Raw genomic sequence first — 129261 nt, forward strand, 5'->3', positions numbered from 1 at the left:
TGTACACATCTTTCTTTTTTCAATTCAAGCGCAAAAATTTACTAACATATTTTAAAAATGAAGGGTCAAACAAACAAGCGGACGTGTCTACTCAACTTTGGAATATATTATTCAACTATATAGTATATACAGAGAGGGAGATGCTATCACATTTGCCAGAACTTCAGTTAATTCCCTCTACAATTCATAGAACTTGTTAAGTCCCTTTTGCGAATTTAATTTATGTGAACATATTTAATAAGGTGTGCAACCTACAAATTCTTATTTGCATATTAAATATAGTTGTAATTACGCCGGCTTAATAATGCAATTTTACAATTTTTATAGACCATGTTTGTATTAAATTAAAATAATTTATAATTGACTCTAAGGGTGAGGAAGGGCGGCTGGGGTAATAGTAGTAGTTTCCTTAGTTCTTGCAGAATTCTGACATTTGGGTTTAAAATGCAGCACGATACATGGCCATAAAGTGTAGAGCTGCATTTAGCTTAAACAAGTCGACAATTTAAAAAGCCAATTTGCGCATAATACGCTGAACGTGAGCAAAAATTTAAACCGAAACAGACAGGTAAACGAGGGTGTGTGTGTGTGTATGTGTGTGTGTGCGTGCAAATACAAATGACCAATAATGCGAAAGTTCATTAAGAAACCATTACCCGCCCACACATTTGACCCAAATTGCAAATTTCAAAACTTTTATGCGCAAAATACACAACACTGGAAAAACCCAGAGCAACACTGCAAGCGACTCGATCACAAAATAAATCTAAAAATTTGCAATAATATCATTTCATAATGTTTTTTTGTTGATTGTTAACTTTGTTTAGTACCTACATTTGATGTTATTTTTATATATTTTGAAAAGTATAAATCAGTAATTTACTTACCCTACCTTGTCATTTTACATAATATTATTTCTCTTTTTTTACTTTTCAGTCTTCCAGGAGTAACATAAATTAAATTAAACACACAGCATACAAGGCGGTCTTTTTACTCACAATCAGTCCTTATAATTTCTTACACTTCACTTCACAAAAAAAACCCACATGGCTGACGTCACAAGCGCACACAAAAGGAAATCTTTCTATCCTCTTCGTTCTTCTTTGGCAAAGAAATGGCCAGCGGAGCCCCATTTATATTTTCCTACTTCTTCTCCTTTGCGAAAAATGAACTTTCCATATTTCATAAAAATGAAGACTATGAGCACAATTTAATTGCAATTGCTTTAATTTTATGTCGATCTAATTTATTTACACTTTATTAAATTCCAAACACACTGCAAAGAAAATTAAAAACAATTTGCAGCAAAAGCGCGTGCCAAAACAAAAAAACAAAGACAGCGTTGCCAGATTATAAAACCAGAACTGATCAGGCGAGGTGAATATCGCCGAAACTTGCCAAAGCCCTCTAAAACTCGCTAAATAAAACGCTAGAACTGACAGAGCTGATAAAACAAAACGGAGATAAAATTTAAAATTAATCTTTGCTATTTTGAGGAACTAAAAGGATTGAAAATATTTACTTAAACACATTGCCTTATTTTATTTACATAATTCATTGATTGCACCTCCTACTTTCCAAAAATATTTTCTAGTTAAGTCCATGTACCTTCTAAATCATCAACCACGCCCAAATTTAGTACTAGAACCTGCTCTTATCACTGTTCCCACAGTATTTATTTGTGTTGTCACTTTATCTCTATCACCCAAAGCGACAACAATTAGTTATGAGCCAATGAGAGGACACAACCTTTCGGATAAGAAGCAATTCATTTCAATGCCTTATCGGTAGGAACAAGGATATATGGGCCCTCGTTCAGGGGCTGTCTAACGAGCCTTTAATTTATAGAAACGAGCTCATCATGACAAATGCCCCTCCGTGGCATTGTGGTCGTGGCAATTTGATACCCGAAACAGAAACTGATTTCGATTTCGACTTGGACTTGGCGTGTCATTATACAAATTGAAATGTTTGAGAGATGATAGAGTGAGGGCGAAGCGTACAACTCTCGGCTCTCGTCTCTCGTCTCTGGTCCATTGTTAGCCAAGATCGCCGCAGGGTGCACAGAAGAACAAGTGTTGACCAAAACTCGCTGTTTGGTTTTGGCCTCGTCTCATTTGTGGGGCTTTTGTGTGAGCTAGATAAGCAATATTTTATAATCATGTCCAATAATGGTAAGCATATTAATTTCATGCGCGTATAAAGCAATTTTATGGCTTTTTAAAAACACCCATTAACAAAAGACAGCCATGCACAAACACAAAAAAAAAAAAATAAAAAGAAAACACAGAAAAGAAGGCAACTAACAAAAACGGCGGAGATGTCTACTACAAGATTCGTGGCGGAGGCGGGGGCGGGGGAAAATCTTCAGTTCGATGGTAAATAGAGTTATAAACGCATAAAAGGTGATCATTGTGGTACCTATTGGCGTTGGCTTTCACAAATTTATACGGGGCTATCAATTAATTAGACAGAGACATTTTCACATTTTACATTAATGGACCGACCCTCTCTCTCTCTCTCTCTCTCCGCCCATTTGGCGCTTTTGGTCCACTTTCTAAGTTTGACTTTATTTTAATGGCAGAATTTTAACGATTTTCCATTTATGGCAACGGATTTTGATTGTTGGTAAAGATCTTAAAGCTTTCCATTGTGCCCAGAGATCCCTTAAAATTAATGGCCAACTCAAAATTCTGGCCATGTGGCTCATTAGCGCTGGGCACTACACCAAAAACACCGGTGACTATCTCTTGACTTGCCACATGCAGTGGCTTATCCAGATGCAATAGGGTCTGTTCCCAATGGGTCCACGGAGCCTTTGGCGATGTAGAGAAACCCGCAGTGGACTCGGTCATCTCACTAACCAGAAAAGATACATCAAAGTAGACAACGATGGCATCAATAACACCAGTTTTCAGCACTTTCAAACGCAAGTTGGAGTGAAAGTTAAGCGTTTCATTCTTGGCCGTATTCATGTCCTGCGTGTGGACATGACACTCCTCGGTCATCAGTTGCTGTATGGTCACACAGTCCACCACAGCTTCATGGGCCACTGTTCGTCTAATGCTGGTCATGTCAAAGCCCTCCACGTTGTTCCAGAAGTTTAGATTAGTAGCATAATGACGATCGGTTATTCCAGCCACATAGAGCTTGGCCAAATTGGGTAAAATATGGCCACCAGGTTTGAGCCACTTGTCACGAGCCTGCAACACGGAATGAAACATGGACTCCATATAGAGTCCATGACTAATACCCAAATGAAATAGGTCAAACTAATCCCATAAAACGTGCCACTTACCCCATCCACTCGGCCATTATGAGGTCCACTTGTTTGATCTCCTTGGGCAGTTCCATTTCCTCAATTGTTCCCTTGACGACCATCACTATATTCTCTTTATTATTTGCCTTTACCACTTCCTTGGCCGTTTCCGCCAAACCTGAACATTCCACGGCTATAACCTTACTGGCTCCTGCCTCGGCTGCAAAGAGCGCTAATATTCCCGTGCCACAACCCACATCCATTACAATCTTGTCTTTGAAGAGCTTTTTGTTGCTCCAGATGGCTTTGCGATAAGCCAGCATTCGCACCGAATCCTTGAGAAGTAATTCCTGCATCTCTAGACGGGCAAACGCATCGAAATAATCACAATTTTTGCCCTCTTCTCCCTCACCGGATTTATCCAAGGACATGGCGCTACTTACAATAGAAATGAAACTCTCAAATTTATATTCCCCTTGAATTGAAGGAAAGATTTTGTTTTTGTTTTTGGTGATAGAACAAGCAGAGCTAGGGTATTTCCAGATATCGGATACTCGGTTCTATTTTAATCTCAGGCAGTCGCCAATATGAGACTCCTCATTGTATCTAACTTTATACCATTGGTATTAAGTTAAAGTAATGCAACTCTCTATTAAAATATAAACGATCTAACTTAATTAAAAATCAAACTTAAGCGTCCGAATTGAAGATAAATTCCATATATTTAATTTCCTGGCCATTATATTCTTTTGATTCGCCATCAAACAAGCTTAATTTTAATCACAAGCCGCATTCCTTAATGGAAATCCATAAAAATGAAACGAAATATGTGCTCATAGAACTATGCCGCCAAACACCTGAATGGTAAAAACCCATAATTTAATATTTAATCTGCCCAGCCCCAAAAAATCAAAAAACAAAAAGGACTGAGACTGAAGACGCACAGTTATAAATTTTATGGCCAAAACATTTTTATGCCACTTTCACTGCCCGCCCGTGTCTAACCAAAAATGTAAGCAAATTGTGCAACATGTGGCAAAAGAAGCAACAAAACTGATTATTTTTAACAAATTTATATGCTCATAATTTTTTTAAAGTGTCATCAAACGAAACATTCTCCATAAGCAGGCCGAAAACTATTAAATTGCCTCATTAATCAATTTAGTCACAAAGTAATAAAGTATAAATTTTAATGTTGCAAAAATGTTATGCTAATTTCCTATATTTGTCGAACCACATAATTAGCCCATGAATGTGCGGGTTGGTCTCCTCAAACCCCCACCCCCACCCCCCACGCACAATCGTCGCTCCCCTTCTTTCTTTCTTTCCTGCTGGCTCAATCTGTCTCTCTTACGCTCGTTTAGTTGAACAATGAAATCCATTTATTCAGCTTTTTGTGGCTTTAAAAAACCATAAAACTTTTGGCACAAATCAATTTAAATTTAAACAGTCAACTGTAAACATTAGATGGCACCGACTTAAGTTATACCCTTTGGCAGGTATCTGAACTTTGCTGGCTTTATATTCAAATTTAAAACATGATTTGTGATCGTATTGTTAGTTATATAACGAACTAGTGCAAATTACTAATACTGTTACATCTAATATGTCGACTTCTATATACCCTTCTCTTCTAATTAGTGTAGAGCATTAAATTAAATGGCCACCCACTATGCTCTTGGTACGCACGAGTGCAAATAAAAATAAAAAAAAACTAAAAAAATACGTTAACGCTTTGCATATGGAATTTGTTTTTTTTTACGATTATTGACTCTGACATAGATACACACATACACCCTCTCTATATGTACATATACATATACATGTATTTGTGTCATCTGATCAAGAAAAAGTTTGAACGTGCCTTTAGCACGTTGCCCAACACTGGAAAGCTTCCAAGGCAACTCTACAATTGTCATGATCATGTGGAAATTTCAGGAACGAAAGCAAATTACAAAAAAAGACGATTTATCTATTTGATTGTTGTTCGGTAATAGTTTTTGCACAAATAACAAAACAAAAGGTATTAAATATACTAATTATTGCAGCTCATAACAAGAAGAAGAAGAAGATGCCACGCAAGAAGAACCATAAGACTCCAATTGAAGTCGGCGACTTTGTCTTTGCCAAAGTAAATGGATACCGAGCCTGGCCAGCTCGTGTGCTCGAAGTTAATCCCCGTTATCAAGTTTATTTCTACGGCACTTGCAATACAACTAAAGTTAATCGAAATCAAATTTTCCCATATATAAAGCACAAAAATAGTCTAGGCAACTTGATCAAACCCCGTGTCGGTCGTAAATCCACATTTAGAGTGGCCATGAGGAATATGGAGTTGGCCTATAATGATCCCGATAATGATATTGAGTATTTTAATTTGCTAGAGATAAAACAAGGCCGGGGTTTCTCCGACACTCTAGTCTACGGTATGCTAAATGATTCCACGTTGTCGGACTCCACGGAAGAAGAAGAAGAGGCAGAAGATGATGACTCACAAACGGAAGAAGAAGAAGAGGCAGAAGATGATGACTCACAAACGGAAGAAGATCAATCTCAAACCGAATCGGATGGCAGTAGTATGATTGTGGAGATTAGCGATTGATTCTTATGCCATATATCTAGAAATTTATATATTTTATAAGAAACAATCAAAATTAAGTAGAGCTTCTCGACGAGAGAAACAAACAAACCATTTAAAACTTTAGATCTAAGATAATTTAAAATGAAATTTCTTTAAATTTATGTTCTTAAGCTTAAAGTATATGTTCTATTGGAACTTATTTATGAATTTAGATGAAAATGTATTAAAAGTATTTCAGTTATAACATCATTTGAATCCTGGTTGAGACCCCTTTTCCTATTTGAGGGAGGTTTATGATATGAATTGTCTGGCGATTTTGCTTGGCACTTCGATATAGTAAAATGATGACTTTATTACACCATTGTTCAGCTCAGAAAGGTAATGAATTTGATGGCATATAACTGAGCGATCTCAATTATGAGTGTCTGCCTTAAGGGTGAGTGTGAAATGCAAGCACTTCATCAAAACGTAGTTTGATACGTTTGACAATGGGCATTACAATTGTAGTTTCTGAATCAAAGAGGGGTTGATTGGCACTCATATTGTTATGATTATAAGTTACACTGGACTACAAAGCAAAAGGAAACTTTCGTTGGCCCGCCATGTGAACTATACTCTTCAAGGGTTCATTTCCTTTGTTGATCAGTGTGATTTCTTTGCTTTCATTTAGACAATCAGTCACCGATTACCAGTCGATTTCAAAAACCAAATCCAATTCCAATCCAATCGTCTGTTTTTTTTTTGTGGGGTGTTAACGATGCGGCAATTTGATTTTAACTGAGCACTCCGACCCAACCCTCCTCCTACCCTCCGATTGCTGCCAAAAATTAATTGCTGGTTGTGCAAAAATTTGATTGATGCAGTTACTTTTTTTTTGACTGAGGAGAAATAAATATACATTTTGACACTTGGGAATTTTAATTAGAATGCCTTTGTTTCCAGCTACGCGAACGCAACCGCCGCAGCGGACTGATGAAGTCGTTTCGATAAAATGCAAAAAACAAAAAAAAAAAAACCCTGGCTCAGTCCCGCAAATGTGGGTTTCTCCCTTTGTCGTGTCTGCCAATTTGCGCGATGGACTCACTCACTCACTCACGATCTTGGCTGGGGCTGATAGATTAGCCAACAAATTGTTAATTTGATTTCCTTTGGCAAATTTCCGGTGAACCTGTGAGTTTGTGTTTGGTAGATTTATGGCTCTAGGGCAGACATTTTTTGTATGTGGTTATAGAAAAAGGAAAAAACACACACACACACACACGTACGACTTGCCCCCACATTGACACCTCGTGCTCGGGCAGTCCTCAGACTTCTGTCCTCTCCAACCACTCAACCACCACAATTGCTGGTCCCTTGACGCGCTTTGTTTATGCTGGGCAGGCACAAAAGACAGGGAGACAGGGAGAGAGAGAGGGAGCTGATGGTGCTGGACATGGATGTCCACGTACGTGCGGCCAAACAAATTACAGGGAAATGGGCATCACCTGCAGGAATTTCCACTCAACATTGTCAAATGTCATCAAAAGTTGTTTTGCTGGACATGTTTGTAACATTAATTTGACATTTTACTGCAAGGCTAAAGGTGACGAAGTCTCCCAGAAGAGGGGAGAGGGGAGCGATACATAAGTTAAGACTAAAAACTCCTTAACAATCTGTTCCAAATGCAAAAACCACAAAAGCCACGGACTGTACATGGATAGAGAGAGACAGCTGTCGAGAAGGATGCTGAAGGATCTGAAATGAATCGAAAGCTGGTTGCACTTGATATTGGAACTCTCTCTGTGTGTGTGTGAATGTGTGTTGTGTGTAATGCAGCTGCTGCAAGATGTTGGAGTACAAATTGATGCGGTTTCCAGGCAAATCTCATTGCCGAGTTAGCGAATCTGATTTGCGGCATCCTTCTTGTTAACCCAAATATTTTATGAGCTTGCTGCAGATGCCAGCAATGCAGTTAACTGCACACAAAAAAACATATCTCCAGCAAAACGATTAATTTGCTGCGGTGGCGATAATTTGTTAATCGAAGTACATCCACATCCATCCACACATCCTTCAGCTCATCGGTCTCCCATCTCGGCAGCTTTATGCTCTTCTCGCTGCTGTTGTCCAATTAAATCTGCTTGGTCATCATGGAAAGTAGGGTGGGAATTGGTTATGGGCTTCTTGTTGGTTTTATGGCAAGCGCTTTTTGGCTTCTTCATTTCTCTCGTCATTTTCTTTCTTTTTTGCCACTTTTTACGACAGCATTTAACTAAACTATCTAGGCATTTTATTTTTTGCTTTTTATTTTAGGGCGGTGGATGTGATTTTGCCAACGTTTTTTTTCTGCTGATTTCACAGCATTTAATGTGAATACGTGCCGCAGAAGTTCAATTAGCTGACCAGCAGACCAATGGGCATCAGATCACGGATACTCCATTACGCCCAAAGGCACGGACCCGCCTCGCCAGCGAGTCTCTAAAAATGTGTTGAGTGTTAAATATCCTAATCCATTAGACTTGGAGATAGAAAAAAGAAAAACGACTCTGCGCAAGAAATGGAGCCCTAAGGCTGATTACTTTTTGATGCCTAATGTTTCCTCTTCAGGATAAGAAAAAACAAATTTTTAGCTTAAATATATTAGCATCTTGGAAAATCCAGAGATATTTAAATATTTTTGTGTGTCAAAATTGGTTTCCAAACTTGCAAATAGTTAAATATCCTCACCAACTCATTAAAATATTATTTGTATTATCATTCAGAAACTAAATCTTTATATCTTTATACCAAAATCTCTCAAATATCTGAAGTACTGAATCAAGTGAATACATTTTAAAACAATTATACTTTTGAGATCAGTAATACAAGGGCGTGGACAGGATTATTCAATTACTGAATATTGTTTAAACATTTTCACACATTCCCAAAATTTACTAAAAAACCAACTTATTTTTAAATTGTTAACAATAAAAATTGCAAAAAACCTGATCTTAAATTGAATGGATTGTTGCATTTTTATCAAGATTTGATGGCTTGTTTTTCATCTATAATTGGTAAACAATTTTGGGTTTTAACTAATTTTAAACATAAAATAACAATAATGTTCTCCTTAGATATTTTCATATTTTATAATTTAAAAAAAGCTTAATCACAACATGGAACTATTAACATTAATAAACATTCTAAGTTTCACTAGGGAGAAGGTTTAAAGTTTGCTTTATTTTGATTCAAATAGTTCACTTCAAATTCCTTTAAAGGAATTTATCCTTCTTTTACAGCCTCATTTGGCGTATTTCTTTGGTATTAGTTAAGTTTGAATAGATAATTATATATTGGCTGGACCCACATAAACTATATATATCTTTACTTTTTTCAATTTTTGATTTGATTACAATATATATAAATGGAGTATTGACTAAATCAATTGAAACATATCACATATAGCTTTAATAACATTGTATTGAATAAAATTTTATTAGTTTAGTTCAACTTCTTTTGTATTATTTTTGGTAATTTGTCCTTTGTATTTAGTATTTCGCTATGTTCACAATTTATTTTACTCTGATATATCTATTGGCTTATTGGTTGGATCAACTAAAACTACAAAATTTCTTTGTGTTAGTTTCTTTAGTTAGTTAACTCTTCCAATTATCTTAGTAACGTTTTGCCATGATTACAATTACGATCACCCTAAGATGACATCAGAGTCCTTCCAGTGAAAAGATCTACTCTATCATTTCTACATCTTAGTCATTGTAAAATAAGTTTCTTTATGTTTGAATTGGCCTGTAGGATGGACAATATGCCTATTAAGTTGGTTTAATGTTTATTTTACTTCCGATTTGGTTGCCAGGATTTTATTGTCAATCACAAAACAAAAGACTTAAGACACGAACTTGGCCAGCAAATCACATTTCCCGCCATCACTTCTCCTCCCACAGCAGTCATTCTACACACACACACACACACACACACAAAACACTCTTAATACAATTTGCATAATTTACAATAACTTTAAGGCAATTAAATTGCAAAAAGGTCTCTAATTAAGTGATTTAAAACGCACATACCCGAGAGAAAGAGAGAGAGGGAGAGAATTGTGAAACTATGCAAGTAAATGAATGAGCGGCATATGTACACCAACTGGCAAAGAAGGCCCACACCCACAAAGGGGGGTGACAGAGAGAGGCCAAGAGGAGGAGGCAATATCAAATGGTTCTGCAGTTTTTCCAGGAACAATCACGCTTTTGCATTTTAATGCCTCTCAAATGGGGCCAAGCTGAAATGCCTTTGTGTGTAAGTGTGTGTGTGTGTGTTGGCACGAACTCACACACACATATACAGGCACACGCACACTCCAAGTTTCTTGCTAATAAATGTATTTTTAATGAATAAATCACTTGACGATAAACATCTCTTTAATAACGCTCATTTAAAGAAGCGAAAACAAAACAGAAAACCAGCCCCAAAAAACAAAATTCCCCACTCAAAACTTGGTTGTAGAGAAAGCCAACAATTGAGAGATGATAGCTAGCTAAATGCAATACAGATTGAGATTTTAGTCTCAGTTTCTTTCCCCCCACTCCAAGCCCAAACCCCAACCACTTGGTCATGCCCATATGGGCTGTCTATGCGCTGTCTGCAAATGCCAGAAAATTTATTTTATATGTCTTCTTCATGTCGGACGAGAGCTTGATGGGCGAACAGAACTGACATATGCGAATAAGCCACAATCTTGCTCCTGCCCTCGTGGTCTACCAGCAAACTCGATCCCGATATGAAAATTAATAACTTCTTGGCATTCGAGGCACATGTTTGTTGTTTGCATTGTGGCCAGATACTCAGATACACACGTTTATTCCCAGACAATCATCAATGTCAATTAAATGTTAACGTGTGGGAGTTCGTAGCAGGATATGATGTCCAAATGGGAATGGAATGTTTTGCAGATGAAGCTATCTTATGGAGGGTCAACTACGAAAATGGGAACCCCAATTCATTACTCCACTCCAGTTGGTCAGACATAAATCTACGCCTCCAACAAATCTACATATTAACGCCATGCCAAAGGCCATTCAATGTCCATTGGTCGACAGAGATAGAGAGATAGAGAGATAGAGAGAGAGAGAGAGAGAGTCAAGGGAACGATGATCATTTACTTTATGATCACTTGAAAACCAATCAAGCATAATAAATAATCTTTCCAATGGGCCAAGGGTGGGGACAATGCGATATATTGAAAATTGCCAACTCACAGAAACAGGCACACGCATTAAATTATATTCACACTTTGGCCCCCAGAAAATGAAATCGTTTTAGCCAGCAAGAGAGTGAGAGAGAGAAAGGGAGAGAGGGAGAGTGGGGGGGAGGGCAAGAGAGGCTAAACATGGAGCAAAATCTGCATTGAGGATCAGCAAACAACACCCAAGACAAGGCAAGAAGGAGCCATGACCGTTCCATAGCAAGGTGAGGCAACATAAGCTCAGCATGCAACAATCGTTTCGCCTCCTCCCCCTTCCCCACTTCCCTTGGCTCGCTTATCATCATAACAATAATGTTAAAGTGGCAAAATGGCAAACTATGCATGAAATTTATAACCAAACTCATTGCCAGTTTTTGTATTTGTATTTTGCATTATGTTGTGCATTTCACGCTTCCGCTCTGCATCACCTCAGCAGAGCACCTCACAGTGGGGGGGAGAGGGGTTGGGGCCCATCATAAGAATGAGAACGACAGAGCAGGACAGCCGCGTCCTACATGCCAGCCAGTCTGCGATACTCTGCAAATGAGGATATGGCTTCTGTAAGAGATACCTAATCCAAAAAAAAACCATTGAACTGAACTATGTAAATAAATACATACATTTTTGTATGTTGAATAAGTAAATTACTAAAGAATTTGTCAAAGTTATGTTAAATATCTAGGACAAGGATCAAGTATGTATCTATATCTGTGTTTATCAATCTAAATAAATCGCTCTTGAGAATTTCATTTCTGACTTTCCTTGACTGAGGAACTGAATTCTCTGCACAAATTCCATTAAGTACATTGGAATGATCTTAGTCTTTGTTGGTCAAGTTTATTTTATATTAGAAATTTTTTTATGGTACAATTTCGAGTGGTGTCTTAAATCTCTTCGAAATTAGTCGAATTTCACATGCTTAAAGTCAAAAATTAAACCAAAAAAAACCTACAAAACCATTTCAGGGATTTGGTTTCACATTCAAGGTAATCTAAGTACGTAATATTTTATCTAAATCTTATTTAGATTACCTTTGATGTGAAACCGAGTCCATTAAATGGGATTGTACCTTTTTTCATCTAAATCTTACTAAAATTAACTATGGCATTTCCAAATGAGCTTCCAATCTCTAAACATGTTTGAGTTATCATTATGTTGGTAATTATGAACCTAAAGTATTGTTGTTTTTCGAATTTATTAAGTGAAAAAACATACAAATTTATCCATGCAAATTTTCGACTTCTGTTTGTTAAAAAAATGTGGTTAATAATTATTAAATCTATCATAGCTTTTGGTTTTTTAAGTATTTGGAATCCCAATAATCTTCTCTGATCTTCTGCAGAGGATTAGTTCTATACGTTAACGTCTGTTTTCTCCCAAAAACGACGCTATATAATCAACTATAAAATATATCGTTTTCAAAAACTTCAAGCTCTAAAATTTGTATGACCTTCCTCATCTATTCCTCAAAAGAAGCCCTTAAGATAAAAATTCAAAAAAATAGGGGCCAATATTTAACACAAATTGTGGATCTAAATGTGTAACGTATATATGTGACTACAGTCTTAGTCGGAGGGTATATAGTAAAGAAAAGCTTAATTATCAGTTGGAATAACGAAAGCGATTATTAATTGATGCCAAATTTAAAAAAGTTTACCTTGGTAAATTTAAAAGAATATTTCAAAATTAAAAATATTGAATTTCTAATGTACATTGACTACTAGATGGGATCTAATTAAGTGTTTATTTTAAGAGGGTAGTGCAAAAGGGGGAGTAGTAAAATGTTGCAAATTTAAGTGGTTCAACCATTGATTGCCAAACTATTCCATTAACTTTAGTTCACTAACTAAGAAGTTATCTAACTAACTTTAGGACAGACTTACTCAAACTAATCTGGCACATAAAATAAACTAAAGTTCAACGACTTTTCATACATCTTAAACAATTAGAAACGATTTATTGACTTTTTCGTTTAATTTAGATTAAATTATGAATTCAAGACTAAACAAATCTAATTTAAGCAAATGTTTTGTTCTATTTGAATCTTTTAAACTAAATACAATAGATATGGATATTCTTTTTGAACAGAAATGCTGTAAACTGGTTTTCACTTTCTCTACGAAACTTTCAAAAAAAAAACAACCTCATCATACCGAAAACAAATTGAAAACAATTAACAAGGCAAATTTCACAAATTTATTTGTGTTCTATTTTCTATGCAAATACTGAGAACAAATTGAACATTTTATGGCAATTTCGCCTGTTAAAAATGCGGAAGCGTTAAAAAGCAAACACCTTAAAGCAAATGAATAAAAGCCAAAGCCAAAGCGAAAGAGATTCCTGTTTTACTTTACTTTTGCCATAGGCAAAACGATGGAAAAGATGGACAAATGAGTGTGGGCCGTTGCTAGTAAGCCAATGGAATGGATTAAACCAAGAGCATACCTTAAAAAATGGAATGGCAATGGAAAATGTGATTCATTTGGAATATTTGTGTTAAACTTTGCCCACAGGCAACGCCCCTTGCGAACAGAAATGTTTTCTATTCAAAAAGTAACGGCCAAACGATCTAATGAAGCGCGCGCATGCGCATTAATTAAAAGAGACACAAAGTTATCAACATTTCCCCCAACCCCACCCTCCCACCTTTTGTATGCGTGTTGTTGTGACATTTTGTATTAATGTATACAACAAAATAATCAAGTTAACAAATATTTTGGTAGAAGCGTTGAAACTCGTTTAAAAAAACACCTTAGGGGAGGAGCCACTAAAAGAAAAAAACAAAATCTAAACAAAAGACTCATCCGAGTTCGAGTCAGTCAGTTGGACAGACAGAGAGAACAGTCTCGCATAAATAATAATACATTTAAATATTCATATTATGTGGCTCACATTTCGCTTTATTGTGTGTTTGTTGTTTTGTTTTATTTTCTTGTATATTTTTGGCGATTAATTAAAGACTCATTAGGAATTTGTTCAACTCAGGCGATTAATTAACTGCCTGTTAGATGTGAAAAGGGCACAACAAAAAAACAAAACCAAAAACGAAAACAGCAACGAAGCAGGCAAAAATAGCGTATACCAAAAAAGAAACGAAACTGACAACAATTTAAACATGTGTTTACATACCCTGCCTCAAGGAGCATATCTACTTTTCTGAAAGGTTTGACAAAGTTGGATTTTATGGTAATAATTTAACATCTAGTCTAACCCCCAAAAGAATTCTAATGAAAATTGAGAGATTAAAGATTTAAATTGGCTTAGATTTTTGCTAGTTCTAAAATTAGATAATCTAATTTAGACTTAAAAAGTAAAAGAACTGAATTCTGGAACATAAGATGAGCGCAATCCGACCCAAAAGTATGCAATATTTTGCAGCCAAAGTGGTAAGCGTAAGGTGGTTAAGGAACTTTGTAAAAGTCCTGTCAACTGCATACTTTAGGGCGCATATTTTCCCATTTTACATCACTTTACATTAGATACAAAAAAACAAGTGTATAAATAATTCGTTATAATCAAAATTAATTTAAATTAAATTTATATTTTATAAAGTTTTCGCTTATTTGATTTTTATTTATATTTTTGTTTAAATACTATAGAAACAAAAGACTTGGGCGACAAACTTTTTGTTTCGTATAAATTTACATTCTAACGACGGAATCGTCTGAATGCAAGGCACGGGACAGGGGGTCGGGGGGTTTTGACAAATGCTTTCGGCCAAGTTGATGAAAAATATACCAAAACGTTATTGAAAGCATTTTGAAAAATTGTTTAGCCAAAAGATCACGCAACGCATGAAATTGAAACGTCAAAAGTCAAAAAGACTGGACTATGCAAGAAGAAGGCGAAGAAGAAGAAGAAGACCTCGTCGGCGACCCATGAAAATTAACACATTACAACCGAAAACGAGGAACGACGAAACGTGGTTGAGTGAAAAATTAACCCACAGCAGCCCCACAAAAAAAAGGGGTGGGGGCGAGTGGCGGGGGGGAGAAAAAATTATGCAAAGTCATCAAGTGCAATGCTAACCAAACATCAATGGACGATGCCTGGGAAAAAATTAGCATAAGCCATGCCAAGGGGCTGGGCTCGGGAATGGTTAGGGAATGCTATAACCGCAGACAAACATCTCCACATCCAGGCCATCCGACAGCCTCCTGTTACTTCCCTTCGCCCCCCGCCGCAATCCTCATGCCGTTGATGCAGTCACTTTGATAGCGCGACATTAACAGCAATTTATATGCAAATGCAGCCCAGAAGCGACTGATTGATCGTCTCATTTCATAAGATGGCCCCAAAGTGCGTAAAATGATGGGGCAGCGTGGGGATTGGGGGTTTGGGGGTGTGGTGCATCATTAATGGGAATCATTAGCAGTGCTCGTTGATAAGATCGGGTGCAAATTATGCCTTTGCACTCGCTTGCTGTGCCCGGCATGATTCATTCCTTTTTTTGTTGTGTCTTTTTTTGTACCGAATCAGACACACGCCGGCCCAGAATGGGCGTAATTATAAATTGCCAATTAAAATTCGCCGCAATGAAGATGTGAAAGTAGTCTACAGTTTTACAAGGTCAGTTAAGCTCAGTGCAATTAATCATAATCGACATATATTAAAGGTTTTTCATTATAATTATATAGAAATCGACTATATAACATAATTATTCAGAAATTGAAACTGTGCGCGCATTTAGAAATTTGATAACACTAACAATCGATATTTTTGAAAACGATTGTGGTCTCATTTTTAAGAGCACTTACTCATTGAAGAAGCGCGTGAATTCCTTCGAACATGTTGGAGTTCGTGAGTAAAGCGAGCAAGCATGTTCGTGTATACCACTATCGATATACTGATTTTCAAAAATATCGATTGGAAGATAGGGTATTCATCGGCAAGCTTGAACTTTTGGTAGCATTTTCAAAACATTTAATAGATTATTGTTATTAATTTGAACCCCGGTTCTAATTAATTTTAGGCCACTAATCTCTCTTATATGCACATTTGAAGATTATTTTACATCATTTGTTATTGCATATAATAAGTTAGTTATTAGTAAAGAAATATTTCAAATTGAAGTCCTAACTCATACACCATAAAGCTGAGGCATGACCGGCATAAAAGCCATGGCGCTCCGTCCGGTCGCTGTTCAGCTTTGCCAAAATGAATTCATCCTTATCGATGACGTTGAAGGAGTTCCAGGAGTCACGTTTATGGCGTTCATGAAGGCGCAGAAGAAAACCATGCCGCGTTTGTCGTCAACAACGAAGAGTATCCAGCAGTCGCTAATGAGCGCAACAAGTCCGCCCGCTATACTCATCCGTGGTTGTTTACGTCGTGTAGATATCCTCCCACTATGTAAAGAAAGTGGGTGTTTTTTGTGTTGGTTTTCCAGCCCTACCAATCGCCAAAAACGAAGCCTTAGAAATACTTACATATTTGTTTTTACTTACTAATTACTTTATTATTTAAATAATAAACATTTATTACAATGACGGAGGAAGCGGAAGCAACTCCCAATTTGCTGCGTGTCCTAGTTAACTGTGCCGAAAAAGCGGCAAATATTGCTCGTGTTTGTCGATCCAACGAACAGCTGTTGTCCTTATTAGTGCAGGTCTGTGCATGTCTGAAAATTTAATTTAATTAAATTATTATGAATTTTTATTGCAGGAAAAAACTGGAGGCGAAGCCAACTCTCGTTTTGAGCATGATTTCAAAACTCTGGCCGATGTCCTTATCCAGGAGACTATCAAGGAGGAGGTGGGAAAACTGTTCCCAGCCATGAAAGACTTGATACGGGGCGAGGAGTCGCCGAATTTTACAAACAAAGAGGGCAACAGCATTACCATAGCTGTGGGCGAAACGGAAAGCGAAACAACCAGTTGCCTGGCAGCAGTCCTGGAAGGACATGAAGAAGCGGCCGCTGCACTGGCCACAGAAGTGCATCGGGTGGTCAGCTATGAGAGCAGCAAACTGGGCGAAATACCACAACTACCTCAAGACTTGGACTATGGGAATCTAGGCATTTGGATTGATCCCATTGGTAAGTGGGAGGGAGATTACGCCAAGAGAAAGAGTTACTTATTATGCCTTTGTTACAGATGCCACGGCGGAATACATTTCCGGTGATACAATGTTCACCAACTTCCCAGGCATCACTTCCACGGGTCTGGACTGCGTCACAGTGCTCATAGGCGTCTATGAACACGATACCGGAGTGCCCGTAATGGGCGTTGTTGCCCAACCATTTGGCATTAAGCTGGAGGAGAATGTCTACAATTCTTCCATATTTTGGGGCATATGTTTGCCCACATTGCAGGCTCATAACTGCAGCTTCGGAGCCCGCGACGAGCAACGTCATCTTGTCATTTTCTCCAGTTCCGAGCAGGCGGAGATATTGCAGCAATTTCTCGATTTAGGCTATGAATTTGCCTTTTCAGCCGGTGCTGGTCATAAATCCTTGAAAGTCATCACCCACGAAGTGGATGTTTATCTACTGAGCAAAGGTTCAACATTCAAATGGGACACCTGTGCGCCTCAGGCCATTTTACGTTCCCTAGGAGGCGACATCTTTGACTTTAAAGCCAGTGTAAGGGAACAGAAGGCGATGCCAATTAAATATCTAGGCGAAGATGACGATTCCAAACGAAACGCCGATGGTTTAATCGCTGTGCGAGATGTTCAAGTACTCGAAAACATTCTTGTTAAATTAGGCCAGCAATGAATGTTGCAATTGTTGTAATCTCATAATTAAGTAACATTATTGTTGTTGTTTTTGTGTTGTAAGCTAAATTATATATTTATACCGACCGAGAATTTATATGAGCCATCCCTCCAATTGAACTCCAAACAGACAAATAACATATATATATATATTAAATTCTGAATGATCTACAAAGCAATTAAATAAGTTAAATAGGTAAGCAAACTGGACAAAATAAACAATATGAATTCATTGGACATTTCAAAGAGTCCCAATGGTCGTACATGCAATTCATATAATTTCAGGCGACTTAGAAACATTTCCATCTGAAAGATAAAGCATTTAAATTGTAATTTGTATTCCCAAAATTTTTTTATTTATTTACCTTCTTATCCCAAGTTCGGCACTCTATAACATTATAGTTCTCCAAACTCATTTGTTGCACCCTTTGTGATCCATTTACAGCTGCCTGAATGGCCAAACAAATGAGTATTACATCTAACAGGCTTTTTGTGACAATGGTAGATTTTAGAAATTGCTCAAATCTTAATCTTGTGATCTCATAGGAGCGTGTCACAATTAAAAGACCGAAATACACTAATGCCAGAAAGGTTGAAAGATCGAAAAGTCGTTGAAATTGATTGGCCGCAAGCTGGATCTCTTCATAGATGTCCACACTCTCGTTTAGGCAACGATTCACATTCCTTAAAACGCGTCGATAGGCTTGGGGTTGCTTCCTGGCCAAGTGGAGACGCGAACGCAAGTCAAATTGCACATACTTATTAATCTCATTGTAGAGAACTCCCACGCTAAGGTAACCAATGAATGAGATATGCAACAGCATGCAAGCTGATGTCACCAAGAAGGCATTACTCCACAAACACATGGGAGTCATATGCTTCTCCTTTTGCACTAGATAAAACACACCAAACACTTCATAGGCCAAGAAGGCAATCTTCATTAGCATTGAGACCAACTCCAAGACGTGGCCATAGCAAATCCTTTGACTTTTATTCGTAAGCAGTCGTATACGTTCGAATATCTTTAGAAATCTATTGGTTAATTCACAAATTTGCTGGCCATGGACAATTTGCATTAACAAAATGCATAAATTACAAAGTATTAAACCCGAAAATCTTATAATATAAAACACTCGACTATAAAAGTCCTCAAAACTCAATATATAACGCGTATAAGCATAGCAAAAGCATAAAATTGCAATTAAACGACAGATAAGACAATAAGATTTTAGCCAATAACTATTAAAGGCAGTCAAATGACCTTGTCGATTTCTTCTAACATTAAAATTGACTACACCCAACAAATTAGCATAGTAAAAGCCGCAACGTAGTAAACTCAATGAAACTTTTGTTATACTCAAAGTCCGAAACATGACTGCACTTTGTAATGGCAACTGCAAGGACCTTAAGGACCACAAACTGTGTTCCACCTACTGATTTCTATCATGAAAGTTAATTTCATTAATTCAAAAGGACTTATTATACAATGTGTTGGATTAGACAATTTAGTTTGCTTCACAAATTTCATTTACCATTAACATATTTCTAAATTAAACGATTTTATTCAATATTTTACGAATAACGTCAGAAAAAAGAAAACGAAAATACATATTTTACACAGATATTGTGTATACCAAACTTTCAATCTACTAACTAAAGATTAAGATAAGAAAAACAAAAGAAATAGCGTTTCAAAATTGCTAAAGCTCTTTTTGCTTTTTGTTTTCTAAACCATTTCCTGAGACAAGATTTTCTCTAAATTGAGAATGGTGAGAGAACGTGTATTCGGCTTGGGTCCTTCTTCGACATCGCAAGTCAATTTTGCTTGCTTTACCAGATATTCCTCCACCACAGAGAAATCCTTGTCCTTGCCAAATCCTACAAAGGAAAATAATAAAGTAAGCAATATTTTGAACATAATAATGATGATGCATTTTACCATTTATGTAACATTTGGTGGAATAACCAAATTTAACCAAATTGCCTGGTATTGGCTTTATGTAATCCAAGGGCACTTCATCGACATTGCCAAAGTCGCAATATAGAATCTTTACCTTGTCGCCACAAACTTCCAGGCAAACGCCGCGATACCAACGCATATCGTCCTTAAAGAGGCTGGTGCACAATTCTCCAACTCTGGAAATTGAAAAAATTTAATGAGATTTAGTTTCTTAGGACGATTTGGGACTTACTCTGGCACATAGCCGGGCACTTTAGTCTTCTTATCTTGACCATATAGTTCGACCGTATCGAGTATCTTTTGAAAAACTTCAATTTCCTGATCGTCAGAAAAATGACATGCTGTTACAAAGCCAGTCTTATGGACTCCCACCGAATTAAGTAGCATGATTTCGACAGATTTACCAAATGCAATCATTTTGATTTTCATATCTTTGAAATAAAAACGTTCTACCGAAGATGTCTTCGTTTCGGGGATGGGACGTTTGTCTAGTTTCAGCGACTTCAGCGAACTGATCGGTGATGGTGGCAAAGAGGGGTACTTAGTGTCCTCTTTTACTTCAGATGCAGAGGGAATGTCAATAACCTCCGTCTTTTTGTGAGGTGTAAAGATCAATGGCAATAAACGATTCACCAGCGATATTTGATCGTCGGCTGCTAATAAGCTAGCAATTTCATTAGTGGAATCGGAGAATTGTATTGTCCACTCCTTTGCCTCAGCGCACAGCGCTTTCAACATGTGGCAAGCATCATTATTTGCAGGCACAGCAACAATAGGAATTTCGCTAATGGTCTTTAGCTTAATGCGTGTTAGAGTCACTGGCAAAGTGTCAATGAAACGGCAAGATGTGCGCAATATGTCCCCAGACACAGCGTGTTCATGGCCAGAGTCAATGTTGCGTACAATATAGTTGCCATTACCCTTTGATTCAGTGACCTCACCACGGAAATGCCCCTGAGTGGGGCAGAGGACTAGGGCAATGCAACCAATAGCTATGTTTTTGGGGTCAGCAAACGGTTTACATTTGCCCTCCAATTCACGCAAGATCTTTGCATAGTTTTTGGTCTCCACCGACGAAACGTATAGCTCACCGTGACTTATAACGCGTGTAATAAACACCGATTGACCCGTGGTCAGTGGCTCCTCCCAGAATTTCGAACCAATATCGCTTAGCTTGCCATTGAAAGTGCGAGCACGTCCTTCACAAATCTCCTGGCCATTTGATAGTAGAGTAATGCTAGCGCTGCGTGTTGCTCCAGACTCGGGTTGAATTTGTACACTCAAATTATCAGACTGACTGAGCAAGTCTTTTAGTGAGTCTGTGGTCAAGGTTACGGCAAAAACACGCATGGGATGAGCAACAAGGTCGCTGGGAATGCGACGCAATTTATCGGTAATGGTAACACGACCCTCGTCCATCTCATAGACTAGATAACGCGGCTTTGGCTTTTCATAAAAGTCCAAGAGGAAAGCTCGACGATAGCCTTCATCGTTCTGGGCAGCCACAAAGAAAGTGCTTGGGGACTTGGGAAAGGGTTCAGTGAATTGTATGGCAGTATTATCTTTTAGTGCTTCATTTAAATCGTCATTCAAGCTATTAAGCGCTTTCATTTGCAACAAAATCGTGTTTGGTTGCAAAATATGTACAATCTCGACATTTGGATTCGCCTGCAGCAGCTTCACGGGCAAATTTAGTGGAATAGCCAACTTGGGCTTGAGTTGCACATGATAGATCCCATCGTACGTCTTGGTGCCTAGCAAGCGTATTGTGAGATTCTTGTTAGCCTGCACCACTTCGCCCTCTGCGTTCGGTAGCTTAACCCGAAATGCAAAAGCGTTGGCATCCGCCATGGGTGATAGGGGTAAGTAAATGTTATCCAACCCAGTGGTAAGTACAGCTCCATAGTCTATTAGGCATATATCAGCTTCCTTACGCTTTGGATGCAATTCCATCACCTTGCCTCGAAAAACCTTTTTGTTAACAGTCACGCCGACCAGGCCGTCGATTGACAATTCCTCAATCCTCACACAGGGCTTGCGCTTACTCATAGCCTCGATCATCTTTTCAGTGAAGTGTTCCACAGTCTCCAAATTGGCCACATCAATTACCCAAATAATTCCACTCTCATCCACATGTGTAACACGACATTCAAAGAATTCGTTGCCTTCACGTAATTTTATGTGATCACGCCATTTCTTGGATAGAACCGTTGGCGCTAAAGGCGATTCCTTGGCTTTCACAATAGATTTCTCTTGTTTGGTTTCCGCAATCAGTTTCGATTTCGTTTTTAAGAAATCCAAATTAACATTTACCAAAGGTCTGAAACAAAGAAATGTATTGCCTACCGACGACCTCTTTTAGCTGTCTTTTTTTTGTAACTTACGGCATCACAATGCAAAAGTACTTATGGCGCTGCCAGTCCGAACGTTGACATCCATCATTGCAATAAGGCTCAGCACAACGCTGGCACATCAATGCCGCGTCCTTACCACATACAGAACAGGTTGCAATTTTCATTTCTACTGGCATTATTTATAATCGAATTTACCAGAAATTCGTGTCACAAAGAAATTTGAAAGAAAAGCACGCTTCCTTCTAGAATGAAAAATTCAAAATGGCCGACATAACGGTTAACGTTGTGAATTTTTATAATTGATTACTTACCAATAACAATTTAATTCACTGTTACTATTAACTACGAAAAGTTATAACTATATCAATGTAAACAAATTATCCTCAGTTTTTATCTAATAAATAGCGAAAATATTAATCAAAAGCTTAGCCGAAGTGCACTTTAAAAAATCACACAAGTGGAGGGAAAAGAGCTGTGAAATCTATTGATGGCACTGTCGAGGTATCGAATATTTACTTTTTTGCGCTACAATCGATTGTTGAAAAGCACTATCGAAAGTAAAACTATCGATTGTATCGAATTTTTGTTCTCAAAATATCGAAAATATCGAATGGCGCCACTAGCGATAGTTTCCCTACAAAAGAAGAGAAAAGTGTGACCATCCACAATACTAGTTTGCACCAATCGATCGTGCAGCTATCGATGAGTTATCGATAATTGAGAACATCATTTAAGAGTTTTATTACGACCCTGGTAGATCGCAGCTGTCTGTATGCAGCCCTATCCCGCTCTCTTTCGGCTTCAGATAAAAATCGCAAAAATTATCACTTTTGTTTGTTTACTTGATAAATTATTAAAATAAAAGTGAATCAAGTTAATAATGAGCTCCACTCCATCCAAGTTGAGTGCGCAGTTGGCTAATAATAAAGGCGGCGACTACAAGACACCAAAGAAGCAGAAAACCTCGTCTCGCACGTCCAACAATTTAAAGTCCATTGAAAATTTAACCAATTCAGAGGAATCAAGTGCTGCTGATTTGGACACTGCCGTTATATGCGACTCAGATGATTCGCTGGAGCATCCGCAGGCCCAGCCTGAGCCGGTAAAGCGTCGATCTACACGTATTCCAAGTCCAACAAAGAAATATCAAGCCTACAAGGAGGTGAGACATACCAGGAGGTCAGAGCCACAACAGGAGCACATTGTGGTCAACTACAGAGAGTGCACGGATGAGGAAGAGGAGAAGGGGGACGACGATCATGGCGGAGGTGGCAAACCAAACTCTCGCGACTTGCAGCTCATCCAGGCCGACTACGATGTGGCTGGCACCAGCATGTTTGGTTTTAATACACCAAAGAAGCGAGATGCCATGGCCCTGGCTGCCTTAAATGCCACTCCACGTACCCCGAAAACCCCAAAGACTCCACGTTTGGGTGTTAAGACACCAGATCCCAAGCGTAATAGGTCAGCGGATCAACCAAAGACGCCTTCACATGTCCGTTCGCGAGTCAAGAACCGTGAGTAATCCTCCTCCAATAACAAGCCATTCAACTCATTGTCTCATTGTAATTTACAGAAATAGCCAAAATTGTAGATGACTCTGACAACTCGGACTTCTCCGGCGATGAAAGTGATTTTCGTCCTAGCGGTGATGATTCCTCCAGCAGTAATAGCAGCACTGACAATGACTCTGATGATGCTGCCGATGATGATGAGCCCAAAACGCCATGCAAAACCCGTCGTCCGATTATTGTGCCTGTGCTTCCCAAGACCCCGTCAGCAGCTCGTTTGCGTCAGTCGTCCAGGGTGAAAAAATCAAATGAATATGTGCCAGAAAGTGATGGATACTTTCATTCACATGCCAGCACCAAGATAATAACCTCAGATCACACATTGGATCGCCTAAAGAATCCTCGACTGGCCGCCGATCGTTTGTTCAGTCTTCTGTCCGAAATGCGAGTCTCCCACGAGCACGAGTCGGCCATCAATGCCATGATGGAGGAGTATCGCTCATACTTTCCCAAATGGATGTGCATACTAAATGAGGGTTTCAATATACTAGTATATGGTTTGGGCTCAAAGAGGCAGCTCCTACAATCCTTTCACCGCGAAGTGTTGGCCAATCAAACGGTCTTGGTTATCAACGGTTTCTTTCCCAGTCTCACGTTGAAGGATATTTTGGATAGCATCACAAGTGAAATACTAGATGCCGGATCAAGTCCGGCCAATCCCCATGAGGCTGTGGATATGATTGAAGAGGAATTGGCATTGATACCAGAGACACATTTGCATTTAATTGTCCACAATTTGGATGGAGCCATGCTAAGGAATGCCAAAGCTCAGGCAATTATGGCCCGATTGGCACGCATTAACAATATACATCTTTTGGCCTCCATTGATCACATTAATACACCATTGCGTAAGTCCCAAAGCCTAGATCTGGTCAATGACTCGAGAATTTATTTATTTTTTCTATACTTTGCAGTCTGGGATCAGAACAAGCTGAGTAGCTTCAACTTCTCGTGGTGGGATTGCTCAACCATGCTACCCTATACGGATGAAACGGCCTTCGAGAACTCCTTGCTGGTCCAGAACTCTGGCGAATTGGCCCTATCCTCTATGCGCAGTGTCTTCTCCTCACTGACAACAAACTCACGCGGCATTTACATGCTAATTGTGAAATTCCAATTGAAAAACAAGAGTCAAGCCAACTATCAGGGCATGCCCTTCAAGGAGCTATACTCCAGTTGTCGTGAGGCATTCCTGGTCAGTTCGGATTTGGCTTTGCGTGCCCAACTTACAGAGTTTCTCGATCACAAGCTGGTCAAGTCGAAACGTAGTGTCGATGGCTCGGAACAATTAACCATTCCCATTGATGGTGGCCTCCTGCAACAGTTTCTCGATGAACAGGATAAGAAATAACTAAAACAGGATAATAATTGCTTTCGATTTTGCTGTGGCATTGTGTTTTTCTTATTGTTTTGTTTTGGTTTTTTTTTTTTTTTAGAACATATTAATTTATTATCTCTATATATATATTGTTAAATACAATTACAATCAACATTTCTTTTCGCTTTTCTTTGGAAAAAATGTTCTCGCATTTGCCCATAAAATTGTTGTGTTTCCTTTTTTTTATTCTGTTTTATTGATCATTCCGTTTTGCGCTTATTTATTGTATGTTAGCTCTCGTTTTTCCCATTTTAGATTGGCATGCATAAAAATGGGTTTTAGTTCTTGTTTTAAGTACAATTTTTGGTTTGTTTTTTTGTTTTGTTTAGTGGCGCTTAAACGGTTTTTGACTTTTACTTAATCATTTACCGTTATGTTTTTTTTATTTTGCTATATTTTTGAAAATTCTCACATACAGAAATCTAATCAAAAAGCATTTCTATACACACACACATACATAGATTTGTTTGTTTGTTGTTGTTGTTAAGCAAAGTAACTATATAAATTGTTTTTGTGTGCATTCTCATATAATCGTGGGAAACTTATGGTCTATATGCTAGATTATTTACATTCTAGAGATGTTTTATCTCTGATTCCATTCATTGCCTCAAAAATACGATATTGTTTTGAATACAAATCGTTTTTACTTTTACTTTATATTATAATTATTTATTACTCTTTGCATATTGTAATTACCTGAATTGTACACACACCAAAAGTAGGTTTAAACTCTTATGACATTATCTTATTTCTTTTTTTATAAAAATTTCCATATTTCTGATAAGTTGCATTATATAATGTTATCACCGTTTTCTTTCCTTCGTTCTCATCTGTTGATTTGTATATATTTTTAATGTATGTGGTTTTTAAATGAAAGTGAGAAATATATTTTTATTTTTCGTGTAATTCAAGAGCCACTCAAAAATTATACATTTTTAAATTAATGTCTTACAAATTTCGTTATTTTTCAAGTGTCCATTGTGAAAAGTTTCAGATTTCAGACAATTTTTCCCAAACTTTGCCTTTCTTTTCAAATTTAAACTATAATTTAGTCATCTGATTGAATATTTTTAAGTATTTCATTACTTGGATTCTGTTTACATTGAAATTATCTAATCATAATCAGTAATTAGGCCTTAAAAGAAATAAAGAAAGAAGGAAGAAGTGAGAGCTGTTTTGTATCTTGAATCTGTGTTAGACTTATAAGTTGGAATTGAGATGCCAAATAGAAGAACTTTCGAAGAAATCAATTGATGGTGATTACTATTACTATATTTCATTCATAATTCATTCTATTCAAAATAATTTGATTTAATGTAAATAAACTGTTTTATCCAAAGATTATTTAACAAACATTTCAATTAATCTGAAAGTAAAAGTTTGCCGTTTGCATATCAAAAGGAAAAATATCACAAAGAAACAACTAAAAATACATAAGTAATAACCTTTCTGATATCATGAACAAATTTTCACTCTAGCTAATTGAATTCCAAGCAAATGTATTCGAAATTAGTGAAGTATTCAAACTATTTAGTACAAAGTCATCATTTAAACAAGTTAAATAGCAAAATTTTGATCTCTGCCAAAGATAACTAAACAAATAAGGTTTCTCCTATTAACTCAAGCTAATCCAATAGTTGAATAATGCTGATATAGATAGATAGATATATATAGATTATATCATATATAGTTGCATCTCTCAGGTGGTTAGTTCTATATATTCAAACAATGTTAAAGTCAAAGTTAAAGCAGCTAAGAAGTACTTTCTCTCACTTTATATGACAAAAACAAAAAGTTTCCTATTTGCAAAAAGAATCCTTTTGAAAGGATATTTGATTTTAGAGAAAATCCAATTAATTTGTAAATATCTAAAATTGGCATAATTACTGCTGTTAGATTTCCATTCAAAAAGCCAGAATATGCAACTCAAACAGATTAAATATAAGAATAAAATGCAATTATTTGTTTTTTTTCTTGCTTACTATACACAAATTGCTACATTTTGCTTTTATTTCGACAATGTGTGTTGTGTTTGTCTGTGTCTGTGTGTGTGTTTTTATGTTTTGTATTTAGATTTTTGTACAACAATTCAATTACATTTGCGCTTAAACAAAAAGAAGTGAGTGTTTTCCATTTTAAATACTTAGAAACAAAGACAGAATTGCGAATGACGAGTGGGGGGCGGTTTGAGAGAAAGAAAGAAAGCTAAACAACAATTTCTTGATTTCTTCTTGCTCTTGGTTCTAGTGGAAAAGAAAGTGAAGTGAAGTGAAGAAGGAGCTGAGGAGTGTGTTCCATCCTTGGATCTTGGGGGTCTGTGTGTGTGTGTGTGCGGTGGTAGTAAGTGAGAGCTTTGATTTGATTTGAGCTCTTTTTTTTCTTGTTTTTGGGTATATGCACACTCCTCTCTATATGTATGTATGTATATATAGTCCAATCGGGCTGAAAATTTGCTCTCCAAACAATTTTTTAGGCAAAGTTTAACATTTACACCAAAAAAAAAAAAAAGAAAAATGAAATACACACATATACATAAGTTGTATGTGTGTATTATAAATCAACTTCATTATCATATCCGTATCATTATGCCATTACACATTTAGTCATACTCATCGAATATTCATCACAATCAAAGTGTACGCTTTGTATTCTCATACTACTACTAATAATAATAATAATAATTAATTAATTAATAATAATAATAGTTATGATTTCATTCAATTTGTTTTTTACTTTCTCTTTTTTGTATTTACGCCTTTTGCTTCAATATTATTATTTTTTTTTTGTTTATCAATTAATTAATTGTTACTTGTGGTTTTGTTTTTAGAATTGTTGGTTGTTTGTTTCTTGGTTGGTTTTTGTTTCTTCAACAGCATTCAAGTGTGTGTGTGTGTGTGTGTGTGGACTTATTTATTATTATATTTATATATATATATATTTAATTAATTAATCATTACTTGTAAACATATTAATCGTAATCATAAATCAACAAAATAAAAATACAATTTAAAATAAAGTTTTTTTTTCTTTTTGCATGTTGTTTGTTTTTTGTTTTGTTGTTGGTTTTTGTTGGTTAATACATCCTCCAAAGAAAAAAATAAAATATGTTTATTGTTGAGTTGGTTAAATCATTTGAAATCGAAATAATAAACGATAATGCTGCTGTTTGTTGCTGTTGTTGTTGCTGCTGCTTTTGGGGCTATTATTTATCATTTTTGTTGCATTGTTATTATTATTGATGATTAGATCCTTTGGATCCTTGGCTCCGATTCGGTTCATTAAATATTTCACATGTTTTTTATATTTATTAACAGTTCTATTGCAATTATGGTTATTGGCTTGTTCTTTAATTGGTGTTGTTGTTGTTGTAGTTGTAGTTTCTTGGATGATGCATTTTCTTTCTAAATTGGTGTTTCAGCTCATTTTCACCCGCTTCCTTGGTGGTCCAATTGGTGGGATTTGTTGTGTTGCGAGCGCACGAAATGCCTCCGCTATCAAATGTGAATGTGTTGTGATCATATTTTGCCAGCCGGAAGTTTCCATCACATCGGTGGCATGACTGTACAAAAAGAGAGAGATAAACATTTAAAGATTAGTTAACATGTTATCAAAAGGCAATATTACAAGTCAATGACTAAAGTTTCACTAAGCTAAGGCAGAAATTTTCTTTCCTATGTGAAATTTCGTAGCAAAATAGTTTAGAGTGACCTCCGACGGCTTTTACTACAAGCAAATGTTTGTTTTTATCATAGACTACCTTTTGATTGATAGTAATAGAGGTCAGAGGTCACTAACAAATAAAGGAAAACTACTTTTTAAAGTCTAGAAAGCAAAACCTAAACAAAGTGTGTCTAAAAATGTTGGTTTGCCTTTACACTTACGTATTAATGAAATCTATCGTTTGTGCTTTCAATTGATCCGCACTATGGAGATCAGCTAATATTAAGGTTTCGGCTGCTGTTTCTACAGAAAGATTGACGCACAGCGCCTCCTCGCACATCACTTTCAGCTTTTCGAGTGCATACTGCAAGTAAATAATGTGAAATTGTTTAATTAGTCGGCTTGATATATGAATTTTAGATTCGTTGCTTACCTTATCAGCAGCCGCTAGGAGATCATCAGCCATTTTTTCTAAATTTGGCGCCTTGCCCGTGTATATGAATCGTAGCATTTCTTTAAGAACCTCATGATCCACATCGGTTATGGCTACACGATTCAGCTTACGTTCCTCCATCTCATGCTCAAACATGGCCGCAAAGACATCGCTGCGCGCTATTAAATTGTTTTGGAGATATAAATTAGTAATTCTATTTAGATGAATTTGGTTTGCTTTCAACTAACCTGCCAATATGGCCTTGTGCGCCTGAAACTCACGGCCTCCAACCGAGAGCGTTACATCACTAAACTTTTCATTGTCAAATAGATTGCCAAGATCCTCGGATAGTTTACATTCGGGCACTTTGAACTGCACAATATTGGATTGTCCGGAGATGTTCACACTGTCCGCCACAACGCTAACCTCACAGAATATGGTCAACTTGTCCTCGGGCAGCAGGCCATTAGCCTCATCCAAGAGAAAATCGCGTCGTATGAATTTCTTAAAGCCCCAATCTTTGCCCTGAACGAAACGATAAGCTCTGTAACGAAAAGAAATCCAATTTAGTATTAAATCGCGTGTTTTTTGGTGGACTTTATATAATCTTAAACTTACCGTTGGGATTCCATAGCTTTGGTTTCCTCACGCTTAGCATTTAAAATGGAAAATTTGAACTTGGCTCTGACTTCTGATTTATTGCAGGAAACTAATAGTAAATATAGTGATAAGTAATCCTTGCTCTCCTCATCCAGACCTTTGGGATTAACGCGTAAACACCTACAAATTGTTTGAGAAAAGTATTAATATATTTGATTTTTTAATTTCATAATGAATTGAAAACTTACCATTTTAGTTTGTCATTAGCACCGGCAGAGAATGTGGACGATTTGAGTACTTCACCCATTTCTTCCCGACAAAAACTAAAGTTATTTATGGTCCACATATAACTAAATTTAACCACTTTGACCTGCAAAGAAGAATAGAATATGAGTTAATCATTTAAGGAGAGATAATTTCAAGAGTTTTTACACGAGACATTAACAAGTGCAGAGGAAAAAATGTATATTTCATCGAAAAAGCTAATCAATTAGGCGACTTTCACTTAATATTAATCGATAGCTTTTCACAGTGTTGTAAAGTTCTGTGTTAAAAATGTCCCTATTTCATATAGAGTTGTTACCTGATTGATCTAAAAACTAATGTCCTTGAGCAGTAATAGAACTATAATGAAGATATTGTCATGTATCCTTTGAATCTACTTTCGATTCCCTACTTAAATTGATGACAGAGTCCTATTTTCTATAAGGACCCTAAATTCTCATACTCTCTTCTTATATTTGCCTTGCCTTGGACCACCTTAGATGGGAAAGAAGAGTTCTCAAATTCCATCATTGGGATTCTCATCATCTGATGATCGGTCATCCATCTTTTTTTTCGTTGTTGTGTGTTCTTTCAACACCTGTACCTCCACCTCTTCTGTCTCCTTTTGCTGCACCTTTTGGTAACCTCAAACAAAACTTGCAACGGAAATGCATTTTTCTTGTGGCCACCACAAAACAAGAAGTGGAACAAAGTAAAATGGATTCAGTTTACAGAAATGTGAAATATGAGCCTTTATCCGATGCAAATCCATAGGAATGCCAACATTGTTAACAACAACAAAGTGTCTTTCCACACTACTCTATACTCTCTTTTGGAAATTTAATCCTTTTTGCCAAGTGTGGGATTATTTGGGATGTGTGTGTGTGTGTGTAGTTTACCTGTGTGTAACACCAATTCTCTGCAACTGGAGTATTAACTTCCGGCAAGGGTGGCGATGGTACACGACTGACCGCCATCGTGCTACTGGATGCGTGCAGGTTCGACGTGACTCTAGCTGTTTGGCTTGCCTGACATTCGTTTACCGGCAATCTGTAATAACATATAAATAAACATAGAAATTAATTTATAATCAAGGATTAAGGATTACTTTGTTAATCTATTAAATTTTTAGTCTTAAGCACCTTGGCTCTTGTATTAGATCCATAATGCTGCGTTCGAATTCAACTTTCACGAAATTGCTATCGGAATTCGAATGCCTGGCCAATAGATTCAATAGCTTTAATAGCAAAGAGTTCTCCAGCTTGCCGAATTTTCCCAACAACAATAAACAAGGAAGGAAGCCGAGCAGCACGATAACAACAAAAAGTAACGCACAAAAAAATGTTCTTAAATATTTATATAAAACAAAAAATGTTTAATTTTACAAAAAAACCACGAGACACAAACGCGCGGACAACAGAAAATGAAATGCGCCAAAATTTGCTGAGTTCATAATTGCGGAACAAGGAAAGGCAATGTAAAAGCAATATATTGAACCGTTATTCCGCAACAAACGAAATCGCGAAAATAAGAGCGAGAGCAACAAACGGAAAGCGACCGCGAGAGAGTGAGCGAGTAAATGAGAGCTGAATAAATGGAGTAAATTGGAGTAACTGATCTTCAATTTGAGTGCAATGTAAAAAGCTCCAGAACTGTGAGCAGAGGCAGAGAGAGAATCTTAACAAAGTGATGAACCGTCGCGCAAGAGCACCAAATGAAAACTGACAGACAGGATGGAGGATGAGAAGATATCTTCTAAGGATATAGAGGCTAAAGCAGCAAGAGTCTGCGCAGAGCAGATGACAACAAAAACAACAACAAAACAATGGTCGAGAAAATGTTGCCAAGAGTTGGAAAATTGACGAAACACACACACACATACACACACAATGGTCGATACAAGGTAGAGGCAGATGAGAAGAAACAAGGATAGCAGGATAAGGAGGGGGTGAGAGCAGGAGAAAGGACAATCATCTTTGGCTTTGTTCGCCGCTCGTTCGGCAGATGCATGTAGCGAAAAAAATAAAGGAAGCAACAAACATTTTTATACAATTAACCAAAAGAAAAACTCGGGAAAATCTTTACAATTATATACACAAGGCTGCTTTTAGCTGCTTGCTTGCCGCTTGCAGCGAGGTTGAAGAGATTTTCCAAGGTGTTTTTGGCTGCTGCTGCTGCCGCTGCTGGCGATTTTGATGGCCATCAGCCAAAATCCAGCTGAAGGACCTTCAATGAGCCCTTCGTATGAGCCTCACCCTCTCTCTCTCGCTCGCTCCTTCCACTTCTCCCTTCCTCTGTTTATTCATGTGTGTGTGTGTGTGTTTAAAAAGGTTGACGCGCATTTTGTCAAGGTGAACAAACCGTAAGCAATGTTGACGTTGACGTTGACATCGACGCTGCGCTGCCGCTGCCGAAGTCGCAGTCGACGTCTGCCAGCAAGCAAGCCAATGCCTTAGTACTTTGTCAAGCCTGCTTTATTCAATCTTTTTAGTGAGTTTGTTTTAATGTTAATGACATTGATTTGGCATTGAGGCACGCACACACCTGACTTGCTACTTCTTCTCTCTCGCTCAGTCACTCTTCTGGCTCTCTTTCCATCTCATTCAGACGCTGCCAAGGGCCTAAAAACCAAAACCAACAAAAAAAAAAATTGCTTGTTATGACATTGAACAAGCATTTTTTTCTTCTTCTGCTTCTGTTGTTGTGGCGCCACAAGCACAAAACGATAATCGACAAGGAGTAGGAGTAGGAGGAGGAAGAGGGAGGGAGGGGAGCTAACTCAAGGTAGGTTAAACTGAAGCAATAAGAGCAATTGAGCTGAGAGATTAAAGCTACTGAAGGGGCAGCAGCAGCAGAACTCCCAAAAGCGTGCTTAATGACTCAGCGCAATAAATGTGTGTGTGTGGGGGGGGCGGGGGCGACTTATTTTGGGATGGACCTCAGCTATTTAATAAATTTTAATAAAGTAAGCGGCTAAATATTAGGCATGAAAAACCTTTTCACACTTAAATAATTCAAAGAAACGAATTTAACTTAAACTGTTTAGTCCAGGCTAAGACCAAGACAAAAGGATTCCCCTTTTTCCCCCCAGCTGCTGGCTGCGGCATCGACTTAGCAAACAACAACAACAATAACAACAAACAACAACCAACAGCAGCGCCAGCTGATGAGACGAATGCATTTCGATACACTCAGATACACACACACACACAAGAGTCACAGACACCCCCGCAGAGAACGACAGACATACACACACACAGTTAAAGAATGAAATTGATTTGGTATGCCAACAGTGGCGGATTAGAACTAATGCGGGTAGCTCTAACTGACTTACAAGGTCAATTTATTAACCATTAAAACATATATTTCAATGATGTATTTATAGTTGAAGAAAAGTTGTATATTAAACTCCTAAAAAGTCTGTTAAGTTATTTAAAAATCTTAATTCTTATATCCTTTGATTAATATTTAATACATTTTTGTTATTTCAAAACAAATATAGTTCGAAAAATGTGTAGTACAAAGCTTATTGCATTTTTTTAATAAGCAGAGAAATTTATGTCTTGGAAATGTATTATTTTGAAAGAAAATCGATCCTGTAAATTTCAAATCGACAAGATTTTGGCGTAAAAATATTAAATAAACATAAAAATTTAAATTTTGATTCGACAAATTTTCTAATTTCACACTTTAATGAAATTTTTAATAGACACAGAGAGATTTAGTTATAACTAAGTAATGAAATTATGAATAGAAGTTTTCCTCATTATGATTCTCAACCTTTTTCAAACTAACTGCTCAAGCATATCCTTCAATCCAGCCCTGACTGACTGACTGACTGGTAGAGGATACGTGATCTACCCAATGGACACGCTTGTTTATGTGCCCTTGCACCATGGGTGATCTCGCAAAGTAACCATTATGTGGTGGGAGAAGAAGATTCAAAAAGGAAGAAAACGAAACGAAGAATAATACATAAATTCAAGGAGAATGAATTTACAATAAATGGTAGAGCAGCACGCGCGTTAAAGAAATTAAGAGAAAAAGGAAAAGAAAATCTCTTCTTCCTTGTAAAGCGGCTTAAGCAAAAGTGAAGGGGGCAAGCAATAAATGATGCAGCTGCCACAAGACGTTAAATAAGGAGGAGGGACTAATGAAAACTTTTCACCAAAAAAAAAAAGAAAAAAAACAAAAGAGAAGTAACTATGTATACGTGGGGTATGTGTTATATAATTTGCGGTGGCGACTCGCTTTGGCGATTTCCACCAACAACAACAACAACAACAATAATACTTCCGGCAACTTTTCATTAGCATTTAAATGAAATTTGATAAAACGCAAAACGAATGTGGACAGCAACAAAAAAAATGAAATGAAATGAAAAGAAAAGAAGAGGGGAAAAAACTGGTGAAAATTTTCATAGTTTTTTTGTTGTTGTCTTTCTTTTCTTTTACAACAAATTATCGCATGAGTTTTCACTGGCATGGCGTTTTCACCGAGCACCGCCAATACCAAAAACCCACAAAAACAACAACAAAAATGCTCCTTTCACTCGACGCCAGCAACTCCAACAACAACAACAACAAATGAGTTGGGGAGTGAAAAACGTTGGCAAAAAGGAAACGCTTTTCTTTTTTGTTGTTGTTGTTGTTGTCGCTGCTTTTACATAAATGTGGCGCTCGTCGCCCAGATGCAAAGATAATTTTTGAAGAAGCGGGAAATTTAATTTAAATAATGTGAACTTTCATGCCAATGAAAATGATTGCAACAGACACACACACACACTCTCACACACACACACTCTCACACACACACACTAAAAAAGAGAAACTCTTTAACGAAAAGTCTTCATTTCCTCTCTAACTCAAATAAAATGCAAGCGCAACTCTTCAATCATGTTGACACATCCACCTACCAAAAATTTCACATGGGCGTAGATCATTTAAGGAGAAGGGGGACAAAAGGAGGCAATTTCTTGCCAATTAGAACCCAGAGAGGCAGAACCGTATTTAGGAAAGGGGGTCAATTTGCCAGCACAAGAGTGTTGCCCATTTGGGAAATGGGAAATTACAGTTTAAAATTTAAACTTTAAGTGTTATAATTATAAATATATTAGAAAAGTTTTTGGAAAATATTTCCAAAAATTTTACAAAAAATATAGTACACAAATGCTAAAAACTTTCTTGGGTTTAGGATAGTTCTTTCTTTGTCCAGAAGAACCAAAAAGAATCAATCAAGGATCGTCAAAAAATTGTGTTTTTCTTAGGATATCCGTTCAGGGAGTTTCTACTGTAGCAAACATTTCTATACACATATCTAATAATCCTCTATCCCTCCCTCCCTCCCTGTCACACACATTTTGTTGCTATACGAAAATGTCAACACTTTTGACGCATATTAATTTTCAAAAACTCCCACGCTCAAGTTTTTTCACCTCTCTTCTCCTTTCGTTTTTGGGTCTTTCACCGTTTGGAGTTCAGTTCGGTCGCTGCTGCGTCCATTTGCCTTTTGTTGTTGTTGTTGCTGCCAAAGGAGAAAGCTTCCCAAACGCCTCGCTCTCCCCTCTAACTGCTGCTGCTGATATCACTCACTTTTTCTCTCTCTCTCTTTTGCGCTTTGCAGTTTTGCTTGCAGTTTTTCGTGAAAGTCGGATGGCAAAAGAAAAAACGTTTTTGTTGTTGTTATATAAAAATCATTTAAGTAGAGTGAAATTTGCCAAGTTTCGCCTATTTGATTGTGTTTTGCCTTTTGTTTTAACTTAATATTAAAAGTTGATTAATTAAAATGTACGCTTTTTGTTTTTTTTTTTTTTTTAATAATATGTTATGCATTTATTTGTGAATGCAAAGAAACAATTTCACAATGCAAAGAGTACGATCAATTATGAAAATTAAAAGGGTTATAAACAAAGACCGTCAAGTGATCTAGAAATGGGTTTAATTTAGTTTGTATTATTTCAATTTAATATAGTCTGTCTAAAATATCCATATAACTTCTTTGTGTGCCCTATTTCCCATTTAACTGATGTTATTTTTTACAAAAGCCTTAATGGTTTCTATTTTTATGCTAATAAACTAGATGTCGTTTGCTTTAGGCGCGGGCGTGTATGTTGATATATTGTTTATTGCAATGGTTTCTTTTTTGTTTTTTGACACTTTTTTTTTTTGGGGTCACACAATTGCAACACAACAACAAATGAAAGTCTAAAAAAAAGAGTTAATAAAGAAACAAGTAATGAAGGGAAAACCAACAAAAATGAGAGAGAAAAAAAATTGTTCGATTACGTAAAAGAAAACAACAAAAATTACAAGCATAAGCAAGCATGGGCAGCGGCTAGCGCTGAAAATTGCGCTTATTTATATGACGCGCACTGTAAAATAGCGTAGGCGTCGCTGGCAGAGGCAGAGGCAGCGACAGCAACTGCGACGCAAGCAACAGCAGCGAATTTCACCCGATCGTAAACGAGAGCACGAACAAGATTTTTATGTAATAGTCACTACAACAACAACAACAACAGCAACGGCCAAACAAAGCGAAACGAAACGTGAGCTTGCGGCAACGCTAAACTTGTTTGATGACGTCGTCGTCGTTGTTGTTGCTGTTTTTTGTGATTGCAAAGCTTGGCTTAAGCAAGCCCGTTTGTTGGCTCTCTCTCTCTCTCTTGTGGCTTCGCTCTCTCGATTTCTCTCTCTTTGCGGCAAGCACATGGTCGTTTAGCGCGTGGCTTAGAGCCCGAATGTTTGTTGTATAATAAATTTTCACAACATTTCAAACATTATCATTAATATTGTACCCTGTAAGGCCTGGAGCGAGACGGGTATATTAACATCTGCCAATTGTATGCTTACTTCCCCCTTCCCCCTTAACTTGTTTAGTTTGGTGCGGGGTTTGGGGGGGTGTGTGTTTTGTGGCGCCCAATTAGAAATTAATATCAAATCAAACATCAATTTGGCTCTCAAACATCGTTTTGGGGCTTAAAGTAAAACACAAGTGGCAGCGCAGCAGCAGCAGCAGGAATGAGGGGCAGAGCGGGGAGGAGGGGGAAGAAACTTTTGCTTGTTTGCATTTTGCCGCTTTTACCATTTCTCTGCACTTTCTAAACAAATTGTGCGAGGCAAGAAATTGGCTTTCATGCGTTTTCACATTTTGTTTTTGTCGTGCTTTCTTTTTGTTATTTTCTCCATTTCTCCCCGGTCCTACCCGCCAAACCCCCTCCCCACCCTTCCCCGCGGTGCGGTGTATTGCTTCCTTCCCTCGTTTTGGATTTCTTAAACTTTTTCTTTTTTCTTTCATCGGTTTGGTCGTCTTGTTCGTCGCTGTCGTCGTCGCCGTGATCTTGTGCCTGTATTTGGCTTAAAAGATCGCTTTTTATTGGCTTAGAAACTTTTTAGTCTGTTTGTGTGCGTGTGTGTGTGAGAGTGTGTGCTTGATTTCGAAGAGATTTGTTCTAAATAAAATGTGGGTTGAGTGAAAGAGGAGTTTGTTAGTAGTTTAGATATTTTTTCTCTGTTTTTTCTTCATTTTTTTTTTTTTACGATTATTGGGTGAAATGTGTTAAACAAAGTGAAAACTAAAGCGAAAATAATTTCATAGTTTTCAAAACTGTATTGTTAGCCAGATGACAAGTTGTGTGTTGGCTTGGGTTCTTGGCAACATGTTGCTAGCAACAAATGTTGATAAAGTAGCTTAAATTGAAGAGGTGTCAAATATTTAAAAGATAGATCTATTAGATATATCATTGCAACAAGTTTGCTTAAGTTTTTTTGTATTGACATTTGTTAGATCTGGGAAAGGATAGGATAAGGTGTATTTATATACACTTTTTTTAAAGAATAAAAAAGACAAATACTCTCTCAACTTATCGCATCACATTCGTGATGCATATATAATTGCTATTTCGTATTGGAAAGTGACTTTGCTTAAGTGGAGTCATGCATATTGCAACAACATTTTGTTGCCTGGGTCTTGCGTAGGGCCTCTCTTTGTTTTTGGAGATGCAGTGAAGCAAACTTCCCGTCCCGTTTGGGCAGATGGCGTAAAAGAAACAAAAAAAACAGAAAAGAAAAACCGCAAAAACTGAAACAAAAAAATCATTTAAAATGTAATTTTTGCTTGGAGTTCTGCTTTAATTTAAGTAGAGTACATACATAGAGGAGAGAGACAGATTTACATTTTGTATGAACGTCAGTGAAGCATTGATAATAATAATCCATGACTCATCTTTGGGTGGGAAGAGTCGACGACGACGACAAAGAAGGCAGAGATTGAGACAAAGAAGGTCTCTATCAGACAACAACAGCAACAAACAAGGCCAGAGAAAAGTAAGTAAGCAACAAGTGCAACCAGCCAGCCAGCCAGCCAGCCAGCCATCCAAATGGCAATTTACTGGCACATGGTCAAAGTAAAACGCAAAACCGAACCATGGGCTCAATTTCCAGCTCTCTTCTTCAATGACAACAAAAACGATGGCAATGCGGCGCACGCAGCTTTCAATTTGTTTGCTGACCTCAAAAAACATGTTGGCTCTCACCCACTCATATAATAAATACACACGCTATCACTTTGTATACCACACCATCCGACCATCCGACCATCCGTCCATCCGCCCTCCCTAACCCACGCCCCTATTAATTAACTTAACAATAAACGCATCAGCATAAAATTTGTGTGTGTTTACCCAAAAAACAAAAAGAAAAAAAAAAAATGTTATATTTAGGTTTTAGGTTAGAGCCACAAGAAGTAAGTTGGCCTTTTATTTTCCACTTTTTTTGGGTCATTGTGTATGTGAAAGGAACCTACCTAAAAGATGGAAAGAGAGAAGTAGTAGTGGGAGTGGAAGAGGGTGCTCTATATATATTAATTACTTAAGTTTTCCATACCCTCTAATCTAGAGTATACATGAAAAATATCAAGTAAACGGAAAATTCTATAAATGAAAGGGATTGAATTCTTTACCTTAAGCCAAATTCTTAGAATATAAAGTTTATATTCATTTTTTGCCGAAATTATGGCTTAATGGGAAATTTGAAAGCGAATCTAGAGTTTCTATTTACACTAGAGTTCAAGTTACTAAAGGGGTATTTGAAAGTCATTGTAAGAAAAAAAAGTGTTCCAAGTGTTTTCTTCTTTGTGTGTTGGGGAGTTTATTCGTGTTTATTTGTGTTGGTAAAAGTTACAACATGGCCATGGTTCAGTGGATCACACACCGTGTGTCTCAGTGTGTGTGTGTGTTAGATAGAAAAGTAGAGAATGATTAGTAAATAAATCATCAAATTTCAATAGGGCTAAAAGTAGCGGCAAGCAATTACTTAAGCAAGTAAGGTCATAATATACAGTCTTTTTTTTCTGTATATATGTATATATAGAAAACTAGCCATCTAGGTTACGTCGAGGTTGAAAACTCAAGCCTAAGTAGCGCAAACACACACACAAACACACACATACACACAATAGGCAATGCATATTAAAATACAAACAACAAATTAATAATAATACATACAATAATAATAAAAAATAAAACTACAAGTCATCAAAATTAACACAAACAGAAACAAAACCAAACAAAATAAATGCCAAGAGAAACTTTGGCGGCAAACTATTTATTTGTTTGTTTCACTCACATTTGTTGTTGTTGTGGCAAAAATAATTCAAGGATTTGTCATGGAATTGGAAATGTAAAGTAGTTCAGGGCAGTCGAAAGGTCCTAAACACACACACACACACACGTATACATTGAGATACATGGCCAACAGCCAACAAAGTGGGTCAGAGCTTGGCATCTCTCAAGTGCATTGCGTTTGGGTTTTTAAGTTGAGAATGAATGGGGATTTTCACCTTCTAAATGAAAACTTGTAGGGAAACTGGAGCAGAACCCCGTCTAAACCCGATGTCATCGAGATTCTCAAGTGTCTTATCACTAAAACATCATTTTTAGGTCATTCGAATCTCGAATTTATTTAAGATTAGTTGCTATTCATTAAAAGGCTATCCCTCCCTTTCAGATGGTTCAAGTTTTAGATTTTCATCATGAATCACTCTAGTTTATATCTTAATTTATTATCACAAAGTTGTGAATTGTTTTTCTTTAGTTATTGTTTCGATTTTGTATCTCGTAATTTACCTTTTATCACAGAAATTTGCGGCGGCGTTACAAAATTCCTTAGAATTGGGGCATTTAACTAATAATACTAGGCACAGAGGAGATTGTTGTGGTTGTTGTTGATTGTTGTTGTTGCTGTTGTTGTTGTTGTTGTGATGATGATGATGGTGTTGGTGGTTATTGTTGTTGCTGCTGCTGTGGTGGTGATGATGATGCTGTTGTTGTTGTTGTTGTTGTGCAGGATGCGAGCAATTAAAATGTTGTTGTTGCTGCTGTTGGTGGTGGTGCTGATAGGGCGGCAAAGAAGACACAGTTGACGAGGAGGAGGAGGAGGAGGATGCTGATAATATTGCAGAATTCGTTGAGGAGGCCGTACTGATGGGTTGATGATGTTGCTGCTGGTTGAGATGCCGCCTTATAGACTGATTGATGCGATTTGTAATGGAATTGGTCAGGGCGGAATGATGGCTATGTAGATGCGGTGTCGAAGAAGCCGCCGACGACGAGGAGGAGTTGGACGACGACGACAAGTTGCTGGTGGATGAGGAGGCTGCTGTTGAAGAAGAAGAGGCGGCACCAAATAAACGGCTAGCTATAATGCTGTTGCTGTGGTGAATGCTGTTGCTGTTGTTGTTGTTGTTGCCACCGTTGTAGTGTGTATTGCCTATGCAGGCACTGCTGCAATTGTTCGACGACGAGGATGAGGAGGAGGTGGATGATGAGGAGGAGGAGGAGGACGAGGTGGAGGATGTCGATAAGTATGAAGAGGAGGCAATGTTTGAGGAACTTTGTGAACGGGTCAAAATGTTTTGCAAGTTGTTGCTGCTGGTGCTGCTGCTGCTGCCGTATATGTTGCTAGGTGTTGCCAAATGTTGCGCCAGTGTTGCTGAGCTACTTCTACTAGTTGCTGGTGCTGCTACTGTTGCAGTTGCTCCACTTTCGTAATTCAGGTGACCCAAATGTTGTTGCAAAACTGAAGGCACTGCTGCAGCAGCAATTGGTTGCTGCGGCGGTGTTGGCGGTGGTGTCGATAAAATATGTGGGTGCTGTTGCTGCTGCTGCTGCTGCTGCTGCGTCGACAGCGATGATCTGCGCAGTAATACTGGAGGCGTTGATATCAATTGCTGCAGTCGACTGCAGTTGCCACTGCTACTGCTACTAGCCGCTGCTGTTGCTGTTGCTGCTGCTGTTGCTATTGCCGTTTCGGGCGGCGTGGCCAAAACGCTGCTTAACACGCTGTTGCTGTTGCTATTGTTGCTATTGTTATTGGCCGCATTATGTTGCACTTCTTCTTGACAGCAACAATTATCAGTTGGTAGCTGCTGCGATTGTTGCTGCTGCTGCTGCTGTTGCTGCTGTTGCTGTTGCTCTAAATTCACATCGACAACAACATTCTCATTTTGATAGATTTCATTTAGATGACGCTTTTTCTTGATTTTCACATAAGGCTCAAACATTTTATATTGAAACCAACAAAAATTCAAAAATTCTTGTAAAGATTAATTATTTATGTTACAATTTTTGTTTTCCTTGTATATAGAATTCACAAACCACTTGAGGCACACACAACCACAGAAACAGACACAGACACACACATACACACTTGTACACTTTTCTTTATTCTTTCTTGGTTATTATAAATATTATTTTTTCTCTTCTATCGCACTTTTAGCTTTTTTTTCTTTCTGTTGTTTTTGGATTGTATCAAAAAGATTGCTCAATATTTATTATAATTTTTTTTTGGCGCTTTTCTTTGTTTTGTGGTTATAAATTTTTCATTTGAACTACTTAAAAAATCAACAAATCTTTGTTGGTATTGTTGTTGCTGCTTTTGTTGTAGTTGTAGTTGCTGTTGGTCTTGTTGTAGTTGCTGCTGTTGCCACACATGCTTGCTGCTGCTGCTCAGCTTTTATTTTCTTGTGTTGTTTTGTATTCAGTTGTTTTATTTTAATTTAATATATACATACACATATACATATGTATTTTATTATATATATATTTTTTTTATTTTTGTGGGCGACGACGGGCACACGTAAACGAGGCGAGAGAATGAAATGAAACCAACCGCTTCGTTTGAAAGTTTGCGCAGAACTGATGTTGCTGAGCGCTCAAAACTCATACTCATGTTGCTGCTGTCGACGATGACGGCGACGGCGATGTTGCTGCGCTGCGACTGTTGCTGCCAGCATTGAGTGAGCGCGCAAGTGCAAAGAGCGAGTGAGAGCAAACAAGTTAATGAGATATTAAAAGAGACAGAGACACACAGAGAGAGAGAGAGGCAGGCAGAGAGAATGTTTTAATTTCAGTTGAGGGCCAGCTGATAAATTTTTTCGGTTTCTCTAGTGTGTGTGTGTGTGTGTGCATGAACGCATGTGTGTGGTCATCAGGATTGAACCGGCGGCAGTCCTTGGAACCAGCAGATAAAACTACTGTAATCACTTAGTCACAGCTCCTCTGCTTCTTCTTGCTTTGAGTAGAGCCGCCGCCTGAATCTTCGGCCTTGGCTCTTATCGTTTAGCGCAAAAAGTACAGCAACAGACAAAATCATATCACATTTTCTACATACATATACTTCCTTTTCCTTTTCTTTTTTTTCGGCTTTTCTTTGCCGTTTCTTTTCAGGGTTTTCTGTTTTGGGGCGGCTCATCTTTGCTCTATGTATGTTGTATGTATCCAAAGTACTGAGGGGCGTTGCCAGCAACAGCAACAACAACAACACCAACAACAACAACTACAAAACATATGTTGTTGGTCTTCTTTGGTAAACCAAAAACGAACAAGCCCACCCAGTACTTTATTTCACTCGACACTCCGCTTCACTCAGTGGCGGCACCATTACCACCATCTGCCTGTCCATTTACTCTCTCATCACATTCGTCCCATTTATGGCGTGCAAATTAGCATCGCCCTGCGCCCTGTGCCCTACGCCCTTTGCCGACATCGTGTGTGTCCTTTGGGCAACCAAATACTGTAGTATATGTGTATCCGTTAGTTAGATTATTCCCTCTCTGTCTCTCTCTCTCTCTCTCTCTCTCTGTCGTCTGAAGTGTGAATTCCTTTGCAAAGGATCTCCATTTCAAGTGTTTGCCTTGAGAAATTCGATTTCCGTGAGTGTGCACGAGAAAAAATTCACATATTTTTCGAAATTATAGTTATTAGTTTTTCCTTCAATTCATTTACTATGTATATTAGCACCCACGCAATGTCAAATACTGTCGAAAGCATTGAAACACACACACACACACACACATGCACGCACACCACTCTCCTCCTACTCATTGAAATATAGTCCCACCATAAAAGGTAATGGAATTAAATTAATGTGAATAGTTGGCTCATCATTTTTTGATACCCTTCAAAAAGCTATTTATGTTTAAACTGCACGACAAAATTGTTTGATTTTAACTTATTTGAGTTAATATTTTAAGAGCTTTCACTTCAAAATTTCAAATTTTATAGATTTGAGTATGACGATCACAAGTTTTCAAAAGTTGTGTTTATATAATTAGATTTAATATTCGAATTTACATATTTTTCTACTAGATGAATTTAAGTTTAGGGTATACAAACATCGGTGAACTTGTAGCTAGCTTCCGGTATGTGTTAATATCAAAAGGCCATTTGAACGATCGCTGACCTTTAAACCTATGAGTGTTTGCGTGTGTGTGTGTGTGAGTGTTTGTATATGCCAATTGGTTGCCATTGCTTCCCTATTGGCATTTGAGGAAACTAATCTAACCCATCTAGCACACATGCTGCTTCACCTCTCGCCCTCTCTCTCTATCCCTCTCTATCTGATAAAGGTCTCTGAATCTTCAATGAGGTAGAACAACAATCAATATACATGTATATATACAAATGTAGTTGTCTGTTTTTCTCTCTCGCACTTTCACAACAAAAATCGATTTTCAATGCAAAAATTTCATTTACTTCACATGACTTACTTGACACTAATTTCCATAAATAAAACAAAAACAAAAAAGCAGAAAGAAACAAAACTTAATAAAAATGCCCGACACTCTCACGCTGACAATAACCCAATTTTCACAAGCAAAATAGACTCGAAACACACAATGTCGTCGTCGTTGTCGTCGTCGATGATGACCAATAACGACGTCATAATTATCTCACAGAGATGACAAAGAAATATAAATAAAGACTAAAATACAGAAGAGGCTTGGCTAATTTTAACAAAAAAACGTAAATCACGAAGGCTCAATACCCTGCTATAGATATACAAGGCCTAAACAGACCATTTCAATTTCTAAGTCTCCCAAATGCAGTTGAACCTAAAGTTCTGATGATTGATCATTTTACGTATGATTAACATTTTGTCACCTAATGCATAGAAGACCTCATCGCTTGTTAAAACATTTTGTAGTAATTTAAGTTGAGGGGCAAAGGCTTATGCTTCAGAAGTTTATAAAAGACTTTTAAAAGTAATATATTTCAATCTAGGACTGATGCTAGTCGGAGCTATCTGACGCTTATTCATACTACTTTGAATTTTAAGTTAATTCATCTATCTAAAGCTTATCCATACTACCTTAAAGTGTAATTTAATTCAAGTCCCTTAAGAAAGTTGAGATCAAAATTTTAGTCATAAGATCAAATCAAGATAAGAGATCAAATCTTCCCTGATCTCAACTTCTCTGAAGACAAGTAAGGATAGATATTAGATCTTGAATTAGAATTTTAACATATTTTGAATTAAAAGTTATCAAACTGCTAGTAGTTAAAGTCATGTTTCTATTTTAGGCAGTTTTTTAATATTCTATTATTCAAATGGTTAAGACTTTAGTGCAAATAAAGAAGTATTTTAGACAGGTTTATGAAGATAGAACAAAGATTTTATTAAATAGTTTTCTATATGTATAGAATTTAGTCTGCATCTAAAAAACCGTTGACTATATTTACACTTTCTGGTCAAGGAGGGGTATCAAAATCGAAATTAAATCAGCTGAGTGAACTGCTGAGCTGCCGCTGCTGGCATTGGCGTGGGCTGAGACTGCAGCAGCAGCAGCCGCAGCAGCAACCGGGACAGAGGCGCATCGTTTCGTTGTTGAAAGTGTTAATTGATTTGATTGCCTTTGGGGGCGAATGGATAACGAACAACGCACAAACCAACAAACGAATGAACGAAAGAGGGGGAAAAAGTTAAAGCAAAGCTTAAGATTTATAGCCAGTTACGAGATCGAAGCATATCCGTTAGATAGCATTGATGATATTTGTGGCCATAAAGTTGTAAGATATGAAATAGAGTTGTCCCAATATATGTACATATACATCTATATATGTATATATGCCGTGGGATAACACACACTACACTTCCGTACTCGTGCCTAGAGTGAAACTTTTCAAAACATAGAGATAGAGAGCAAAATAGAGACTTTTCGTAATCACTTTGCAGCAATTGGCGTTTTTTTTTCTTTTAGTTTGGTTTTGCTTTGTTTTTTTTGTTTTTTTTTTTGGTTTCGAGAAATTTACATTTCACATTTTCACAATTTGTTCGCTTTTGTTGCTCATGTAACAAAATGAGTGATTGGAGCAGCAGGCAGTCATTCAGTCAGTCAGTCGGCAGTTTGCTTTCCGCGTTTCACACTCTATAACAATTAGAGAGAGTGAGAAGTAGAGGCCCCCCACCAGAGCTAATGTGTGTGTGTGTGTGTGTGTGTGTGTGTGTGTGTGTGGAGGAGAGAAACCCATTGCCAGTATAGAAATCTACGCTTTTGTCGTCATCATTTCAAGTTATCTTGACTTGGTTTGGTTTGCTTTGGTTTGGGTTTTTTTTGCTTTTGCTTTTGTGTCATTTTTGTCATTCCTATATACCTTAAAAAGATAATAATTGTTAAACTTATGTAGATCAGCCAAAATGTTACATTTTACGGGGTGTCACATATGTTTACACACTTCTCTGAATCGTATTTATTATGTTTCTTAGCTTTGTTTAGAAAAAGATTTACTTTCATAAACTAAACTAAAAGGGATTTGCTACTCATTGTATACTTGGAAATTGGAATGTAATTATAATACGTAAAGTGAAATTCTGTTATACAAACTTTTGGAAAAGTTTCTAAAGTCTACAATGTAATGCGAATACTTCATATTGAAAATAATCGTGAAATACATTTGTTTATTTACTTTTCAACAATTATTGGTTACTAAATAGAACATGAATAAATTGCTGTGGCTACGTGGCGCCAAGTTGTAAGTTGAAACGATTCCAGGTGAGAAAATCTATTACAATATAGACTCAACTTGGCGTAAGAAAAGTGGAAACGCATAAATGCATTTCACATTGAAAATGTGTTTCTAAAATATTTGAATACGAACAGAGACGGAGACGGAGCCGTAAAGATCTCGTTTTAATTATAACAAATTACTCAAGTTTTGTTACAATAAAAACTAATAAGCCAAGAGTATTACATAAAGGGTATTTAAGACTTGAAATGCCATATGTTTGCCTTTTATTTTTTGTTCAGCCAGACACCAGAGCAGACATATTTAAACGATCGATTGATTGTTCAGTTTCTATTTGCTGTAGACAATTTCCCCATTTCGATTGTTTGATCTTTTGTAACAATATTGCAGCGAAAATATGTATCTATGAATGTTTTTGGCTGTCACGCGCCGCCTATCGAAAACTAGTTCAGTGATAAATCATAAAATCATTTACAATTTTGATTTGATTTCAGTTTCTTGTTTTTGATTTGCTTTTTTTCTCGTTTTTACTTTTCGTAATCACACTTTTGTTGTTAGTTTTGGGTGAAAATATATGTGAGACGATGAGTTTCACTTGCCCTTGATGAAGATTATACAATATACTGAAAAATAAATGATCATGGGTAGGCGAAAATGTTTAACATTTTATGGGTAATTTAAGCTTAGGATTTATGTTTAAGAATCTCTATTGTTATGCTAAATCTGAGAGGTAATCATAATCCTATTGAAGACTTCTATTACCTGTCCGAGTAAAGACACCCACACACAAGCAGGAAATTGTTTTCAGTTTAAGAGCCTGAAAGATACTGTGAGGGATTATAAAAGAAACCAACACAAAAAAAATTGTCTTTCTATAGTATTCATTTCCTGTGGCTTCTATATAACTGGCAAATTTTACAACTTTCAAGATGAAGAGAAAAAACAATTTGTCAAGTTATTTAGCTTATCTCACAGTTGAGATCTTTTCATCAATTGACGACGACGGCGACGACGATGGCGACTGGAAATGGGAAAAGTAAAAGGCACATAAATGCCAAACAAACGATCATTCAAAAGAACACCCATAAGCCAGAATTTGTTTCATTGTCAGATCTCTTATCTGAGTTAACCGAAAAAACAAAAAGAGAAAAACGTCAAAACATTGTTCCTTCCTTTTAGTCGTTCTGCTTGGGTCTTCTGGGTGGCAGAGAATTGTCAAAATGGGTGAATTATGAAATTGTCTTTTAGCATTACCCGCTGTGAGTGGTAAAAACCACAAGGCGCACTTCCATCACAACAACAGTAGGAAGCCATTCGAAGGCTTTTTGAGGCATTGAGGGACTTCTTCTTCTTGTTCTAAAACGCAAATAGGTGGAAGCCTAGACAGCAGATGCAATTGCAATAGCCAGCACCTGTAAATGTATCCGTGGTAACTCAATGTTGGTGGTCTTACCACCATGTAAGTATGTACATAAATACCTACAGGCATTCACACATCCATCCATACATACATATTTATGTCTATAGAAGACACAATGGGATTCTTCATGCCCTTTGCCAGCAAACAGATTCTCTTCTAACAATTACGCCTCAATGGCATATAATTCAATCTTCGCTCTTTTGCTCTTTTGTCTGATGGATGCCTGATGGATAGCGCTCCAGCGAAACTGAAGACATGCAATGAACGAACACACACACACACACACACACACACGCACACAAATGCATACACATAGAAATCAGGTGAGGATTCTGTATCTGTGGATAGGCTAATATGAAGTGCGTGCATTGGTTAGGCTTTGTGTGTGGCCTCGGGCAACGGTCGATCGATTCTACAGTGGGGACTCTTCAATTTTTCATTGGGAGTCTTTACGAAAATGTGGGAATATTGAATTGCATTAAAACTAAGATATAATAAGTATAAAACTGTTGTAAGTAACTGTTATACAAAACTGTTATATAGAACGAAGAAGAAGACTTATGTTACCTGAAGTTTTTAAAGAATAAAACTGTTCTTTGAAGAATATGAGATATTTTATCATTGGAAACTGTTCGATACAACTGTTATATACAACGATATAAAACGAGTATAAACAAGCCTTCTATGAACGAAACTTTTATACAGATTGAGAATTTTCGATTTCTTAGCATTTTTACAATTGTTATACGCAATTGCAACATACAACTGTTATATATTATTTTATTAAACCAATATAAACAATCCTGATGTGCAGTTCTATTAGTTATCTATGAAGAAAACTGTTATACAGATTGAAAAGGTTGGAGTTCTTAACATTTTTACAACTGTTATACGCAATTGTTACACACAACTGTTATTCACAACTATATAAAACGAATATAAACAATCCTAATGTGCAGTTCTATTAGTTATCTATTAATGAAACTGTTATACAGATTGAGAAAGTTGAATTTCATAGCAGTTTTAATTGACAATTGCTTACCAAGCAGTATGCCACAGTGAAACTGTTATACATTTCCATAAAAAAAGGAAAAGTGTAAGTTGAATTTCGATTTACACCTGTCATCTTTTAAACTAACACTAAAAATGAGTCTATAAATGTGGAAAACCACTGGGAAAACGCATAGTTTTATAGTATTCTAGTGTCTTACAATGGGAACTTCAGGTATGCGAATCACCGATTTGGATGAGTTTTGGATACGTTGTAGAATACCCCGTCATTTGAAGCTGTGTGAAATATTTCGGCGCACTATTCTATATTTTCCGATTTATTCGGTGATTCGCATACCTGAACTTCCCCTTGTTAGTGGAAGCTCCTGGCTTATGACTTATGACTCGCAGATCGTTTTGTGTGGATGGCAGACACTGTGCAAGACAAGAAGTTATGTGCCTGCAGGAGCACTAAGCAGCAGTAAATTCAAATGCCGATTGAGGTGGTGTGCCTTTAAGCCAACCAGAGAGGATGCCGCGACCAAAAAGGAAACCCTTCATGGTGTATAATAAAATATAAAATGGTGTGTGTGTGTGTGTGTGTGGATGTGTATTTTTTTTGTTTAATAATTTAAATAAAAAATGCCACCAAAGTAGTTTCGGTTACCTCGTCGTGTGTGTCAAGCGCAGACGCAGAGCCTAAACACACACACACACAGGGTCGTCGATGGTTATATGTGTGGTAGCCTCGGCCTCGGTTGAAACTCTCAGACTGAGACCCCGATGACGCCGCTGACGACGACGACGACGACGGCGATGAGCAGAGAAAACCACACACGAATTTTAGCAGCGTTGGTGGCCATCGGTTTGGAACATTGTCGACAGCAAACAGAACCAAGGGAACACACATAGATACAAACGCACACTCACACACACACACCAACAGATGGAGGGACGGACAGACAGAACGCCAAACATTTTGCTTGTCGCTGTCGCTGTTGCCGTCGCCGTCGTCGTCGCAGTCACAGTTGAAGTCGTCCCAATCCCAATCTTATTCTCAATCCCAATTCTCATTTCCATTCCCTCATTTGCTCTTCCTTTTGTTTTTGTATGCATGTATTTTATTGCCGGTTTCTATTCTGTTTTAATTGTTCTTTATTTCTTGAGGCCTCTTCAGCAAAGTTTTTTTAGCCTGGCTTTTGTCATTTGGGTAATCAAAACAAACCAAACCAAGTCGAGTCGAGTCCAAAGGGTCCGTCGTCTGTTTTTTGTCTCTCTCTATATTCTGGGCCTTCTTCCTTGCCTTTTGACCTTTGACACTGTGCGGTAAGGTCTCTGTGGTGTGGTCTCGTCGTGGATTAGAGGCTTGGGCGTGGCGGGTCATTAAGCAGGCGTTTATTATTATTATGAGGCCTCTTAACTTGTAATTAGTTGTAAAATTAGCCGCCGGTTGTTATTACTCTGCCCGTTGTTAATGTGCTTGGAAATCTCCATCTTGTTGTCTTTGGGTGTCTCTTTCTAAATAAACGAGGGGCAGTCAGTAAGAAATAGTCCTTAAGAAACTATTTCCCACAAATCTCCTCATTTATATCGAGGAAGTATTTTTAACCACAGGATAGACCAGTTTGAGATTTTAGAAACAAATAACACTCAATCGAGAGATTTGTTTTTATTAAACGAAGACTTCCAAACCAAATCTATGAAACCTACTTTAAAGATTATTTTCTTAAGTCATTACTTATAAAATGACCCTCTTCTTTACTCGAACATTTGTTTGTGGTTTTAGCTAGAATTTAGAAGCCTACCAATTACATAAAATTATATTTTATAGCATTTATTTGTTGAAAAAGGACAATAACAATTGGTTTTTTCCATTATAAATGGATTTCTTTGATAAGATATCCAATAAGACTTGACTAAGTGTCTCCTTTTGAAGAGATAAGAGAACAAAACGAAAGCAAACTGAAATAGAGAAATTTCATAATATAGAGAAACAAAATATAAATGTGTCTCCACCCATAGAGTCATTAAATTTAGGCCAAACACAAAGCCAAATACTTGAAAAGAACTCAACCAAGCATGCAAGCTTCCTAAATTAACACTTCATTTAGCCTCCATACATTTCCTGTCACTAAGATAGTTGGGTCGACCTGTCACTTTAGTTACTTGTACATGTTTTCCATTCGCTTCCCATCCAACCAACATCTACCAAAACGATCAACAACTACACACTTTCAAAATGAGCTGCTAATCAAAAAAAAATATGAAAAATTCAAGGAAAACTGAAATTTAAGCAAACAATGGCCAAGAAAAGCAGCAGCAGACGAAGAAGAGAAAAACCCATCCCGTCCGTTGTCGTCGTCAAGGCCCAGTTGAAAGAGCTCTGCCGTGACAACGGAAAGAGAGTTGGCCCCAAAAAAAGAAAGAAAAAAAAAACGTTATATGCACGCAGCGCCCTAAAATGAAGACAAATTTGTAAATAAACGTAAATTTTCGAAACGAAAGAGTGAAAACTGTTGCGGACAAACATTTAGCAGACCATCCAAATAAAAACCAGTGGAAGAGAGAGAGAGGGAGGGGGAAACAAAAACGAAAAATTAAAAAAATTTGAAAAAGCGAATTACATAAAATAAAAATAAATGAGAAAAAATGGATTTTATTACCTATTAAGCATAAACTAAATGAAAGGGTATATGTATTTAGTAGCACCAAATGGAAGAGATCATTTTAATATTGCGAAGCCCAGCAAAGTTATGTCAGAGAATCAACTAAAGATTGATAAAGGCTTTTGAAATGAATGATTTCTAAGAGGATCCTTTCCATGGACTTTCCATTTGGGTTATGTCCTAGCTACTGGCGTTTCACTAACGTTTTTAGTACAGGGTATCTCCATGTCGGCTTTGCAATCAATCAAATGGATTTTAGAGGGAAGCCTCCAGACAGATGAACATTAAAATAAAAGATCGTATAAAAGGGTGGACCATTAAAAGGGAAAGGGGTGATGGGGAGTTGCAATCCCAGACATCGGCGCCGTCGTTACGCACAATATGCGAACTCGTTGATGTTGTTGTTGTTGTTGTTGTTTTTGGGTGTATGTGTAATTAAGCAAAATTAGGACGGCCCAAAAGGCGCAAAATAAAAAAAACATATCTTCGAAAAAGAAAGCCAAAGCAGGAGAAGAGACAGCTGAAAGCATTGAAACTTCGTTTCAAAGTCTCTCTCAATCGGAGGCAATCGGCCAAAAAGGTGTTCGCTCGGCTAACTAACTAGTATGTGTGTGTGTGTGTGTGTGTGTGTAAGCCAAGTTTTTTTTTAGCCATTCGCTTTGTTACGTTTTGGCTGAGACGCCGACAGAGCCGATGACGATGGCGGCGCAGTCGTGCCCCCTTTTTTCTTGCACAGCAAACAAACAAACGAAAAAAAACAAAAACGCGTCGCGCTTGTTATGTAATAAGCCATGAGCAAAGCAGCAGCAGCAGCAGACAACGTCGACGTCTCAGCCACGTTTTGTCATTTGCCGTTTTCTTTTCTTATATATAAATTTTTTTTTTGTTTTTTCCGTCGTCTCTTTTCATTTTTTTGGGTATTGCCAAAAATATATACTAAAAACAAAAACTACTTCAACTTTAACTGCAACTGCCTCAGCTGCTGTAGCTGCAGCAACTTCGTATGCAACTTTAACTGTGGGCGCCTTTTGCATCTCCTATTCCCCCCTCACTCACTCACTCACTATCTCTCTCTTTCTCTCCCTCACACAGAGTTTTTTAGATATTTGGTTTCTCTTTCTGGCCTCAAGTATTTACCAACTCGGCATGAAAAAGAGGTGAAACTAATTTTTGTGGTATTTATTTATTTTTTTCGGGGGAGAATTCAATGAGTGTGTGTGTGTATGTGGGGCTTGTCTGGCTAGTTAGTGTGTTGCAGTTGCAGCGATGCACTGAAAGAAAACAACAACAACAATCACACTTTAATAACGTCTGTGAAAACCGTACATGAAATCTTCAAAATTTCATTTAAACATCTAAAATTGGCTAATATTTAGTTTTGAAGCAAAACTCACACAAATTTTCTTATAAAATTAGTCGATTCAAGTAAAATTTTATAAAAATTTAGACAAATAAATGGAGTGAATTTGTAAAAACTACTCATTACTTCTTTTCAAATAGAAATTTTTTTGAAAAATTTGTTTACCAAAGTTTCTATAACCAAAGAACTTCTTTAATTGCTGTTCAGAAATCAAAATTTGACTTTTGGATAAGACCAATCCTGCCAATTTATGAAATTTGTTTCTGAAAATAGCTAAATTCAAATCTTTTTTCAATCCCATTTCCAAAAATCTACACTATTTTAATATTATATGATTGAAATACAAGCAAAGAAGTATTTATATAAATTGAAACATATTTTCCGAAAGATATGCTTTACTTTTTCATTCTTGTCAAATCTTCTCCTTAATGTTTCTATTAATTAAACTAAATATATCTCAATGAACTTGTGTCTTTAAAAACAATTCTCATCCCTTTTAGGTGATTTTTCTCAGTGTTTGTTGTAAATGTTTTGGTTATTTTTGTTATTGTTGGTGTGGAAATTCATCTGAGTGTATAATATGTGTTTATGTAATATCTTTTTGGTGGGCGATTGCAATAAATGTCACTTTATAAACAGGGTGGGGTAGGGTATGTTAGGTACTCCACAGGAGCTCTCCTCTCCCTCTATCGATAATTAATTCGATTGCACAACATACACACACTACACACACACACACACTGGGAAAGAGAAGATAGACAATTGAAATTAGAAAGGCTGCAAATTCGATGAAGAAAAAGAAAAACAAAGGTAGAGCATCGTCGACATTATTGTCATTGTTGTTGTTGTTGGCGTGAAAGGTGAAAGGTGTAGATAATCGGCCAAGCAAGCAAGGGGGAGAAAAAGAGAGTTTTTTTGTGTTGGTTTGGTTTGGTTTGGTTGGGTTTTTGGCAGTATATGATAGCGGGTAAGATTTTGTTGTACACCAAAAACAAATCGCGCGGGTGGTTTCGTTATTTTTTTTTCTCTTCATTTTTTGCTTTCGTCTTGTTTTGTTTTAATACACAAATTTAAAGCTTTTTCCATTTTGCTGTTGTTGTTATTTTTTTTGTTTTCATTTTTATCTTTCAACGTTCAACTCTCTTTTGGGTGTTACGAATTCAAGTGAAATCGCCCAAGAAAAAAAAAAAAAAACAGACGAAAAAAGTAAAAAGTGCATGAATTTGGTTATTTCTCTCTCGCTCTTGGTGTCTCTTGGGTTTGTTTCCATTTTTAGGCCATGGATAGTTCCGGCATTCGTCGGCCAGGTCAACATTGGGACACCGAGACGATTCAAAATTGATTGGCAAAACGAATGAAAATTCAATTTGAAATGGCAAACCAAACAAACACCGAGATGAGTGTTAATGACCACCAAGCTTGAAACTTTCAACTAATATGCGTGGGAAAATTGTAATTATTTAGTACCAGAGTTTACACAAAATGAAGTAGGAAGTAAGTTTCTGAAAAGATTCTAGGGATCCTATTTGTCCTTTTACCCTAACTCTTGGTATATGTGAGCAATAGGATCTTCGAGGATGCCAGCGACTTTTGAGTATGTTTGGTAAAACTTTTGGTCTACTTAGTAATTTTATACGAAATTGGTATGACAGTAGGTCAGTATAACAGCTTAAAACTTAAAATGATATCATTTATCACAATTAATATGTGTAAAGAGGTAAAAAAATCAAAGTTTGAGATCCTTATTCTTTCTAGCCATCACGTGAACGTCTTCATCCTCGATTCTATGTAATCAGAGAATAGTTCTTCTATTATGTATCAAAAGTACATCGATTTAATGCCAAAATTGATTCCTTTTATGACTTCTTCTGACAAATTAACTCATTTTTTTTAAGGCTTAAGAACTACGGAAAGACTTTCATATCGGCTAACCTATTAAAAAACGCTGACAAATGTTTAATATTAAAAAAGAAGATTGCCTTTTTGTTAAAAGTTGCTCAGAAGTGAAAACTCTGTTAAATAATTTTTCTCTTTTATGCATTTTCAAATAGCATTTACAACAAATCATGGTAATAACAATAGATGAGACAAAGAAAAAACACGAATCTTCGTGTCGAAGAGTCATGCACCTTCACCAGCTATATATATGTATATATATATATTTATACTGGTCTCTGGATTTAACCTTTCCCAACCCCTCCGTGCTCATAGCATTGTTTTTAAAAGGGCCTCCCCACGGGAAGTTTTTTTTTTTTTGCTCTGTGCGTTTTCTATTTGGTCGCCGCCGCCCTGGACTGTATATAAATTTCCCTAGCAACTTTCAAACTGAAATGAAATGAAATGAAATTGTTCAACGCGATTTGCATTCAACTTTTGACTTTGAAAGCCCAGGCAAAATGAACAAGAAGAAGAAGAAGTCAAAGAGCTACCAACCGGCAACAATGGGGCAGCTGATGGCAAGGGGGGCGTTGGGCGGTGGGCAGTGGGCGAGGTGTAAGCAAAAAGTGCTCATTGTTTTGCATAATTTTCATGAAGCCAGAGCAAAAGATGAAAACATCGAAGCAAACTAAAAAGCAGATCACCTTTCGTCGTTGAGAAAGTCATTAAGTGAATGGTAATGGTTGATTCGAGATGAGAGGTGAGTCAAAGAGAGTCACTCACAAATTAGCGTTGGAATTAAGTGATTATTATTATCTGTTATTAGGCTAGAGATGGATACATTTCTCAAACTCGAATGTATTTCAATTTGGTTGGTTGTTAATGCTAGTTTGGGCATCATTTAAATGAAAGTTTTTTTTCCCCATTTTTTTCTTTCTTTCTGGTAGGTTCAGGCCCAGCAGCATCTCGCCTACATCAATTTTTCAGTTGATACTTTCTAAATGCGAAACGAGACGAAAGGTTGCACAATTTCTGTTGCTTTTGTTGTTGTATTTTCATCTCTTTTTGGTCATTGCAACTGCAACAACTAATGTGAAATTCAATTTGCCGCCCCAAAAACAAAAGCAAAAACAACAAAAAAACCGAAAAAAAAACTTTCCAAGTGAAATGAAAACAGTTGCAAAATTTTTCGAAACGACAAACACAAAATTTGTTTAACTTTCCACAGCCGCAGCGCGGCGCAGCGCAGCAACTGGCGACTGCTTGCGGCAGCAAAAATTGGTTATGTCATAGGAGAGTAGAGCACACGAATGCTACACAGAGAGAAGAAGAGGTCAGAGAGGTGGTGGGAGGGGGCAGTCAGGTAGTTTGACAGAGGCCCGATGCGATTTCCCTCAAGTGAAACTGTAAGCTGTGGTTAATTTTCGAATAAAAGCCTCAAAAACCATCAACAGAGACCGGCAAAAAGGAAGATTTCACATAAAAACCATATTTGTGACGAAAGCATTTTACCCTGAAAAGCATTTGAAAAATGAGAAATAAATGATCGATCCTTTTGACTTGAGGGAAATATTGAATTGACTGTGGAAAAGTCTACAAAGCTTATATATCTTCAAGAGATCAGCTCAAGACTAGATACATATATCGTTTAGAAGATCATTAGAAGTCGGTGTAATCCAAATCTGTAAAGATCACTAAAAGATAGACGCTTCTTTTGGCATTTTGAATTTGAGAGGAAGTTGAGTTTATGAATGTTTAAGTAAATTTATATCATATATTATATACTAAAACTCTCTTACACAGAACGTTTCAAAGCAATTTGAATACAAGATATAATAATTTCAAAGAGCTGTATCAGTTTCTCACTGAAATATCACTTTAAAGCCTTTCTGGACACCTTTTCAGTGTGACTGATAAGAGTAACGAATACTAAGAAGAATTTGCTCCCCAATATTGATAATTATTGTTGCAGACTTTCCATTTGAAAAAGGGAAATTAGCAGATATTACTTTTAGTTGTATCCAACTCTAAATTCATTTTGAGATCAGCGGGGAATCATCTTTATTCAAATAGGAAGCTTATTGTCATTTGGTTAGTGAAGTGAAGACCAAAGTGTGACGATCCGGCCATAATGAAAAGTTTGGAATGAAACGAAAACGAAAGTGTGCGCATCCGCAATTAAAATTGTAAGCGCGAGAGTTTACAAAAAATAAAAAAGACAACAGAAAAAATAAAAAAATAACCACCAAAATGTGGTCGTCTGTCAAATATGATTTGAGTTTTGGAGTGAAAATTTGACCTCATTTTCTCGTTGGTTTAATTTGTTTTTGGTTTTTTTCACATGATGATGATGATGGGCCAGCCGGCACCAGGTCATCCAGTATGGGCAGCCTCATCCCCCGCGCTTTTCATGCAAACAAAAGCCGTTACAACAAGTTGGGCAATAGACGACATCGCTGGATGGACACACGGACAACCATCACCATCACTGACCAGGCCCAAGCTGTGACTTCTTTCGACACAGCTTATGACATATTGTCGCTTTCCCCCGCTCCCCCTCCCCCCTTGCGACGCGCTTCTTCCACCAACCAGTCCAATAACTCTAGGTATTTGGGGCACGCATTGGTCGGTCGGCGTCGCGCCACATGATTTTCGGTAGGCCAGACCAACCAAAAAAAAAAATATTGCCGAAAAAAAAAATCGGCAAATTCATTGCATGAAACTTAACTGGTTTGGCTTTACATATGTAGTTACTGTTTTTGTTGTAGTCTTTTCTGTTTTTGTTTATATACCTACTATATATATTTGTTGTTGTTGTCTTTTAGCCCCTTCTTGTCGTTTGGTCGTGTCAGTTTGCTTATCGCTCTTTTGGTCGCCTTTTTAGTGTCGTTATAAATGAATAATTGCAAGCGCTTTTAAAAATAGGTCGATACATCGATGGAATCCATCGATCGATTCAAGATTTCCCTTTACCTCGATGTGTAATCAATTTAAATAAATTATAATTACTCACGCGCCTTAACAAAAAAGAGAAAAAACGACCGAGTGAAAAGGACAGTCTTGCATCTGGATCCTTGACTAAAAAACAGCCAACAAACAGCTGCTTATAATTTATAATGAAAGCCTTTTATGGTCAACAGTACATACCTGAAAAGAGAAGAAAAGAAAACAGTTATCGTAAATTATTTTTAATTCAACAAAAGTTATATAAAAATTGCAAGCACTGAGAATATTGTCAACTGATCTACTAAGAAATGTGAAAAGTATTTATCTTGATTAACTAATTTAATAGCTGTCAAATGTTCACGCATCTAAACAGAGGAAATTTTCCAATAGAAAATTAGAAATCGTACAAATTTTTATTGGGGAAACTCGCTTTCGATTGCAGTTAAAATGCACAAAAATTCAAGTAAATTTTGTTTTGAGAGACTGGTGAAGTGGAAAATGTGAAAATACCGAATCGACTTTGTTTATGCCCAACCGGGCAACACAAGGGTTAAAGGAGGCGGAAGCTTTCACCTCGCGCCGCTCTCCCGATGGTGCCCATCGCTCTCCCCACGAAAGAACTCCCCACACTTCGCTCCAAGCGGGGCTTGGTGCCCTGCTCTTAATTAAGCTAGTTTTAGTGTCAAACTTACAAGTGAATAAAAAAGAACATTGAAGTGAGATTGCTGCAGTGCCCAATTTCTTGAAGGAAGACATTTTAAGGAAAAAATTCATTTAGCTGCCTACTTAGGAAATTCAACCCCCCTACGAATACATTTGGTCCTTCGAGCCGGATACTAAGATCCTCTCGAACCACTAGCATCGGTGGAATTTCATCCATATTTCAAGCTAAGTAATTTTTTTGCAAATTATAGGTATATGAGTACATGTACATGCCTCCAGCATCCGTACCCATACTCACATACATATAATTGTTGCCATTGATTCTCCTAATCCAAGTAAAAATTACTTTCGCGCAAATTTTTCCTCCTCAAAGGAGAGAAAATTTTGGTCCCCAAATTTTCATACATATATATGTGTCCAGTACATAAGGCGCCATATTGGTTCGCCCACTTCAAGTTTTTTCCTCGCACTTTGGCATATATAGGCCAAGTATATAAGGCGCCATATTTTATTTGCCTATTTCCAATATATATTTTTTCGCAATTTCAAAAAAATATTAACACATATGTATGTATGCAGTGAATCAAACCTACGAAAAAAGTGATCTCCTACATATAAGATATATATGTATATGCAAGCAGAGTGTGTGAATGTGACAAAAATTACAAACATATCCAGTGCTACATTAAATCCAAAAATAAAGGTTTTGTGCAAATACAGTCCACTCCTGGGAAAAGTGTGCGCGCAGTGAAAGGTGGTTTTCAACGAAGAGAAGAAAATTTTCAATACAAATAATAAAGATTTTTAAAAAAAAAAAACGAAAGTGAACCACCCTCTCACATATAAAAGCCACACTTAGACATTTCTGGTGACCAGACACCCTATAAAGTTGGGGGCATATCGGTTAGACACAGCAAAAGAAATCATATTAAAAAAAAAAAAAAAAAAAAACATTAATTTATATAAAGAAATCCGATCCATTCACACCTCTGCATATCGCCATTCCATATTTTCATATTTAAAAAAAAAAGAAAAAAGAGAAAAAGAAATTTTTAAATACATATATATATACTCCAACATTTTACATATCCATACACATACATATATATACATATTTTTCCATACATAAAATTTTACATATATATATACATATCCATACACATACATATATATACATATTTTTCCATACATAAAATTTTACATATATATATTCATATCCATATACATATACATATTTTTTCCATACATAAAATTTTACATATTGATTCCCATATACATATCCATACATACATACATTCCACAAAATTTCTAATTTTTTCGCACACAAATATATTTTTCCACCACCGCGAACAAATCCCGCTATCCCTTGCAGCCTATATACATACATACATACGAGCATACATAAGTACCGCTTAACTGCAGTATACCAGCACAGCTGCAAGCTCATGTGCCAAAGACCGGCACAAAGCAAACGACCAAAAGTAGCTGTGCTGTATACCCTAGGTTGGCAGGCACTTTGTGGGGTATATAGGTTGAAGGGTCACGTTGAGGAAAAAATCGAATAATATTTAATTGGTAAAAATTTGTGTTCCGCGTTTTTGTTTATTCTATTCCCACGCGTTCCAAGTCGTATTTTTTGGAGTTATATTTCAATTCCAAAATATTCCCACGTGTTCCAAGTCGTATTTTTGGAGTTATATTTCAATTCCAAAGTATTCCCACGTATTCCAAGTCGTATTTTTGGAGTTATATTTCAATTCCAAAATATTCCCACGTGCTCCAAGTCGTATTTTTGGAGTTACATTTCAAGTCCAAAATATTCCCACGTATTCCAAGTCGTATTTTTGGAGTTACATTTCAAGTCCAAAATATTCCCACGTGTTCCAAGTCGTATTTTTTGGAGTTATATTTCAATTCCAAAGTATTCCCACGTGTTCCAAGTCGTATCTTTGGAGTTAGATTCCAATTCCAAAGTGTTTCCAAGCGTTTCAAGTCGTATCTTTGGTTCTATTGCAATTCCAAAGTATTCCCACACGTTCCAAGTCGCATCTTTGGAGTTATATTGCAATTCCAAAGTATTCCCACACGTTCCAAGTCGTATCTTTGGAGTTAGATTCCAATTACAAGGTGTTTCCAAGCGTTTCAAGTCTTATCTTTGGTTCGATTTCAATTCCAAAGTGTTTCCACCCGCTCCAAGTCGCATCTTTGTAGTTATATTTGAATTCCAAGGTGTTCCAAGCCGTTCCTAGGGTTTTTTGGCAGTGTTCCAAGTCATTCCAAACGTACCAGCTCGTTTTCTGGTTTTTTTTCAATCTATTTCAAGGCGTTTCAAAGCCGTTCTTCAAGTGGTTTGGTAGTGTTCCAGTTTTTCCCAAACGTTCCAGTTCGTCTTTTTGGCTAATTTTCAAGCCGTGCCAAGCCAGCTCACCACTTTATAACCGCCACTCTCTGGGGTTATGAGCACGAGCCCGTCAAAAGACGAGAAAGCAGCTGAGAACACTGCAGCCCCGAGCAAATCCTCAATTGCTGCTCCAGGTCAGCGCCAGAGGAGTACCAGCCCTACTACTCCTCCTTCCCGAGCATTTCAGACCCTCTCTAGTCCACTAACTCTCAAGTCCGCACCATCGAGCACGACCTTTCAGCAAGCCACGTCAGAGCCACGACGAGCAAGCCAAAAAGAGGTCAAATCATTGGTACCACTTCCACAGATTTTGGTAACCGCCCCAAGAGTCACTCGGTCCGAGACCAAAAGGGTTTTAGCTGCTTCCACCATGGCTTTGAAGAAGTTTGGTTCCATTTGCGATAAACTAAGTCAGTTTGAAGTCGACAACCACGTCACGTCACTGTCCGAGGTCAGCGTATTTACGCTCCAAGTCCGTCGTGATCGAGTTCAAGCGTTGTGGGAGAAGGTCGAGCAGGAATATGAGAAATGCGAGGCACTCATAGATGGTAAAGACGATAACTCTGAAGATTTAGCCATCCAAGCTAAATATGACAAATGCTATCAAGTTTACGAGCGATGCACGGCTCGATTAAACGAGCTTATCCATGAAAGGTCTGCTCCGACTCCTCCGAACCGTCATGCGCCTACCTCTGCACCAGCAGAACGAGGCTGTCGATTGCCACCCATTGACACAGAAGTCTTTACGGGAGATTATTTAAAATGGCCCACGTTCCGTGACTTGTTTACAGCCATCTACATAAGCGATTCGCGAATTTCCCCTGTTGAAAAGCTGTACCATCTCCTAGCGAAAACGAGGGGTGAAGCCAACCTCATTGTAGCAAAATTCCCGCTTACAAATGATGGTTTTGAAACGGCATGGAATGCACTTAAACAGCGTTTCGAAAATAAGCGACTTATCGTGAACAGCCAATTCCGAGCACTTCTTGACCTGCCTCAAATTTCCCATGAGTCCGGAAAAGCATTACAGGATCATCAGAATGCTCTGCAGGCATCCATTCGCGCTTTTGAGCACTGTGGCCTGCCAGTAACCACTTGGGGAGGCATGTTCGTATTTTTCTGTTCCATCAAATTGCCAAAGAATACCCTTTCATTATGGGAGCAATCTCTGGGAGACAAGACTGCCATTCCAGAGTGGCAAATGATGGACGATTTCCTCACTGAGCGGTTCCGTACGCTCGAAGCGGTGGAAAATACAACTGCAATGGCTATTTCGGTTCCCACATCGAAACCTCCACGAAATCCGATTCCAGCCACCCGAAAGGCTAATACATTTGAAGCCAAGGTGACCACCAAACCAAAATCCTGTGATCTCTGTATGAAGGAGAATCACCCGGTGCGTCGATGTCCCCGCTTCCTTCAGATGACGGTGCCAGAGAGGGTGGCATACATAAAGAAAAAGTCCCTTTGTCTGAACTGTTTCGCAAGAGGACATCAAGTAAAAGATTGTCCGAGTCAGCACAATTGCTTCACGTGCAAGGGGCGTCACAATACGCTCTTGCACAAGGACGCCCGACCGGAGAATAATCCAACGTCGGTCCCAGCTCAGCCCAGTTCGCACAATATTGTCCGGACTTACTTTACCTCTGAGGCAAGGTCCTCACGAGATAAGTTGCTAGGTACAGCGATCGTGGACCTTTGGCACAAGGGCACTACTTATGCTTCACGGGCGCTATTAGACCCGGCTTCTGAAGCCAATTTCATATCCGAAAGAATGTTCCGACTCATGAAGTTACCATTCCAAACTGTCAGGGCCGAAGTGACAGGCATTAACGGAAAGGTCAATAGAACCTTGAAGGTCTGTCACATAAGCATTCGGTCATCGCATGGACCTCCAGTCCAGATCGAGATAGAAGCGTTTGTCTTGTCCCAAGTTGCTGATGATTTGCCGTCATGTACGATAGCCCAAGCCACACTGGAAGGAATGCCCAATATTCCTCTAGCCGACCCCTCCTTCAGATTAAAGGCAAAGATCGATCTACTCCTTGGCATTGATGTAATACCAGCGGTGACTCTTTCCGGCATCCAGACCGAAGTGTGCGGATCTTTAATGGCTCAAGAGACGAGATTCGGTTGGGTCATTTCAGGCCCGTTGCAAGGGGTCCCCGTCAGTTCATGTGCCGCGTTCACCACGAGGGTCGCAGTTAGCAGAGAGGAGGGACTTGAAACTCTTCTCACAAGGTTTTGGGAGGTGGAGGATCTACCGGGCAAACCGGTAGAAGATTCTGACTCTGTTTGCGAGGTCAATTTCCAGAAGACCACAAGAAGAGATGTTGCGGGGAGATATACGGTCTCACTTCCGTTTCGAGATCCAACCAACATCAACCTTGGTCATTCCAGACCAGGGGCATTGGCTCAGTTCCTAAAAAACGAAAGCCGACTCCTTAAAAATATTCCGGCAAAAACTGAGTATGACGCCGTCATCCAAGAATATTTGGACTTGGGCCACATGCGTCAGGTTCCATTTGACGGCACTAATAACAATTTTTATTTGCCACACCATGCGGTTTTCAAGCCCGACAGCACCACAACAAAGGTACGGGTAGTTTTTAACGCCTCTAGCAAGTCCACCAACGGAGTAAGTCTCAACGACATACTTTACCCTGGTCCGGTACTTCAGTCCGATCTCACTACTCAGATTCTCAAGTGGCGTTTTTTCCGAGTAGTTTTCAATGCCGACATCACAAAAATGTACCGCCAAATTATGGTCGATCCAATCCACACGCCATTTCAGAGGATCCTGTTCCGAAATAAAGAGGGGCAACTTGGTGATTACGAGCTGAATACCGTCACGTTTGGCATTAACTGTGCTCCGTTCTTAGCCATCCGAGTACTTCAGCAACTCGCAAGTGATGTACAATCCAAATTTCCTTTGGCTAGCGATATTATCAAGTCCTATATGTATGTCGATGATGTCCTGGCAGGGGCTCATAATGAAACAACGGCAATCGCAATGGTCAATGAACTTCAAGACGCTCTTGGTTCAGCTGGCTTTCCCTTGCGCAAGTGGACATCGAATGTGAAGAGCGTGCTCAGTTGTATTCCAAAGAGTCATTTACTGAATGCTGATTTCCTCGACATCGAAGAGGCCAGCACAGCGAAAACACTGGGAATCCGATGGAAAGCGACTACGGATGAGTTTTATTTTGTCATCTCACCCCAAGATGTCAAGTCAGCTTATACTAAGCGAGAAGTCCTCGGGCAGATCGCCAAGCTATTCGATCCCGCTGGCTGGCTGGCTCCCTTTGTGATTCAAGCCAAGGTGTTTATGCAAGAGCTCTGGTTACAAGAGCTAGGGTGGGATGATCAATTGCCCAGTGAACTCCATCACAGGTGGCAGGATTTTACAAAGAGCTACTCCTTCCTTGACCAGATCCGAATTCCACGATGGGTTCTTCATGACCCAAATTCCGACATCCAATTCCATTGTTTTTGCGATGCGTCACAGCGGGCTTATGGTGCCGCAATTTACGTGCGCGTTAGCAATGACCAAGGCATATCATGCTGCCTTCTTGCAGCGAAATCTAGAGTCGCCCCGGTTAAAACGGTTTCATTGCCCCGCCTTGAATTATGCGGAGCTACACTTTTAGCGGAACTGGCAGCTGCAGTTCTTCCGCAACTTCCAGTTGATAATGCGGAGGCTTTTTATTGGTCAGATTCCACCGTCGTACTGTCGTGGTTAAACAAGCCACCCTGCACATGGACAACGTTTGTCGCAAATCGGGTAGCAAAGATTGTGACGGCAACAAATGACGCCCCATGGAATCACGTTCGTTCAGAGGACAACCCAGCAGATCTCCCTAGCCGCGGCCTGAGTGCGCAGGAATTGGTACACAAGGATTTGTGGTGGCACGGCCCACCATGGCTACGGGAACCACAAGAGTCCTGGCAGCGAGCGACACCACTCCCACTAGACACTGCCTTGGAGAAGCGGGTAGTGAAGGTCCACGTCGCGATCGCTAAGCCAGCCAACGAGATATTATCTCGTTTTTCCAATCTGGCACGTGCCTTACGAGTGATAGCATATGTGATCCGTTTCGGCAGAAGGTGTCGTAAACTGCCAAACGATTACTCCGGGGAGGTGACCTCTAGCGAGATCAATCAAGTACTCCAGGCGTTGATCCGAGTCACTCAGCGTGATTACTTTCCGACGGAACATCGGTGTCTACAGCAGAAGAAATCTCTGCCCACGTCTAGCACCATTCTCAATTTGAATCCTTTCATTGACGCATCAGGTGTGATCCGAGCATGTGGGCGCGTGCAACAAGCAGCGGCCCTTAGTTACGATGAGCGTAACCCCATTCTGTTGCCAGTAGTAAGTCCGTTGTCCCGGCTGTTGGTGCTTTTCACGCATCAGATCTCTCTCCATGGGGGCAGCCAACTGGTAGTCCGTCTCATCCGACAGAGATACTGGATTCCAAGACTGCGGAATCTAGTAAAATCGGTGGTCAATTCATGCAAAGTCTGTGTGATTTATAAAAGAAGGCTGCAATCACAGCTAATGGGCACCCTTCCGGCCCAGCGAACTACTTTCGCACGTCCTTTCACGACCACCGGTATAGATTTTGCAGGTCCTTTCGACATCAAGAGTTTCACCGGCCGCGCTTGCCGCATATCAAAGGGATATGTGTGTGTCTTTGTTTGCTTTTCCACCAAAGCCATTCACCTTGAGGCAACTTCGGATTTGAGTACCGAAGCATTTCTGGCAGCATTCGCTCGCTTTGTATCGAGGCGAGGGTGTCCCCAGCAAGTGCAGTCCGACAACGGGAAAAACTTCGTAGGTGCATCCAGAGTGCTTGAAAAAGATTTCCTAAATTCTACCCAGCAGAAAATATTATCCCACTACAGCCATCAGAATCTGTCCTGGCATTTCATCCCTCCCGGGGCACCACACATGGGAGGGTTGTGGGAGGCTGGAGTTAAGAGTTTTAAAACTCTGTTCTACAAGGCCACTTCCAACCAAAGGTATACTTTTGAAGAGTTCTCTACGCTGCTGGCTAAGGTAGAGGCGTGTTTGAACTCGCGGCCGATTTCTCCTATGTCTGAAGACCCCACCGACTCTTTAGCTTTGACCCCAGGCCATTTCCTAGTTGGCGGTCCATTGCTATCCGTGACGGAACCTGAAATCAAGGATCAGGTACCGTCTATCATTAACCGGTGGCAGCGTCTGAAGGCCGTGAGTCAGCATTTCTGCACCCGATGGAAAGACGAGTATCTGAAGGAGCTACATAAGCGCAATAAGTGGCGATTCCCTTCTAAAAATCTTGAAGTGGGCGATCTGGTGGTACTCAAAGACGACAATCTTCCATTTAATGAATGGCGTCTCGGGCGAATCCACCAGACACACCCTGGCAGTGACGGCAATGTCCGCGTCGTCGAACTGCTTACCGCTCGCGGTATTGTGAAGCGTCCCGTCGCAAAGTTGATCTTTCTTCCTCCAGAAGAAAGAATTCAAACCCATTACGTAAAACTACAGTAGCGTCCAGCACTTGGTCCTTCCTCCCAAGGAAGAAGGGCCGAGCTGCCAGTAGTAATATGTGTTTTATCGTCCTACATTAATCCGCTTTCTTCATTATTTGTCCCGGCAGCTTCCTGATATTCGTCAACCTAGATCCCGTTTCCATGGCTCCGAGACCGCGTTCAGTACAGGCATCGAAAGAGGAGCGCAGATGTTCGCGAGGAACTGAGTCCTTCCGTTGCCGAGTCTGTCGCGGAATCCATCCTCTGAAGCGATGCCGTCGCTTCCTGCGGCTGAACGTGGAGAAGAGGATGAGGGCAGTGCTGGCGAATAAGTACTGCGCCAATTGCCTGGCCCACCAACATTCCGGAGGAAGCTGCTTAAGCGGTGATAAGTGCCGAATCTGTGAGGAGGATCACCACACGCTGCTTCACTTCCATGAACAGCCACGTCGACGCACTCCAAGCTCCGTCGTACGCCGAGTCACCCCCGAGTCCTCCAGACGAAGGGTCGCGCCAACGCCAGCCTCCGATCCGAAACTGACCTTGACCACACTGCTGCAGCACCGCAATCCGCATCTGATGCCCACGGCGATGGTGCGCATTGAGACGGAGGGAAAAACCTTCGACGTGAAGGCCCTGGTGGACCCTTGTTCTGCGGTATCGTCGATGGCGACGTCATTGGCCACGGCCTTCAAGTTGACAGCCGTCAATATAGGGGCAGAGAAAGCGGTGGCAGCAGTGATCCGGTCCCCAATCAGTGAAGGATGGCGATTGGAGGCGATCCTGAAGGTGGTCGATGGCTTGTGCTGCCGCACTCCAAGCGCTCCGGTGGACCCACAGATCGCCAAAAAGTTTGAGGGCATCGTCCTGGCGGATGAGACGTTCTACCGACCGTCGTCAGTGTCTCTGGTCCTGGGCGCGGATGTGATCACGGAGGTCATGCTAGAAGGGAGTCTACCTGGGGTTGGCGGGCGGCCGATTGCGATGCGCACAGTTTTTGGCTGGACCCTGTCCGGAGCGTGCCATTAAACTGCCTGGGTCTTGCACTCCTGCAAGGGGGGGAGCATGTTTATGCCCAACCGGGCAACACAAGGGTTAAAGGAGGCGGAAGCTTTCACCTCGCGCCGCTCTCCCGATGGTGCCCATCGCTCTCCCCACGAAAGAACTCCCCACACTTCGCTCCAAGCGGGGCTTGGTGCCCTGCTCTTAATTAAGCTAGTTTTAGTGTCAAACTTACAAGTGAATAAAAAAGAACATTGAAGTGAGATTGCTGCAGTGCCCAATTTCTTGAAGGAAGACATTTTAAGGAAAAAATTCATTTAGCTGCCTACTTAGGAAATTCAACCCCCCTACGAATACAGACTTCATTCCGGACATTCAACCTTAATGCGTGTAACATAAGCTCAATACAAGGAGTTTATATTTATATGGATTTATTTTGCTAATACATTTATAAATTCTCAAGATCTTTTTTAGTTGTATAAAAATCACAATTTAAATGATTGAATTTCTTATTTAATTATAGGAGACTTTCTCTGTGGTTATGGCAAGAAAAGAAAAAGAAGAAAAAGAATGTAGAAATAAAGAAATATATTAAAAGTAATGATATTATTTACAACCACATGTATCTTAAAACTACATATATACAAATAACCAACATGGCGTATGCGTAATGTGCCTATATTTGTATTTCTATCCACTTCTACATATCCCCAAAAATCATTAACATCGGACCCAATCATATGCTCAATTTGGTTCAATTCCCTTTTGATTTGGCTTTGCCAATCTTTGTTGATTTGAAAAGCTTATGGGCTAGATAAAGAAATGGTTTCTCAAAATTATAACTCAATTTGACCGAAAGGTCGTAATATTGTACACTATCTTTGCGTTGAAAAATCGTGTTTTTCGCTTCAACAATTCTATTCTTAAGATCCACCTTATTGCCTTATTGTATGATCCACAAATCGTATCAAGTCACGACGCGAGGTCTCTTCTTATGAGTAATTTGTGCGGTAAAGTTTAACATTATAATGCCGAATTGGACCGTGAGTGGTGTGAAATGTTAATGGATTCACTTCCACATCTATTGCGGCTATGTATTTTCGCTGGGACAAAAGTTGTTTAACCAGTTGGTGGACCATCGCCAAAAAGCACACACTTGAATGTGACTAACCCTAATGTTCATTCATCCTGGATATGAAGAGTTATTGATAAATTATCTATAAATGTTGAAAATAACTCTATTCTATTTCAAAGGATAAAATTTTGAGTTTTTAATGGTCTTAATTTCATTTCTCATCTACCATTGAAAGTTTCGAGCTATACATAACATAAATCAAAACTCTGATCGGTAAGTTCTGATTTGGAATAAAAGTTAATGATACATTTCTCATGGGGAGAACATAAAATAAAGTGTTTTTAATAAAATGTGTTTTTTTTTTCTCTAATGAAATATCCCATATACATAAATCCATCAATTTTTGGTTTTATTTGTGTGTTCATCATTTCAATTCGCCTCTTGGCTTAAGCTCATAAAAAAGATGATAACAAAAAGTGAAAAAACCAGAGAGGGAGAGAGACATAGTACATAACGAAACATTTTCAAATCAACAATAAATATGAAATCATTTTGTGACGCTATTCACGACATGCCAAAGTGAAATTAGCCCAAAGTTGAAATCCATTTAGAAATCTACATGAAGTCAAATATGTAAAAGGTAAAGGTAAAAAAAAAAGACCTACTATACATACACACAGCCAGTCAGTCAGTCCATCAGTCAGTCAGTCAGTCCGTCTGACTTTCAGTCAAGCAACGATATTAATCCCTTCATAAATCAATGGCAATGGCCGTCATGTCAAATTTGACAGAGTCCACAGATACGACGAATGGGGGGAGAGAGAGAGCCCATCGAGGAGTAGATATTTTGTTGCGGGAGTGGGGAAGCCGCCATCCGTCCAGTGTTGGGTATTTGTCATTGGGTCTACTCAAACACAAACATGCTTACCTACGGCTTGACGGCTATGTCGTCTTTTGTCATGTGCGAGTTTTAGGGCGTAACGGCTTCCACATGTGATCTCATGATGTGATTTTTTATACCTTTTTTATTATGCCGTCGACAATTAGACACACGCACCCAAGAGAAGATTAGCTTGAGCATAAAGCATTATTATGGGGTAAGATATTCTAAATCCTATACTAAAATGGTCAATAAAAGACGTCAAGGGGAATCAATAACATCATTTGCTTAAACGGCTTTATGAGATACCCTATTTTAAATGTTAGTATTTAAGCCTTTAAAGGAATTTGACTCGATAGAATAGCGACTTTTGATATAGGATTTGAGAGGATTTCTTTGCAGAATTGTAAAATTTATTAACACTTATGGACCAAAGTCTTTCTTCCTATGCCAAGGATTAGAAATTCAATTTGTTGTGTTCTTGAAAATCGAGAGAATATCTTTTTGTGGCCTTAAATCATAGACTTATCCCTTTAACTTAATGTCAAATAAAGCATCTGCTTATAAGAAGAACTTATACATCTAATGATCTTGTCAAGATTATACTCGAAACTCTTTCTAAACTACAGGGTATTACCTTTTCAACTAGAAATTTAAATGAATACCAAACCAGAAACAATTTTGGAATATCATGAGATTCTCCAACTCGTTTCAAATAGCACCAAAAATAAATTCACAAGTAGAGACAATAAATACGCACGCATAATGGCCAAATGGAGGACGGACGGGCCAGTTGAAGGCAATGCCCAATGTTGAGACTGGGGCTGCTGCTGCTGCTGTTGCTCTCTGTGACGAGTTCGTAGAGTTTCACGGCCAGAAACTCGGCCCCACCAGCCCAGACCCAGACCTGATCATAGGCATAGTGAAAAGCTTGTCGGCCTGTGAAGTACTATTATTGTTGTTGTTGTTGTTGTTGCTATTGCTGTTGCTATTCACACAAATTTCACGCCAACTTTGCGGCCAACAACAACAACAGAAACAACTACAATTTTGCGCTGCCGTTGTATGGCCTTTGAAAATTGTTTTTCGCTCTGCTTGGCAACAGCTCAGCAGCAGAAGCAGCAGAAGCAGCCCGTCACTCAGTCAGTCAGTCAGTCAATTGAAAGCCGGAGAGCATGGGGAAAAGCATGCGTACATAACATACATAAATTGAAAAGAAAAACTATGACGAAATTATTTATGTATCTAAATATTGACAGGCAATATTGAAACAATGATTTAGGACTAGGCTAAAAGCCAATTGGTTATGGGAATTTGGGTATACACAATCAAATATATGTTAAACATATAAAAGCAAACATTAGATAGTATTGTTTTAGTTATTAATTAGCAAAGGCTTTTGATATATGTATTTCTGATAGTTTATAATAAGCACAACTTTGCATGCTTCGAATGGTAAAGAATGTTACTTTTCTTATTGAAGATACTTTTTCTAATGTTTTAAATGAAAGTAAATAAATTTTAATGTATTCTCTTATGAATTCTTAATTACAAATATCTATTTTATTAATCTTGTCAACTTTTTTTATTTAATTGGATTTATATTAACTATATATGGCATAGAAAATCAAAGGAGGAAATGTTCGTTTGGTTTGGTTTCCTTAAAGTTTCATATATTCTTTTACTTCACATACTGAAAACCATCCAGTTTGTTAGGCACTTTCACTTCAATAATCTAATTTCCAATGGAGGTCAATCAAAAAACGAAATAAGAACACAAATTATTCATTTCAGGATATTTCCAATTTCCAATTATATAAAAGAGGTTTCAATAAAAAATTCAAGTAACTTAAATAATTCAACGTATATTTGTTTATCGATTTGATAAATTTTCACTTTTTTCATAACTAGTTTAAAGCAAAGTTTTGGGACATATTTTATCAACTTACTGATTACTTATTTATAATTCCGTGTCATTTTACTTCTTTTATAGTTAAGTGTGTTAAGCAGTGTCTAACTGACTAATTGTGCTTTTAAATTTCAACCCTGTTGAAATCAAACTGAACTTTGATGCACTTTACGATATAGAGCGACTGGACACACATTGAACTGTCTACTGTAAGTAAACCAAACAATAGGTTTGATGCCATGAACTTTACTAGCACCTGGAAGTGCTTTGGTCATAAATAGAGGCCAACATGAGGCAAGAAAACTTCCATTAGTGGAACAAATGCTAACGAGATACTGGCATGATCTTCTTTATTTTGTCTCCTCTTTTTTTTTCCTCTCCCCAATGACAAAATCAATATTGCCTTTGGCCGAAAAGGATGAAAAGGAAAATGTTTGCCACAATGAGCAAAATTCACATGGTAAGCTTGACCTAAAGTTTGCTTTGCCAACCTTTTTCCAAATGGGGAAAACTGCAATCAATACTGGAGGGAAAATGTATTTAGCTTTGTTGTAGTTCCAAAATAAAAAATTCTTTTCACCTAGGGAAATTTCTTTGTGCTGTGTGTGTGTGTGTGTGTGTGTGTGTGTGTGCGTGTTCATAAATATGTATCTTAGAGATACAATTTTGTTTGAAAGCTTTCTTTGGCCGGTTGGGTAGACAGCCGACTGGGTATTGTTTCAGCTCATAAACTATTACATAAAAAATTGAAAGCAAACCTTATGGATAGAAGTAAAAGAGAGTCAGTAAGAGAGAGAGGTAGAGAGAAACCAAAAATGAAAGAAAAAGTCAGGAGGAGAGCAACAACAGACAACAGAAAAACCAGTAACAAAAATTTGTTTAAAGGAGAAATCATTAAAAAGTTGTGCAGTGGAAAAGCTGGCCAAAGCGAATGGCATCAGCAGGAGAGGGTGGTTGTGTGTGTGTGTGTGTGTGTGAATTATGCGGTGATATGCCTTGGCTATATCAACCTAAGCGAGCTAAACCAACTACAACAACAACAACAACAAACTATAGTGTTCAATTGAGCTCGAGTTATGTTTATGACAGTTGTCAGGCTATTGTTGTTGCTTTTGTCGTTTCAGTTTTCGTTGCTGCTGCTTTCCAATTTTGTCCAAGTGTGTGTGTGTGTGTGTATGTGTTGGCCAAATGCAAATTTGTGCAACGATGCGTTTTGCCAGCGTTTATAGCCGCGTGAAAGTCACTAACACAACAACAAAAACGAAACAAAATTTAAGGTAATAATAAATGCCACAACAGACAAAAAGTTAGGCCTTTTGCTACTTGGAGATGATGTTGATGGGCCATGGATACAATACAAAAATGTCTGTTCAATATATAATTTGAAAAGAAAAGCAGCAGCAGCACGGACACTGACACTGACTGACTGCATGAGTGAGAGAGAGATTATAGTAATAGCTACTTATTTATTTAAATAAAAGATGATTTCAATCTTGTAAAGTTGAGCACATATTTTAAGTAATTGTGATAATTGCATATGAAACTGTTCTTCCTAGTAATCGTTTTACCTATTTGGCGTCCCTAGACCTTAATAATGATCAATCATATCACTAATTACTACTAATTACTAATTACTATTTTTACCATTTTAGTTTTCTATAAGGTGCTCTTCGAACATTTTTAATATTCCAATAAATTAACTTATCAATAATTAAAATGACTTCAAACTCTGAATGATTGGCTAAAAAGGAACTACATATTTGTCTATTTGTAATGGACCTGAAAAATCAAAAAATTATATATATTTTTTCATATTCTAAATATATTTTATGCCTATGATTAAAAGTCATCTACCAGCCTTCTTTTTTTTTGCAACTCAACTGTATCAATTTTCATCCTTTTTATATTTCTTATACATTTTCCACTAATCCTTGGAAAACTTAATGGAAAACATTATGCAAACTTTATGCTCTAAGCTGGTAAGAGCTATTTCTTATTAATTTAACACATGAACTCAATGTTAAATCAAAATGAACTCTTATTAAGTTAAGGAATGTATTAAGGAATTATTAAAATAATTGATTCATTTCATTCGACCTACATACACAAATGACTCTTTCTCACACATTCTCACACTTCAATTCCAATGAGACAAACAAGTGACCTGATTTACATCTTAATTCCACATTTGAAACATAATTGTTATGAGAATCTAAATTTGTTCTGATAAATGTAATGCATTACACCCACTTACAATTCAATTTGACAAATCAATTGGGGATTGATGGAATGTATTGCAAGAGATTGTGTCCAAGTGGTTTACATTCTCCAATCGTTTGCCCTCTCTATTAGAGTGCGCAAATGTGTTTGCTGCTCTTGAAACATTCCACAAATCAATTGGCTACTTTAAGTCAATTCAATTCCCTTTGAGCTAAATGGATTCATTATAAATTAATTATTAATTTCACTAAAACCAAAAGGGCCATTCCCATAATACAACACAACTAATCGATAATCAATCAATGCTAGTTAATCAAACAATATTATTAATTTGTTGTGCCTTTGGTTGCCCTGCGGTCTGCGGTGTTTGGCCTATACGAATGATAGGTGTAACATGGTTACGCCCATTTTCTCACAAAAAGCGAAATTCAAATGTGACCAAAAGTTAGTCAGGCGCAAAAAAAATATGATGTTATATGGTGGGAAGGGGGCCCAGGCGTTATCAATTCATTGTGATTCGTTGTGAGTTATGCATGAGGGCCTAAACAAAATACAAACTTTCTCAAAAGTTTGCCCATAGGCATAAGTTTTAGGAGTCAATGGGCGTGGTCTGTACAGCTACTTCATTTTTTAGTAGGCGCCATATAATCATGTAAGAAATGTGTTATTTTATTTTCTACAATTGTAAGACCAAATTGTTCAAAGCTTTATATAAATTGGTGCTAAAATATTGTTAAAATTATCTGTAAGTTTTTGTAGTTTTTTTTGTGTTTTCTTTGATTTTGAAGTTGTTAAACTTTTGTTTTATTTCTCGTTTTTGGCCTTTTTTATGGTACGCTCACGTAGCGTAAAATGTGTGCATTTTAATGATCTAAATTATGGTTACTTTATTGCGTTATTAATAACATTTTGATTGCATCACGTACACACGCATTGGAAGTTCAGTTTTTTGTATTTTTTGGGTAGTTTTTTAACTCAGGGGTCTTTCTTGTCATCGATGGTCGCTTCTTTGCTTCCATGTATTGTGTGCGTAGCTCACGTTCCGATGCCCAAGACATGGAAATGGGCATGAAAATGGGTGCAAGGTGGTATATATATGGCTTGTACATATGTACATGACAATATTACAAACATACAGACATATGTTTCTACATAAGGCTGTCTCCTCCTTGGTTCCATTGAAGGGCAAAGAAACAACAACAAGCAACAAAAATAAAGAAAAAAAAGAGTTTCATTTTGCAAGAAGAAATCGTGCTGTGCTCCATAGCCTTGCCCGACGACAGCTGCCCCTCAGAGTCACAGACCCAAACCCAAACCCATCCCCATCCCTCAGAGCACGACCGAATACAACAGTTTTTGACTTGCCCCTGCTATGCCTTGGCTTCCAATTGGTTTGGTTTGGTTTTGGTTCGGCTCGGCTTGGTTTTGACTTGACTTGGCTTGGCTTGGGTGTCGTCTTATCAATTTTGTCTGCTTTCGAGTGCCGTTTTCAGTTAATTTTCCGTTTCTGTTATTGAATTTTTACAACTGCCCCCAGAAGTGGGTCAAAGATACACAGAAATCCAACGATGCCGCAACAGACAGAGACAGAGTCAAACAGACAGACATTATTCGTATTATTATAAAGAAAGAGAGCGGCGGTAATTTAACATTCATTATGTGGCATAATTGGAACATTTTGTATGCGATGTTATTTTGCTTTTCGGCATGCTAAAGGAGCAGAAGCTGTAGCTGGCTGCTCTTTATGTATGTGGAAAAATAATTTGGCAATGAGATTTTAATGCAACTGAAATGAATTTGCAAATTGATGTTAAATTAGTAACAGAAAGTGTTATATATATACTTGCTAATTCTTTCCAGTGATTGAAACTCATCTCAATTTATAGTGAACAGAACTAAAGGTTAGTATTTTAACTGAACTCTAACGTTAAATTCTGAACCATTACTGGGATTTATAGAGCGGATATTATTAATCAAATGAAATCCTAGATCATCCGTTGTCATATCAGAGATAGTTTAGATAAACTATCCCCTGAGAGTTGATCTTCTAATTATACTTGGGTTATTACAGAAAACAATGAAGAGCAAAGGAAGTCCTTAAGCCATGTATACGGATTAGTAGAACTTCCTAAGAAATAGTTAAAGTTAATTGAGCTTGCTCTCCCTGCTTTGAATTAACCTTGGCTACATTAATCCACCAGTTGACTTGACTAGTTAAACAAAAGAAAACCTTAATTCATGACAAGTTGACTAGACTGATTGATGAATATCCTGTGAGTGAGTGGTTTGTGTATTCTTTCTCTTTAGCAGGGTATCTCAGGGTCGTTGACAAGCTACATCTTATGGGGTAGTCTCTTCGTTTCTTCAACAATTTTAACACACGTTGTGGCAATTTAAAAGCCGGAACTCAGGCAACCGGCTAGCCAGTGATACCCAAGTTCAGAACATTTGCTCAACTCTTGATGAACAAGTTGAGAGAGAACAAGTTGAACAAGACAACTATATAGATATCTATATATTAAGGCACCTATATAAAGGTATTAAGAGAGTGAGAGAGAGAGCATATAAGTTGGACAACAAAGGAAAAGTGGTGGATCAAAAAGAGGGTGGTGCTGCGTCTACTACTAAATGCGACACGCTACAAAAAAGGTAGAAGGTATTGGTAGCTTCTGCTGCTGCTAAGGTAGGAAGTTTCATGGCACGGGGCACGCCACATGACTGAGAAAACGTGCAAAAAAGTAAAACCAATAGGGAGCGCAAGAACGAGATAGATAGCAAGCAATCATTTCCATAGTTAAAGTCAACCTTGGAAGTTATTTTCAAGGTGTGCGCGCGTCAAACGGAAGAGGTGGAGGCAACAACAACTACAAAAAAACAGAGTAGATAAAGAAGAAGAAAACAGAATCTACCTCTGTGTATATAAGATATACACACACACACACACACACACTCGGAACATAATTTATGGGCAAACATGCGTTGAATGTTGTCGACATGCAAACTTTTCAAGATACTTTTCTACAATATGACAATGACGATGATACTCAAGAGAGAGAGCCAACTTCTATTAAAGCAGACAAGGGTGTGCCCCCTCCTTAGATGAAAGGAACAGGAAAATATACAACAAAAGAGAGAGAGGGAGAGAAAGATTATATTCTTCATTGACATTAGTTTATGCTTATTGCAAAATTTTTGGCATTTATTTGAATACTTTTCCCATATTATCTGCTTCTTTTGTGTGTGTGTGTGTGTGTTGGCCATAAATATTGGCAGCAATCCTTCTCTTTTAATTTCTTTGCTTCTATTTTTCTTTGTGTTTGTGTTTGTGTCGCTTTTTTTTTTCTTTATTGTTTTAACGAACTCAGGTTGTTTTGACCATGAACCCATCAAAAGTTTCAAATGGCTTACGTTTTATTTTATTTTTTTTTTTTTCGTAGGGGGTTTCTGTTTCTGGGCAATGCCTTTGCCATAGAATACAGTCTCGGGGCTGTAGTTTTTATTTTTCTTGTATATATATTTGCTTCGTCTTCGTTTTTTTTTCGGTTTCTTTGCTGTCTTCATGTTTATTTAAATGGGCGGACTATTTGAACTTATTTGACTCTTTTTCCAACGTTTTTTTTTCTTCACAATACCCTGTATAACAAGTACAGAACAAGGGAGTATCTATATATAAATTTAATTTCAAGCTGATAACACTAGAAATTTGAATTTTTTTAAGAATTTTATATATCGCAAAGTGTTTAAAATCTATAATAAGTTAGAAACTTAAGTTAAATGTTATCTGTGAGAAACTTATCTGAAAAAATCTCAAGGCATTTGCATATTTATCAAAAGTATTTCAAAACTTTTTGCCCATCCATAACAAATATTGAAATATTAGATTAAAACAATTCAAATAGGTCTAAAATGAAACTTAAAATTGAACTAGGGTATCTCTAGTTTGTTCCATCAACTCTGCCTTGGTTTATATATATTGAAATTTGTCATAATTTCGTGGGTTAGACGGCATAATTAACGAGCTCTGGCTATTGACCGTTGGTGTTTGTTTGTTTGTGAGTTTGTATGCGTAGTAATTATATACGTTAGAAGTCTAACACACACACACACACACACACACTAGATATGCAGGTAGGTGTCTCTGGTCTGATCTGATCGGGGGGCATTAAACGTTTGACGGAGCTTCTCAAGGTTTAGGGCGTTTGCCTTTTTATTTTTGGCTTGCTTCGAGGCCTTTTTCTGCAGGCCAAGCCACAAACGTATTGACTCGAGGCAACACACACACACACACACACAAAATAATATCTCTACCTAACCTAAAGTGATGGTCATTAATATGAAATAAGTCGGGAATTAGCGAACAATCATTTTTTTTCTTTCTTCTACTTCTTCGTTTTGCTTTGTAATCTTTTTAAGGCACTAAACAAAAAGGGCAAATCATTATGGTTATTAAGTGGTAGAAATTTGCATAAATTCTGAGACATAAATTATAAATTTTGATGTGCACAACCAACCAAAAAATCAACGATTCACACAAAGAAGGCTATTTAAAGTGAGTTAATGTGCGTCAAGAGGTCTTCATAGCGATTAATTTAAACATGAGCCCTGAGTTGAAGTTCATATACTGGTTTAATTGATTCATTTTCAAGTTCTTTTTAATTTATTTACATTCGCTGTGGAATCTATTTTCAACTAGAAGAAGTAAATAAATGTTGATGAGAAAAATATCTGTTTAGACAGAGAAATCTACCTTGAAATTTGAAACCTAAAGAAGGCTAACTCATGGAAGGGGTTTCGGGTGATATTAACACAAAATTAAAGAGTTATCAAATGAAAATTAAACATAATGATAGATTCAGTGTGAAATAGAACACAGAACCCTTTGTAACTTAACAAAGATGGTCTTTTTATGGTCCCTCTCTCCTTAGTCAGTCGGTTTAACATATTTAGGTCGTTGTGTGTGAGACGACCTTGAATTTTCTCATTTAGTGATGGCATAATGGAAGTCTTGACAACGCCTAATGACGACATCCTTTGGACTAATGAGCTCACAAACACAAGCACTTTTAATGCTTCCGTTAAATTTCCATGACAGGAATCGGCATTGAATGTTTGTATAGCCTTGATTCCATTTCCATATACACTTATATATATAATTTTGTTATAATTATTGATTACTTAATAGAAAAGCAAGAATCCATTGCCATTAAATGATAAGTAATCAGCAACAACAAAACAAAATGATTGATGATTAAAATTTGGTTGCTTCAGTAATTTTAAACCATCGTTTCTAGGCATAAACAATCGATTTAATGTTAGATAATTGTAAAGTACGTAATAAAAGGACTTAAAGTGATAACATTTTGATTCAAGGTCTCATCATTTGGAAGACTAAATACTGATTCTAACAAGTTAATATGTTATCTAGTCAATCTATCTATATTTTCTGCCAGAGAATTCTTTTTTCCTTTTATCAATAGTAAATATATCGTAGAAGTTTCTTTTGATGTTCTTTTTGTATTTTCATAATAAAACTTTTCCTCCAAAAACCAAATCCCATAAGAAACTGAAGCATTATTTTCTCTTTTCTTGTTGTTTTCTTTCTTATTTCATGTACTCACTCTCTCAATGAAACGTTTTGTAGGTACACAGCAATTGTATAATATATGATATATGATGTACATACCTGAAATGACAAGAGTTAAAGGATTTAAATTTCGATTAATAAAAAAAAAACGTCTCAACAACATGTAAAATGAAATATTTAACAACATAAATAACAATATTGAACAATAAGTCTTCAACAGTTTTGCGTGATAAAGATCGTATGGTGTATTGTTTAATTTTTGATGTTTTTTCTGTGTAGTCCCTCAAGTTTTTGGGCTCAACAAAGGGCAGCAAGGAAGGGGGCAAGATCTTTTGAATGACAGAGAACAACTGTGTGATGACAATGACTGAGAGAAAAAGAAGTAGAAGGAGGAGGAGGCAAATAAGGAGACAAAGGAGTCGGCAGCAACAGCAGCAGGGAGAGATTCAAGTGGATGAAGGAGAAGGCAACGGTATCGGAATCACAACCGCATCAAGTCAAATAAAGTCAATTGAAGTTGCGCGTTGCACATACAATGGACACTTGGATAAATGGGCACCAACTGTGTGTGTGTGTGTGTGTGGATGAAAAATTAAATAAAAGCGCAGACAGCAGCAGCTACAACAACAACTACAACAACGATGATGATGATGATGAAGGCGGCTGCAAAAAGCAGATCAACATAAAATGAAAATAAATCAAAACCTTTAAAAAAAAAAAAAAGAAAAAATCGTAAAAATTTTGCATAAAAAGCAACGGAACCAAAGCTACAACTACTATAAAAATGAGGGGGGGTAGGCAAAAAGGGGAGTCTCTTTTTTTTTTAAGTAAAAAGTCGGTCGTTGGCGATGCCGAATGAAACTTTTCACCATTTTGCATAACAATTTGTATCTCTCAGTGGAGCGCGTTAAAGTAATACAACAACAACGACAACAACAATGAAGGGTCCCAACTTTCGACTCGTTGCTCAACTTTAAATTTTGTGTGAGGGACAGCCAAACACATCCCAGACAGAGGCTATAAAAAAAGGGATTCAGGGGAATGAAGAGGGGGAGGCAGCTCTGGACTGACTACACACAAGGGTATGTAACTGAAAGACAGACCGAACGACAGACAGACAGAGGCAAGAGGCAACGATTCTGTTTACTGCAGATGCAAAACTGAACAACTTACAAACTGAGATACATATAATACTTATACATATATATATATATATAAAAGTAGGTATGTGAAAAGTGGGAGATGTGTGTGTGTGTGTGTGTGTGTGTGTGTGTGTTGAAGACTACCTCGGAGAGACTCAATGAAATTAACTCAAACTGTCGACAGTCAAAGAAGGAACGTACAAACGAACGAAACGAAAGAGATTCTTAACTTCCACACCACCTTCTATACTCCTCATCCTCCATCTCCTTTCTTTCTCCCCCGCATCGTCTACATATTCCCCAGTCTTGGGGTGCAGCACTCAAGTTTCAATTTAAATGCAACTGACATTAAATTTACTACTTTGCCACTCTGTGTACCCCCGAAAAAAAGAGACCCAAACGCAACTACTGTACACAATCGAGAATTGGGAGCAAGAAGAGAGACAGAGACTGAGACTGAAACTGGGATTGAGATCTGAGCAAGAGACACACTGTGTGGGCAATACGGAGCAGCAAAGCGGTGCAATGAATTGCGGTGCGGTGGAACTGCAGAGGTGTCTCTCTGCCTCTGTCCGTGGTTCGTTTCGGTTTTCGTTCCGCAATCTGAAATTGAAGTCGGGTTTTGCTGTTGGTATCATTGGCAGGCTGCCTGAGCACAGGCAGACATTGTTGTTGCCTGTCTGTAAAATAAATTTAATGAACTAGCGCAACCATAAAGCTTAACTTATCGAGAATGGGAAAGGATGGATGGATGGATGGATGGCGGGGCTGGGAAGTGGGAGAGGCGCATAGTCGGCGTCAAACTCGAAGACAGCCAACAACAAAGACAAAACCCAACAGTGGCAAACGCATATAAGAAACCAAAATCATGAACAAAAGTTAAAGAAAATAATTTAGATACTTAAATTCTACATTTAAGAATTTTAAACATATAAATTAAAGTTAAATCATCTTATTTGGAAATAAACTGATGATTATATCTATTCGAGTAATGCGGAAATTTATCAAGGAATGATTTGCCAATTTTTTATAAAATTATGAGGACAAAAAGAAAATTTAAAAGGTGAGCAAAAAAAATTTGAAATATTTATTACAATATTATCTCCAAGGAATATCATCATAAATCTGTAAATTGACATAACTTTAATAGCAAAAAGTTCGTATATGTCAAAATTGTAGCTCTTAACAAGGACAAACTGTGTTTAAGGACTTTCCAAACTTAAATCTTTGATTTTAATTTAGTTATTTGGGCCTCACTGAGTTTTGTTATTGTCCAGAGTTCACTGCATTTGCCTCACTGTACCGGCCTGGGTTCAATTCTCAAGCGTTGCACACACTTTATGGTTTTAAACTCATTTGACTTGTTGTACAATTGTGCAATAAACTAACAGCAGCAAATACTGAACAATATGCAAATTTTGCTTGAGAAATATATGTACATATATATTATATATATACACGTATATACATATATGTATAATATATATACATATAAACATTAATCAAACAAAATTACTCGCAAAAGTTCAGTCAGCTTTAATACTATCTCTCTTCCCCTTTCTTTCTCTCTCTCTCTCACTCTAAGCGTGTGTGTTTGTAGTAAAATGTTGATTGGATGATCTTCTCAGAACTAGATCTTTGAGTTGGAATTTCTACCACCACATTGAGATATGTTAATTTATTGTATCTTTGGCTGATTTATTTTCAATTTAACATGTTACCTAACACAAAATGTGTTGTTGTTGTTGTTGTTGTTTTCGACCCATATAACCCATTTACATACATCAATTTGTCATGTTACTTCGATCTAGGGAACAAACTTGTTTAGTTTTCTCTCGCTCTCTCACTCTCTCTTTGTTTTTGGGGTATGTGTGGGTTTTTTTCATGAAAACCCTTTTTACTTTGCTTGGCTATCAATTAAGTTGCAATTGAATTGACATTTGACAGGTGAGGCAACTGTCACTTGTTGGATACTTTTTGTTTGTGTATCTGCATCTGCATCTTGGGTATGTTTATTCAGATGCACCCACCACATAACAAAAAAAATGGTTTCGGTTCAGCTAAATTGACTTTGTTTTACGTTATGATTTCCAACAGGAAGAGAAAGTAATGTGCAATGGTCGGAGGGGTTTCAACTTTAACTGTTATGTGTGTGTGTGTGTCGTTGTTGTTGTTGATTTGCTCCAACTTTGGCGCTCTCACTTCATAAATTTTACCCAGCAAGGTGTCAAGTCAATGCCAAGAGAGCAGCAGCGGCAGCAGCAGCGGCAGCTGAAACTGAAGTTGAATCTGAAACTTCAGCAGTTACTGGCCATCAAGTGAAATGACAGTTGCCACCTTGAAAACGGCTGCTGCCGTTGTTATCGAGGCTGATGTTGCTGCCTCTGCTGCTGCTGCTGCTGCTGCTACTGTGGCAGCTGTCGTCGACATCGAGTCAGAGTCAAGCTTTCATTTAGCCAAAGTCACTGAGCCACAGGGAGACAGACAGACAGAGAGAGAGAGAGAGCTAAACAATCAATGAGAGTGAGAAGGAAGCAGCCTTATAGCCAACTAGCGATGAAATCGTGTTAAAGAGTTTTCAAAATCATATTCCAAAGTTATAAATTTTTTAAATTATTCAATGATTTTATATGAGGAACTGTAATTCGAAGGACACAACATAAACATATTTATGACTTGAATTCAAGATTTAAGTTTAAGAATACATAAACAAAGATACATAGATAGATTTTTATTGAAAAGAACATTATATTTACTCATTTATACAATCGTATTCTTTATTAGCTTGACTTATTCATTTTACCATTGAAATTTTATGGAAAAGAAACAGCTCTAATTTCGAATATTTTAATTGAGAATCCAAATCAAACTTTATTTTTAGAAAAACATTCCCAATAAGAGTTATAAAAACATTACTTAACTCTCTTAGAGAGAGTAAGAGGAAAGGAGAGTCAAAAAGTCTTTCGGCCATGCCATCTCTAAGAGGAGCATCCAACAGTCATAAGGCCAGAGGCTGATGCTTGTAATGTGTAGGGAAGCGAGGGAGTTAAGCAGAGGGGGAGGCTGGTGGATGGTGGCGCCAGCGCTTTGCTATTTGAAAGCACATTTCATTTCTTCATTTGGTTTCATTTCGCTGGCATTCGCAGCAGCAGCAGCAGCGTTTTGCGTTTGCGCTCTGCTCTCGCCCCATACTTTCTTTACTTTCATTCGAGTGAAAGATACTCACGCGCTGTCCATCCGCCCCCCTCCCTGCCCGAAAGCACATCACATCTTGGCCAAATGTGCCCGCTTACTTAGCTCTGACTCTCTCGCCATTTCAATTTGCTTTTGGTGAAAAGGACCAATTTCAATTTCACATTGCCTTTGCCGCCGCTTTCAAATGTATATAAATAAATATAACCACGAAAAGTTGCAGTTAATTACATATATTTACCCACACATACATATGTGTGTATGTTTACGTGTGTGTGTGTGTGTGATGACTGTATTTGAAGCAGCGCAGCTCATTTGTAAAAGTATCTTACAGATAAACAGGAAGTAAAGTTGACTTTTTGTGTTGGCAATGATTACAAAATTTACTTTTACTTGCAAAAAAATTGTTCCCCCCTTTTCTTGTCTATTTTCAACGAAACTTATCATTTTTTTGTTGTAGGCGTTTAGCTAATAAAATGGAAAGCCATAAAACTTAATGAACTTGGGTTAAAAGTTAATAAATTAATTTCAATCGAATTACTTTCGTTGCATAAAACAAAGTTAAAGCTTTTGGGTCTAAAAAAGAAGAAAACTAGCAACAAAATACAAATTAATGAAGTATTTTTTGATGTTGATTATGTACTCATAACAATTGTACTAACAGGGAAAGACTTAATAAACAATTTGAGTTAAAAAGAAATATTTTCTTCAAACATGAATCCTTAAATTACACAATTATTCACAATTATTTTAAAGTCGAATAGAATCGAATTTCGTGTTCCTTGCATTAGATAGAGTAGCCATATGTTCATTTTGTTTGACTCATTTGATAAACTTAATCGTAGTCTGAGATTGAAAGTTTTTGTTTAAATTAATTTACACGGAAATGACCTGATGTAAGGGAATTTGGTTTTCAAAGAAAAACCTTCAACACATTGTAATATTTTTACCAAGTTGTCACCCTGTTACAATCTAAAATCTATGCATGTTTTATGCTTGTCTTCTTTTAACCCCAACATCGTCATCGTCATAATCATCATCATCATCATCATCTTTGGCTTACACTTTAGAGAGAGAGAGTACTTTCTAACAACTATCAAATTTCACAAAAAAAAAGAGGAAAAAAAAATTATAAACGAGTGTTAAATTCTCTGGCAAACGATGTAAATGAAGTGATAGGCTTTTCAACAAGAATACAATTTTTTTCTTCTTTTTGGGGTGAAAGCTGCAACAACGATTAGCTGGCATAATTTTCACGCTTTTCCGCTGAAGAGCAATGAAGAAGCAGCAGCAGCAGGAGGAGGAGGAAGATGAGAAAACAAGAACTGATTTATTATACAAATTAAAAGAGCAAGAGAGTGAGAATAAAAAGCTAGCAACAACAACAACAACAACTTAAGCAGCCAGCGAAAAACCTTTATGAAAATGATTAACTGTAATTAGTGAGAAGTTTGCGCCGTGTCACGTTTCATGTTAATGACGAAGATGAAAGAAAATGATGGGCAAAAGTTACGGGTACGAACGAATATGAGATCAAAATGGTCAGATAGAGCTTAGACAAAAGCTAAACAAAAAACTAAAACACAGAAAGGGAAGGAAAAAAAAAGAAGGGGGCAGCGATATAATAGAAACGATTAACAGCAATAAAAACAAGATGACGACGTTGGGGTCGTTCCCTGTCTTGAATGAATTAAAGTTGGAAAAATGTGGAAAAAGTATTGCAGCGACTGGAGACTTGGATTATATAGGCATGCATACATATATTAAATAAAATACAAGAGATGGATAGATATGCAGAAGTAGAGGACTAGGAAGAGGGTTTGAGTTAAGGCGACATTAAGTAGCCCAACAGCAACAACAACAAAACCGCATCTAGGTAGGTAGCCGTCTGTATTTGTAGTGGTTATTGCCCTTGAGATACTTTTCGAGACGAAGCGGAAACAAAAAAACCACAAAAGAATCAAGGCATGAGTAGAGTGAACGAACAGACGGACAGACCAACGGATGGACAGACAGATGGAACGTAACGGGGGGCGTGAGCCTCTTGAGCGAGTTAACTCTTTGGCTACATCATAAATTTTTAATGTGAAGATGTGTAGAGAGACAGAGAGAGTGAGTGAGAGGGACACAGAGAGATAAAGATAAAGCAGAAAAAGACCAGCAGTCGCGCGTATCTTAAAGATACAAATTACAAGAGGTAGACATTGAGATTGAGGCCCAAGCAGAGACGCCGCCGCCACCATGGAGTGTAGCGAGCAATAAATAAAACAACCTCCGTCACCACCACCACCACACTATTCACCTCTCTCTAGCAACATTGCTGGGCAACATCAGCAACAAGGAGAGACTTGACTCGATACGACGAGCGCAGCATGAAAATGATTAAAAGAAGCTAAGAGATCGCTTTGCTTCATGGTCAACCACACGACGCAAACACACACACACAGTGAGTGAAACATTGTGGAATTGAAACACAATGCGGTAGTCTCACTACCCTTGAGCGCCGTCACCGCCGCTCTTGCGCACACTTATGCAAATCCAGCGACGCCGCCGCCGCAACGGAAGAAAGAAGGCAACAACCAACATCAAACAAAACTCTTCTTGTCATCATTTTTGTCACGCACAACGCTTTTTTGAAGGCTTCTTCTTTTCATATTTAGGCGGCGGCGGCGGCTTTGCTGCTTGTTGACGCCACCACCGCCGCACCACCTCCGCCACCGACACCGTCACTATCGCCGCCACTTGAATTCAATTTGTTAAGCGCTTTAAGCGTGGCGAAACGAAGCGGAATGAAACAACAGTGCGAAATGAATTTCCAAGCCGCCGCCGCTGCACAGTGTCTTCAAGTTTATGTACAAATTCTTTAAAATTCTAATTACTTAAAGCCCAGAATCGCTCTATTGAGCCCGTAGCCCAGACGTATGAGTAATATTCATTAATTTTATCAAGGGTGTTCATCACAAATATGGTATATGGGAGACCAGTTCCAGTTTTGTAAGAAGGTCGACTAGAGTATAACCCAATCAATACAGCAAAAGGTTAAGAAGTAGGCGAATGTTAGGCCATAAAATCTTGAAATAGTCATGTTTTGTAATTTTCAAACCATAAAATTTACACTAAATTGTCATTTTTAATGTCCATTTGATGTATTTCATCTATTTGTGGCAATGATAGATATATACGCGACCGTGATCTAAGACCTCATACTAGCTGAGGTGCGATGGCAATTAGCTATCGAAAGAACAGATATTAAACATCAGAGACTCTAATAGAGATTGATGAATAGATTAAGGAGAAAAATTTGTTAATTGTTTTGGACCATTTTAACGACACTGTGCTTTTGACGTCCCTTGGCATCGCACATTATCTTGTTAGGGTTCACTTTGCTATCTCGTACATAAATCGTTGTTATTATTAAAGTTGACTTTTGTAGGGCTCTTCTGAGCTGAGCCGAGCTTACTTGTGCTTTAAAGTGGGTATGTTTGGTATCTTTCGGATACATTCATTGTTTATGTTGAAATTCAAGTCAACGCTTGTCTGCCATTGATTTCAATTATAACCCAGTTTCATTTATACAGTTTACCTTTCTGTTGCTACTTAGTCTCTATCACCACCTCTCCTCTCACTCTCACTTATTGTCAGATTTAGAGGTAAACCGTGTGTGGTTTGGGTTCAGTAGATAATTATCAACTTATATATGTACATGTGTATGTGTGTGTGTGTGTACTTTTCAAAACCCTGACCTGAAATGAAGCTTTTGTTTGCTTTTTGCTTAGCCATTACACATGACTATGGTGGTCTATATATCCATAATAGTTATAACGCACACAGGAGGAGGAGAATTCGGGGGGGAGGAGGTGGTCCAAGAGGAAAGAGGATAAACATGCAAAGCGTTTTAGTATTTATAAAATCGATATCGAACAAAGGCCAATTACTGATAATGGGTTGTCAGCGGGCACACACACTCAATCCCACTTACTCACTCCCACTCACTATATCTCCTTTCTCCATCTCTCCATCTCTCTCCCTCTATTAGCCACTTACAATTATCATTATGGCAGGGAGCAAATACCCGCACCTTACGTTCTAAATATGCTGCAGGACAATTTTACGTTCTGTATTCCCAATGTTTAATCGAATGGTTGTTGTAGTTGTTGTTGTTGTTCATTGACCATGAAAAGTCCCCAAGTGATAAACGAGCTAAGGGCAACAACAGCAACCGCAACGGGAATAAAATTGTAGTTGCTGTTGTTGTTGATGACCCTCAGATAGACATACTCAAGGATACCACAGCGTCAGCGTCGCATTAACCAGCAAAGGTTAAAGGTACCAACAACAACAACAACAACAACAACGACGACGACGACAACAACAAATCCACAAGGTTAGAATCCGAGAGCAGCTCGCTTCGGTCAGTTACTTGGAATGGAAAACAAAATACTCAGCCAGACAGACAAAATCCAAGGGAATGAAGCAAAGTATCGGAACGCGTAAATTACACCAAGAGACAGAGAAATCAAGAAAAAGAGAGAGAGAGGCACGACACACGAGACAAGCGTCGAGAGAGAAAGAGAGAACACAGAACGTTGGAGCTGGGGCGATCGAAGCTTGAGAAGCATAGTAAGTAGATGAAGGGCTTATTATTGGCTAGCAACAAGCTAAAGAATACAAAAAACAGAACGTAATGAAAATAATAATAGCAATAATAAAATACAAGACTAACTAACTAAGGCACAACAAGGGGAACTACAATTACTACCTAGGGGTGCTACTATATATCTCTGGGCTCTTTGGGTGTGTGTGTGTGTGTGGGGACGAATGACTGTATTAATCGAGTAAAGAAATTGCCCCAAAGGCGGTGGGGGAAAGGCGGGACTGAGGGTGGTAGCGGACCATGGCAAAAGCAACTGGTGCAATTCAGCTGAATAAATGGCAACGACTTTGCAGCGACAACATTAAACAACAGAGCAAAAACAGACTGCAAAAAATTATAATTATAGATTTGTGGGAATAAAAATTATATAGATTGCCTGGGCAAATGCTGGCTGACCAGCAAACATGAAACATCATTCGAGAGGGCGGTCTAACATGAAGATTTTCATTATATGTTTATGTTTTATTTTTCATAATAAAACAAGCTGGTTCATCATATTCTTCTATTATCCTTGACTAAGGCAGTTTTGAAATTTTGCCATAAAAATTGTCATTCTAAGTGTTGAATAGAAATATAACAATAACTTATAAATAATACTAGGAAAACATAATATCAAATTAATATCCATTAATCTATTTCTCGATGCAATAAAAATTTAACTATCCTAATGTTCTTGAGATTCAAATATCAGGTTTACTTATATGTAATATAAAACATTTAACGACTAATTAAATAGGAAATCGCATAAAAAGTGAGAACAAAACGATGCGACCAGAACCACTTAAAAGTGCGCAAGATCTGAAAAATTTTATAGAACTGACACTATGACATCATTATAAAGAATAAAATCTTTACCGAACCAACATGCAAACAGCAAGAAATTTTGTGAAATATTCAGTAATAGATAACATTAGGAAAACCAAGTTAAGAGAAATGACAACAGGGCGTATGAATTTGAGAATAGGCATTGACAGCACCTTTCATTACACATTAGAAGCCATCACACAAAACTATTAGGTCCAGAATTCTACTCCTCCTCCTCCTCCATCATCATCATCTCATCTCTTTCATAAGTAGGTACTCATTAGGCACTATTAAATGTATTGTTTCTATGCTATAGGTATGACCCAAATATTCAATTGTTTATTGAGAATGCTAGTCCATTTCGAAAACGCTCTCTAATTCTGTGTGTGTGTGTGTGTGTGTATTTTATGTATGTGCCCTGTGTGCAGGCTAACCAACTGACCGGACCGGAGATTTTCGACCATTGGAGAGGCCAAAAACTGCCAAATAAATACAAATTTAGCACTCACTTCCACTGGAGAGGAGATTTCGAGGCAACTAGCAGCAGAGCAAAGTCATTGGAGCAGAGTCGGCGGCGTCAGTTTTCATGCCCGTTGAGTGCCACAAAACAGAGAATTAGGTCAAGTTTCTGTTTTATTGCCCTGTGTAGATATGTATGTGCGTTGTATGTGTGTGTGTGTGTGTGTGTATATGTGTTTATGTGGTAGATGAGACCTACGTTATGGTCTCCAGGGCGCACCCTGGATGCGTGTATAATTTCTTTGATTAAATCATAAAATATGCAAAATTATATAGGGAAGAGAATGAGCCAAGATGGAAATGGAGCTGGAGAGCAGCACAGAGACAAGACCCAAAAAACACAAAATCAAGAGCTCAAACAACAAGAGACACAACAATTTTTTCTTTTATTTTTTGTTGTTGAGGTTTTCATGTTTTTTTTTTTTTTTTGGGTTGCCTAAAAAGCGGAAACTAGGTCAGAGTTGAGTCGCCTACACACACAAGCTTCATGAAGGCAATGGATTGGGTTGGGGTGGGGTGGGGTGGAGGTTAGGTGCGCAGTGTTTTGGGGATAATGTGTATGACAATTTTTATTAAGAGCTTCATTAGTTATTCTCGGCTTGCCCCCTTTAAGCACACTACGCCACTGAAAGGGAAACTAAGGTTGCGGTTGAGTTTCTGTTTTCGGTTTCGTTTCGTTTTGTTCACATGGCGTATGCGTAATATAAGCAATTTCTTTTGCCGCTGCTCCTGAAGCCCAAAAGGTCAAGCTATTACTGCTATTGCTGCTGCTGCTGAACGTCAACGTTGCCGTCAATCAGTCAGTTAGTCAGTCAGCAGCAGCAGCCTCAGCATTGAGAGACCAAAGCCGACCCCCGTTGAGAAGCGAGTGCGGGGCAATTAGCGCGCAATTGACCTACATTGGGGCAACATTAATGGTGTCAATAGTAAACGAGACTGACGCTGACGACGACTCTCAGGCAGCAGCAGCAGCAGCAGTAGCGACAGCGGCAGCTGACGAGCACAAAATGTTGAATGTTAAAACAATTTTTTTATGCACGCACAACGCTGGCAGAGAGAGAGAGAGAGACAGAGGGAGAGAGAGCAAAGGCATGAAGCAGAGGGGGTAGGGGTTAGGGGAGGCAGGGGAGTTCCGTATTCCAAGTGCAATCAACATATAGAAATGTTTAAACATTGAAACATAATTGCCACAAAACCTTGCCAATCTACATAATGAAGATGATCGATGATAATTATCATCATGTTGATAATGACGATGATAATCAGTAAGCTATTACATATAATTCAATAAGTGGCAAAGTGACGTCACAAGATCAGGAAGTAATCCAAAACAGATTAGATAATAATAATAAAGCAATCAAAATCAAAGTAGTTTTTCATTGGAAAGTTAAGTAATACATATTAGTTTATGGTTCCATCAGGGCCATTGCGAGGGTGTGGCGATTGCCTTAGCCGTTGATATGGGATATAGTTCAGATATAGACAGCCAAAATAAAGAACTATAGTCATTTGATTTATACATAAGGAAAGGTATGGCTATCTTTTGTAGGTTCGGTTCTAAATACAAAGCATGTGCAAGTAATAAAGACGTCTTTTTAATTCATATTTTAGTCCTAGTCCTGTTCAAAATGGAACTGGAGTGTTAACTTTGTTCTGCATGTTTCCTAAAGTAATAACTTCATTAAAACTCGTGTCATATCATAACTACATGAGAGTCATTAAAGCTCTAACGATAGCGAGACTAAGTGGCATGAAAGAGAAGGCCAACCGGGAATACTTTAAATAATTGCGTCACCTCTGGGAAAACTATGTAAAAGCCCCAAGGAGAATATGCTGATAAGTGGTCATTAATTCATTCTCGAATTGTGGGGTATTTAATCTAGTATTGTACTAAAAACAAAATGTCAATATTTCTTAGAATATATTTAGCAAATGGAGCAATTTTCTTGCGATACTAAAGAAAATTGTATGAAAGGAGGCGAAGGATAAACACCATTTCTCGAAGTATGAAGTCTATTTATTTTTATGTTAACTAGTTTAAATAAATGAATGTTAAATGTAAGATTTTATATTGTTGATTTCATCCCTTATTTGTCTATTATCCTGGCACAGTAAATGAGAGGAGACTTATGAAGGATTTATATTCATTATAGAATCTATGGGTATTACAGTCTTTCATCTAAAAGGGGTCCTTCTGACTAGGACACCATTAAAATTCAGCATTCGTGCCATTCAAACTCATTTCTTTCATTACGCTCATTTCATTCACACATTGACGATCTTTTCCTCTCTACATCTCGTTCTCTTCTTCGAGTATTGCAACAAAAATCAAAGAAAAACATTGGCCAAACAATGACGAGCACTGTGCGTGTGCGGCAGCGGCTTGCCTTGCTGACTGACTGACAGTTGGCATCGGCCGCCACGCCTCCTTTGCTCTGGCTAAGGCAGTGGCAGAGACATAGGCAGGGGCTGGGGCTGGGGCAGGGCTTTTGGTTGCTTGCTTCGATGTAAGCAGGCAGGCGGCAGGCAGCATGTAAGTTGTACAACGATAAATGAGAAATGAGGTTACCTACTTTTTAAGAAGGTCAATACGAGAGACCCAAAACAAATGAGTGAGCAAGGCGGCAGAGCTGTTGGCAGCGACTGCGACTGCGACTGAGAGAGCACCGTCATAGCACAGCACTAAACTAAGTGTGTAAATGAGTGTCGCCAGCAGAAAGCTCAGTGACCATGTGAGCAGCTGCGACTGCGAAGCTACGCCATACACTACAGTGCATACCACAAACATATTACAGCAAACGTTTTCAATGAAAACAAAAGTAGTACACGCTGCTAGCGGCGACGCAAGCGTCTCTGACGCTTGCTGTAAAGTCTCTCTCCATCCACCTGGTGGCATTAAGATTTCGCTGCCGCCGCATGGAGGGCAACTGAGCAGCAACTGATGTTGTTTGCTAGTGGCTCTTGCGTTGGCGTTGTCGTTAACGTTAACGTTAGCGTTAGCGTTGGCGTTGGCGTTGCCGAGGGCGCGGCTGACGCGCTGTTACAACGAGGCTAAAGTGAAGCTTTTTTTTTGTGATCGCTGCCAGCGTCGCCGCTAGCATTGCATTTTTGTCGTTTGTTAGCTGTTGCTGGTGAGGCGAGCAGCGCTGCTATCTACTTTTGGCCTCTACCTCCTTTTGGCTTGTGCATTGTTTTATAGTATTATTTTTTTTGTGTAAACTTTTTATTCATTTGTTGCCTTTTATTATTTAATTTTGATTTTTTATTACTCTTGGTGGACTTTGGAGAAAGGCACTACTCTGATTAAAGTTAACTATCAGTTAGATAAATTATTCATGGATAGGTTTGAATCATTAGAGCCTTACTTTTGACTTATAAAGATTTCTCAATAATTAATATTTGTAAAAAATAAGTTTCCTTTGATAAGATCTTTTTTGAAAAATTCTTGAAAAATCTTTGTGTTCTGTATTTAAGAATTGCTTAACTTTCGATGCCCTAATATAATAATTTAAGACTATTAAGAACTTAGATTTCGTTATGAAATTTTAATGTAATTGCTTGGCTATTGCTTAAACATTCAATCTGCAAAAGAATCTAATGAAATAACATCTGGTAATGTTCAAGTACGAGTGTGTACTTTGAAATGTTTGATTATGTATTCCCTACATATCTAGGTAGATGCCCTTGATAAGGTACTACAGCATGGGCCAGAGAGGCAATGGCTGAGGCAAAGGCGGAGACGAGAAAGCAAGGACCGAACAAATAAATTATTAATCGATAAATGAAATGACAGCAGTTGCCCTCATATTGTGGGTGTCTACTAAATAGTTAGTTAGTATATGAGGGTCAAAACACACGCACACTAGCACACCGAATTGTGAATTGAATTGTGTCATTGTTATCGACGCGGAATCGTGAGTTTGTGGCATGAAAATTGAAATGAAATCATGTCATCGATATAAATATAGAACGGCAAATGTGTGTTCTCCTCGCCTCAATGTACGAGTATGTTATTTTTTTTTTTTTTTGATGGTCGTGTGTGTGTGTGTTAACGTCAAAATGACAGAATCTGAGGGTCTCGTCGTTAGTTACCCATTCGAAGATTCAATCCCTCTGACCAGCACTTTGCCTTTCAATGTTACCTTGATATGATAACTGAACTGTTCAACTGTAAATTTCATTATGAGACCTTAAAAGCTTTTTAATTTTCAACAGGTTTCCAACTACCACCCCAACCACCCACTATATGTATGTAGGTATTGTTAGTCGTCAGCTCAGTGTCAAAACAAAGAACCTTGCACTCAAATACAAACACGTGTATGTCATAGGTATTCATGTATACATATATCTGAGAAGGTGATAGAGATTAGAAAAGTATAATATCAAAATGCCCGATTTCTGTATGAAAGACACTTCTTTTAATATACAAAAGTGTCTTATCGTTTTTGAAGGCTTATACATTCTTTATATATTAAATTTTTCAACAAAGCTTGTACAGTTTACTCGTAACATTGTAAGAATGTTTATCATCAGTTGAACTTTCCTTTATAATAAATAATACATTTAAACTTCTGGAATTTATGACATTTTTTGAACTTGAAGTATTTTAGTTAGAATTATATTCTTCTAATTTACTTTTATCAATGGACTATTAGTCCACACTCAAAGATCTTAACAGTAGGCACTAAAAGGATTGAAAAGATTGTTCCCCTATGTATGTTTTCTTCTTATCTCGCGAATTCAGTATTGATGTCAGAAAGCTACTGAAAATAGCTGGAGATAGATCATTTCCAATTAAAAGAATCGATCATCGAATTATCGATCAATATTGATACAATTTGTCATGAGCAAATCTAAGAAATTAAGTAACTTTGCCCCTTGAAGTATGCAATAGGTTGAAAAGGTGTTCATTGTTTTCAACAAATTTGAACAAAGTTTTTGAAAGATCAGAAACTGAACAGAATAATTTTTGGGGTTTAAGCCACAACAACTAATAGTTTATAATAATAGAAAAATTGAACAAATTAGATTAAGTTAGATGATTAATTATTCAGTAAATATCAAGTTAACCCTAGATATTTTGCAAAACAGTGACAAACTCACGTAGCATTTGTTGCCATTTAAATTATTACTATTAATTTCAACTATTCAGTTTTTCTATTATTATAAACTATTTGTTGTTCACATAATTTTGTATCGGAAAATAGTTTTCGGATAGAATGCAATAGAATTAAAAGAAGCGAGGACAGCATTGAAATATTATCAAATGTAATTACACAAAATCATAGACCAAAACGACCTTTATCGTATGAAATTAACTTTATGTACAAAATAAACGCTTTTCTAACCTATGATTAGACATTTACATGAATTTGTAATTACAACAACATCAAAGGGGAAACGAAAACACCTTCAAACACACACTTCCTTGTAAACACACGCACACATGCATACATGTGTATGTATGCATGAATACGGAACCCATACACACACTGAGACAATTTTCAATTCGCGTTGTGCAAATAAACCGTTGCACAAAAACAAAAACATCAACAATGCCAAGCAACAATTGTCGCAAACGTGCTCACACACGCTCTCGCCCTCTCACCTTGCATCTCGCCCCCACATACAGCTCTCCCCTCTCTTTGACCAAGCATCACTCAATATGGGAAGTAAATAACTGTAGATTTATCTAGCTGCCTGCTGCTGTTGTTGTTGTTGCCCCTCACCTTCGGTCAATCGAATTAAAATGAATTAGCACGAGGCAAGCGCAATCACTCTCTCCCTCTCAGAGAAAGAGAACGGCAGAGATAGATAGAGAGAGAGAGAGTAGTGACATAAAGCGAGCGAGCGGCAGAGAGAGAGCAAAATCGAATCGATGATCATCTTGATGGGCGCCTCGTCTACTTTCTCTCCTATAAATAGTTGAAATCAAGTTTCAATGCAAAAGACATTTCGAAATCCGTGAAAGTGACGTCGTCGTCTTCGTCGTCGTTGTTGCTCTCATCACAAAGCGAACGCGGGGGTCAACTTCAATCAAGCAAGAGTCACAGCAAAAGCACGCCAAACGAAACGATTTGTCGTCCCTAGCTTGAACTTTCAATACAATCGCCGACTTTGATATGTCCTAACATGTTCTCTTCTTATGAAGATCCATGATCATAACTGTAATTGCAATGTGGCCAATTTGTCAATTTGATTCTTGATCTATTGGATAAATCTTACTTATCCAACGACTTGGCTATTCAATATACCCTAAGGAGCTGTAGAGTACTTAAAAAGAAAACAAAAGATTGCAATTACAAATACACCAAGGAAATTTCATTTCACTTTATGAAAACGATCAACATACACACACACACACACAGACTGATATTTATCTATCACATGCGCGAGTTGTTGCACTTGAATATAACGGTAATTACATCTAGGCACGTCATTTTGCCCCTGAATGTTATGAACAGTGTTGCGATATTACAACAACAACAACAACAACAAAAAGGAAAAATTCATATATTTTTTTTAACGGTAATGGCATTTAATGATGACATTGAATTAATAACTTTGGCGTGGGCTAAATCCAATTTAAGATGACTATGGATAAGATCAGCAGATATAACAGAAAGAAACAAGTGGAGAGAGATACAGTAAAGAAAAATAGAAACTGCACACAAAACGAAATGCTAGAAATGCATGAGAAATGGACATCGTTTATATATTATATTTTTGTCTCATGATCCCCAAAAAGTTAATTATCTCAGTTAGAACATATTAATCGCAGATGATATTAAGTAATCATTTTTAATCCATAAGCATATTCACTAAAGAAAACAGATAAGTGTTATCTGTTTACATCTTATGATAAATATGTCCATAATAATGTGATGAGTCGTTAAAAAATTTGCAAATATTGTACAGTCTTACCTCGCTAAAGCCATTCTAACATGTGATAGCCCACCGAGAGGCAACGCCAAGGTATCCACTTTGAATGATTTTCGTAATTAACACGTTACAGCAAAAAAACTAAACCAAAAACAACAATTTTTGGTAATATCTTGCTGTATATTGAATGGTTTTTTGTTTTCCTTTAATAATTGTATAATTTATGTATAGATATTGTGTAATATTGTTATCTCTTTCACTTGTAGCACAACTCTTTTATTTCACGCCGCTTTTGGCACTTGTGATTTCGATAGTATTTATATTGAAATAAACGTCATTTTGGTCTAGGGATAAAGATAATATAATCAATATAATGTAAACAACAACAATTTTTATTACTCTTGTTCAACGCCACAAGGTAGGCAACACTTTTTTTAACAGTTGCTCTCTTTCTCTCTTTGCCTTTACTACAAAGTTTATCACATTTCGTTCTAGGCGTACGTGTTTTAGCTCTAAATGGTCAAGTCTATATATTCCATTCCATTCCAAACGTGATATTTGTTTGCAAAATTATCAAAAAAATATATATATATGTACGTATATATACACAAAAGCAGCGAAACAAAAAAGACAAAGCCAAACAGAGAAGGGTGAAAAAACCAGCGTACAATGTTCAATGCCATATGAAAATACACACAAGCACACACCCAAAGCACACACACACGCACACACACTGAAATAAACCTTTTATGAAATATGTGTATAAAAAACCAATTCCACTTATCAGCACAATTTGTGATAAGCGAAATTAAACAAAGATAGAGAGACAAAGCAGAAAATTGCTGACTTTTCTTCCTCTCCTCAACACCCTCTCCCTCTCTCTTTTCTCTTTCATTCACTCACTCTCAGTCTTTTGGCTGTTTCTGTTTTTAAAATTTTGCACATGGCCCGGCAAAAGTAAAGAAAAAAATTAAAAAACGATTGATACAAGAAAAATCAATATGTACAAAAACAAAGCAAAATGGTGGGAGAGGGGCAAAAATATAACGTATACGTCAAGGTGGTGCGTCGACTTTGCAGTGCGCTATAGTAAATGTCTATTTATATGACATAGAACTCTTGCGAGTAGAATTAAAACACATTGATTTCTTTTACGATATTTCCGCTATTTGTTATTCAAAATCTATTAGAATTATTTCGATGGTTACATCAAACTATGACCATGATTCATAGGAATCTATCTGCCGCCTCTGGCTTAAGTAATCTTCAAGGTTAAAGTATTTGTTTGAATTAACATAATCTCGATGAAATTAGATTGATATTCGGTATACAGAATATATTTTCCTGCTGCCCTGCTAAATATATGTACTCCATTAGCCTCTTGGCTCACAGGGTATTTGATATTCTTTTGAAGCTCGGCCGGCAAAATAAATAAGCAAGCAAAAATTGTTTTTGTTTTTGGAGGTCACTTGTGACGCCCAGGCTAAAAATGGGCAGCAGTCGAGGTCGTATACATATAGTGACATAAGGAAACCAATCTACGGTAGTTTGTAGTAACTTTAGAATTTATCTTAAATATGAAATAGTCGTTGGTAACTAGTCAAAACGTTGAGCAAGAAGACGGCGATGAAGGCAAAGAAGAAGAAGACAAAAACTACAATACTAAATTCCATTCCAAGCACACACACAAGGTTCTTCCTATATCAGTCGATGATACATAGGTATACACACACACACACACACGCACACACATGGCATATACACACATAAGTAGTAGTATACAAAAAAACAACCAACACCAGCAATAATCAAAAGCAAAAGCAAAAAAAAGTATAAAGCTTTATCAAAAACCTGCGCAGCTGTGCAAAGTCAAAAAGCTTAACAATTTTACTTTGTAAAGCTGCGCCGGCGTTTGCGTTTGCTTTTGCGGTTATGTGGTGGGTGTTTGAAATGACCTCAGCTGCTGCTGGGCAGAGAGTGAGAGAGCTAGAGAGAGTGCCTGAGCGAATAGCAGCGAGAGCGAGAGAAAGACCGTGGGCAGAGAGAGAGAGAGAGAGAGAGAGAGAGAGAGACGTGGAGAGGGAATGCTATAGGTTCTCTCATTTATAAACAATAAACAAAAATAGTGGAGGAGGCAGCATAGCGCACATGTTTTTAATTGACTTTACTCTTGACGTAAAAAGCTTTTCAAAAGCAAAAGGCAAAAACATGTGTTGTATAGCAGAAGGTGGCTAGAACGAGTAAAAGAGACAGAGACAGTGAGAAGCGGTGACCAGAGAAGAGGGTGTGTGGGAGAGAATGTCAATGCTGTTTCCATACCCTTATTAGCGGTATGTTAATTTTGGTCAGAACTTTGAGAATAATAACCGGCTATATAAAGGAAACCTAAACCCAATAACCAGCATGAGTTTTAGACTTTAAAGTCTCAGAGAATCCTTGAGATCCCTCAGAGTTTGCAAGGATGCACAGTTATCGACACAGACGCAGTAATACCCGGTCATCTGAGTTTTTTCTGTTTGGCTAAGTCTTTCTGACAAAAAAAAAGCTTTTTTCTAACGTTAAACAAACACATAATGTGTATAATTTAATCAAATTTTTTAAATAGGAATTATAAACATGTGATTTGCGTCACTCGAAAGAGAAAAGTAATAAATGTTAGCCATGGAGAGCAAAGTCAAGAAGCAGTCAACTAGCTAGAGAGAGGTAGAGCGAGATGGAGACAGAGAAAGACATTTAAAGAAGTGTGAGCGACAAAGACAGCAGCTTCTATGCCAATGTTGTTTAAATCGTTAAGGCTAACTTATTGACCTCAAACAACTTTAAAGTACAATGTGGAGGGCGTTGAATTGAGGAAGTTAAATTGTTGTTGTTGAGCAAAGCTTTTGCTTTTTTTCTCGTTTTATTTTTGGTGTTTAATTGCACGAATCAAAGTTAATTTGTTTTTTCTTTTTAAGGTCACACACACACATAGACACACACACACTAGCCACTCGAACCCTTATTGAGCGGCACATGACATTTTAAATTGCCACTTTTCTTTACCGTTTCAATTAGAATGGTGTATATTAATTTATTTTTGCTTTAGGAGAAAAAAACGCGTTTTAGATACGCAGTACAGCAATCTACTCGCTACGCGCAGCAGCTGACGACTGAAGAGCTTTTTTCTTGAGTTTTTTTTTCTGTTGGCGCTTAACACTTCTGTCTTTGCAACTAGAGCTTTTTGTTTTTGTTCAGCTCTCTCAGCTGCTTTTTCAAAAGCAGCTTTTGCTTTGTTGTTTTTTCTTGTTTGTTAGTTTGTTAGCAAAAAGTAAGAATTAAGCGACTAAGCGGGATGATTTCGGCAAGTTAAAGTTGATGTGCTCAAGGCCCTTATCAAGGCTAATCGTTTGAAGCGGTAACTTTTAAATTGATAATAATTAAAAGTCCTTATCAAGAGATAAGAGGCTCGTAACTTAAACTGTCCAACAATATTCTGTTGGTTGTTATCAATATTAAATTGAAACTGAGGCTCTAAAAGATAGATGATTGATATAGAGCAAAGACATATAAAGAACTAAGAAAGGCTTAGAATGTTATGATTTCTGGACCTTAAAGACCAACTTCTGAATGTTTCTTTTTAAGTATTTTATAAATGTCACCGACTAAATATATTTTGTTTACAAATAACTATCTTTGCTAAAGAGTAGATTTACTATCATTTAAAGTCTATAATTATAAATATGAAATTTTAAATACTTTACTTTGAATGAAAATTCAGTCTTAATATTAATAAGCATTAAGAAATTGGACTCACCTTGTTTTAGTTGATATTTAGTTACTGTTGCTCTCTCTTGTAATTATTTTTACAATCTGAACAACCTAACTTAATAGCAAACAATCGTCAAATTCTAAAAGTATAAGGAGAAAAATTTATATTAGCTATTGAATTGTTGAACAAATTTAACCTAACTCATAATAATTATTTTATTTTACTCATCTTGAAATTATTTGCGTTTATACATAGGTAGAAAACAAGCGGTTCAACGTCTTTGACATTATGTATAGCAATCGTTGTTGTTATTGCCTTTGTGGTCGTTCCTCAAACACAAAGTCGTTGCCATTCGAAAAAAAAAAACATTACCCAAAATATATAATTTAAAATACCAGCAGCACCGGCGGCAACAGCTCTGGCAAAAACAAACAACTTTGACAGCGCAAAGTTCTCAAGTGAACAACCTTTAAAAAAACAAAAAAAAAAATGCAAAGCCTTCGCACTTGGTGAGTAACATGACGAGTGAGCTCCACATTAAGAGACACAAAACAGAGCAACTTAGAGGACTTCAGCATGAAGAAAAGCCTTTGCAAAGGAACTTAACGAAAAAGTATTACACCCTTTCCTAAAAACAACATAACAACATAACTGGTTTCTCTTACTTTTTTAAGTACTTTAACTGTTAGAAAATCTTAGGTAATCCTACCTATTCTTAGACTTAACGAAACAGATTTATAGAATTTATTGCCTCTCAAAGAAGGTACTTATATCCGGTATGCACACCTGTGGGTTGCGGTCGTCATAATCGTCCCACTTAACCCAAAGGGCGGTATTTTCCATACGAATGAAAAATAGGGAAATAACTAAGCTGTTTTCCTGAATAATGCAAGTTTTTACAGGTATCGTACGAAATCAAAATTGAAGGTAAAACATTCACATATCTCAACCTTTTTGCCGCCCCTGTAATTTTAATACGATGTCATCATAGTAGAGATGGAAAAGGTCCAGGCAGGACCAGAAAGTAAAATTTTAAGGCTCTGGCGTAAATTTTTCTGGCTGTAAATTTTTCAAAGAACCCAACCCGATCTAACAAGTATCAATATGTGTGTCGAACAATTAACAACAACCATGTTAATAATACGTCAAACTTTCAAATTTAAAAACTACAAAAATGGAGGAAAATTTTTAGAAATTTTACGTACTTTAAGTTGAAATAAATAGGTTCATTCGGGAGTTTTAAAAATTTACATACTTTTCATATGCTATGTAAGCTTTTAAAAATATATACACATTTTATAAACAGTTCTAAACTATGAAGATAAGCTTAAAGATAAACAATCCAATATATGTTTGTTTTAACTTGACACCGGAATTTATCTAAAAATTCCCTTTTTCACATAAATCAGGTATCTAATACTTAGTAGCTGTATTAAGCAAACACTACGACACAGATCCATGTTGTTAGTTTGTGCTTTCACATCTGTTTCGATTTGAATACTTTTACTTGCATCATTTGCACCTCGACTAGTAACTTTTAATGTGTTTGCGTTGTATAATACCTTGCATTTGAGTTCTATATTAACCATATTTGATTTAAAAACAAATATTTAATTTATTAAGTAATTAAAAGTGAAATAAGCGACATGAGTAAGCGCATTTTTTAGCTAACGAATAAATATCAGTGTCCAAAATGGGAGAAATTTTATACTCAAAGAAAGACAAGTTGATGCTAAAACGACGTCATTACCCCTTAAAAACACCCAGAACCCAGAATATATTGTTTAAAACATTATAATAAAGACTTTATCAGTCGGAGACTTTATAATGTCCAGTCTAATCATTGATTATTTAACAATTCATTTTAGATGTCTTTTTCATGGGAAATGGAAAGAAAGTTTAAAGATTGGGGAAAACCTGTAACTCCTCTGCTATTAGTGAAGATAATTTTCTATATGTAAAGCTGATTATTTCAAGCATTATTTACAATAACAATAGCCAATGCTATAATAATAAAAATTGTTTGCTGATGAAATTCTCCGGCAGAAATTGGCAACTAATACAGAATATAAATGTTGATAAGAAACGCCTCTATCAAATCGACAATTAGTCTGTCTTGAAAAGTCGAAGCGTACTCAATTAATACAATTCGCAATGTTGTATATTTTGCTTTTAGTTTCAGCAGTTAGTCTGCTCATTTTCTATTTGAAATGGACATTTGAGTTTTGGGATCGAAAGGGCTTTCCCACTGTTGGAAAAGCAATTCCCTTTGGGGCTCTAAACTCAGTTTTTCAGGGTAAACGATCATTTGGCCTGGCCATCTACGACTTGTACAAGGCTGGCAAGGAACCAGTTGTGGGTCTTTACCTGGCCCTTCGTCCAGCTCTGTTGGTGCGCGATGCCCAACTGGCTCATGACATGTTGGTCAAGGATTTTGCCAGTTTTCATGATCGTGGCATTTATGTGGACGAAGAGAATGATCCAACGTCGGCGGGTCTCTTTTCGTTGGAGGGAAGCAGTTGGAAGACAATGCGCTCTAAATTGACCCCCTCTTTCACATCGGGAAAATTGAAGGCAATGTTTAGCACCTCGGAGGCCATTGGGGACAAGATGATAGAGCACTTGAAAAGTATTTTGCCACAGGAAGGTAGCAAGGAGATTGACATTAAGCAATTATTAACCACGTGAGTTGTCCAGGAATTCAATCTATTGAATTTGTTTGCATTCCGAATATTATTCTGTTTTTCAGCTATGCCATTGACATCATAGGTTCGACCATTTTTGGCCTGGACGTGGATAGTTTTGCAGATCCCAACAATTACTTTGTAAAAATTAGTCGCGGACTTATTGAACCTTCCCTTCCAAACCTTGTTAGAGGAATTGAGAAATACAGGAAATATTAGCCAAGATGATTCCGTTTGGTCGGCTACAACATCGAATGTGAAATCAAAGACCATATCTGTAGACCATATGGTGGGACATTTGTCACTTTTTCTATTTGCGGGATTTGAAACGAGTGCCTCGACGGCTGCCTTTACCCTATATGAGCTGACACAGCATCCGAAAGTTCTGGCCAAGGCCAAGGAAGATGTGGAAAATGCCCTGGCAAAACATAATGGAAAACTGAGCTATGATGCCATACAGGATATGAAGTATCTGGAACTATGCATAATGGGTAAGACCAGCTAGAATTACATTTCAATCTGCCAGGCCTAATACATCTTCTCTAATAGAAACCGCTCGCAAGTATCCTGCCCTGCCAATACTCAATCGTGAATGTACAAAAGACTATCAGCTGCCTGGCAGCAGTTTAACCATCAAGAAAGGAACTCCCATTGTAATCTCTTTAATGGGTCTGCATCGTGATGAGCAACATTTTCCGAATCCAATGAGTTATGAACCCGAACGATTCACAGAAGAGCATCGTAACTACAATCCAACTGCCTATATGCCCTTTGGTGAAGGTCCACGGCATTGCATTGGTAAGCTATTGAACATTTCTCCCTTGACTATAACTGATTTCTATGCTTTCCAAAAGGTGTGAGAATGGGCAAGGTAAATGTTAAAATTGCGTTGGCCAAAATTCTATCTACTTTCAACATTGAGCCATGTCAGGAGAAACGTGAAATCGAGTTCACTATCCATGGAGTAACTCTAATGCCTGAAGGCGGTGTGCCAGTTAAGGTGTCCAGAAAGAAATAATTTTAAATTAAGTGATACAAACTCTACCTCAATTAAAAATAAAGTTTTTCAATATAAAAGTGACCTTAGATAAGGTTTATCATATTTTACACAGACTTTTATGAGGTATTTTAAGTTTATTCTATTCTAACCTTAAGAATTCTAAATGATTTTTGTCGATTACTACAGCAAATCGGTTCCCTCTTTGAGATTTTTAGGTGAATTACATGAAAACCTAACATTGCAGTTAATTCTCAACTGAAAGTTTCTTAAAGTTATATAGTTTTATTCTATAAACAAGAATAATTTCTTTAAGAGAAGTATTATGAGCAACTGTCTTTTAGATGAGAAAATTATTATACCATGGCCTGCTGAATCCCTTATAAACTGCAATAACGTTTAGTTTTCTATATTCACGAATGAAATTCAATTTTATGACAGAAAATGTTATCATAATTAACTGATTAGGTAATTAATGAACACATTATAGAAACAGAGATTATATATCAGATAAAGTATCAACCATATGGAATCAGATTACACTTAAAAGATAGATTAGATGGAAAAAGGGAAGAAAAGAAAAAGGAAAGTCTCCTCTATTAGGACTTCATAGGCAGGTAACCATTTTAATATTCTCAACTTAACGGATAAAGATAGAAAACAAATGACGACATATCTTCTTCTCTATTGGTACTTCAGAGTCAGGTAGCAGTTTTATTTTCTCAACAGGGTGCAACAGGGTAAACAACGTGTATTTCTCCCATTTCGATTATATTTGTAGACTGCACCTTAACGAAAAAAATGCCTAGAGATAATTACAATCGCAAATCTAATATAGCATCGATGCCAGACAGCAGCAACTACAAATTGTGCCTGTCTTTCGTAATTCAGTTTACAATTAGCAGTCAAAGTGTGTGCACTCGTTTCGTTAATACTGAAATGATTTTTATTTTCCTCGTGATAACGGCAACTAGTTTGCTCTATGTCTATCTGAAATGGACATTTAGCTACTGGGAACGTAATGGATTTCCTTCGACTGGCACTAGCATACCCTTTGGAACCTTGGATGCAGTATGTCGTGGGAAAAGATCCTTTGGCATGGCCATCTATGACATGTATCTGTCTTGCAAGGATCCTTTGGTTGGGATTTATCTCAGTCTTCGACCCGCTTTATTAGTACGTGATGCTCAATTGGCCCATGATATGTTGGTCAAGGACTTTGCCAGTTTCCACGATCGTGGAGTTTATGTGGACGAGAAGAAGGATCCCATGTCAGCGGGACTTTTCGCTTTAAAGGGTACAGATTGGAAGACAATGCGGCATAAATTAAGTCCCTCCTTTACCACGGGAAAGTTGAAAGCAATGTTTTCCACTTCCGAAGCCGTGGGAGATAAATTGGTAGCTCATTTGAATGCGAAGCTCCCTCAAGAAGGCAGCATGGAAATCGATATCAAGAAGCTAATGTCCATGTGAGTATTACTTCTAAAATACACATTGAATATACACTTATATATCGAATATTAGCTATGCCATTGACATAATTGGATCAACAATTTTCGGCCTAGATGTGGACAGTTTTGCAGATCCAAAGAATGAATTCTATTCCATTAGCAAAACTGTAAATAGACCAATTTTTAAGGATATTATTCGAGGAACTTCATCATTTCTATATCCCAAGTGAGTAAAATGTTATACAAAATACTTTAGGAAACTCAAATGAATATTTTCAAATGCAGATTGGAAAAGTTTTTCGTGGCTATTGGTTGGAAACAAGAATCCCTAGAAGACATGAAGGATCTGGTAAACCGGACCATCGTTTTCAGGGAACAAAACAATGTGATTAGGCGTGATATGCTGCAGTTGCTCCTTCAGTTACGCAACACGGGATCCATCAGCAGTGACGACAACATGTGGTCGGCCGAAAAGAATCAATCTAATTACCTTAAAACGCTTTCGAATGACCTAATAGCTGGACAACTATTCTTGTTCTTCGTGGCCGGCTATGAGACGACTGCATCAACGGCGGCTTTTACCCTGTACGAGATGGCCCAAAACCCTGACGTCTTAGCCAAGGCTCAGGAGAATATACAACGCACGCTTGAGAAGCATGATGGAAAATTGACCTATGATGCCATACAGGATATGCAATATCTGGAACTCTGTCTCAAAGGTAGGACCCTTGGCATGTGTTGGATTGAATTGACTAAGAAAAACCTTTTACAGAAACCGCTCGTAAATATCCCGCCCTCCCTCTGCTTAATCGCGAATGTACAAAGGATTATGAAGTAGCCGGAGGCAAATTGATTATTAAACAAGGCACTCCCATTATAATTTCATTGATTGGTCTACATCGCGATGAGGAATACTTTCCAGATCCTCTGAGATACTTTCCCGAACGTTTTACCGAGGAGCATATGAACCACAATCCAGCTGCTTATATGCCTTTCGGCGAAGGACCACGACAATGTATCGGTAAGTAGTCACTAATCCAATTGATTAACTTTAGTTTACACATTTTCCTCTTCAAACTAGCTGCCCGTATGGGAAAGGTGAATGCCAAAATCGCATTGGTTAAAATTCTCATAAATTACAATCTTGAAACGCTTCCGGAGAAGCGTGAAATTGAATTTTCAAATCACGGTGTTCCCCTCATTGCTAAGGGTGGTGTTCCCGTCAAATTGTCCCAGAAAGTTGGCAAGTTTGCCTAGCAAATCTTATCTATTAAATAAACCAAAATATATTCAAAATTTAATCTTAAATTTCGAGTCGTTTTACCTATCCCAATAAATTATGAGTTAAATCAATTCCTGTATTATTAAATAAATGTTTGAAAGCGTGCTACCCCCTCAAAACGTCCCATTAGGTCGATAAGAGATAAGTAGAAAAGTCTATGGTAATACGAAATGTGCATGGTGAAATCATTCAACAATTGAAATGCAGTAGAAAGTAGACTTGATGATACCCTATTGTACATTCAAAGTTCCATCATAATCTAATAAAATTCAAATTTTTGTTAATGTGTTTGGGCTATGAACAAATTAAACAGTTTATTACGAATTGTTTAAGAGTCTTTTGAATAAATTTTATTTTTAAAATTAGATGGAGACAGTAGAAAAGAATAAGATAATAATCAAATGAAGAATTATTATCTCGTTTGTATACAATTTTGGCATTCAAACTATATAATACATATGAATTAAGTACCTTTTATTTCCCCCTAAAAAGAGTCTAAAATAGAGAGTAGTATAAAGTCAACAAAACATTGTTTTGAATAGCTTATATATCGCTATATTCTTTAATTAATATGTTTAAATGTGATGTCTGCTCTGTCGTAATGATCATACCCCTGCTGACCTCTAGAATGTAAGGGAATGACTTTGTATTGACTTGTCGCAATGATCAGTTTAGAAATTATAAAATCATGCTTACAGTGATAACGTACAAATATAGCAAGTATATTGTGAAGTGATTTTAATATACTTTACTTTTCAATTGACTAGTCAGAATGATTAGTTTAAAAATGTCAATTTCATAACAAAACTAAATTCTTGAAGCCACAAAATGGAAACCCAAACGAAATCCATTTAACGTCATTAAAGATCTATATACACATAAAACCATCCATAAATCTTGTGCTAAGGTCGGAGTTCCCGTCAAATTGTCGCAGAAAGTTATACAAACAAATTAAACTATACTAAAAATTGCCAGTCATTTAACCTATCCCATTAATTTATCAGTTAAATGTTTTTTTTTGTGCTTGAATTATTTAATAAGGTTTTAAAGTGTGCACTTTTCAAACAAGTAAAAGAAAATATAATATGGTAACATAGAAATCGAATGGTGAAATGCTTTTGAAATAGAAAGAGATATTAGTCCAATCGAAAATACCCTTTAATTCTGGGAGAGTTCAAAACTAAAAACCAAATTATTATTTGTTGTTCAAAATCTATAACATATAAGGAGATATGTTTATAAGATCCATTAATCGGTATCAAACCTCGCACATCTGCTTGATATTAGAGTCATGTTGAAAATTATCCAAATTATTAATTTATTTCATATCAAACATAGCCTTAGATAATTATAAAGTCATTATGATAAAATTCGTTTAAGTAAAATGTTTATAAATTACTGCAGCATTTAGTTATTAGAATTAGTCTTCACATTAGTTTAGATGGAGTCACAATTCAATAATGTGAATTAGCCAGCTCAATTTCTATTTTAAATTAACTTTTTCGTTTTGGTATCTAAAAGTTTTTCCCACAGTCAGGAATAGAATCCCCTTTGCAAGTTGCTCGGGTTAAACGATCATTTGGTTTGGCCATATTTTGACAGTTTTTATATAGTAATAGAAACCATCAAGACAGGGACTCCGATTGTAATCTATCTAATGGGCCTACATCATGAAGAGTTAAATCTTCCGTATCCAATAAGTTTTACTCCCGAGTGATAAATATATGGAGAAGCAACTTAACTAGAATGCAACTGCTATATAGGCATAAGCCTGTCGGGGAAGGTCCCAGACATTGCATTGGTTACTGACTACAAATAAATATTAATAATTATGCTCTAGGTCTAGGAAAGGGCAAATTGAATGTGAAAATTCTATCCACTTTGAAACACGTGAGAAACGTGAAACTATTTTCACTATTCATGGAGCTACTTTAATGCCAGAAGGCGGTGTACCCGTCCAAGAATCGCATAAGAAAGTTAACGACTGATAACAACATAATACAAGTATTAAAATACTTAGTTCTATGAGATGTAGACTAGAATTCTTATCATTGTTTTGCAAGGTAACGGAGAATTCGTTTTGAACTTGGCCATACAAAGGCATTTATTAAGTATTTGTTGTTATCTGATGGATTCAGTTTTTCTTTGTTTATTATTAAACCTGCGAGAGATACGCAGTTTGTACAAACATGGCAAATGACTTTTTAGTTTAAATTCAATACTCGAAGCGCACGGATCATTACGAAAATGGCTTGGTTTCCCTTGCTGATTGTGGCAATTGGCCTGGTTTATGTATATCTCAAGTGGACATTTAGCTTTTGGGAACGTAAGGGATTCCCATACGCTGCAGTTAACATTCCCTTCGGTGTCCTCGACTCTGTGCGACGAGGAAAACGTTCTTTTGGCATGGCCATCTATGATTTGTATGTAGCCAGCAAGGAACCAGTGGTCGGAATGTATTTATCCTTGCGTCCAGCCTTATTAGTGCGGGATCCTCAACTGGTGCACGACATGTTGCTTAAGGATTTCGCAAGCTTTCATGACCGTGGCATTTATGTGGATGAAAAGAATGATCCCATGTCGGCGGGTCTATTTCAAATGGAAGGGAGCAGTTGGAAAACAATGCGCACCAAATTAACGCCCTCATTCACTTCGGGCAAATTGAAGGCCATGTTTGGCACAGCTGAAGCCATCGGTGACAAGATGATAGCACATTTAAATGAACGTTTGGCCAAAGAAAGTGGTGGAGCTCCTTTGGAGATTGAAATGAAATCTCTAATGGCTACGTAAGTTATATATGACTCAATCAAAGAAATTATATGACTGTTATTTTCAATTTTCCATTAGCTATGCCATCGACATTATAGCCTCAACAATTTTTGGCCTAGATGTGGATAGCTTTGCAGATCCCAAAAATGAGTTTGCCACAATCAGTAAAATGGTCAATAGACCCATAGCTAAGGATATATTGCGAGGAACCACAGGATTTCTATATCCCGGGTAGGTAAAAATACAAATTTAAGTAAAACGCGTAAAAAAAAAGTACAAACTGGCTGATAAGATTTCAAAAATGTTTCTAATCAGCACTTTGATAACCATTATGAACATTTCTGCCACAAAAAGTGCATGTTAAGGTAGTAATCAGTTCACCCTCTAGTGGATTTCTTGTTTAACGAGTTTTTACTGTGCTAATCAAATATATTCTGCCTTAGATTGGAGAAGCTTTTCAATCGTCTTGGTTGGAAACAGGAGGGTCAAGAGCGTATGCGTGAACTAGTCCATCGGACTGTGGATTACAGGGAGAAAAATAATGTTGTACGTCGAGATTTTTTGCAACTTTTATTGCAACTCCGCAATACGGGAAAGATCAGCACTGATGATGGCATTTGGTCAGCCGAAACTGCTGCCAATAATTTGAAATCCATGTCCACTGATCTAATTGCTGGACAATTATTCCTCTTTTTTGTTGCCGGCTACGAAACTTCCGCCTCAACGGCGGCATTTACACTATATGAACTAACCCAGAATCCCGCGCTGTTGGCCAAGGCCCAAGAGGATGTAAGAAGTGCCTTGGAGAGGCATGAGGGAAAATTAAGCTATGATGCAATACAGGATATGAAGTATTTGGAATTATGCATAATGGGTGAGACAATTAACATCTATAGAAGTTTTATTCATTATTAATTGGCCGTTCTCCTTACTCAGAGACTGCCCGCAAGTATCCTGCCCTGCCGCTACTCAATCGCATATGCACTCAAGATTATCCCATACCCAATAGTAAATTGGTCATCGAAAAGGGAACACCCATTGTGATCTCTTTAATTGGAATGCATCGTGATGAGGAAAACTTCCCAGAGCCTTTGACTTATCAGCCCGAACGGTATACGGAGGAGCATAAGAATTATAATCCCAATGCTTATATGCCCTTTGGCGAGGGTCCTAGACATTGTATAGCCGCCAGATTGGGTAAACTCAATGTTAAGATTGCTCTGGCCAAGATTCTATCAACTTTCAATATTGAAACGCGTACAGAACTGCGGGAAATTGAGTTTAGTGTGCATGGCATACCCCTAATGCCAGAGGGAGGGGTACCCGTGCGTATATTAAAGAAGATTTAAAATAAAAATTGATCAAATTGGAGAAGAGAACAACACAAAGAGTTATGCACTGGCACACACACACAAACACACTCACTGACATACACGTAAAATTCATTTGTACGCACCTTCAAATGTATGTAAAATACTTTTTATTCTCCTTTTGCTTCTCTTTTTACATAAGTTGCAACAGCAATTAAAGAAGTTTCGTCCATGCGGCACTTTGTCGAGTTGCACTTCTTTTTTTGTTGTCCCAAACCAATAATAACATCAACAACAACAACACCAACAATATGGCCGATAAAAAAAACCTTATTTGCCTCTTTCACTTTTTCCAGGCCAGGCCGAGATGTGGTTTTGTGTATTTATGTGTGTGTGTGTGTTTGTGTATGTTAGTGTATGAGTGTGTGGGGGGTAGGGGAAACTGCACTCGGTGACGGCGTTGTTATTATTGTGAATATTGCACTGCACTTGAGTAATTTGTTTAGTACACACGTTTGACAAGCACTATTGAGATATTATTTAACTATTGGTTATTCCAATTGTATTAGATATTTACGATAAATACGACGAAATTAAAGCGAATCAGCGAGTTCGCTACCCATGCTGCGGCACTTACACTTACTCACACGCGTACACATACAATCGCACAAAATCGTTCACACACACGCACATTCGAAGTGGGCGCAACCAGATGATGTGGCAACGCTGCTCAGTATGCATAGCAACTCTGTATAGCGCCACAGAGTAAATGAGGTGAAGGGTTTTGTTTTGGCGTGACGTCACAAAACCAAAAACACAAGAACAGTTCCAATAATTTGCTGTGACGTTTGTTTAATAGGGCTAAACAAGTTTTTGTTTAAAAATCTGAAGCTCTGATGTCGTTAATATAACAAATTATTATTAAAATTACGTTACGTGAACATTTCTGACGTCATTGTATGGCGTGACCTTTCCACTTTGCCATTTTGCATTAAAATAAAGTGGTAACTCTAGTGCAGGTTTTTATTGTTTTTAACATAGTGGCAACACTACTGACCTTTTAGGCTGATGAAAAAAGTGGACGAAATAAAATCAATTAAATTATAGTAAAGATCAAAATTAATCTCAACAGTGTGCAATACAAAATATATATGTGGATTCAGGCAACTACATATTCAAGCAATATTAGGACAACATCATAAGCAGGCTAGGACATATATAGTAGTGTGTAAATATTACATTTTCATAAATTTACGCACACACACATACAAGCAAGTGTATTGACAAAGTGCGCCCTGGCGTGAACACCACGTAAACGTTATCATAGTAAACCGCAAATGGAAGGCAACAAGGATGAGGCACAGCGGTGCATTGATCTAGCCGTGCAGTCCCTTGCCGAGGGCAAGACCGACAAGGCTGAGAAATTCCTAATCAAAGCAGAGAAATTATATCCATCGGAGAATGCTAAGAGTAAAAAATATCCCGAATATCTTCCTACAATCCATATTAATTTATTTTGGTTTTACAGAACTTTTGGCTCAGATCAAGAGCACACCCAATCAGGCCACCAATGGCAAGTCTCGACCAGCTGCTACGAATGAGGAAAAGAATACAGGACCAAGGAAACGTGTGAATTCCGATTCAAGAAGTAGTGCCGCCGACTATACAACTGATCAGTTGGAGGCAGTGAGAAAGATTAAAAAGTAAGTGACCAAAGGAAGTCACCTCAAATCAAAAACCTTTTCACACTTGCTTTCATTTTGTTTAAAGAGATAGTTTTTCCCATAGAGTGTTTCCAAACCAATTTCTATAACTCTATTGTTACTCTTTTAGATGCAAGGACTACTATGAAGTTTTGGGTGTGAGTAAAACTGCTACGGATTCGGAGATTAAGAAGGCCTACAAGAAATTGGCTTTGCAATTGCATCCAGATAAAAATAAGGCTCCTGGAGCTGTAGATGCCTTTAAGGCTTTGGGTAATGCGGCTGGTGTCTTAACCGATGCCGAGAAACGTAAAAATTATGATCTATATGGCATTAATGAGTCACATGGCGGACATGGCAATAACAGTGCGGCCAATCATCATGGTCATGGACAATACTACAATGAATATGGCTTCTCGCGTGGCTTCCAGGCCGATATCAGTGCCGAGGAGCTATTCAATATGTTCTTCAATGGTGGATTCCCTCAGCAAAACGTCTATATGCGACAGCAAAGACGTCGTCATCAGGCACGCGAAGAAAGAGATGTAAGTACTAAAAAGTCCTTAAGGATCAATAGAAAATGCACAAGCATTATCTTCAGAAGTCAAAGATAAACTTGATAAAATTGTATTTGTGATCTGAAAACTAATGTATAACTCCTTTTCTAGGGCAACAATTCATCAGCTTTAATAAACTTACTGCCGATTCTACTACTTATTGGTCTATCAATGATGTCGTCATTCTTTATATCTGATCCCATGTATAGTTTAACACCTTCACAGTAAGTTTTATTCACGAGATTCAAAATATTGGCAAAATTTGATTAATTTCTTTTCCATTTCCTTTAGTAAATATTCTGTGAAACGTGAGACGAACGGACTCAAGATACCATATTATGTCAAGGATAATTTCTATTCAGAATATCAAGGATCGGTGGCGAGATTAGAGGAATCCGTAGAAGAAGATTTTGTTAATCATTTGAAGCATTCATGCAGTCGTGAACGAAATTATCGTAAGTGAAAAGGAACAACGAGTCAAAAATCAGTCTCATTAATTTCCTTTTTTATTGTTTGGCAGGTGATTCTATGCTGGCAAAGGCGCGCACCTTTGGCGACCGAGATCTGTATCGAAAGGCGCAAAATATTAATACGCCGTCTTGTGAGAATCTGCAAAAGTATTTAACAACATAATTTAGTTGAAATATGTCTTTGCAAAAACACGTTCTAGATATCATGTTATTTATTAGCATGATAATTGTTTTACCATTTTTTTTCATCGTTTGTTATATATACATCTCTTGTGGTTTTTAGTTAATTATTATCTGCTTCGATTTATTTCTCTGTCATTATAGTCAAGTCAAAGATTCATTTCTTTTGGCTCATCCAAACTTGTCGATATATCCTTGCAGATTGTGTCATTGTTAAATTCAGTTGCTAAGGCGGCAGCATACCAAAAAATATGATTGTACAAATTATGCGAATGCAAAATTAGTTAAGATAATGTATCTGAAACGCTTTAGCAATAAGTTTTTACCCATTTCCATAATTGTCTCTACTTTGGCTATATTTGAATTTGAATGGCAATTAAAAAAAGCTGTGAATGGTCTTTTACGATGAAAAGAACAACAAATTCAGTTTGTTTCAAGGTCTTTTTATGGATTCTTTTATCAATAAACTATTTAAAATTGTAAAGTTAAAGTATTAAAGTTCAATCTGCAAGGCTATATAGCAATTAGATAATTCGTTCTCACATTTGATTGTTACACGGAGTTGTTTTCAATGCAGATTGTTTCTAAAATTTATAAAATTTCAGCAGAATATGAAAATTTTCTGCCTAATCTTTATCTAATCTTTTGAAACTGCAATAGATCTACTTTAATTATTAAGTAATCACTAATTTATTGTGAGCTCTGGGAAAATAGCGCACGGAGTTTCAGAATTATGTATTGAGAACAACTACCTTATAATATATTTTCATCAAGCATTTCGCTTATTCCTTTCATTCAACACATCACAACTAGAGATCATTCTTGAAAAGACATCCTAAGATCATGCCTACATACATAAGTGCAACGCAACTGCCAAACCAAAAATATTAAAAATCAACAACAAATGCGGTAGGCTGAGTAAACCTAACTAAAAAAAAGGGATATATCAAATCATTGTTTATAATTGGCTTAAACTTGTTAATGAAAATTGTAAACAGTTTTAACTCAAGGCGGTTAGCAACGCAATCTATTCTAAATAAATATTAGTTTGATCCGTATTAACATTTTGGTTTCATTTTTAAAAGAACTACACTCTCAAGAGCAAAGTTGTTTAGTGATTGCTATATAAACCCAATAAGGAGTCTAAAGTTTAATAGGAAACTATATTGGATTTTGAAACTATTTGGAAAGCTGTTTCTATTCTAATCAGATGTTGTTAAATTCATTTAGTTAACTGAAGACGTTTTGAAGAATTGACTTTTTACCTTGTCAGGACAGACATATGTATATATATGAATAAGTATTTATAATTTCATTGACTTCTTACGCGCTCTAAAAATATTTCTTTATATAGATTTCACGTTTTTATAAGGTAAGTTAAAGGAGGAACTAGGAATTAATGTTTTTTTTGGGTTATACATGAATCCAACAAGGGACTTTAACTGAAATAGTTCCAAAATCTGATATGTTATAGTCATAGCTAAACATATTTGTTTTTACATTCTTTCCATTGGGAACAATCAAAGGAAATGAAATTAAGAATTGAGAATGTGCGCCCCATTTGGAAGGTAAAATTGAGAACGTTTGAGGTCCAGATTTGTTAGGTTTTTGTGATTTTTTTCTTTACTAGTTTATAAATGTAAAAATAAAGCAGTGTTATGCTAAGTAAAAGAAACTCGCGATGACGACGACGACGACAATGGCAGGCGGCGCACTTTTAACCAGTACAAGTGCAAATGCTTATCAATTGGATGGCCCGCTTCCTGTTGCCTGTTTGGTCAATCGCTCATGATTATTGACTCAATGGCGGCTACCACATCGCCGCTTTGTTCGCGCAGAACCTTCTCGGCCTGGCCCTTGGTGACCAGCAGTTCGTTCATCTGGAAACAGTTCAGATATATATATATAACTGATATTGGATTCTTTGACTTACAATCAGTTCAATGTCCTCCTTCTTTACTTGGACCTTTTGCAGTTCCTTCTCTTTGGCCACCCTCAGTTCGTTTTCTTTGTGACGCTGATTGCCAAACTGTTCCACAGCCTAAAAGAGAAATTCTGACTGTTATTAACAACTCCACACAGACCACCACCCACAATAGTGGAAGGGTAACAACCCTTCCTTCCACTTACACTCGATATATTCGCCGCCGAAATTTCCTTCTCCTCCGCGTAGTCTGTCACACGCTCCAAGTCGGCCGCTCCACCGTCGTGACGGGTTAGCTTCTTCTGCTTTATGTCCTGGTCTTCCTGGTCCTCTTCGGCTTCGGTGGCAGTGCCATTGACTTCGACCTCGGGCTCTGTTTCCGTCATGATGTTTGTATGAATTTTGTTAAATTAATAAATATTTCTGCCTCGTGCAGTCAATATTAAAGTTAAATTGGAGATCTGGCAACTCATTCGTTCGATATTAAAGTCAAAAAATACCACCCACAGTGTGACCAAATAAAATTTAGTATTAACGATCTGGCAATACCAATAAACCAAATCGATAACTTTTTACGACTGCGTAGCCCTCGCTTGGTTAGAACATTTGATGCCAACGGCGAACTGATGAGTCTAAGCAAAAAGTTCCAACGTCAAACCAATGGTGCCAACCTCGAACCGATGAGCGAATACTCAGTTGTTGTTGCAGGTAGGGTATTGTAGGGAGCTTTGACTATTTGAAGCATTTCTGCACTTATTATTTATATAATTTGTTGTTATTGTTATTAAATAATATTATCATTAAGTATAGGATAGAATTAGAATTAGGGTAGGATTTAGACATTGGTTTTTGGGATGAGTCCATAAAAGCACAAACAAATGGGGCTACATTCTAGCACTGCCAACACATTTTTTTCAGAACATGTCCGACATTTACATTGTCTGATTCCATACCATCCTTCTTAAAGTTCCTGTGGGTGTCGTATTTCCCATAATCCCATTACAATGGAATGTCGAGTCTCTTCAACTCACTTGTTATCTTTCCTTTTTCATTCTCAAAGTCATGAAGAAATGTTGAGTATGTTTTCTTTATAAATTCCGCTGGATAAGGATCTTGGTACCTCTCCAGACTCTAGTCTGGACTCTAGTCTCTAGTCTAATCTTGTGCAGACCAATATAGTAGTAGTATTGACCTGGCATTTAGACAGGAGACGGACTGCTGATTTCAACCCATGTCATGTTTACTTTTCATAATATTTGATTATTATCCTTTATAGATTGCAAATAAAAAAAATTATACCTATTAATTTATTTAATCAATTGCCAATGTGTCTTTTTTTGACTCATGAAAATCCAAGAAAGTAATACCTATTATATATAAAAAGATAATTTAAAGATACAGATTAACAGGAGTTATTTACCATTAAATTTTGAATTCTTCAATTTAGGAAATTGCTAAATAGAATAGAATAGATTGCTCGGTTAACGCTTTAATTTAAACTTTAAGAAAGTCTCTTGCATAGACTGCCAAAAAACACCTAGCGGCAAATTCTAGGTTCACATTTGTCTGGTCAAGTTATCACTTCTAATTTGATTAAATGGCAAATTAAGTATTTCGGATGCTTTAAAATTCACCAAGAAGCATTTTCCCATTGAAATGTATGTCAACCGCAAAACTAATTAAAAATGTCTCGGGCATAAAATTCACAAATGCTTTGCGGTTAGATATTCTGTTTGTATACCCTAACAAGATGTACTTGAGTTACTCCAAAAACTTGTATATTGTTTTAGTTACTTTAATAATTCTCTGAATTTTTCTTCTTTGGGATATAAATTCTTATAGTTTAATAGTTTAGATTGGAGCATTAGATGTGTGTTTTAATAGGAAGATACGTTTTTCAATCAAAGATCTTCTTTTTTTTATAATTTCAATTAGATCAGTTTAGAATATAGGTTTTAGCAAGGGTATATATCTAATCTATGTGGTGGACTTTTGTGGGATGGTCTTTTTTTCCATGGATCAGACTCTCTTCTTTTGCAAATTCCGTTGCGGTCAAAATGTTAATTATAAGTTTTATGTCAAGTATAATGAGATTTTTGCACTAGTACCAAGCAAGCACACAAATACACTCTCACACACACACACACACAGAATCACATACATAGATAAGATAGATAGAAATTTTCTAGTATGTACAAGGATAACATGAGGGGAGTCCTGTTGACATAATCGTTTGCCAACATGATTAATTTAATTGTCACTTTGACGCAAGGACCTTTCACTTGCCCCCGCACAACTGTCCACTCCCCCACCCGTCTGCCCTTGTCCTGCCTCTGGGCTGGGGATGTTGAAAATCAAGATTAATTAGCATCATGACCGTGGGCGGTCAACATCATTTGTCGTTGGGTGGAGGAGTGTAGAGTCTCTCTTCTTCTTTTTTTTTATTTTTTGGACAACTTCCCCTTGCCCCCACTTCCCTGCGTTTCCAGCATATGTGCATTGCAGTTTAATTTGATTTTATTTTGGCATGAGGTTGAAACTTTTCTATCTCCTTTCGGTTTTTCGTTTTTTCGACACTCATTTCGCATGCAAGCCACAATTCGGAGCCAAAAAAAAATGGGATAAAAAAATGGGGAATCAACCTTTGTTTATCGCTGTGGCAAGCAACAGGCTCGGATTTTTCGTTTCCATTTCCAATTTCCGTGCTGTTTTTTGTCGCTATTTCCTTCTCCATATGCTCTGCTGGCTGCTGGATGAGTGTTGAAAATTTGAAATTAAATTATGGCCCTAATTAACATGGAACATAAATTAAGCTGGCAATTTTGAGCTCTTATTGTGCCAAGTTATGTGGCCCAAGTTGCATATACGTACATTATGTGCCCCCAAATTTATGCAATACAATTTTTTTGAGGTTCACTAGAGAGGGCAAGCATAATTGTGTGTGTGTGTGTGGCAGTGGAACTTTGTTTGCTTGATGTAATTTGACTTGCATTGTATTTAAATTTATTTCATTTATGTTGGTTTTATATTTTTGACGATGTTATGCAATTTTATAAAAGAATTTAAATGTCACATTGCAAGGGCTTACAAAAAGATGACTAAGGATCACTAAAGTTTAGATTTAAAATATTGATTCTTTAATCTCATAGGTGAATTCATTTTTACATTTAATTTAAGCTCTAATTTGAACAGTTTCCTCATTTTCCTTTATTATTATTATTTGCCAGTCAGATGTTGAATATTTTGTGTGTTTTCAGAATGTTCTAAGGAAACAAATATTATAAAATAATAGAAAGTGTTCGATTTGGCTTTAGATTTCTTTATCTTATTTGTGATAACTTCAGACAGATTATAGTAATTATGGGACTGACTCTGGATGTCAATCGTTTCTTTTCTTGCTTCTTTATCGATTTCCAATTGGTTTTCTAACTGATTCCTCTTTTAGTTTCAATGAATTTCCTTAAATCTTCAATAAAAATGATTATGGGAATTGATTTTGGCTTGCCTAGGAAATTTTCCGTTGACTTGATCGGCCGATCAGACTCTGATCACGCTGCCTGCAACGCTTTTATATGTTTTCAGAAAAACTGAAAAGAAAATTCCAACAGCGTGTCAAAATTTCAATAAATGTTCCTATTGAATTCCAAACCTTAGAGATTTTGAACATATTGTCAAACTTGGAAAAACGCTATATTCGAAATTGTCAGGACATTGCTAATTATTTTTCTATAAGGTAAATTGGATAGATAATTATATATAATTATAATTAATGTGCAAATTCTTTTTAAAAGCTACCTGAAGCTGAGAAAATCAAAATAAAGAATGTCGAAAGGGGAGACAAAACAAATTTAGAGATTTATTTAAGTTAATAAGTATCCAAGTAAACTTGGATATAGGAAATATCCAATAACCACTCTACACCAAAAGCTGAAGAAGCTACAGCCAAATGAACTTCGAATTTTTGATGTTTTGTGTGCTTTCGTGTGCTTTTGATGTCAATTTACGGCAATTAATCACATTTGCGAACTTTGTTTAATTAAAATGTATAATTTAACAGGGTTTATTTATGCATAACAAACTATCTACAAGTATTAAGTTACAGGTTCCGTCTAATTGGTTATCACCTATTAAAAGACCTGAGAACATAAACATAAGCCAAAAACCAATCGTTGTACCCAATTAAAGACAGACTAACTTAACCAAAAAATGCATGATCGTCTGTTTTCTATATACACACTCTATACGGACCTTTTAATTTTGGGAATATGTTTTTTAGACACTCCAATATGTGAGTCGAAATTCCTAACCACCACCAAATCGTCTGCCTTATACTTAACGGGATCTTTTCTTTTGGAGTCTACTCTTAACTTGTTATACGTTTGTACATTGACTATTTTCCTCTACCCGCCTCCTGTCTTGTTTTATCCAAGTTTCTATCTATGCTTATTCTATTTAATTCATCTAATCTGACTAATTGTCCTTTGTAACGTGTTGTTAAGTGCATATTCAACTGTTTCTAAGATTGTGTCCCAATACAATCCTTTGTCCGGCTCAGTCAGCTTAGCGATCATTGGACCCAAACTTGTATATATGAATGTTAAGATCATAAAGATAAGACCTTAAAATTCTGACGAAATTTTTAGTAATTCGTCAGAAAAAAGAAAGAATAAAACATTTATATACATAGGTATCCCTACATACATATGTATAGTAGGATATACGAAGGATTTGTGAATTTATGAATATGCTAATATGACAATCTATTGCCAAACGAGAAAACGTAACCCTTTGTTAGCCCAAGTTAGGGGCACACGTGCCCATGAATGTGTGTGTGTGTGTGTGTCTGAGTGATTGTAGTCCAAACACTCTGTATTGGTCATGTCCTCCGCCCCAAACCAGTTGAAATGCAGTCAATAAATAAATTTGCATACCAAATAAATTAAGAAAATGCAATTTTCAAGAACTGTTGCACATGACCACTCACTCTCACATAGACACACACCAATGCAATGCATGTGCATGCCTATGAAAAGGACATTAAATTTGCATGTGAAAATTTCAATTCAAGGACAATCGATATGTATATATGGGAGTTCTTGTTCATGCCCATGAAATGTATAATTGGCTATGGTAAACTCAATTACGTTAATAACACTCTGTGACTAACCATGTCCTGCGATGGCCTTGTCTGTGTGACTTGTATGTGTGTGCAAAAAACTTTACTTGATTCGCAAATTGTCCAAAAATAATTGAGCCATTGAAGGCACTGCTCGAGTGGTCAAGAGAAAAAAGTTGTAAATGTAACTGATACCAAAAAGAAACTTGCTCCTTTGCTGACCAACGAAAACTTCAAGCAAGCGAAGAAGAAGAAGAAAGGATGCCAAAGGATAACACTGAGTGAGTGTATGTGTGTGTTGAGGGCGACCTATTGACGACCTTTATCGGAGCGTGCGCCTCTGTGTGAGTGTGTGTGTGTGTGTGTGTGTGTGTGTTTGGTTGTGTACATAAACCATAATCGCAATTGGCAAGTGGCCGCCACTCGAATTGGTCCTTTTGCCATTGTCATGCTTGGCAGGAGAGGAAAAAAAGTCAGACGTAGCACTGGAACAGGACACTGGCCAGTGTAAACGCATGGAACGGAAGCCGATGCTCATTCATTTCAAACTTGTCTGCAAGTTGCCAAGTTCCCTACACAACTCAACACATCCAAGCCATAGAAGGTGCAAACACTTGAGTGTGTGTGTGTGTGTGTGTGAGTGTGTTTGTCTCTCTCTGTGTATCTTCCGTTTGAAATCACCTAACTCCCCCTGCCCCATCGTCGTTATAGCGTATCCCTGGCATTTTGCAACTTTTGCGTTTAACAATTTCGCTTCCTTCCGTTGACTAAACGGCGCCAGGTTGTCGTGGAAATTTGTTTTAATCGTCATCTTTGCCATCTACGTAAGCGTTTCTCCTTCCTCCTGCCCGTCCCAAAGGTTCGTTCACATTGCCCGAAAAACTGAGAAGAAAGGACACAAGATGCAAGGAGCTTGCGGTAAGGAAAAGCAACTCCTTTTGCTTCCTTATCGATGGCCTGTTCAATATTTTATTAGTGTCGTTAGCTGTTTGAGTGTGTGTGTGTCCCAGGGAGAACCCAAAGAATTCGGTATACAATGTACCTCTTATTTTTCTCTACCCCTGTTTCTCTTTTCTTTTTTTTTATTTTTCATTCCTTTTTGGGTTAAGTATTTTGTGACTTTGATTTCTTACATTCTGTTTTCGGGGCAAGGGAAAATGTAATAAATTTTTATTTGCCCTCTTGGTTAGTTTAACACTATGCGGCTAATGCCAGTTAACCTTTCCCATTTACATAAAGGAAGGGGAAATTATAACTCAATTTTAAGGTAGACAATTGAGCGTCAATAAAATTGAAACAATCAAAGCAATCAAAGGTAGTGAATCAATGGAAATGTCCATAAAAATGTATGGAAATCGCTTGTCCTAGAAACAAACATATTTCATCTTTTGCCTCCAAGAATAACAAATAAAATGAGAGTAATGAGAGTATTTTTGGTGTTTTCTTTATCGAGTGAAATAAAGGTAAGAAATTTGAAATAAAATCAGAAAAAAGAAAAAATCAGGCGCCTCCTGAATAAAATTCAGAGATTTCTTTCGAAATTCCTTTTGAGATTCCTTTCGAGATTCCTTTCGAGAATCAGTCGTTCTCCTGAATTGTTGTCCTCTTTCGGATATCGAAATTATTCAAAATCGAGAAAAGAAAAACCAAAGTTAATTTTAATTCTAAATTGGCAAGGTTGTTTTTTTAATTTTAACTAAACATCGATATTTTACAACAATTTACTATGTACATTTTTGACAATTAAACAACAAATGAAATTATTCTTGGGAAAAAAGGAAAGAACTTTATATTCTAGGTAACCAGCAAATAGGAAAATTTAATGACTAAATGTAGAAATCTCAGCTGGCAGTTGCATTTTTCAAGTGATATTAGCTGTAAATATATAAGAAAACTAAGTCATTGTAATAGATTTCTTGGAAAATTCCTGAAAAACTTACAATTACAAGCGATGAGTCAAGTTTACTCACCAAGAAAAACCTTTATGCAACTTTGTTTACAATAGTTTACATTGCAAACAAAGAAACAAATTTTAGATGTTGAGTGTTTCAATGGATTTTCAGTAGAATTTGTTATTGAAAGTGCCAAGAGCTATATATATTGCTGCAAGAGGAATCGAAATTCTTGCGTCTTGTTTTTGTTTTGAGTTGGAAAAGTATTATATTTTGAATTTTGATTTGAAGGAGGAGAATCGTAAACATGGTTTTTGGTAATGTTTGGGAATTCGAAATTGAGTGGCTTTTTTGATAAATCTGGCCCTGATTTGGTTTCCAATAGATGGAACGGAATTATTATATGTACCACCTTTACGAACTTGTGTTTTGAAAATTATTCATTAAAAAACACTAATAAATGTTACAGTATTGAACTTGTATTGAAAAATACATAAATGAGTTGCTGTAAATATCGGTTTAATAAAGGAAAGTTAAGAAAACTATGCAAAAGTCTATTTGCTTTCATTTTTACTTCTCTGAGCATCTTGTACGTTTGTGGTTCAGGTCTCTATAATATAGAGTCTATATGTTATCCCAGTCAGTCTCCTAATCTAAATCTCATTGATAACTTGTGGGGTAGCCTATAAAATCAGTCGCGAAAAGAAAAAAGTGCCAACAATCAACAATTAAGGCAGTGCGTCAAAGAAGATTTCGATAGAGTCCTGCCAAGCTTTGATTAAGAATATCCCCAACCGGCAATGGTAAAATAAGGGTGGATACATTGGATATTAATCAAATAAAGAAACAAAAATAAATTTTTAATGATTTGAAAAAAAAAAATTAAATATAACTTAGTCAATTGTAACTCATAAATAAATGTATTTTTCTGTACCAAATTAATGTATTTTTATAAACCAATGCATTTAAATTTTGGTGATCAATGCAGTAGAAAAAAAGTTGTGCTAATCTAAAGTCCAAAAAGTTGAATTTTTAGGGGTGTACCTATTATTTTCATCATGAGTGCATGTTAATTTTACCATTAACTTAATCGTATGTATGTATATTATTATATGTGATTTTGTGACTTGATGTTCATTTCATCAATCGAACATCATTAAAAAGATGTTGCTGCCTTTTGACTAACAAATAGATCCATTTCTTTAAGGAGCTTTATTTGTAGATTCTCGAAAACGATTTGAAAAGTGTTTTCTAAAAATGTAAACAATTGAAACCTGCTTAATTAATGGGCAACTTCTTATAAGGTCTAACTAAAATTTTCAGCTAGTATTGAAATCCTTTCTAAAGTCAGCTCAAATTCAAACTCATCATTATGTTTTTCCTGCTAAGCATCGTAAAGTTTTTTGGACACTTGAAACTTTTTGTCAGCATAAAAGCTACGGTAAACGCACTTTTCTATTTCAAATAAACTCGATATGCACTTTGGCCAGGAGGAGGAGGAGGAATGCAGGAGAAGGAAAACACTTCTGAGATAAGCAGCAAACAACTTGCCAGACAAAGTGCATAAACATTTCACATTTCAGATGGTTTCTTTTTCTAATTTTTTGTTTGGCCCTTATCAATGAGGGAAAAGAGGGAAGACCATTGGGGGTGTATAAGGATAAGGATAACCCTTCCGAATGTATGCGTATATCTCTTCATGGAGTTTATTGAGACGGCAACACACTAAAAACTGTCTGCCATTGTGCCATACATTTAAGTTTAAACGTTATTATTGTCGCCTGACAGTCTCCAACAATTTGGCATAATGTGTAATATTTCTTTTTTATAACCGAGTTACGCATCCGCTTTTGCCCAGTAGCTACGACTATTACTTAAGGTGTATTATATAGGGAAATTGCGAATAAAGTCAACTTGCCGAAAGGATGAAGTAAGAAACTACTACACAATCACTATTACTTATTTCTAGTGTGGGTGCTTAGGATAATAAAATATAAATAGCATTGCATAAGTACACCCAAAACTACCCACCAACCAACCCACCAACCACCCACTCCAACAACTACACAGACATTTGGCCTTTTGTCTGCGTATCCTGCTGAAAAAGAGAATAAAGGACAAAATATGAAAAGTAGTCAAGTCGAAATTTGCATGCCCTTTGAACCAATGTGGGCAAATTGTGGGCAAGCAGACTTTTATGATATGACATATAGTTCAGTTGCTAAATATTTAATCAGTTATCCCTCAGGAAACGATTCTTGTAACTTACCAAAATCAACCAAAAGGAGCTAAAGAACTTGAAATTTTTACCTTTAAACGAAAACCTAAGGTTCTAATACTGCTCCTGTCTCGTTAGTTTTAGTTTTAAACGATTTCTTAGAGAATTTAGTTTGAAACTCATAAAGGAATCATCAAGAATCTTTCTGATTGTCAGACAATCTCTTTTTCTACGAGATAAGATAAAAATTCACTAATAATTTTTCATCCAGTTTGCTGATAAATTTCTTAAAGAATACAAAATATTCTTGTAGAATTCTATGAGGTTTTCTTAAGGATACACACTTTAGTGCTCTTAATGTCTTAATACACTTCTCAATTCCATCTAAATTACATTCTTAAGATTATAAGTCAAAAAATGAAGACTTTGTTTGAGGTTTCGATGTTGTAGGATGTCTTGATGTCTGATTTAGATATATGTAGGTGCCAATTCCTCTCTTTTTAAATGCACTTACTTATGTTTTATATCTAGTCCACAAGTTTAAATACTGCGTCATTGAAAAAAATTGAAACTCCCTGAAAACTTGTATCAATTTTGCTTCTCTAGCTCCTTCGCAAAATACATGTTACCCTCTTAGATAGAGTATCTATTAAGATATGAAGAAGGAGTAAATCAATGAACACATGCGGATATCCGTTAATATATTATTTTATTTATAATTTTATATACTTTTCTTGTGAAGGGGTTGTTAGGCATTCAAAATTGCCAAAAAAGAACAAAAAATGAAAACTTGTTTCTGCGATGCGCTCAATCAATTTGATGTGCTAAACAGAAAGATATAAAAAAAAAGTCGAAATATATTATAGAAAACTAGCGATGGGTAACAGAAGAAATAACTTGAATTAATTTCGTTTCTTTATTTTAAAACAAATTTATAAAGAAATCTAAAGGTTTATTTAAGATTTACATTGATTTTATACAAAATGTTGTATTAAACTATTAAGAAGAATGGAAAAAACCACTAATCAATTAGTGTAATTAACCTATTTCGATATTAGGATATAAGTAGATGTTTATATAGAAAGCAGCAAAGGATTTTTATAGTAACCTTCGTATCTCTTGAGAAACATCTCGAAGAAGATTTGAGTAAGAAGATTTGAGTCTTCTTGGTTAAAAAGGTTAAAAAAAACGAATCAGTTTATAAATTACTCGATCTTTGATCCTTAAACCCATAAGAGCTCAATTTATTCAGATTTAATTCTTCTTGAATTGCATATAACCAGAGGTCAATCTTATGAAATAATTATATATGTAAGATTGACCTCGAATTGGCTTATTGTATATACGTTTGATAAGAATCTAGTAATATTTCTATAGAAAGGCTTAAGTTTGGCAATTGTTTATAGATATATAGATATATAGATATATAGATATATAGATATATAGATATATAGATATATAGATATATAGATATATAGATATATAGATATATAGATATATAGATATATAGATATATAGATATATAGATATATAGATATATAAATAGATATATAGATATATAGATATATAGATATATAGATATATAGATATATAGATATATAGATATATAGATATATAGATATATAGATATATAGATATATAGATATATAGATATATAGATATATAGATATATAGATATATAGATATATAGATATATAGATATATAGATATATAGATATATAGATATATAGATATATAGATATATAGATATATAGATATATAGATATATAGATATATAGATATATAGATATATAGATAGATTATATAGATATTGTTTATAAATATATTAAAAATTAATATTCTGCGCAGTCTCAAAAGTTATTGTTTATCGACTTTTAGTTGCATTTTTCTTGTCTCTCTCTTTTCATAATTTTAAAAAACTAACAAGGTAGTTTTGAATGAAATTTTAGTCAGTTATGTCTTGTCTCTCTCTCTCTATCTCTTCTTCATAACCCAGTATTAAGGATACCCTAATTGAGAGACAACTTTAATGTCAAGTTATTAGGATGACTAATCAACTATCAAGCTAAAAATTACCTGAAAACAGAAAAGACCTTTAAAGTAAGTTTATCAATAACTTTCTATCGTAAGTTTTCAATATTTCTCACCTGATTTCCAATCACGTTTCCATCTCCGTAATCAAACACAAAATTTTTGGCATATTCTTTTGAAAAAAGTTTGCTGACTGCCAAACAAAAAACAAAAAAAATTAATTGTTCGCCTGAGTGTTACTAATTAAAAGTGCGGCAACGCTCAGACCAAACTCAACTTGGGCAAAAGTGTTCTGGCCCAAACAAAAGGGAAGAGACAGGTACAACGGCAAGAAGCCAAACGGGTAACGAGAATGAACACACAAATAGCAAAGCAAGAAACAAAAAAACACATACAACAACAACAACAAAAGCACAAGCAGCAGCAGCAGCAGCAGCAAATGAAAAGACCATCTAATGACTATACATCATTTTAACAATCAATCAATTTAAGCACATTTAATCCACACGAATCGTGTTACATGTGGCCAGACATAGAGCAAGAAGGAGCTACAGAGGGAGAGAGGAGGGAATGGCAGGGGGTGTATGGGAGTTGGAGGAGAAGGTCAGCTCGTTCGCTTGACTTGAGCCAAGCTGAAAATCTTGTATATTAATCAGTCTATTAGAGACGATTTGTTCCACTGTTGGCTTGGCATGCGATTATTCAATCAGCTTGTGCTCTCTCTCTGCCTCACTCTCTCTCTCTCTCTTTCTTTCTCTTTCTTTTGGACACAGTTGATTGCCCAACTGACCCCCCACGAGGAATCCAACAGTTCCATGTATGTCCATATATGTGGGGGAGTCCGTTAGAGTCATTGAGGGTTACAAGTTACTTGTAACGGGGTTATGCCCTCTTTTCTCATGCTCCCAAATAGAAAAATGTGCCAATTGTCTATTCAATTGTGACTCAAATTTGGCAACGCACACACAGAAATATTCCAAAAGCAATATAATTAGCATATGTATTTGCCATTTCCAACTCTTTTTTGAAACTATTCTAATTATTAAATATTAAATCGAAAGTTTCTATATTTTGCTAATGAATTTTATGAAAAAGTCACTGAAAATTTGTAAACCCAAACCAGAAAAATATTAATTCAAATTAATTTCTATATTCAAAAGCTGTTTTAAAGGAAAGAAAGGACAACTTATTAATAAACTTATAAATTAAAACTGTTTTATAACTTAAATCCAAGATATAAATAAATAAAAACTGTCAATCAATCTGCAATTGAGCAAAAAATTAGTTTTCCATAATATATATAATCCACACTTATATATATCACACATTCGATTCGAGGGGAAAACTCATAATTTTCTTAAACAAATCATCATCATCGTCAAAGCAACACTTTGGGAAAATTTTTACAGCTCAAAAGAAAGCCAAGAAACTAAACCAAAAAAAAAGAAGAGAAAAAAAATAGAAGCAACAACAACAAACATTTATAGTTTTCTGGCTAAAGAAAAGGAGAACAAAAATTTTTGTTTCTTCCTATCGTAAAGTTTGTATTTTCATTTTATGAAGTCAGTCCGAATGGCCAGCAATAGAAAACGCATCAAATTTGATGGCCATGAGGAACTACCCATAAAACATACACACACACACACACAATATATGTATGTATGTATATCCTAGAGATATTTAAGAAAATTTTGTCTTTGGTTTTAAAGAACTTCAAGCTTCAAGCGAAGGGGGAGGGGGCATAAAAACTGAAAGACAAGCTCAATTGAGCAGCAAGCATTTGCATATTGAAGTGCCCTGACTTGACTTGAGTTGACTTCGAGTCGATGCGATGCGAATCGCCTCGCCTTGTGTCCTGGTGTTGAGTTGACGCCAAGGATAACGCAAATTGTATGACTTATGGCGCAGATAGTAGTCATAGTTCTTTCCCTGTTACTCAAACTTATTCTCTGTTCTCTTTTTTTTTTCTTTTATACTTCTAAGGCATTGCAGCTTTTCAATTTCATCATTCTCAATCCTCCACAACATCCTTCATCGTCCTTTTACTCTCATCCTTTTATCCACCACACAACGTCAGCTGTTGATGGCGCCGCGTTGCGCACTTGCAAAGATTTATTTTTATCGCCTACAATTTCAATTCAATCCAATTCATTTCATTTGGATGAAATTTTTGCACAAATTTCCATTTCGCTATCCACCCACCCACTTTCTGGATTGTGGGAACATTTGGCTAGTAAAATTGAAAGGAGACAGAGCGAGAAAGAGAGAGAGAGAGAGAGAAAACTATTTGCAATTTCCTTAGCTCGCCTTACGGCCACTTTCATCAAGACTTTGCCTCTTGTCTTTATGGCCAACATAAATAAAGTCACCAAAATATTGATATGTCTATGTACGGCGGATTTCCATTCGAAAAGTTACCAAAAAAAACAGAGAAATATTGATTTAAAATTTACCTTCTTTTACAAAAATCAAGTTATTCAAATATTTGTTTAAAGTTACAAGGATCATAAGGTAATTAATACAACAAATTTCTCATTCGACGGTTAGGGAATTGTATTTTCTTACTTTAATTCTGTGAAAGATAAAGAAAAAGTCAAAAATTTTAGTTTATTTAAGCCATCAATTCGTCAGTTGATACATTTTTCGATAAGGTGACAGATGTTCTGCTTCCGAAATGATATTTGGGGATCTCCTGAATGCTTTCTTTATATCATTTTTTTTTAAGTTATAGTGCACTTTCCAAATTTTGAATGTTTTCAAACTCTTACATTTCGTTTGAAATTGAACTGAAGATACTTATTTAACAACTTTATGCATTTCGATTTACTGATCCATCAGATTCTCAATGAAAACGAAACTCATATTTGTTTCAATTTGCAATTTTTTATGAAAATACCAGCCGATGGACAATTTATAATCCCCCG

General features: G+C 37.1%; 13 protein-coding genes across 15 annotated transcripts; 8 read left to right on the plus strand and 5 right to left on the minus strand.

Moving 5' to 3' along the window:
- Nucleotides 1-2466: 2466 nt before the first annotated feature.
- On the minus strand, nt 2467-3783 carry LOC6649653 (protein arginine N-methyltransferase 1). Its single transcript, XM_002072094.3, has 2 exons — nt 3299-3783; nt 2467-3246 (listed from the first exon to the last, which is right to left on the minus strand). Exons 1-2 carry the CDS (start codon nt 3688-3690, stop codon nt 2604-2606), a joined length of 1035 nt encoding a protein of 344 aa, XP_002072130.1. The 5' UTR covers nt 3691-3783; the 3' UTR covers nt 2467-2603.
- Nucleotides 3784-5117: 1334 nt separating this feature from the next.
- On the plus strand, nt 5118-5943 carry LOC124459792 (hepatoma-derived growth factor-related protein 3). Its single transcript, XM_047009423.1, has 2 exons — nt 5118-5249; nt 5308-5943. Exon 2 carries the CDS (start codon nt 5331-5333, stop codon nt 5859-5861), a length of 531 nt encoding a protein of 176 aa, XP_046865379.1. The 5' UTR covers nt 5118-5249; nt 5308-5330; the 3' UTR covers nt 5862-5943.
- Nucleotides 5944-7276: 1333 nt separating this feature from the next.
- LOC26529278 lies at nt 7277-7466 on the plus strand. The gene is given in 2 exon segments (XM_015177104.1): nt 7277-7315; nt 7317-7466. Coding segments are annotated over 2 exon segments (189 nt in total).
- Nucleotides 7467-16391: 8925 nt separating this feature from the next.
- LOC6649474 (inositol polyphosphate 1-phosphatase) lies at nt 16392-18024 on the plus strand. The gene is made up of 3 exons (XM_002072096.3): nt 16392-16669; nt 16726-17098; nt 17157-18024. The coding sequence occupies exons 1-3, from the start codon at nt 16547-16549 to the stop codon at nt 17777-17779; spliced, it is 1119 nt and encodes a 372-aa protein (XP_002072132.1). The 5' UTR covers nt 16392-16546; the 3' UTR covers nt 17780-18024.
- LOC6649475 (putative gustatory receptor 93b) lies at nt 17947-19206 on the minus strand. The gene is made up of 2 exons (XM_002072097.3): nt 18144-19206; nt 17947-18084 (listed from the first exon to the last, which is right to left on the minus strand). Exons 1-2 carry the CDS (start codon nt 19149-19151, stop codon nt 17947-17949), a joined length of 1146 nt encoding a protein of 381 aa, XP_002072133.3. The 5' UTR covers nt 19152-19206.
- Nucleotides 19207-19300: 94 nt separating this feature from the next.
- On the minus strand, nt 19301-22579 carry LOC6649476. The gene is made up of 5 exons (XM_002072098.4): nt 22404-22579; nt 22123-22334; nt 19971-22058; nt 19718-19914; nt 19301-19656 (listed from the first exon to the last, which is right to left on the minus strand). Exons 2-5 carry the CDS (start codon nt 22266-22268, stop codon nt 19505-19507), a joined length of 2583 nt encoding a protein of 860 aa, XP_002072134.2. The 5' UTR covers nt 22269-22334; nt 22404-22579; the 3' UTR covers nt 19301-19504.
- A 275-nt stretch (nt 22580-22854) lies between these two features.
- On the plus strand, nt 22855-25205 carry LOC6649477 (origin recognition complex subunit 2). Its single transcript, XM_002072099.3, has 3 exons — nt 22855-23609; nt 23669-24511; nt 24578-25205. Exons 1-3 carry the CDS (start codon nt 22973-22975, stop codon nt 25012-25014), a joined length of 1917 nt encoding a protein of 638 aa, XP_002072135.1. The 5' UTR covers nt 22855-22972; the 3' UTR covers nt 25015-25205.
- Nucleotides 25206-28326: 3121 nt separating this feature from the next.
- Nucleotides 28327-99868, minus strand: LOC6649478 (protein roadkill). Of its 3 annotated transcripts, none has more exons than XM_023179812.2 (8): nt 99799-99868; nt 30898-31048; nt 29983-30104; nt 29753-29914; nt 29383-29678; nt 29135-29313; nt 28923-29065; nt 28327-28600 (listed from the first exon to the last, which is right to left on the minus strand). In XM_023179812.2, exons 2-8 carry the CDS (start codon nt 30973-30975, stop codon nt 28456-28458), a joined length of 1125 nt encoding a protein of 374 aa, XP_023035580.1. In that variant the 5' UTR covers nt 30976-31048; nt 99799-99868; the 3' UTR covers nt 28327-28455. The 3 variants fall into 3 exon arrangements, with proteins under 3 accessions (XP_023035580.1, XP_023035577.1, XP_023035578.1); XM_023179809.2 differs by lacking the exon at nt 99799-99868 and adding an exon at nt 40119-41589; XM_023179810.2 differs by lacking the exon at nt 99799-99868 and adding an exon at nt 31141-31691.
- On the plus strand, nt 58224-67244 carry LOC124459700. Its single transcript, XM_047009236.1, has 2 exons — nt 58224-58450; nt 66271-67244. The coding sequence occupies exon 2, from the start codon at nt 66305-66307 to the stop codon at nt 67169-67171; it is 867 nt and encodes a 288-aa protein (XP_046865192.1). The 5' UTR covers nt 58224-58450; nt 66271-66304; the 3' UTR covers nt 67172-67244.
- Nucleotides 99869-104278: 4410 nt separating the features above from the next.
- Nucleotides 104279-106256, plus strand: LOC6649480 (cytochrome P450 6d5-like). The gene is made up of 5 exons (NM_001364801.1): nt 104279-104903; nt 104959-105111; nt 105171-105604; nt 105658-105906; nt 105967-106256. The coding sequence occupies exons 1-5, from the start codon at nt 104374-104376 to the stop codon at nt 106140-106142; spliced, it is 1542 nt and encodes a 513-aa protein (NP_001351730.1). The 5' UTR covers nt 104279-104373; the 3' UTR covers nt 106143-106256.
- A 2144-nt stretch (nt 106257-108400) lies between these two features.
- LOC6649481 (cytochrome P450 6d5-like) lies at nt 108401-110308 on the plus strand. The gene is made up of 4 exons (NM_001364802.1): nt 108401-108953; nt 109015-109167; nt 109380-109810; nt 109873-110308. Exons 1-4 carry the CDS (start codon nt 108415-108417, stop codon nt 110283-110285), a joined length of 1536 nt encoding a protein of 511 aa, NP_001351731.1. The 5' UTR covers nt 108401-108414; the 3' UTR covers nt 110286-110308.
- A 968-nt stretch (nt 110309-111276) lies between these two features.
- Nucleotides 111277-114214, plus strand: LOC6649774 (dnaJ homolog subfamily B member 12). The gene is made up of 6 exons (XM_002072104.4): nt 111277-111716; nt 111775-111949; nt 112080-112494; nt 112618-112730; nt 112798-112961; nt 113027-114214. The coding sequence occupies exons 1-6, from the start codon at nt 111584-111586 to the stop codon at nt 113137-113139; spliced, it is 1113 nt and encodes a 370-aa protein (XP_002072140.1). The 5' UTR covers nt 111277-111583; the 3' UTR covers nt 113140-114214.
- Nucleotides 114215-114756: 542 nt separating this feature from the next.
- LOC6649775 (huntingtin-interacting protein K) lies at nt 114757-115554 on the minus strand. Its single transcript, XM_002072105.4, has 3 exons — nt 115287-115554; nt 115090-115197; nt 114757-115036 (listed from the first exon to the last, which is right to left on the minus strand). Exons 1-3 carry the CDS (start codon nt 115464-115466, stop codon nt 114935-114937), a joined length of 390 nt encoding a protein of 129 aa, XP_002072141.1. The 5' UTR covers nt 115467-115554; the 3' UTR covers nt 114757-114934.
- Between the last annotated feature and the right edge of the window lie 13707 nt (nt 115555-129261).

The sequence above is a fragment of the Drosophila willistoni genome, chromosome 3R, assembly GCF_018902025.1.
Source record: "Drosophila willistoni isolate 14030-0811.24 chromosome 3R, UCI_dwil_1.1, whole genome shotgun sequence".
Taxonomy (NCBI): Eukaryota; Metazoa; Arthropoda; class Insecta; order Diptera; family Drosophilidae; genus Drosophila; species Drosophila willistoni.

Bases quoted from the DNA above. Each gene is read 5' to 3' on its own strand.
- LOC6649653 (XM_002072094.3), bottom strand. From the start codon at position 3,690: ATGTCCTTGGATAAATCCGGTGAGGGAGAAGAGGGCAAAAATTGTGAT. The intron at 3,247-3,298 runs GTAAGTGGCACG...TTTGGGTATTAG, and splicing joins ATAATGGCCGAGTGGATGGG to TCATGGACTCTATATGGAGT.
- LOC124459792 (XM_047009423.1), top strand. From the start codon at position 5,331: ATGCCACGCAAGAAGAACCATAAGACTCCAATTGAAGTCGGCGACTTT.
- LOC6649474 (XM_002072096.3), top strand. From the start codon at position 16,547: ATGACGGAGGAAGCGGAAGCAACTCCCAATTTGCTGCGTGTCCTAGTT. The intron at 16,670-16,725 runs GTCTGTGCATGT...TTTTTATTGCAG, and splicing joins TGTTGTCCTTATTAGTGCAG to GAAAAAACTGGAGGCGAAGC. The intron at 17,099-17,156 runs GTAAGTGGGAGG...CCTTTGTTACAG, and splicing joins CATTTGGATTGATCCCATTG to ATGCCACGGCGGAATACATT.
- LOC6649475 (XM_002072097.3), bottom strand. From the start codon at position 19,151: ATGTTTCGGACTTTGAGTATAACAAAAGTTTCATTGAGTTTACTACGT. The intron at 18,085-18,143 runs GTAAATAAATAA...TTTATCTTTCAG, and splicing joins GCCGAACTTGGGATAAGAAG to ATGGAAATGTTTCTAAGTCG.
- LOC6649476 (XM_002072098.4), bottom strand. From the start codon at position 22,268: ATGCCAGTAGAAATGAAAATTGCAACCTGTTCTGTATGTGGTAAGGAC. The intron at 22,059-22,122 runs GTAAGTTACAAA...TCTTTGTTTCAG, and splicing joins TACTTTTGCATTGTGATGCC to ACCTTTGGTAAATGTTAATT. The intron at 19,915-19,970 runs GTAAGTCCCAAA...TTCAATTTCCAG, and splicing joins GTGCCCGGCTATGTGCCAGA to AGTTGGAGAATTGTGCACCA.
- LOC6649477 (XM_002072099.3), top strand. From the start codon at position 22,973: ATGAGCTCCACTCCATCCAAGTTGAGTGCGCAGTTGGCTAATAATAAA. The intron at 23,610-23,668 runs GTGAGTAATCCT...TGTAATTTACAG, and splicing joins CCGTTCGCGAGTCAAGAACC to AAATAGCCAAAATTGTAGAT. The intron at 24,512-24,577 runs GTAAGTCCCAAA...TATACTTTGCAG, and splicing joins TCACATTAATACACCATTGC to TCTGGGATCAGAACAAGCTG.
- LOC6649478 (XM_023179809.2), bottom strand. From the start codon at position 41,554: ATGTTTGAGCCTTATGTGAAAATCAAGAAAAAGCGTCATCTAAATGAA. The intron at 29,915-29,982 runs GTAAGTTTTCAA...AACAATTTGTAG, and splicing joins GCTAATGACAAACTAAAATG to GTGTTTACGCGTTAATCCCA. The intron at 29,314-29,382 runs GTTAGTTGAAAG...ACAATTTAATAG, and splicing joins GCACAAGGCCATATTGGCAG to CGCGCAGCGATGTCTTTGCG.
- LOC124459700 (XM_047009236.1), top strand. From the start codon at position 66,305: ATGGCTCCGAGACCGCGTTCAGTACAGGCATCGAAAGAGGAGCGCAGA.
- LOC6649480 (NM_001364801.1), top strand. From the start codon at position 104,374: ATGATTTTTATTTTCCTCGTGATAACGGCAACTAGTTTGCTCTATGTC. The intron at 105,605-105,657 runs GTAGGACCCTTG...AACCTTTTACAG, and splicing joins TCTGGAACTCTGTCTCAAAG to AAACCGCTCGTAAATATCCC. The intron at 105,907-105,966 runs GTAAGTAGTCAC...TCTTCAAACTAG, and splicing joins AGGACCACGACAATGTATCG to CTGCCCGTATGGGAAAGGTG.
- LOC6649481 (NM_001364802.1), top strand. From the start codon at position 108,415: ATGGCTTGGTTTCCCTTGCTGATTGTGGCAATTGGCCTGGTTTATGTA. The intron at 108,954-109,014 runs GTAAGTTATATA...ATTTTCCATTAG, and splicing joins ATGAAATCTCTAATGGCTAC to CTATGCCATCGACATTATAG. The intron at 109,168-109,379 runs GTAGGTAAAAAT...ATTCTGCCTTAG, and splicing joins ACAGGATTTCTATATCCCGG to ATTGGAGAAGCTTTTCAATC.
- LOC6649774 (XM_002072104.4), top strand. From the start codon at position 111,584: ATGGAAGGCAACAAGGATGAGGCACAGCGGTGCATTGATCTAGCCGTG. The intron at 112,731-112,797 runs GTAAGTTTTATT...CATTTCCTTTAG, and splicing joins TATAGTTTAACACCTTCACA to TAAATATTCTGTGAAACGTG. The intron at 112,962-113,026 runs GTAAGTGAAAAG...ATTGTTTGGCAG, and splicing joins CAGTCGTGAACGAAATTATC to GTGATTCTATGCTGGCAAAG.
- LOC6649775 (XM_002072105.4), bottom strand. From the start codon at position 115,466: ATGACGGAAACAGAGCCCGAGGTCGAAGTCAATGGCACTGCCACCGAA. The intron at 115,198-115,286 runs GTAAGTGGAAGG...TTTCTCTTTTAG, and splicing joins CGGCGGCGAATATATCGAGT to GCTGTGGAACAGTTTGGCAA. The intron at 115,037-115,089 runs GTAAGTCAAAGA...AACTGTTTCCAG, and splicing joins AGGAGGACATTGAACTGATT to ATGAACGAACTGCTGGTCAC.